The sequence below is a fragment of the Staurois parvus genome, unplaced genomic scaffold (genome assembly GCF_062004578.1).
Source record: "Staurois parvus isolate SC_StPar_1 unplaced genomic scaffold, SC_StPar_1.0 ptg000819l, whole genome shotgun sequence".
NCBI lineage: Eukaryota > Metazoa > Chordata > Amphibia > Anura > Ranidae > Staurois > Staurois parvus.
Window position 1 is genome coordinate 294,548 of NW_028318615.1, and position 144,179 is coordinate 438,726.

Here is a 144,179-nt window from a genome sequence, read left to right on the forward strand (position 1 = left end):
CACAGCGCCAATCAATTCACTGCTGTATATAACTTCAGTGGTGTGTGTCTCTTCCTCATATGCGGATGTGTTCTCCATGTTGTGTCATTTGCCTATTGATGGCCGTCGTTTACTTGACAAACAAACGTTAGCAAAATGGTTTGTTCTTCCACAAGACTTCCAAGACTTCCCATAAGCTGGACACGGCTCTTTAATTCTTTCATGCACAGTCCCACAGTATTTGCAAGCTGTAGGGTTGGCAGTATTTGTGCTCATCAGGCGGCGTTGCTGCAGTTTGTTCCTGTTGCCATGCTGCATTGCAATGTTTATGCTGTCGGTCTGTTGTCTGTCCTGTTCCATAACTTTCAGACGTCTGTCAGTGAGCTCTGCTGTACGGCACGTCTCAATGGCTGTGTGTAGAGTGAACTCATGTTCTCTTAGGAGGCGCCTGCGTGTGCTCTCTCGCTAGCTATACCAACAACAATTGTGTCCCTTATCAATTGGTCTCTGAGTGCCATATTCCCAAGTTGCTGCCTTTTCTCTCCAGTGTGTAACAAAGTGATCCAAAGATTCTCCCTCTTCTTGTTTGCAGCATCCAAACACATCCCTTTCATAAATGACATTTGTAGCAGGTATGAGATCATCTTCCAGTACATTTACAATGGCTGTAACATTGTGTTGCTGATCTGCTGTGAGGGTCACATTGTGTTTATACACATGCCTGCATTCACTGCCCATGACTCTTCTCAGAGTTGCTGCCGGCACTCCTGCACATTTCTCATTCCAGCCTGTAGCCAGACAATAATCTTCACATTCAGCTCTGAAAGATTCCCAATTGCTGCTCCAATCCCCACTCATTGTCATCCCCTCTGGGGGAGGTATGCCATTCATGGCAGCCATATTGTCAGGAAGCCTCTGAGCTATCAAATCTCAGACAATCCTCAGTCTCAGGCTGTAGTTCACAAACCCGTGTTTCCCAAAGCTGCTGCGCTCCAAACAAGAGGCTCAGTCCTGATTCCAGTCACTTCTGACACCATGTTTCATGTACAGGAATGAAGACAACACAAGCTGCTGGTGTGAGGAATCATGTTGTACAACAGAACTGCATCCAGGTCAGCATAGAACAGGAAGCAGGAAGTCTAAGGCCATGCAATATTCCCGGATACAAGTCGGGTCACAGGATTTGTACAATGATTCTATAACAACTACCTATCACAGTTCTGGAGGCCCTGGAATGCCAGGATAGCACCAAACCCCCCAAATGACCCCTTTTTGGAAAGTAGACACCCCAAGGAATTTGATAATAAGCATGGTGAGTATTTTGCAGATCTCGTTTGTTGCCACAAGTTTATGGAAAATGAATAAAAAAACATATTTTTTCTTTTCTTTTTTTTATATTTCAAAACCTTGTAGAAAAAAATTAGATCTGCAAAATACTCACCATACCTATTTTTAAATTCCTTGGCGTGTCTACTTTCCAGAAAGGGGTCATTTGGGGGGTGCTATCCTGACATTTCAGGGCCTTTGAAACGGATAGGTAGTGAGGAAGTGAAATGAGGAAGTTCCGCACCTTCGGGATTTCAAAGCAGTCATTGGATTTCAGGATCCTGTATGTGGCTAGGCTCCCAAAAAGTCTCACACATGTGGTATCCCCATACTCGGTAGAAGTAGCAGAATGTATTTTGGGGTGTAATTCCACATATACCCATGGCTTGTGTGACAAATATATAATTTAAGTTACAACTTTGTGTAAAAAAAAAAAAATGTTTTTTTAATTTTCCAAAAACTTGTGGAAAAAAAAAATCTTCCATGGACTCAATATGCCTCTCAGCAGATAGCTTAGGGTGTCTACTTTCCGAAAAGGGTCATTTGGGGGTGTTTGTACTCCTCTGGTATTTTAGCACCTCAAGAAATGTGATGGGCAGTCAGAAAGTAAAAGCTGTGTAAATTCCATTATCTATCCCATAGTTTGTAGACGCTATAACTATCACAAAGCAATCAATATACACTTATTGGGAATTTTTATAACAAAAACATGTAGCAGAATACATTTTGGCCTAAATTTATGATGAAATTTGAGTTTTTTGATATTTTTTATGACATAAATGAGAAAATATTGTTTTTATTAAAAAGTTTCAGTCTTTTTTTGTTTATAGCAAGAAAAATAAGAAGTGCACAGGTGATCAATGACCACTAAAGGAAAACTATTTGTGTGAAAAAAAGGATGCAAATTTAATTTACTTACACAATAATCAATAAACAGAATTCCGCACCCTATCACCTGCAAAAATATCTACTATACCCAAAAGAAAAGTAGACTTTCACCCTTGAAAGTATGTGTACATGTAACTAAACTCTTCTTTAAACATAGATGAATCTATCCCAATATACAATAAAATAATACATAAATACAATTTACAATAAAATAAATTGTAAAATAAAATAAAAATTCCAAAAAATTATATATCAACCTAAATGTCCCAAAAAATAAATGTCCAAAATGTCTCTGTAAAGATGTCTTTCCAAATTCCAAAGCAAACTCGTATCATCTTTAATCATCCAGTATGGAAATTCCAAAATTCTTTGTGAACCTCAAAAAAATAAACTTCTGATAGTGTATTACCTTTATACTGAACATACATGCAAAACAGTGAAAACTTTTATGTATTTGGTAGATTTTATATTAACTGTTAGTGTTTTTTAGGGGTTGATTTTATTTATGTTATATTTAATGTATTTTATTATATATCATATTTATCATACTTTTTATGAGATAGTTTGGGGGATATGGATCAGGTTTAGTTTGTGTGTGAGTAGATGTAGAATGTATTGATCTGGGAATGCATAGATTGACCAGTAGAGGGAGTCATTACCATAGGGGGTATAAGATTGTCATTGTATTGAATATCGGTCTGTTATATATTTATATATTATATAAGAAGGGTGTATATACATTGCTACTATTTAGTTGGATTCACAGTATATGTTGATCCTTTTTAGCATTTTAATTACATGGGGATTTAGATCAGGTATGGGGGCGTGTACCTGTTAGGAGGAGTGGGGGGGGGGGTCATTAAGATGGAGTTTATGTTACAGTATAGGTACACAGTTATATGGTTCTAGTATAGATGCTGTGTGATTGCAGTGTTTGTATAGGGATTGCAGTGTTCGTATAGGGATTGCAGTGTTCGTATAGGGATTGCAGTGTTCATACAGGGATTGCAGTGCTCGTATAGGGATTGCAGTGTTCATATAGGGATTGCAGTGTTCGTATAGGGATTGCAGTGTTCGTATAGGGATTGCAGTGTTTGTATAGGGATTGAAGTGCTTGTATAGGGATTGCAGTGTTCGTATAGGGATTGCAGTGCTTGTATAGGGATTGCAGTGCTTGTATAGGGATTGCAGTGTTCATACAGGGATTGCAGTGCTCGTATTGGGATTGCAGTGTTCGTATAGGGATTGCAGTGTTCGTATAAGGATTGCAGTGCTCGTATAGGGATTGCAGTGTTCGTATAGGGATTGCAGTGTTCATATAGGGAATGGGAATAAAGATATACATGCCGCTGTTTTTCCATATAGTTAGATGGCGGATTCGATTTCTTGCCCTTGATGTGGGACAGAATATAAGGAACCACCTCTCAGACATCTTGATCCCTTGTGAAAAAGTCCAGGAAATGACGAAATGCGCCGGGACACGTGACGTCTACCGCACTCACGCAAAACCGGAAGTGTGGTGGTGGCCATTTTGGAAGTGGGAACATGCGGTTCTCTATACATAGGACTACACCTGAGCTGTTCTGAATGCTGGAAGCTGATATTCTTCAGTTTTAATGTAAGATATTCAATAAATATTGACTTCTGTTACTATATAGCGCTGATTGTCTCCTATCTCACCTTATGAGGAATATGGAAGAGTGCCAACAGGAACATTAGGAAGCCTGGAGAGTGCGACTATCCCCTGAAAGCCTGGGATTTATTTCCAGAGGGGAATGATCCATTGTTGCACCAGTTGGAGGAGAGCACTTTATTGTTCACTATTATTGAGTTTGTAGAGCTCACTATTAGAGATTTGGGTTAGTCTCCATTCTCACTATTTGGAGGTGATCACGTTTCATCGTTTGGACTTGGAATGGTCACTCTTCTGATTCTTGTCACGAGTGTATTTACATATTCAGAGATTGATATATTGGTAGAGGAATTGTTTTTCACGTGTGAGCTCACGGTATGCAGTTGGCATGATACACGGTTCTTTCACTATTTTACATGTATGTTCAGTTTAAAGGTAATACACTATCTGAAGTTTATTTTTTGAGGTTCAAAAAGAATTTTAGAATTTCCATACTGGATGATTAAAGATGATATGAGTTTGATTTGGAACATTTAGTTTGATATATAATATTTTTGTTTTTTTATTTTATTTTACAATGTATTTTTTATTTTATTGTATATTGGGATAGATTCATCTATGTTTAAAGAAGAGTTTAGTTACATGTTCATTTATGTACCGTATTGCATGACCGCGCAATTGTCAGTAAAACTAGTGCAGTTCTGTATAGTAAAAAATGGTGTAAATTCCATTATCTCTCCCATAGTTGGTAGACGCTATAACTATCACACAAAGCAATCAATATACACTTATTGGGATTTTTTTTTACCAAAAACATGGAGCAGAATACATTTTGGCCTAAATTTATAACTAACTTTGAGTTTACTATATATTTTTTATAGCCAAAAGTAAAAAATATTGTTTTTTTTTTCAAAATTTTTGGTCTTTTTTTGTTTATAGCGCAAAAAATAAAAAGCGCACAGGTGATCAAATACCTCCGAAAGAAAGCTCTATTTGTGTGAAAAAAAGGACATAAATGTTGTTTGGGTGCAGCATTGCATGACCGCGCAATTATCAGTTGAACTAGTGCAGCGCCGAAAGCAAAAAGAGGCGTGGTCAGGAAGGGGGGTAAATCCTCATGAGGGGGAGGGGTTAAACTCTCCAGTATCTTCCCAACTATAGAAGTTACACTAACAGCTCTATAATTACTTGGGAAAGATTTTGTCCCCTTTATAAATATTGGCCCCACATTGGCCTTACACCAATCCAGTGGTACTATGCCAGTCATTAAAGAATCCCTAACAATGAGAAACAATGGCTGTGAGATGACAGAGCTGAATCCTTTAAGGCCCCGTGGGTGTCTGCCATCCGGTCCAGGGGCTTTATTCACCTTTATTCTGTACAAATATTTCTGCATCATATCAATTGTGAGCCAATGTGGATCATCTGGGGGGTGTCAGTACCACCCCCCATTATGGACAAGAGCCCCCCCATGCTCCTTTGTATACACAGAGCTGAAGAAGGGATTTCATACATTGTCCTTCTCTTTGTCCCCCCCCCCTCTAGATGGTTCTGTAAAGGGCCTACATGCTGGGACCGGACCTTTCTACTATTCATATATTGGAGGAATGTTTTGGGGTCGTCCTGATATCTTTCTGTCGCTTGTTTTCAGTTTTTGTGTCTTTATTTCCTTTTTGCATATTCTGTTTTATTCTTTGTAATGTGTAAACGATGATCGCGTTCCTTCATTGTTATATTTAATAAAAGCTCTTTTCTTATTATCTATAACTTTTGTAACTTTGGCCGTCAGCCACATAGGTTGGATTTGTAGCCTTTTATACTTGTTGCCCATGGGAATATATATTTGCAGTGTGGTCACATACAGTCTTTTTGAAGAACTCTCATTTCTGTGTTGTGTTCATTGTGATGCCAATATTCCCTCCCAGGGATATTAGCTCTCTTAAAGTTGAGCGTTTTTATTTTCCCGTATGTGCTCGCTGTTTACAGCTAACAATAAATGAAATCATGTTATGGTCACTGCTACCCAGATGTTCTTTTATATGGACATTCGTAATAAGCTCTTCATGGTTTGAGATGACTATGTCCAGCAGAGCATCATTCCTAGTTGGGGCCTCTATGAACTGGACCATAAAATTGTCCTATAGTAGGTTTATACATTTTTGCCCTTTAACTGTTCCTGCAGTACCATTACTCCAGTCACTTTCTGGGGCGTTACCATCCCCCATTATTATCACTGTTCCAGCCCTTGCAGCCCTTTCCATCTGTGTGAGGAGCTGAGTCTCCACCTCCTCATTAACACTGGGAGGCCTATAACAAACTCCAATGATGACCTTTGTAGTACGCCCTCCATGTGCAGTTCCACCCATAATCCTTCAGCCTCATCACACTCTCCATCAACTAGGTCCTCTTTCACACTCGCTCTGAGATCACTTCTCACATAGAGACAGACACCACCACCTTTCCTATTTCCCCCGTCTCTCCGAAAGAGAACCTAGCCAGGAATATGAATGGCCCAGTCATGTGAGGAATGAAGCCAAGATTCAGCAATACCAATTCAATCCTAGTTCTCTTCATGCACCAAACCTTCCAACTCACCTATTGTGCTGGGCACACTTCTGGTATTGGGGAACAAACACTTTCATTCACTGACACCTTGTCCATTCACCGACACCTTGTCCATTCACCGACACCTTGTCCATTCACTGACACCATGTTCACACGGATTTTGTGTATCTTTTATTTTCCTACAAATGCTACCAATTCCACTGGTTGTTTGTAACATGGGAACCTTCTTATCATCTGCCATAGCCCTCCCCCCATTCCATCCCCTAGGGGTACTGACCCCTGTCTGATCTGTCTACCTCTTTATAATCCCAGATGTACAGGAAGACAGGACTTCAGTGAGGAACATTTCCCTCACTCTGGACAGGAAAGTGGCTTCACCCCCATGTGAGTTCTCTGATGTCTGTAAAGATTGGACTTATCTGAAAAACATTTTCCACACTCAGGACAAGAATATGGCTTTTCCCCCGTGTGAGATCTTTGATGTGTGTAAAGATGGGACTTCACTGAAAAACATTTCCCGCATTCAGGACAGGAATACGGCTTCTCTCCCATGTGAGATCTCTGATGTCTGTAAAGGCTGGACTTCAATGAAAAGCAATTGCCACACTCAGGACAGGAATACGGCTTCTCACCTGTATGAAATTGCTGATGTCTATAAAGATTGGACTTCTGTGAAAAACTTTCCCCACACTCAGGACAGGAATAGGGCTTCTCTCCCATGTGAGATCTCTGATGTCTGTAAAGGCTGGACTTCAATGAAAAGCATTTGCCGCACTCAGGACAGGAATACGGCTTCTCACCTGTATGAAATTGCTGATGTCTATAAAAATTGGACTTCTGTGAAAAACATTCCCCACACTCAGGACAGGAATACGGCTTATCCCCCGTGTGAGATCTCTGATGTGAGTAAAGATTACACTTCACTGAAAAACATTTTCCGCACTGAGGACAGGAATACGGCTTCGCCCCTGTGTGAGATCTCTGATGTGTGTAAAGATTACACTTCACTGAAAAACATTTCCCACACTCAGGACAGGAATACGGCTTCTCCCCTGTGTGAGATCTCTGATGCTTGCAAAGGTAGGACATCAGTGAAAAACATTTCCCACAATCAGCACAGGAATATGGCTTCTCCCCCGTGTGAGACCTTTTATGCACATTAAGACGGCATTCATAAAGGAAACCCTTCCCACACTCAGTACAGGAGAAGCTCTTCCCTGTTGGAAGGCCGGCCCGGTCCCGCACAGTCTGAGGTTCCTCAGGATACGAGGAATCCGATGGTCCATCTACACTGGGTGGTGCCGGATGGACATTGGAGGGAGCCGGGTTTTCTCCTGGACTATACTGTGTGATGTCCTCATCTTCTACTTTCCAGTCTGGAGACAAAGTGAGACAATCCTCGGAGGTTTTCCTCATCTCCCGGCCATGGACTAAAATACAAAGACAAAGAGGATTACTAGACAGGAGCTGATTGGTTCCCCCAAACCAGGACTCCACCCACATCAGGCAGCTTGGTCTTTGAGGAGCTTACAATTCCACCCTCAAGGGAACTAGGAAATGGCTCCTTTGATCTCCTACCAGGTCATTTCTTTATTCATGGGCCTTAGTCAGAGAGTGAGGAAACAACCAGAACTGTCTTTTATAGGAGGGACAGTGATGAGGGGATTATAGGACGAGGGTCCCCACCCCCTCTATCACTCATCGCCATCTTCCCAACACAAGAAGTACTGCACTTCCTTATTTAGTCCATGAAAACCCACCTCTTCAGGGAAGCCTACCCCACCCTCACCTAACTGCTGCTCTCCTTCATTCCTCCTACCACTCCATCCCCCACAGCCACTTCCTCCTGTACCACTACCCCCTCCCTCCTAGATTGTAAGCTCGAAAGAGTAGGGCCCTCTTACCCCTCGTGTGCTGTTCGTAGTTGCTGTAATGTTTCATGTATTGTCCCCCCCTCTATTGTACAGCGCTGAGCAAACCCTTTGGCGCTATATAAACTCAATGTAATGTAATGTAATGATTTAGTCATGAAGAACAGCGGGGCTGAGCCCCACCAGAGGTCAGAGAGTGAGGATGGGGGGAGAACAACCAAGATGAAGACTGGACTGATCCTGAAGACCACCATCATTGGGGTATTGACTCCTCCCTCATTATCACTTTCTGTTTAAGGGTCCAAAGTTGGAGGATGTTATCACATTATTATCACCATGTAAAAGTCTGTGCTCCAATCACATCATCCAATATAAAATGTCCAGCTGGGAGGAAATGGGGGGAACAAAAGAGAATCCATATTATGTGTATATATAGCAGTGGGGGGAGGGGGGAGAGCAGAAGTCATGACTATGGAATGTACAACATAGAGTATATAGTGCAGGGGTCAGGAGGATGTAATGTACAACATAGAGTATATAGTGCAGGGGTCAGGAGTATGTAATGTACTACATAGAGTATATAGTGCAGGGGTCAGGAGTATGTAATGTACAACATAGAGTGTATAGTGCAGGGGTCAGTAGCATGTAATGTACAACAAAGTATATAGTGCAGGGGTTAGGAGGATGTAATGTACAACAGAGTATATAATGCAGGGGTCAGGAGTATGTAATGTACAACATAGAGTATATAGTGTAGGGGTCAGGAATGTAATGTACAGCATAGAGTATATAGTGCAGGGGTCAGGACTATGGAATGTACCACATAGAGTATATAGTGCAGGGGTCAGAAGTATGTAATGTACAACATAGAGTATATAGTGCAGGGGTCAGGAGTATGTAATGTACAACATAGAGTATATAGTGCAGGGGTCAGGAGTATGTAATGCACAACAGAGTATATAGTGCAGGGGTCAGGAGTATGTAATGTACAACAGAATATATAGTGCAGGTGTCAGGAAAATGTAATGTACAACATAAAATATATAGTGAAGGGGTCATGAGAATGTAATGTACTACATAGAATATACAGTGCAGGGGTCAGGAGTATGTAATGTACAACAGAGTATATAGTGCAGGGTCCAGGAGTATGTAATGTACAATATTATGAGGGGAGTGACTTTGGGTGGGGGGCACAGCCTCCTTTGGAGTGGTGGGAAGACCCCTGCTGCAGCTCCCCATATCCCTCTTATGTGTAAATCACCCTGTGCCTGTTAGGGGTACGGGGTGGAATGTCCTAGTATTGTGTAGACATGTATAGGTGGGGTGTGGGGGTTGTTCATTGTTTACTGCCATGTGGTTTCTCCATTGTTCTATTGTGTCTTCCTTGACAGCAAACTATTATGGGATGTATGTGTTCCTGTATTGTCTATTGCCACATGGTGTATCCCATTGTTCTATTGTGTGTGTATTGTCTACTGCCACTGGGAGTATCCCATTGTTCTATTGTGTGTGTATTGTCTACTGCCACTGGGAGTATCCCATTGTTCTATTGTGTGTGTATTGTCTACTGCCACTGGGAGTATCCCATTGTTCTATTGTGTGTGTGTATTGTCTACTGCCACTGGGAGTATCCCATTGTTCTATTGTGTGTGTGTATTGTCTACTGCCACTGGGAGTATCCCATTGTTCTATTGTGTGTGTATTGTCTACTGCCACTGGGAGTATCCCATTGTTCTATTGTGTGTGTATTGTCTACTGCCACATGGTGTATCCCATTGTTCTATTGTGTGTGTATTGTCTACTGCCACTGGGAGTATCCCATTGTTCTATTGTGTGTGTATTGTCTACTGCCACATGGTGTATCCCATTGTTCTATTGTGTGTGTATTGTCTACTGCCACATGGTGTATCCCATTGTTCTATTGTGTGTGTATTGTCTATTGCCACATGGTGTATCCCATTGTTCTATTGTGTGTGTATTGTCTACTGCCACTGGGAGTATCCCATTGTTCTATTGTGTGTGTATTGTCTACTGCCACTGGGAGTATCCCATTGTTCTATTGTGTGTGTATTGTCTACTGCCACTGGGAGTATCCCATTGTTCTATTGTGTGTGTGTATTGTCTACTGCCACTGGGAGTATCCCATTGTTCTATTGTGTGTGTATTGTCTACTGCCACATGGTGTATCCCATTGTTCTATTGTGTGTGTATTGTCTACTGCCACTGGGAGTATCCCATTGTTCTATTGTGTGTGTATTGTCTACTGCCACTGGGAGTATCCCATTGTTCTATTGTGTGTGTATTGTCTACTGCCACATGGTGTATCCCATTGTTCTATTGTGTGTGTATTGTCTACTGCCACATGGTGTATCCCATTGTTCTATTGTGTGTGTATTGTCTACTGCCACTGGGAGTATCCCATTGTTCTATTGTGTGTGTGTATTGTCTACTGCCACTGGGAGTATCCCATTGTTCTATTGTGTGTGTATTGTCTACTGTCACATGGTGTATCCCATTGTTCTATTGTGTGTGTATTGTCTACTGCCACTGGGAGTATCCCATTGTTCTATTGTGTGTGTATTGTCTACTGCCACTGGGAGTATCCAATTGTTCTATTTTGTGTGTATTGTCTACTGCCACTGGGAGTATCCCATTGTTCTATTGTGTGTGTATTGTCTACTGCCACTGGGAGTATCCCATTGTTCTATTGGGTGTGTATTGTCTACTGTCACTGGGAGTATCCCATTGTTCTATTGTGTCTGTATTGTCTACTGCCACATGGTGTATCTCATTGTTCTATGGTATGTCTTGGTTTGGTGGGGGGTGTTTCCAGCAGCCCTTCCCCCTGATGGGATGGCCTGCTGATGTGTTTCCTGTTACTGGTTGTATTTCCCCGCCCTGTGTATATCTTGTGTTTGTGTTAAAATAAAGCAGTCTCACTTCCTGTCTTAAGAAGAGTCTGGTGCTGTCTATTTCCTGTATGGTCAGCGGTGGTGTCCGTGGATAATGTTCGGACAGGGAAGCGAGAGTCTAACGGAAATATCTAGTGCATTCGGGGTCCGGTTCCGTTACAAATATAAATTATACAGTATATATAAAGCGTAAATGTGAGCGCAATATTAAAAGTGGAAAAAAAGCAGCCAGCATATAAAGGTAAAACCTCAACACCTTAAAATGATAAATAGAAATAAATATGCAGCGCTAAAAACATATATCTTATAAAGGTAAGGGGGGCGCATGCGCGACCAGGACAGGTGATGGCCATGTTCCCCTGAGGCTCCCTGCTTCCCTGGCCTTAGCGACTCACCCATGGCGCAGCATCGGCCTCCGAGCGTCCCTGGGTGAGTCACCTCAGCTCTGCACCCGGCCCCCACGATAAGGGAAGAGACAATGGGGAAGATCGGGCGCTGGAAGCCCTTCTCCCTGCCGAGTGATCCGCGGCCATCCCCGCGGCCATCCCTGCTGCAGTGGTTCCTCACCAGGCCGCAATCCCCGGCCTCTATTACAGCTGAGACCCGGAGAACGAGCTCCGGGCCCCCAGTGGTGGCCGGAGGTACTGCAGCCACCAGCTCTACAGTGCAGCCAGCATCCCCTGCATCCCCACGGTCTCCTAACCCCCAGATGAAGGATCCCGAGCCCCTGACACTGGTAGGGGGGGCAATAAAACACCATTCGTTGAGCCATCCTTCCACTGTTCCTTCCACTCCTCACTCCTCATCTTCTCTCACGGTGTCTGCGTTGGAGGAAAAACGTCAAGTTTTTTTACGCAACATTACCGCCTCTATATCCACCGAAGTGGGCAAATTGGCTTTGGATCTTCGAGGGGAAATAGCTCAGATCGGTGAGCGTGCGGATCAATTGGAGAACAAATTTGATGAATTGGTGCAATATGTCCATGTCTTAGAAGAAGATAACGTGTATCTGAAACACACCATGTCACAAATCCAGCTCCAACAAGAAGATTTGGAAAACCGGGAACGTCGGCAGAACATCCGTATTCGCGGTATATCTGAGTCTATTGCCGATTCCCAACTCCGCCGACATCTCTTATCCTTTTTCATCGCAACCGCCCCCATGGTCCCAGAAGCAGATTGGCGCATGGACAGGGCCCACCGATCACTAGGCTCTAGACCTGCTGATGGTACCAGACCTTGTGACGCCATCGTCCGTTTTCATTTTTTTGAAAGCAAAGAAGCCTTGCTAGCCTCCGTACGCAACAAGCCTTCCTTGGAATTTAAAGGGGACAAGCTCCAGCTCTTTTGTGATCTTTCTCCGATCACCCTGGCCAAACGGCGGGCACTGAAACCAATCACCACGCACCTTCAACACCACTGTGTCCCTTATCGCTGGGGATTTCCCTTCAAGCTGGTTGTCTCCAAAGACACTTCCCAAGTTATTCTATGTGATCTCCAAGAGGCGGACTCCTTTCTGAAGCAATTGGGAGTACCTCCTCTACCAGAAGACGCCTCCTCATCACCGCCTACTCCATCTCGCACTTCTGTTACTCCCAAAAAGATTTGGACACCAGTTTGTAGGGGTCGGAAGCATTTTTCACGTACTCCACAACGTCCTCGTCCTCATTCCAGAGATGAGCCTACCTGATGCTCTTCTAGAGTGTTCTCCTGCGGATACTTCGGGGTTGTCCTTTATTCCCTCCCTTCTTCCCTTCCCTACCCCCCCCTTTTTTTTTTCCCCTGGCTGAGCCCTTGCTGGGTGCTTTCATTTGCTCTGATTTTCTGGTTTGACGACTGTTATGTTCGGTTGTCGTGTTGCCCCCGATCCCGTCCAGCCACTGGCCTGGATGACTTGGGTATAGTTGTTTTTCCCAAGTGTATATCCTCATGGATATCTATGTCTTTTATTGTTATGTTTCTGGTTTATCTATTAATGTCATTTGTTTTTTGTTTAGCTTCATCGATGGTTTTCCATTTACCTTTCCTGCTGGTACACATGCTATATCTATTGTTATTTTGTGATGGCTTTGCGACTTATGTCATATAATGTCAAAGGCCTTAATTCCGTTCAGAAGCAGTGGATGGCTTTGAAGGAATTCCGATCTTCAGGAGCAGACATTATTTTTGTCCAGGAGACCCATTTTAAATTAATGGGCTCCTTTCGTTTTGCCTCACGGTTTTTTTCCCAATCCTACTCGGCCTTTGACCCATCTGGGAAGGCTGGAGTGGCAATTTTGATTCGGATACATTGCTCCCTTCGGGTCGTTTCCTCCAGGGTCGACCACCATGGTCGCTTCATTATTTTAGAATGTACACTCGGTGATCCTCCTCTTATCTTGATGAACTTATATGCCCCGAACTCAGGTCAGTTACAGTTTCTTACACAAACACTCGCCAAATTAGGTTCCTTCCTTACTCCACACATGATTATAGGGAGTGACTTTAACTTAATGCTCTCACCACATAAAGATAGGAAGGCTCTTTTTGAGTCTACTCCCTCGAAGCGGCAATGTTCCTCTTCAAAATCTTTTCGTAAGCTGATCAGGGAAAATCGTCTCTTTGATGCATGGCGGATCCGGCACCCCCTTCACAAACAATTCACCTTTTACTCCACTCCTCATCGTAGTTATTCACGCCTAGATCACTTTTTTATTTCAGCTCCTCTGCTCCCCCTTCTGGTTTCCTCTGATATCAACCCTATCACATGGTCTGATCATGCCTCCTTGACCTTAAATCTCCTTTTCCCTACTGTTAGGCCTAAGGTGGGTCATTGGCGCCTTAATGAAACCTTTTTAACCATGGAACATCTCCGTGCTGAGCTTTCACAGGGACTTGACATGTATTTCTGCCACAATGTAGGCTCTGTACCATCCAACTCAACCGTATGGGAAGCCCACAAGGCGGTATTTCGAGGTCTGTGTATCTCCATGGGCTCTCGCCTGAAGAAATCCTCAGAGTGCCAGGACTACCTTAGTCCGCCAGTTAACTTTGGCTGAACGTAGACTTCTCGCAAAACTGTCTATTTCTGGGCTGCGTAAAGTGACCTCTCTCCGTGACCGAATCAAGGCTCTTAATGCCTGTAAGTCCACTAAATCTCTTCTCTGGGTCAAGCAGAAGTTCTATGAATTTTCCAACAAACCTCACCGCATGCTCGTTATTAGACTCAAAGCCCAAACTCCCTCTACACTGCCGGACCATCTCATCCAACCGAATGGGGACCCTACTTATGACCCCCATGTAATGGTCTCCCTTTTTGGCTCCTATTACGAGTCCCTTTACAACTGTTTGACCCCAGATCTCCATCCTCCCCTCACAGAGACTTCTTTCGATAGGTTTTTTAATCCTCTACTATTGCCGAAGCTATCGCCCTCTGACATCTTGGCCCTTAATGCTGACATTTCCTCTGAGGAACTATTTGATACAATCAAACATCTCCCCTCACGCAAATCGCCGGGACCAGATGGACTTCCCTACTCTTACTACAAGACTTTCATTGGTATCCTGGCTCCACATCTTCTCTCTCTCTATAAGGATTTTTTCAAGGGTATTACTCCCCAGGTTGACTTTTCCCGTGCATACATTTCCGTAATTCCCAAACCGGACAAAGATCACTCTATTTTAGATAATTACCATCCTATTGCCCTACTTAATTCCGATTACAAGATTTTTTCTAAAATCCTAGCCAAGCTCATACACAGAGACCAAGTAGGCTTTGTTCCTGCCAGACATGCAGCGGACAATACTAGGAGATCCATCAACCTGGTTGACTTGGTTAATCGGTCTGCTACGCCCACCATTTTATTGAGCTTAGATGCCCAAAAAGCTTTCGACCGCCTCAGCTGGCCTTATATGTTTATGGTCTTGGAGAAGTTTGGCTTCCGTGGCCCCTTCGTGGCAGCTTTAGAAGCTCTTTATTCTTATCCTTCCTCGCAGGTCAGATTGGCCTCCTCTCTCTCCCCTCCTTTCCAGATGTCGAATGGTACGCGACAGGGATGCCCACTCTCCCCTCTATTGTTTATCCTCTGCTTGGAACCTTTGGCTATTGCAATTCGGTCTCACCCCAACATACAAGGGATATTATCCCATGGCCATGAATACAAACTCTCTCTATTTGTGGATGATATCCTCCTTACACTCTCGAATCCCCAAATCTCTCTTCCAGTACTGCAAAACATTTTATGTCAGTTTGGGACTCTCTCGGGTTACAAGGTTAATACTTCCAAAACTGAAGCACTTCCACTCCATATCCCACCAGCTGTTCTCACGTCTCTCCAGGAATCCTTCCCTTATCGATGGTGCACTCATTCTCTAAAATACTTGGGTACTAGTCTCCTCCTACGATTCTATATATGACGCCAATTTCCCCCCCTTATTTACAGCTATTTCTCGCTCCTTGAAATTTTGGGATACCCTTCCCATATCCTTCCTGGGACGCATCAATGTCATAAAAATGACTGTACTGCCCTAACTTCTGTACTTATTTGTGACCCTCCCCATTCCTGTTCCTATGTCCAGACTACACTCCCCCCAGAAATCCCTTCTACATTTCATCTGGCATAATAAGCGACATAGAATTGCACGTAGTGTACTACTCTCTCTGCGCTCTAGGGGAGGCCTAGGGGCACCGGATATCGTGACCTATTACTATGCTACTCATCTCCGCTTCCTCGCATCGTGGTCTTATAACCCTCCCAACCTGTGGACTGAGATCCTCTGGTCGACCTCGGCGGTGGTCTGTCATTTTTTCCTTGGCCCCATGCAATTCTCCATGAGTATCTGGCAGAAATGTAAGACTAGGTTTGCATTGACATCGGATTGCTCCGCACTGACTAATGTCCTCTTCAACCCCAGCCTTCCAGACAGTTTGGCCGTGTCCCGGGTGCTCCCTTGGGTCACAGCTAACCTCTTCCAACTACGTCATTTAGTACACCCCGTGACTCGGAGGCTGAAACCATTTGCTTACCTGCAGAAAAAGGATCTACCTTCCCAACACTTGTATATCTATCTCCAGATGCGCCACTTTTTCTCTACCATGTCCCCCACATTGACTCTTGGGAAACCCACTCCCTTTGAGCGTCTGTGCATACAGGGTCCACATCAAAGGGGCTCGATTTCTAATACATATAAACTTCTTATGGATGCCTCCCCCCTCTCTGACACTCACCACTACATGCGCAAGTGGTCCCAGTTTTTACAATGTGACATTGATCTGATGCAGTGGAGGAAAATTTGGGAAAACTCATGTAAATCTTCTGTCTGTGGTTTATAAGGAAAATACATACAAAATGATGATGCTGTGGTACAAAACTCCTGATGTAATCCATGCCTTTAATCCGAATGCTTCTTCCGCTTGCTGGCGTTGCGGGGAAAGACCTTGGCTCTCTCTTCCACATTTTTTGGATGTGTGGATCCATCGTTCCCTTTTGGGAAGAGGTTTTGTCCTTTTTACAATTGCTATTGCATACCTCCCTTCCCTTTGAACCTCTGTACTTTTTATTGAGTCTGCCATTCCCAGGTCTTCCCAAAATGGCCAGGAAACTCACCACACATATCCTGACAGCGTCTAGAAGAAGCATTCCTATGTGTTGGCTATCCTCTATTCCTCCTTCGATGCCAACTCTGTTTAAAATTATTGCTGATGTGAGACAGATGGAGTACCTGACAGCTCTACACGCCTGTTCGATTGCTGTGTTCGAGGCAGTGTGGCACCCATGGGATAATTTCACCTCCTCCCACCTTTCTCCAAATGTACGGTTTTGATGGCCTCCTCACTGTTGCTATGTGACACTATGTCTGCATGTATATATATACACAGTGGGGCAAAAAAGTATTTAGTCACCACCAATTGTGCAAGTTCTCCCACTTACAAAGATGAGAGAGGCCTGTAATTGGCATCATAGGGAGACCTCAACTATGAGAGACAAAATGAGAAAACAAATCCAGACAATCACATTGGCTGATATAGAAAGAATTTATTTGCAAATTATGGTGGAAAATAAGTATTTGGTGAATATGAAAAGTTCATGTCAATACTTTGTTATATATCCTTTGTTGGCAATGACAGAGGTCAGACGTTTCCTGTAAGTCTTCACAAGGTTGGCACACGCTGTTGCTGGTATGTTGGCCCATCCTCCATGCAGATCTCCTCTAGAGCAGTGATGTTTTGGGGCTGTCGCTGGGCAACACAGACTTTCAACTCCCTCCAAAGGTTTTCTATGGGGTTGAGATCTGGAGACTGGCTAGGCCACTCCAGGACCTTGAAATGCTTCTTACAAAGCCACTTCTTCGTATGTTTGGGATCATTGTCATGTTGGAAGACCCAGCCACGTTTCATATTCAATGCCCTTGCTGATGGAAGGAGGTTTGCACTCAAAATCTCACGATACATGGCCCCATTCATTCTGTCCTGTACATGGATTAGTTGTCCTGGTCCCTTTGCGGAGAAACAGCTCCAAAGCATGATGTTGCCACCCCCATGCTTCACAGTAGGTATGGTGTTCTTTGGATGCAACTCAGCATTCTCTCTCCTCCAAACATGACGAGTTGTGTTTCTACCAAACAGTTCTATTTTGGTTTCATCTGACCATATGACATTCTCCCAATCCTCTTCTGGATCATCCAAATGCTCTCTAGCAAACTTCAGACGGGTCCGGACATGTACTGGCTTAAGCAGGGGGACACGTCTGGCACTGCAGGAGTCCCTGGCGGCGCAGTGTGTTACTGATGGTAGCCTTTGTTACATTGGTCTCAGCTCTCTGCAGGTCATTCACTAGGTCCTCCCTTGTGGTCCTGGGATTTTTGCTCACCGTTCTTGTGATCATTTTGACCCCACGGGGTGAGATCTTGCGTGGAGCCCCAGATCGAGGGAGATTATCAGTGGTCTTGTATGTCTTCCATTTTCTAATTATTGCTCCCACAGTTGATTTCTTCACACCAAGCTGCTTGCCTATTGCAGATTCAGTCTTCTCAGCCTGGTGCAGGTCTACAATTTTGTTTCTGGTGTCCTTTGACAGCTCTTTGGTCTTCACCATAGTGGAGTTTGGAGTGTGACTGTTTGAGGTTGTGGACAGGTGTCTTTTATACTGATAACAAGTTCAAACAGGTGCCATTGATACAGGTAATGAGTGCAGGACAGAGGAGCCTCTTAAAGAAGAAGGTACAGGTCTGTGAGAGCCAGAAATCTTGCTTGTTTGTAGGTGACCAAATACTTATTTTCCACCATAATTTGCAAATAAATTCTTTCCAGATCAGCCAATGAGATTGTCTGGATTTGTTTTCTCATTTTGTCTCTCATAGTTGAGGTCTCCCTATGATGCCAATTACAGGCCTCTCTCATCTCTGTAAGTGGGAGAACTTGTACAATTGGTGGGGACTAAATACTTTTTTGCCCCACTGTATATATATATATGTGAAAACTAATAAAAATTGTTAATACAAAAATAAAAAATAAAGGTAAGTATAACCATATATTATAAGTGGGCGCTGATATGAGCGCAAAAGTAGTGCAGTGGAAATACGTCTATGAATGACGTAACAGTAATAACGTGACAGTCCTAGTGAGTCCAATCACAAAATAATGATGTCCATCATGCAAGGTGATCCGTGCTTCGTGACCATCAATACTGGTGCCAAGATCTGGTGAGGTGATGGACTTACCAGAAGTACATATAATATGCGCATTATATGTATATTCTTATGATGGGGTCATCGGATCTGGTCTGAGGCTGCGGGGTCATCAGGCTCAGCAGTGGACACTCAAGATGATAACTCACACTCGGGGGTCTCACTCCGCTCACAGACTCATCAGGCAGCTCTAAGCATTGACTCCACACTCCTAAATGGCTCCACCTTGTGAGGCTCGCAATAATCAAGCCAAGATGTAATTTGCACCATTTTGCGCTCATATCAGCGGCCACTTACAGCTGCAAGAAAAAGTATGTGAACCCCTTGGGATTACGTGGAGTTTTGCATGAATTGGGCATAAAATGTCTGAATGTCATCTAAGTCACAACAATAGAAGAACACAGTCTGCTGAACATAATACTACACAAACATTAGATGTTGCCATGGTTTAATTGCACATAACATGTAAACATTCACAGTGCAGGGAGGAAAAAGTATGTGAACCTTTGGACTTAATAACTGGTTGACCCTCCTTTGGCAGCAATAACCTCAACCAAACGTTTCCTGTAGTTGCAGATCAGACCTGCACAACGATCTGGAGTAATTTTGGACCACTCCTCTTCACAAAACTGTTTCAGTGTAGCAATATTCTTGGGATGTCTGGTGTAAATCGCTCTCTTAAGGTCATGCCACAGCATTTCAATCGGGTTGAGGTCAGGACTCTGACTGGGCCACTCCAGAAGGCGTATTCTGTGCTGTTGCAGCCATTGTTTTGTTGAATGACTTGTATGCTTTGGGTCATTTTCCTGTTGCATCACCCATCCTCTGCGGAGCTTCAGTTGGCGGACAGATGGTCGTACGTTTTCCTGCAAAATGTCTTGATAAACTCTGGAATTCATTTTCCCATCAATGACAACAATCCCTCCAGGCCCTGAGGCAGCCCCAAACCATGATGCTCCCTCCGCCATGTTTCACAGTGGGGATGAGGTTTTGATGTTGGTGTGCTGTGCCTTTTTTTCTCCACACATAGTGTTGTGTGTTCTTCCCAAACAACTCAATCTTGGTTTCATCTGTCCACAGTATATTCTGCCAGTAGTGCTGTGGAACATCCAGGTGCTCTTTTGCAAACTTCAAACACGCTGCAATCTTCTTTTTGGACAGCAATGGCTTCCTCCGTGGTGTCCTCCCATGTACTCCATTCTTGTTCAATGTTTTCCTTATTGTAGATGTGTCAACAAAAATGTTAGCATGTGCCAGAGATTTCTGTAGGTCTTTAGCTGACACTCTGGGATTCTTCTTTACCTCATGCAGCATTCTGCGCTGTGCTCTTGCAGTCATTTTTACAGGATGACCACGCCTAGGGAGAGTAGCAACAGTGCTAAACTTTCTCCATTTGTAGACAGTCTGTCTTACCGTGGACACATGAACATCAAGGCTTTTGGAGATACTTTTGTAACCCTTTCCAGCTTCATGCAGGTCAACAATTCTTGATGGTAGGTCTTCTGAGAGCTCTTTTCTGCGAGGCATGGTTCACATCAGACAGTGCTTCTTGAAACCAGTAAACCCAAAACAGGTGTGTGTGTTTTTTAAGGGCAGGACAGCTGTCAGCAACACATCCAATATCATCACACTGATTGGAGTCAAGGTTGGCTCACTCCTGGCTCCAATTAGCTCTGGGAGAAGTCATTAAGCTAGGGCCTCACATACTTTTTCCTCCCTGCACTGTGAATGTTTACATATTATTAGCAATTAAACCATGGCAACATCTAATGTTTGTGTAGTATTATGTTCAGCAGACTGTGTTCTTCTATTGTTGTGACTTAGATGATGTTCAGAGCACATTTTATGCCCAATTCATGCAAAACTCCACGTAATCCCAAGGGGTTCACATACTTTTTCTTGCAACTGTATGGTTATACTTACCTTTATAAGATATATGTTTTTTAGCGCTGCATATTTTTTTCTATAAATTATACAGTGTAAGGGTCAGGACTTATAATATTGGTATTCAGTAATCAGTGGAAGATTAAATGTTTACTGTAGACAAGTTGCAGAGATCCCACACCGCTGCCTCCCATCTCCTGAGACTGCACTCAGTGACTTGGGTCTGAGACACTACAGACATATCCCTCCACCCGGCACAGCCAGCAGATAACAGAGAAGGTCCCCTGGAGGAGTCAGGCACAAGGCAGGAGACCCCAGTCACATGTCCTGGGTGCCTACATTATGTAATGCTTATTGTAAAAATCAACATTTTGCTGCCAGCTGAACCCCAGAACCTCCATAAATCCAGTCTAGATACATAAATTGTGTCTGCAGCACAGAGAAGGAAGATCACACTGTTCAACAGGTAAAAAGTTTTGGGCATAAAATTAGCTAATCTTACATAATTTTGGGGTGCTGAAAACGAAAATGACCCTAAAAAATGTTGATTGGCTCTAGTTTCCATGATATATTCACCCATCTAATGACGTAAGCTATTCAAAATTATGATGCAACTTCAGCTGCATATTGCGCAATTGATACTGGTGACCAATAGAAAATGTCATGTATACTGAGATGATGCAATATTAGCCTTTAATTGCATCACTTCACTGCATAAAAGCTGCAGTATCTGTAGCTGATTGTAGTTCGACAGCGTCTTTACATTTGGTTTTCTGCTTATATAGGCTACTCAGTAATGCCTCGAACTTGTGTGAATAAAGCAGATAATTTCTGCTATATCTGCGGTGAAATAACTTTTATCTCACAAAAAAAGAGGATAACAGGAATGATTAAGAAAGCCTACAACTTGTATTTTGGCTGCAAGATAGGAGACCAGGACAAGAGCTGGGCACCACATATATGCTGCAATTCTTGTGGGACGGCACTGGAGCAATGGTTGAATGGAAAAAAGGCATCTATGCCTTTCGCTGTGCCAATGATTTGGAGAGAGCCAACAGATCATGTTAGTAATTGTTACTTTTGTATGGTGCCTCCAATTGTAAAAGGGCTAAATAAGAAGAAAAAGTTATCTGTGCACTATCCAAATATTCCATCGGCACTACGTCCAGTTCCTCATGGAGAGGGGCTACCAATTCCTAAAGCACCAGAATCCTTCGTGGTTGAGTCAAGTGAGGAAGAACCTGAAGCGTGTAGTCACGTGCAGTTGTAAGAGATAGCCCTTTCCTCGAATACAAGAGAAAAGCCAAGAGAAGCAAAACCGACACAAACTGAAGACAAAACTAGTGAGAATCCTAAGTATTAAAATGATTCAACTTAGCTTATGGCTATAATTTTTCTTGGTAATCCTATGCAATATATTATGCCATTTAGGCTTTGTTATGTAGTCAATATCACTTGCTTTATATTTGTGGAAAGACATTTATCTATATAATTATTGTGCATTATGTAGTCATTACGCCTATAGTAGAAAACTTTCCGTTTACAGAACAACTAGAGCCAATTGACAAATTTCATTGTTATATTTGAACTCGGAATGTGAAATTCATTAAGAAATGGATCCTTTTGTTTCCAAAACTGGCAAAAAATAAAAATTTGTTGAACAGTGTTATCCGAGAGAAATCCAGGAATACAGGACGGGGAACACAGCTCAGGAAAGTGACCAGGAGATTACAGGCTGATATCACCCAGTCCCCGCCCTACTCTGGACCAATCAGTGAGCAGTATGGGTGGAGGAATGGATTTAGTGTTCATGACCCACCTGTGCTGATCTCTGTAGGAGTGTCCTCCTCTATAAATGTCCCCGTTATTCCATCCTCCTCCATAGACTGCTGATCATCCCTCACATACGCCTCTTCTTCTTCTGCTTTCACCTCAAATTTTATATCTATCAGATCTTCACCCTAAATCAATGGAAGAAAAGAAAATAACATCTGTAAGACATAAGCGTTAATATTGTTACATCACATAAAAACTCCACACATTGTCTCTATGAATCCATGTTCTAGATGCTCCATCCCACCAACCTTGTAACAATGAGGGATGGTGTGATCTTCCTGTGTGGAATCCCGGGAATACAGAGGACAGGTACATCTCTCTGGTGGGTTCCTGGTATTAGGTGGCTCCATCATATCCTTGTGTCCTTCTGAAAACTCCTCCATCACTCCATACTCCTCATCATCCTCTTTATACTCTTCTTTAACATCAATATTCTCATCCCCGAGGATTCCACTCTGAAAGATATAATAAAACATTCATTGTAACAAACATGCTGTGTATAAATCACAACTACCAATAATTGTCATCATCTACCTGATGATGGTGAGGGATGGTGTGACCTTCCTGTGTGGAATCCCGGGAATCCAGAGGACGGGGACATCTCTCTGGTGGGTTCCTGGTATTAGGTGGCTCCATCATATCCTTGTGTCCTTCTGAAAACTCCTCCATCACTCCATACTCCTCATCCTCCTCTTTATACTCTTCTTTAACATCAATATTCTCATCCCCGAGGATTCCACTCTGAAAGATATAATAAAACATTCATTGTAACAAACATGCTGTGTATAAATCACAACTACCAATAATTGTCACTCATCTACCTGATGATGGTGAGGGATGGTGTGACCTTCCTGTTTGGAATCCCGGGAATACAGAGGACGGGGACATCTCTCTGGTGGGTTCCCATGACTGGATCCATCTGTAGGAAACACACACACTGACTGAATCCATTGTTTCTATGTGTTTATCAGATGATGGGGGATCTAGGTGGATCCTCCGTACTGCTCTCTCCTTTACAATAAAGTCTCCTCTTACCCGGTGATGTGAGGGGCGGCTGATTGTCCATCATGACGTCCTTGTAGAGATCCTTGTGTCCTTCTAAATACTCCCACTCCTCCATGGAGAAATAGACAGTGACACCCTGACACCTTATAGGAACCTGACACACACAATGATACAGTCACCATCCAGACACATCCCTTGTCTGTTACTGGAGAATGTCCCAGAATTCCCGGCACCGCTCACCTCTCCTGTCAGCAGCTCAGTGATCTCTCTGGTGACTTCTAGAATCTTCTTCTTCTTTCTCTCTTCTATCAGGGAGGGAGGTGGAGGCAATGTGATGTCATATGATCTCCAGACTTCACAGGAGGAAAACTCTACATCTGAACACAAAGAGTCACATCAAATGATATTCCCAGAATCCTCCTCACCTCTCCATTCAGGTCTCCATTTTATTAAAGCCCCACTTCAGGCTGAGGTATAATTCCCCCCACAGGACCCCCACACTACGCAGGGTATAGGCTTGTTGCAGCATTCTGATGTCATTACATACAACGCAGGACCAACAGTCCCACTTTACATGTGAGGATACCAAGGGACCCCACATCCTAAGAGCATCAGAAAAATGTCAGATGGAGGGACATTGGGAGGAGGAGCTGTGAGGTCAGTGTGATGTCATAGGATTCTCTGATTCTGAATGGAGGGACATTGGGAGGAGGAGCTGTGAGGTCAGTGTGATGTCATAGGATTTTCTGACTCTGGATGGAGGGACATTGGGAGGAGGAGCTGTGAGGTCAGTGTGATGTCATAGGATTCTCTGACTCTGGATAGAGGGACATTGGGAGGAGGAGCTGTGAGGTCAGTGTGATGTCATAGGATTCTCTGATTCTGGATGGAGGGACATTGGGAGGAGGAGCTGTGAGGTCAGTGTGATGTCATAGGAGATATAGACTCTGGATGGAGGGACATTTGGATGGGGAGATTTGAGGGGTCCTCTATATGAGGCTCCTCTACAAACCAAATCCTTGTTCCTGGGTGCGTCCTACCTCTCCTAAACTGAAGAGTGAACTTTGACCTTTACCATCGAGAAACTTGTCCGGAATCTGTGGAAGTAAGCTGTCATGTGATCAGGTGACGTGCGGAGGAAGGGAGTGTAAATAGCAGACAATAGTCTCCATCATGAAGGAGATGAGGGGGAGGGGAGGAAGTCACTGAAGGTGACCATAGATCCATGGAAATTCAGCGGGTTCAGCAGGGATCGCTCACATTTCCATCCATGTGTGGCCACTGCCGGATAAAAGCCACTCCCCCAGCGGCTGCAGCCAATAGCTTGAGTGCTGATCTGTGTATTCTGAGAGCGGAGGAGTCCCCCCATTGTCAGAATACAAGAGTGCAGCGGGGAGGATTCCCCCATCCACCTCCAATGTGTGGATGGGGGAATCACTTCAGGTTTTATGGTCATCCCGCTGGCTGAACGATAAAACTGAACCATGTAGGCCAGCTTTGGGAGCAAATATATTATCATCAACTCCTCCCCCTGAAGGGGTTCATCTACGTATTACCTCCTCTGCTGCCAGATCCAGGAATGTCTCCTCTCTACTTCCTTATTCATGGAACTTCCTGTCTGGGTAGAAGTCAGAGGACAGACATGACGGGGGTTACTGGGTGTAAATAGAAAATAACATCGTATTACCTCCTCTGCTGCTACTTCCACCAAGGTCTCCTCTATACGTCCTGCCTGTACCTAACATCACTTCCTGTCTGTACCTGACATCACTTCCTGTCTCTACCTGACATCACTTCCTGTCTGTCTTCCATAGAGACTTCCTGTCTGGGTAGAAGTGAGATCCCCACCTTGTGGAGCACAGAGGAACTGCAGCCCCGAGAAGCGTCTGGTAGTGTGACCCCGGCCTTGTGCTGGGTGTGTATGGACTGTAGATCCTTATAGAGGGGTCACCTCCACTCCCACCAAGGGGGACAGAAATATATGACTGCTCGGGGGACACATTTTGGCTCCATTGATTTTGCAGTAAATGTGATTGCATTAGTCCCGTTGATTTTCATATTTCCATGTAATAAAAGGTGTCACACGATGTCGGGTTCCCCTTTCTCTCCTCCCTGAGTGTGTATTTAGAGGCGGAGCTCCTGCTGGAATGGCGGTTGGAGGCGGAGTCTAGGAGGGAGACTGACAGAACCCGCAGCAGACTTGCAGGAGTGAGCGAGGAGGATCCGGTTCCTTTACCATCGGAGATGAGGAGAGTGTGAAGGATGTTTCTGACTCTGGGAGCTGAAAAGCTGGGAGTCCTATTGGTGTGATGAGGGGGAAGCACTACTAGGGGGCGCCCTCACCATCCCGTGTACAAGAGGTGGAAGAAGGCGTGGCTACACTACAGCCCACACAATTTGGAGGGCGGAGCACTTTCGCACCTTATCAACTTTTCACTGATTGGTGGATTTTTGGAGTAAAATAAGTGGATTGAAGTAGCTGCAAAGTGGAAGCGGTGGACTTGCAGAGAACACTATACTGAGCACACAATATTGTCTGTCTCCATGGATTTGCACAGGATTTGAGATGATTTCCTATAGCAGCAAATCTGATGAGATGAATGAATGTAGCGCCCCCTCCTGGTCAGGTCTAGGATGTGTAGTCAGGTAAAGCATAGCTGTGTTTCTCTGCTCACCAGAGAGGCTGTCAGGTAAATTCAGTCGGTATTCTGATTTACAGAGAGCTGTGATTGATTAGTCAGGGCTGCTCATGCTGCTCTGGTTCTGTTGGAGTTTGTCTGAGTTCTTCCTGCCTTCAGGAAGCTATGAGAGTCTTCCAGAACATGGGAATTGGCTAGACAAATGACCGGCATGAATATGGATACAGTCCTGACCAATTGCAGGGGAGGGTGGCCCCATTGCATGCTGGGAGTGGTATTTATACTCTGAGAGCACATGGGTTCAGTGTCTTTCCTGGGAGAGGATTGCACCAGCCAGGCTGGAGGCAGGCTGCCTCGCCTGGCACTTGCTGTTATGTGGCCTCGGGTGGGTGACCTGAGGGCCTGAAGTTAGAGAGAGTGACCCTGATTCTACAGTAAGCTGACTGAGGGGAGCTGTCTGCCAAAGCTCTGTCTGGTGTCACTGGAGAGAGTGGCTTGGAAGATTGGAAGGAGGCAACCATTCTGTCCTTGGACCTGTGAGTGCAAACTCTGAGAGATCTGGGGGGCTCTGTGTGCTTGTTACCCCTCTGGTGCTTGATAGTCAGCCTGGGTCTGAGAAAGGGAGCCCTGCCTAGTGTTCTGCAGAGCTTGTCCAAGTATTGCTACTGCTAATGGGACTTGGCTCTCCTACAACTACTTGCTGCTATTTGTTACTGAGAAGTCTGCTATCTACTGTCAGCCGAGACTTCACAAGTGTTCTACTAAGAGATCAGCTAGATGTCCTCAGTGTGAAGAGTTCTGATTCTGGAGGATCCGACTACATTCCCCATCCCTATCCCCAGTTCTACAATAAACTCCAAACACAAAACATCCCATAGACTGGTCATTGGAGACAACGAGCAGAAGTGTGTGTGTTTGCCTTGCTGTGGGGCAAAGCAAAGGGAAACCAGGGGCAACATTCAGCTCCTTCTGAGGTAGTGCTACATGAAGTCAGTGTAAAGTGGAAGCAGTAGATCTGCAGGGAACTGCATCTTGAGCACAAAACACTTTGTTGTATATGAATTTGCATATTGTTCAGTATTCTTAATTTACTGGCAAACAACACAAGATCAATTGAAGTAGGTGTAAAGTGGAAGCAGTAGATCCACAGAGAATAATATTTTGAGTTGGGATGGGCTGACGGTTCAAGTCAAACATAAGATCGACTCGAACATTAACTGTTTGAGTGTTCACCATTATGCAGGAAGTTTGCCCGCGTGCCCAAACAATGTAAAACATGCTTTGTGATTGGCCAAAACATTGCACCTGACCTGTGGTCAGGTGCAATGCTTTGGCCAATAACAGGTGAGTTCTCAGGGAGAGCCATGATTGGCCAAAGTGCTGGCCGTATTATTGAACCACAACATGCAGAAGAAGTGGTGGAGTGGATAAGTCAGTCATCCTCATCCTCTGTCATCCAGGCTCATACTATTTTGCCTTCCACCACAGCTGCCAAAGTGTCCTGTTCCTCCGGCTCCTTGTCCACCACAGCTGCTCCTTCCGTAGCCCCACCATCATGCATGGAGGAGTCACCAGAATGATTGGATCATAGTGTCAGTCCCATGCTGCTGGAGGATGTGCAGCGATCTGAATGCTGTGATGTTGGGTCCCAGGATGAGGAAAGGAGTGACGTGAGCCTAGAGAGAGGGGGCGCCAGTGAGGGAAAAGAAATTGTCAGTCCTGTTCCCCCAGCCGCAGCACACTGCCAAGTTGGCCCCATTGATGAGGAGGATGGGGATGATGAGGTCACTGACCATACTTGGGTGCCTGAGAGAACAGAGGAGGACAGTGAGGAGGAGGCAGAACTCCAACAAGGCAGGAGGTCCTCCAGGGACAGGCATAAGGGCAGCCAACCAATGGCATCACACAACAGAGCTCCACAGGTGGGGGGCGCTGCTGACTCCATGCAGACTTCCACAAGTTCTCTGGTGTGGGCTTTCTTCAACACATGTGCAGCATTGCTGTTTGCAGTCTTTGACTAAAGCAGACCAAGCGTGGCCAAAACACCAGCCACTTGGGCACCACATGATTGACAAGACGTATGATGAGCTGCCATGCAGCCCGCTGGTAACAGCACCTGAAAGACCCAGAAAAAGTGCAGACTTCTCCTTGCTCCTCATCTGGGATCTCTACTATAAAACGTCAGGTCTTCTCAACAGCCTCCACTGAGAGGAGTGATGGTACAGCAGTGGGTGGCCCATCTGACAGCAGGACACCACCTGTTCATTTCAGCAGGAACATTTCACTACCCCATTTGCTGAACCGTGAAAAATAGACTGTCCCAGCCATCCACATTCTATCCTGGCCAAATTGCTGCGTTACAACTGCTGCCTTTCCATCTGGTGGACTCTTCCCCCTTCCGGGAATTTGCAGAATGTTCTGTATCACAGTGACAGGTTCCGAAAAGACAATTCATTTCATACAAGGCCATTCCAGCTCTGTACCATCATGTGGAAGGTCATGTTTTGGCCTTGTTGGACAAGGAGGTCAGCAGCAAGGTCCACATTACTGACACGTGGTCCAGCAGGCACAGTCAGGGATGGTACATATCCGTCACGGCACACTGGGTGACTCTGCTAGCAGCTGGGAAGGATGCAGGACAGGGTTCAGTTCTGGAGCTTGTTCCACCACCATGCCTCCAAAAACCTGGTGGTGATTCTGCCACATCTGTCTGCTCCACCCCCTCCCCTTCCTCTTCCTCTATGGCCTCTTCTGCTGAATTGTCATCTCCACTGGCTTCCACTCACCCAATGAATCAAATTCAAAATACTAACAACTTACAAAACCATCCACAACTCTGCCCCCAGCTATGTCACCAACCTGGTCTTAAAATACCAACCAAACCGGTCTCTTCGGTCCTCTCAAGACCTCCTGCTCTCTGACTCCCATGCTCACCTCCAGGACTTCCCCTGAGCCTCTTCCATCCTATGGTACTCCCTACCCCAATCTGTCCAACTATCTCCTACTTTATCCACCTTTAGAGGATCCCTGAAATCCTTCTCTGTAAAGAAGCCTCTCCTGCTTCTAACAAATACACTGTGTTTTAGTTCCTCCATCGGCCCATTGCCCAGTTATGACCTTTGTATCACTTCACCCTCCCTCTTAGATTGTAAGCTCCCACGAGCCGGCCCCCTGATTCCTCCTGTACCAAATTGTATTGTAGCTGTACTGTCTCCCATCATGTTGTAAAGCGCTGCGCAGACTGTTGTCACTCTATATATCCTGTATAATAATCCGATGATAATGATTCTGTACTGAAGTGTACCCTGGATACAGCATTGTGCTAATATCAGGTCACAATGTCACCAAACATGGTATGAATGAATCTCATTCTGATACTAGTGAGCTGTGATTGGCCCACAGCTATCACATGGTACCTGGGCCAATCACAGCACCCTCTACTATGTGATGTAGTGGTAGCCAATCACAGATCACTAGTAATCACAGCTGTCATGAATGACACTCTGTATAAAGCATTGCTGACACGGTGATCATCATTGTAAAGAGAATCCCTGATCCCCCCTAGAGTAGTGCAGTGCTGCTATGGACACTACTCTGAGGGAAAAAAAGTTTAAAAAATTGAAAATGTTTTTATTGGGTTTTTTTTGGTTCTATTTTTTATCATACTGACACCAGTCAGGTCCCTGATCACCGCCACATCAGTCACGTGAGTTTGTAGAAAAAAAAGTGAAAAAATATTTAATTTCTTTATTTTCCCAAAAATTGTGACCAAAACTGCCAACTTCAAAAAAACTAGGATTTATTTTTACCAAAGACGTAGCAGAATACATTTTGGCTGAAATTTATAAGGAAACATTTTTTTTCCTTTTGGATGTTTTATAATAGAAAATATTGGGGGGGGTTTTCTTAAATGTTCATTTTTTTCATTTATATAATAAAAAATAAAAACCTCAGTGGGGATCAAATAACACCAAAACAAAGCTCCATTTATGTGAAACAAATTTTATATATATATATATTTCATTTGCACACATTGTTGCATGACCGAGCAATTACCAAGTAGCGTAGTGCCAAATAGCAAAAAATAACCCCTCCCTACTGGGCACTTATACCCCCTTCCTGCCCAGGCCAATTTTAAGCTTTCAGCGCTGTTGCACTTTGAATGACAATTGCGCTGTCATGCAACACTGTACCCATATGAAATTGTTAGCATTTTTTGAGACAGATAGAGATTTCTTTTGGTGGTATTTAATTGTTGCTGGGTGTTTTATATTTTGCGATATAAACAAAAAAAGAGCAAAACATTTGAAAAAAGTTTTCTTTGTTTCTATTATAAAATTTTATAAACAGGTAAGTTTTCTCCTCCACTGATGTGCGTTGATAAGGCTGCACTGATAGGCGGCACTGATGGGCGGCACTGATATGCAACAATGATGGGCACTGATAGGCGGCACTGACTGATGGGTACTGATGGGTGGTACTACTGGGCAGCACTGATGGGTGGCACTGCTGGGCACAGGTGGGCAACACTGATGGGCACAGGTGGATGGCACTACTAGGCACTGCTGGGCACAGCTGGTAGGCACTACTGATGATCGGTGCCGATCCATCCTCTGACAATTGCCAGTTATTGCCAGTACTTTCCTCATGCTGTGACAGTGTGAGGAAAGTGCAGCCAATAACCAGCAACTGCATTTCCCGGTGATCTGCTGTCATTGGACACAGCTGATCACGTGCTAAAAGGCCGCTGTGATTGGCTTTTTACCACATCACATGATCAGCAGTGTCCGTAGGACGCAGAGATCACCGGGTGCACGCCCCAAGGGTGCGTCTCTGTGAGGACATCATATGTTGCCCTCCCAGGACTGGACAACCATGCTGTAGCCGTCATTCAGTTATACGCAGTTGACAAGCGGTTAAAGTGGATCTGCACTTCATCTGAACACCACACACCAAAAATACTATTTAATTCATTGGTAATATTCAAAGCAAACTCCCCCATCCATCCATCCATCCATCCATCCCTCCGTGTCTTCAGGATTTATTTTGCTGAGAAATCATTTTGAAAAACATCACCCCAGCATTTCTGTCAGTAGCCATCTTGAGTAAGGGCAGATGATTCCTGTAGCATTTACTTCCTGGAATCCATCAGCCCTTAGCTTAGGCATTGGCTGAGCGGAGAACCCTCCCTCCCCTTCCGAAGACTGTTGGGGTGTATGACATCATTTTCCTAGGCAGGAAACCAGGAAGTGAGTAACAATATGTAAAAAAAAAACATTCAAAACAAGTAAATATGATCTACTTTCCTATCTATATACCGATGCTAGCAGTGTAAGGACTAGAAATAGTCAATGCTGATTGGGAGAGTGAAGTTCCACCTTAAGAGGTTAAAGTGATTTCCTATAATCATCAGCTCCATCTAGTGGCCATAATGCTGTATCTTCCCTGAAATACCTCCTGATGTAAAAATAGTGCAATACAATAATATGGCCACTAGATGGAGCCAATGATGATGTGAAATAAAATAGGGCCAAAACCCGTCCCAGCTGGGCGAACACGGCTCACATTCCTTCAGCTCATTGTTTTATGAACAGACCTCTAAGTGTGACATCTCCCACCACAAAATGTACTCCAACCCGGTCCCACACTTCATCCATGAGAAGGAAATAAACCACACTAGGACTCCGTGTATGGACTACGACTCTTCCTCTCCGGGGCAAACATGGAACACATGACCCTACACATACGTGATCCCACTGCCGCCATCTTGGATTCTGGAATGCGAGTTGTTTATATGATATGAAGAGCTTGATTGTCATCTTTTCATTGTAAGTCCATTTACCACATTAACCCCTCCCCCTCCAGAGCATTTACCCCACCTTCCTGACCAGGCCATTTACCACATTAACCCCTCCCCCTCCAGAGGATTTACCCCACCTTCCTGACCAGGCCATTTACCACATTAACCCCTCCAGAGGATTTACCCCCCCCCCCCCCCTTCCTGACCAGGTCATTTACCACATCAACTCCTCCCCTTCCAGAGGATTTACCCCCCCCTTCCTGACCAGGCCATTTACCACATTAACCCCTCACCCTCTGGAGGAATTACCCCCTCTTCCTGACCAGGCCATTTACCACATTAACCCCTCCCCCTCCAGAGGATTTACCCTCCTCTTCCTGACAAAGCCATTTACCACATTAACCCCTCCCCCTCCAGAGGATTTACCCTCCTCTTCCTGACCAAGCCATTTACCACATTAACCCCTCCCCCTCCAGAGGATTTACCCTCCTCTTCCTGACCAAGCCATTTACCCCATCAACCCCTCCACCTTCTGAGGATTTGCCCCCCTTCCTGGCCATGCCATTTACCACATTAACCCCTCCACCTTCTGAGGATTTACCCCCCATCACGGTATAGGGGCCCCGGCCAATTATTAATTCCTGAATAATGATCCTGAGTGTCACGAGTTCTCTGCCAGCCCAGTTATTAATTCCTTGTTCCTTTAATCCCTCCTGGCCATAGGAAGAGCATCCTCCAATTAGTATTCTACTCCTGTGTGCCAAAGGCCCCTAGCTGCAATTAATGTGTCCCCTCCACAAAAGGTCCCAAATTCAATTAGTGTATCCTCCCCATTGTTATCCCTTTTACAGCTACAAATCCAATTATTGTGTTTCCTTGTCCATCCTGTCCAGTCTTTTGCCTAAATATAATATCCTCCCCACTGTCCTCCTGTTTACAGCTACAAATTCAATTACTGTAGTTCTGTTCCTGTCCATTCTCTCCATTGTCATTCAAAATGTCCCTAAACTCAATTAAGGTAGTCCCTCCATTGTCATCCTGCTAATGACCCCCCTCCACCTCTCATCCTGCTCAGGGGGTTTAAGAGGTCAGTGTTGGTCTCTCCTGATGAGCCATTCTGCTGTGCAGCCACTGAGGGGTCCAACTGTAGCTGGACTCTAGTGGTCCAGGCTCTGCCTGAGCCCCATTGGAGGAAGGGGGACCCCAGAAGCCGCATCAGCTCTACATGAGCTTACCACACCAGCTCTGCCTGAGACACTGCCAGCTCTATCTGGGACACTGCCAGCTCTATCTGGGACTATCACACCAGCTCTGCCTGAGACGCTGCCAGCTCTATCTGGGACTATCACATCAGCTCTGCCTGAGACGCTGCCAGCTCCATCTGGGACTATCACATCAGCTCTGCCTGAGACGCTGCCAGCTCTATCTGGGACTATCACACCAGCTCTATCTGGGACTATCACACCAGCTCTGCCTGAGACGCTGCCAGCTCTATCTGGGACTATCACACCAGCTCTATCTGGGACTATCACACCAGCTCTGCCTGAGACACTGCCAGCTCTATCTGGGACTATCACACCAGCTCTATCTGGGACTATCACACCAGCTCTATCTGGGACTATCACATCAGCTCTTCCTGAGACGCTGCCAGCTCTATCTGGGACTATCACATCAGCTGTGCCTGAGTCACTGCCAGCTCTATCTGGGACACTGCCAGCTCTATCTGGGACTATCACACCAGCTCTGCCTGAGACGCTGAGAGCTCTATCTGGGACTATCACATCAGCTCTATCTGGGACTATCACACCAGCTCTGCCTGAGACGCTGCCAGCTCTATCTGGGACTATCACACCAGCTCTGTCTGAGATGCTGCCAGCTCTATCTGGGACTATCACCTCAGCTCTGCCTGAGCTTACCACACCAGCTCTATCTGGGACTATCACACCAGCTCTGCCTGAGACACTGCCAGCTCTATCTGGGACTATCACATCAGCTCTGCCCGAGACACTGCCAGCTCTATCTGGGACTATCACACCAGCTCTGCCCGAGACACTGCCAGCTCTGTCTGGGACTATCACCTCAGCTCTGCCTGAGCTTACCACACCAGCTCTATCTGGGACTATCACACCAGCTCTGTCTGAGATGCTGCCAGCTCTATCTGGGACTATCACACCAGCTCTATCTGGGACTATCACACCAGCTCTGTCTGAGATGCTGCCAGCTCTATCTGGGACTATCACCTCAGCTCTGCCTGAGCTTACCACACCAGCTCTATCTGGGACTATCACACCAGCTCTGTCTGAGATGCTGCCAGCTCTATCTGGGACTATCACCTCAGCTCTGCCTGAGCTTACCACACCAGCTCTATCTGGGACTATCACACCAGCTCTGTCTGAGATGCTGCAAGCTCTATCTGGGACTATCACCTCAGCTCTGCCTGAGCTTACCACACCAGCTCTATCTGGGACTATCACACCAGCTCTGTCTGAGATGCTGCCAGCTCTATCTGGGACTATCACCTCAGCTCTGCCTGAGCTTACCACACCAGCTCTATCTGGGACTATCACATCAGCTCTGCCCGAGACGCTGCCAGCTCTATCTGGGACTATCACACCAGCTCTATCTGGGACTATCACATCAGCTCTGCCTGAGACGCTGCCAGCTCTATCTGGGACTATCACCTCAGCTCTGCCTGAGCTTACCACACCAGCTCTATCTGGGACTATCACACCAGCTCTGACTGAGACGCTGCCAGCTCTATCTGGGACTATCACATCAGCTCTGCCTGAGACACTGCCAGCTCTATCTGGGACTATCACACCAGCTCTGCCTGAGACACTGCCAGCTCTATCTGGGACTATCACACCAGCTCTATCTGGGACTATCACACCAGCTCTATCTGGGACTATCACACCAGCTCTATCTGGGACTATCACACCAGCTGTGCCTGAGACGCTGCCAGCTCTATCTGGGACTATCACACCAGCTCTATCTGGGACTATCACACCAGCTCTATCTGGGACTATCACACCAGCTCTATCTGGGACTATCACACCAGCTCTGCCTGAGACGCTGCCAGCTCTATCTGGGACTATCACACCAGCTCTGCCCGAGACGCTGCCAGCTCTATCTGGGACTATCACACCAGCTCTGCATGCATGTATGCCTCTCCTGTGTTATCTGACCTGTTTATGAACTGCCTCTTACCTCCCTGTTGGACTACAAACTGCTGTAGAGACTTTAACTTTGCCCATCGGGGCTGAATTACAAAGTATTCTGGGCTCTCTCTCTCTCCACTACTCCCCATTGAGTGATTTTTGTCTCTTTTAATAAAGCTTTAAATGTTTGCCCTCTGCTTTGTGTGTTCTGTCCTGCCTACCCTCCCTCACACCCCCCCCCCTTACTGACAAGGCCATTTACCACATTAACCCCCCCTCCGGAGGATTTATACCCCTTCCTGACCAGGCCATTTACTACATTAACCCCTCCAGAGGATTTACCCCCCTCCCTGACAAGGCCATTTACCACATTATCCCCTCTGGAGGATTTACCACCCCCCCCCCCCCCTTCCTGACCAGGCCATTTTCTTGTGATACGGCACTGTGTTAACTTCACTGACAATTGCACGGTCATGCTACGCTGCACCCAAATGAAATTTACATCCTTTTTTGCCCACAATTGGATCTTTCTTTCGGTGGTATTTGATCACCTGTGCATGTTTTATTTTTTGTGCTCTAAAAAAAGACGACAATTTTGAGAAAAAAAAATATTTTGGACTTTTTGCTATTAAACAATAAAAAAACAAATTTCATCATAAATTTCAGCCAAAATGTATTAATTGGTGTTTGATGACACCATGGAGAGTGTCTTTTCTACTATATCACAGTCTATCTGCACAGCGATCTGATGGGACGCAGCACTGCCATCCTCTGAGATGGGGGTTGGAGGAAAGCTGGAGATCTTGGATTGATAGACAAGTGCTGGGTGATCCCTCTGAATTGGGGGTCATAGGATTCTGGGAAGCCCCCCCCCGGTGTTGTACCCTGAAGTGCTGTGTGCTTCATCATGGAGAAGTGTTGGTGGCATCCACATCTGTCATTTCCCTCATAATCGGAGAACCACACAATTCATTGTTTTTGGCTTCACACTTGCTTTATTTTTTCAATTTATGGTGAAACATAAGAGATTGATAGATTTCCATCGTACTATTGTATTGTGACCACTTCATCCATGTCTCTGGGGACCTCTGATCTCCTGGACTACTGCTTCTTCCACCACTTCATCCATGTCTTTGGGGACCTCTGATCTCCTGGTCTACTGCTTCTTCCAGCACTTCATCCATGTCTCTGGGGGCCTCTGATCTCCTGCTTCTTCCACCACTTCATCCATGTCTCTGGGCACCTCTGGTCTCCTGGTCTACTGCTTCTTCCAGCACTTCATCCATGTCTCTGGGGGCCTCTGATCTCCTGCTTCTTCCACCACTTCATCCATGTCTCTGGGCACCTCTGGTCTCCTGCTTCTTCCACCACTTCATCCATGTCTTTGGGGACCTCTGATCTCCTGGTCTACTGCTTCTTCCACCACTTCATCCATGTCTCTGGGGGCCTCTGATCTCCTGCTTCTTCCACCACTTCATCCATGTCTCTGGAGACCTCTGATCTCCTGCTTCTTCCACCACTTCATCCATGTCTCTGGGGGCCTCTGATCTCCTGCTTCTTCCACAACTTCATCCATGTCTCTGGAGACCTATGATTACTTGCTTCTTCCACCACTTCATCTTTGTCTCTGGGGACCTTTGATCTCCTGGTCTACTGCTTCTTCCACCACTTTATCCATGTCTCTGGGGGCCTCTGATCTTCTGGTCTACTGCTTCTTCCACCACTTCATCCATGTCTCTGGGGGCCTCTGATCTCCTGGTGTACTGCTTCTTCCACCACTTCATCCATGTCTCTGGGGGCCTCTGATCTCCTGGTCTACTGCTTCTTCCACCACTTCATCCATTTCTCTGGGGACCTCTGATCTCCTGCTTCTTCTACATCTCTAGGGGCCTCTGATCTCCTGGTCTAATGTACCTTCCATGATGAAGATCAGCCATGGAGTATATCTGAGGTGTATATCAGGGTGTGCTTCTTCCCCACATGAGAACTGGGATGTCCACCAACATTTCCCACACTCAAGGCACTAATACACGTCCAGGGTTGTGTGGGACCTCTGATGTACAGGAAGATAGGACTTCAGTGAGGTACATTTCCCTCACTCAGGACAGGAAAGTGGCTTCTCCCTGTGTAAAATCTCTGATGTCTGGAAAGATGGGACTTCTGCGAAAAACATTTCCCACATTCAGGGCAGGAATATGGCTTCTCCCCGTGTGAGACCTCTGATGTAAGTAAAGATTGGACTTATCTGAAAAACATTTACCGCACTCAGAACAGGAAAGTGGCTTCTCCCCTGTGTGAGATCTCTGATGTGTGTAAAGATGGGACTTAACTGAAAAACATTTCCCGCACTCAGGAGAGGAATATGGTTTCTCCCCTGTGTGAGATCTCTGATGTATGTAAAGATGTGACTTCTGTGTAAAACATTTCCCACACTCAGAACAGGAATACAACTTCTCCCCCGTGTGAGATCTCTGATGTATGTACAGTTCAGACTTCTGTGAAAAACATTTCCCGCACCCAGGACAGGGATATGGAATCTCCCCCGTGTGAGACCTCTGATGTCTGGAAAGATGATACTTATCTGAAAAACATTTCCCGCACTCAGGACAGGAATACGGCTTCTCCCCCGTGTGAGATCTCTGATGTTTGTAAAGATGGGATGTCTGGGAAAAACATTTCCCACACTCAAAACAGGAATACGGCTTGTCCCCTGTGTGAGATCTTTGATGTGTGAAAAGACTGGACTTCACTGAAAAACATTTCCCACACTTAGTACAGGAATACGGCTTGTCCCCCGTGTGAGATCTCTGATGTGTGAAAAGACTGGACTTCACTGAAAAACATTTCCCACACTCAGAACAGGAATATGGCTTTTCCCCCGTATGAGATCTCTGATGTTTGTAAAGATTGGACTTGTCTGAAAAACATTTCCCGCACTCAGGACAGGAATACGGCTTCTCCCCCGTGTGAGATCTTTCATGCACATTAAGACCAGATTTAGATTGCAATCTCTTCCCACACTCAATGCAGGAGAAGCTCTTCCCTGTTGGAAGGCCGGTCCGGTCTCGCACAGTCTGAGGTTCCTCAGGATACGAGGAATCCGATGGTCCATCTACACTGGGTGGTGCCGGATGGACATTGGAGGGAGCCGGGTTTTCTCCTGGACTATACTGTGTGATGTCCTCATCTTCTATTTTCCAGTCTGGAGACAAAGTAAGACAATCCTCGGAGGTTTTCCTCATCTCCCGGCCATGGACTAAAATACAAAGACAAAGAGGATTACTAGACAGGAGCTGATTGGTTCCCCCAAACCAGGACTCCGCCCACATCGGGCAGCTTGGTCTCTGAGGAGCTTACAATTCCACCCTCAAGGGAACTAGGAAATGGCTCCTCTGATCTCCTACCAGGTCATTTCTTTATTCATGGACCTTAGTCAGAGAGTGAGGAAACAACCAGAACTGTCTTTTATAGGAGGGACAGTGATGAGGGGATTATAGGACGAGGGTCCCCACCCCCTCTATCACTCATCGCCATCTTCCCAACACAAGAAGTACTGCACTTCCTTATTTACTCCATGATTTAGTCATGAAGAACAGCAGGGCTGAGCCCCACCAGAGGTCAGAGAGTGAGGATGGGGGGAGAACAACCAAGATGAAGACTGGACTGATCCTGAAGACCACCATCATTGGGGTATTGACTCCTCCCTCATCCTGAAGACCACCATCATTGGGGTATAGACTCCTCCCTCATTATCACTTTCTGTTTAAGGGTCCAAAGTTGGAGGATGTTATCACATTATTATCACCATGTAAAAGTCTGTGCTCCAATCACATCATCCGATATAAAATGTCCAGCTGGTAGGAAATGGGGGGAACAATGAGAATCCATATTATGTGTATATATAGCAGTGGGGGGAGGGGGGAGCAGAAAACAAAACTATGTAATGTACAACAGAGTATATAGTGCAGGGGCCAGGAGGATGTAATGTACAACATAGAGTATATAGTGCAGGGGTCAGGAGTATGTAATGTACAACATAGAGTATATAGTGCAGGGGTCAGGAGTATGTAATGTACAACATAGAGTATATAGTGCAGGGGTCAGGAGTATGTAATGTATAACAGAGTATATAGTGCAGGGGTCAGGAGTATGTAATGTACAACAGAGTATATAGTGCAGGGGTCAGGAGTATGTAATGTACAACATAGAGTATATAGTGCAGGGGTCAGGAGTATGTAATGTACAACATAGAGTATATAGTGCAGGGGTCAGGAGTATGTAATGTACAACATAGAGTATATAGTGCAGGGGTCAGGAGTATGTAATGTACAACATGGAGTATATAGTGCAGGGGTCAGGAGTATGTAATGTACAATATAGAATATATAGTGCAGGGGTCAGGAGTATGTAATGTACAACATGGAGTATATAGTGCAGGGGTCAGGAGTATGGAATGTACAAAATAAATTATACAGTGTAAGGGTCAGGACTCATAATATTGGTATTCAGCAATCAGTGGAAGCTTAAATGTTTACTGTAGACAAGTTGCAGAGATCCCACACCGGTGCCTCCCATCTCCTGAGACTACACTCAGTGACTTGGGTCTGAGACACTACAGACATATCCCTCCACCCGGCACAGCCAGCAGACCACAGAGCAAGGAACCCTGGGAGAAATGTTCTGTCAGAGATCTTGCTAGAACCAGATATGGGGCCGGAGACCCAAAGTACATGTCCCAGGTGCCTAGGTTAATGCTAATGGTGAAAACGTAACATTTTGCAGCCAGCTGAACCCCAGAATCTCCAAAAATCCAGTCTAGTTACATAAATTGTGTCTTACAGACTGATATTGCCAAGTGTTGACTCTACTCTGGACCAATCAGTGAGCAGTATGGGTGGAGGAATGGATTTAGTGTTCATGACCCACCTGTGCTGATCTCTGTAGGAGTGTCCTCCTCTATAAATGTCCCCGTTATTCCATCCTCCTCCATAGACTGCTGATCATCCCTCACATGCGCCTCTTCTTCTTCTGCTTTCACCTCAAATTCTATATCAATTGGATCTCCACTCTAAATCAAGGAAATGAGAGAAAATATCATCTGTAAAATTTAAGGTCACATAAAAATCCACACATTGTCTCCACAAGCTCATGTTCTAGATTCTCCATCCCACCAACCTTGTAACAGTGAGGGATGGTGTGACCTTCCTGTGTGGAATCCCGGGAATACAGAGGACGGGGACATCTCTCTGGTGGGTTCCTGTAGCTGGATGACTCCACCATGGTGTCCTGGTACAGATCTTTGTGTTCTTTTAGAAGCTCTGACTCCTCCATCCCCCCATCCTCATCCTCCTCCTCTTTTATCTCTTCTTTAACCTCAACTTTAGGATCTCTCAGGTTTCCACTCTGAATATATAATAAAAATGCCATCAATGGTAACAATGCAGATAATGTACAGATCCTAATGATACTATCAGTGATTGGATAATATCCCAGAATTCCCGGCACCGCTCACCTCTCCTGTCAGCAGCTCCATCATCTTCTTGGTGACTTCTAGAATCTTCTGCATGTTGTGTCTCTCAGGGTTTAGGGAGTCACATGTAGGCACTGTGATGGTCATATGATCACCTGACTTCAGAAGAGGAAATCTCTGTATTGAGGAACCAATAGGAATATCATGTTAGACTCCCAGAATCCTCCTCACCTCTCTGGTCAGGTCTGTGTTTTATTAATAGAGATCAGAGTGATGTCATGTGACCTCCCAGAATCCTCCTCACCTCTCCGGTCAGGTCTGTGTTTTATTAATAGAGATAAGAGTGATGTCATGTGACCTCCCAGAATCCTCCTCACCTCTCCGGTCAGGTCTGTGTTTTATTAATAGAGATGAGAGTGATGTCATGTGACCTCCCAGAATCCTCCTCACCTCTCCGGTCAGCAGGTAGATGATCTCCAGGGTGAGGTTTAGTATCTTCTCAGTCATGTGACTCCGGTCCTCCTCCATCCTCATTGGTGCCATCATGTGATCTATACAGGTCTCCTTGTAGACGGATAACTTTGGGAAATGAAAGTAAGAATGATTTGGATGGTATTGGTCACACAATAATAGGATGTGGATGTGAGGGGGGAATAGGAGGGTTGCTGGACATTGAAGTACTACTCCCCCCATGGGAAGACATTTAGTTTGGACTGTTTAGTGTTTACTACAATTTTGAGGTCCGGGGCCCCTTTTCTCTGTTGGGTTTGTTTGGTCTCTGAACTGGTTTTGATGAGTATTAGATCTGCAGACAAGGAATGATAAATCTGATCCTTCCTATGACTAGTTTGCTCTGAGGCAGTGCTGTGAGGTCAATGTCGGCTCATCATGCAGGGATGGTCACTTTACATCACCCGACGCCCGGGACATGTAGTTCTGGGGGCCGGGCAAGTATTGTGTTTATTCTTTATCCCTGCTGAGGGCAAGCCGCAGGGCTCTCCTTTCAGGTGCCAGCCTCTGCCACCCCGTCTGTGTGAACCTCTCCTGTACCTACTATGCTTCCCCGGCTCTGCTTGCCCATCTGTGGGCCCGGGTCAGCGGGTGTCGGAGGGTAGAGGGGATGGAGGAGAGCGGACACGTTCACTCCCTTCTTGTCCTGACCCAGAAGTGACATTATGACAGATTTCCAGACCATCGAGGCCGGCAAAGAATGTAATGCGATGCGATGTGCACTACATTACATCCAATGGAGTACAGGGGAGACATTGGGGGTCCTTTAGACCCTGGATGTCTCAATAAAGAGAACCTGTCATCAAAAGTCATCTCATAGAGGACTTTGTCCCCTTAAGTAACAATGTTTTTACTTAAAAATGTTTTAATTGTAAACAATTAAAGTTACAACCAAGTACATAACTCCTCCCTTTAAAAAATTTTAAGGCCTCCCCCACCCCCACATATATGCACACCCAAACATAAGAGCACACGCTGGAGCGCCTACACGTGATAACATTGATTGTGATACACGTTACATATCGCCGGTCACACCAGAATGAGAGGATAATTCTAGGAGCAGACCTCCTCCGTACTCTATACTGATGACCTAGAAGGGGCTATAAATGTGTCCCCTATAGATAATACCGGGGACTAAAGGTTGTCACCATTTCAGCACACACAACTTAAGGTTTGACATGTTGGATATCTATTTACTCGCTGCAACCTCGGCTTTTATATTTTTACACATAAATGGGTCATTTATTCCTTTTTTTGTACCCTGAACTTAACAAGTGTATATTTTACTGAAATTTGACATTTCCTAGACTTTGGATAATATTTTGTGACATAAAAAATTAGAACTGCCCCTATTTTCTTCTCTAAAGTCTCTACTTTCATAAAATCGATATTTTGGGGTTTTGTATCATGTTTAGGCCTAAAATTATTATTTTAAACATGCAAAAACAGTTCTGGCAGTGAAAGGGATAAAGGATAAGCTGGACACTCCCCTTTTCTGATGAGCAGCCAATCGGTGCTCATTACACTGCAAGGTCTCTCCTCTCCCTGCTAGTCCCCGGGTGCAGTGCTGGAGACAGGCGGGGAGGGGAGGAGGAGATAAACAGCACAATTTTATACATATTAAACTTTTTAGTCGCTATAAAGCCCCTTTCATTTTTGAAAGCCGAAAACATTCCTAAAAGAGCCTCAGATTTATATATATTTTTTGTTACAAAGGAATGTTTCCTTCCTCCTGAGCAGCAATGTAAGGGGCTCTATGCTCCATACTCCTGACCCCGGCACTCCATCATTGTGTTGGCTGCATAGTGTAATGATTGCCCATTGGCTGCCTGTGTAGTGTCATCATTGCCCTTTGTAGGCCATGTATGGTCAGGATGGTCCTTGTCTTGTCTATTTATTGTCAGTGCTGTTTGTTTAGAGGACCATATTACAAGAATTTATCTCCACAATGAGGAGAATGTTCCGGCCCCAGAAGTGGGGGAATGTTCTGCCCCTGAAGGGGTTCATCTGGGTTCCCACACTATATATGTGTGTATCATCATCTGCTGGAGATAAAAGACGTCACAGTGACTATGGAGGAAGAGGACGGACATGACTATGGAGGAAGAGGACGGACGTGACTATGGAGGAAGAGGACGGACGGACGTGACTATGGAGGAAGAGGACGGACACGACTATGGAGGAAGAGGACGGACGTGACTATTAGAGATGAGCGAAGTATTCAAAAATTCGATTCGGCTGATTCGCCGAATTCGCGGAATAAATTTGATTCGAGTCGAATAAATTCGCTGCGAATTTAACTTATAAAAAGGGTGTTTCTAGGCTTCAGAGAGCCTTTATATTAGTGCTGAACACTGTACCTTTAATTTAAATGCCCTTGGAGTCTGCTGGGGAAGAGAAATAATACTGTCAGTCAGTATGACATGCAGATGAGTGCCGTCGATCTTAGAATCACCGCACACTTCACTCATTTGGGCAGTCACGGGGCCAAAACCAGAGTGTGGAGCCACAGTGTGGCGGTGGAGGCAGCAGCAATGGGAGGCCATACAGCACCCTATGACAAAATGGAACCCACCAGAAGTGTGAGGAGACCTGAAAGTGGCACATGGCAGAGTGTGGCGATAGAGACAGCAGCAATGGGAGGCCGTACAGGGACCCATGACACACTCTGGACCTGGCAGCAGCATGAGGAGGCGGTACAGGGGCCCATGACAAATTACGGGCCTGGCAGCAGCATGAGGAGTCGGTACGGGGGCCCATGGCAGATTACGGGCCTGGCAGCAGCAATGGGAGGCCATACAGTACCCTATGACAAAATGGAACCCACCAGCAGTGTGAGGAGACCTGAAAGTGGCACATGGCAGAGTGTGGCGATGGAGACAGCAGCAATGGGAGGCCATACAGGGACCCATGACACACTCTGGACCTGGCAGCAGCATGAGGAGGCGGTAGAGGGGCCCATGACAGATTACGGGCCTGGCAGCAGCGTGAGGAGTCGGTACGGGGGCCCATGGCAGATTACGGGCCTGGCAGCAGCAATGGGAGGCCATACAGCACCCTATGACAAAATGGAACCCACCAGCAGTGTGAGGAGACATGAAAGTGGCACATGGCAGAGTGTGGCGATGGAGACAGCAGCAATGGGAGGCCGTACAGGGACCCATGAGACACTCTGGACCTGGCAGCAGCATGAGGAGGCGGTACAGGGGCCCATGACAGATTACGGGCCTGGCAGCAGCATGAGGAGTCGGTACGGGGGCCCATGGCAGATTACGGGCCTGGCAGCAGCAATGGGAGGCCATACAGCACCCTATGACAAAATGGAACCCACCAGCAGTGTGAGGAGACCTGAAAGTGGCACATGGCAGAGCGTGGCGATGGAGACAGCAGCAATGGGAGGCCGTAGAGGGACCCATGACACACTCTGGACCTGGCAGCAGCATGAGGAGGCGGTACAGGGGCCCATGACAGATTACGGGCCTGGCAGCAGCGTGAGGAGTCGGTACGGGGGCCCATGGCAGATTACGGGCCTGGCAGCAGCAATGGGAGGCCATACAGCACCCTATGACAAAATGGAACCCACCAGCAGTGTGAGGAGACCTGAAAGTGGCACATGGCAGAGTGTGGCGATGGAGACAGCAGCAATGGGAGGCCGTACAGGGACCCATGAGACACTCTGGACCTGGCAGCAGCATGAGGAGGCGGTACAGGGGCCCATGACAGATTACGGGCCTGGCAGCAGCATGAGGAGTCGGTACGGGGGCCCATGGCAGATTACGGGCCTGGCAGCAGCAATGGGAGGCCATACAGCACCCTATGACAAAATGGAACCCACCAGCAGTGTGAGGAGACATGAAAGTGGCACATGGCAGAGTGTGGCGATGGAGACAGCAGCAATGGGAGGCCGTACAGGGACCCATGACACACTCTGGACCTGGCAGCAGCAAGAGGAGGCGGTACAGGGGCCCATGGCAGAGTGGCGAAGCGTAAGCAGCTTAAATTGAAGGCCATACAGAGGCCTATGTTAAAAATAATAACATGTTTGGGGCATGGGACTTGGCACGGGGGTGGCGGCTGAGGACACGGCGGAAGAAGAGGTGGTAGAGGCGGACATCTTTGCTGGACCAAGGATGTGCAAACGTGGAGGCAAAAGCGGCGTGACCTGTCCAAGTTGCTGGTGCGGCTGTGCCGGCACCACGTTCACACAGTGGGCCGTAAATGACATGTACTGTCCCTGACCGTAGTTACAGCTCCACACGTCGGCGCTGCCGTGCACTTTGGCAGAGACCGACATGCTCAAAGACTGGCCCACCATCTCTTCTACATGTGAATGCAGGGCTGGCACTGCCTTTTTGGCGAAGAAATGCCGGCTTGGCACTCTCCACCGCGGTGCGGCACAAGCCATCATTTCTCGGAAAGGTGCTGAGTCCACCACTTGGAAAGGGAGGGACTGCAGCACCAGCAACTTGGACAGGAGGACGTTCAGCTTTTGCACCGTCGGGTGCGTGCTCGCAAACTGTTGTCTCTTGGAAACGGATTCCAATAAAGACTGCTGACGGAATCCGTGAAGAGGAGTAGCAGGAGAAGGAGCATCTGAACGAGCGGAAGATGCCAACGAGCGACAACTCGCCTCAGCAGAGGTGTTGGAGCCTTGACTGGCTGATAGAGGGCGATTCACGTCGGGTGACGGAGCAAGTAACGGAGCGGGTGATGGAGCGGGGGCTGGGGCAGGCAGAACCGCCGTATCTTTATCACGGTTTTACCAGGCCACCGAATGGCGACGCTGCATATGCTGACGCAACGCTGTAGTCCCAACATGGGCCCCCTGGCCACGCTTGACTTTCTGGCCACATAGTCGACATACGGCTACGTTTACTTCCACGAAAAATTGACACACCGCTGAGTAGGAAACTTTGCCCCCGCTACTCCTCATTGGCTGACTGCTACTTCCTCCGTGCACACCGGCACCACTACTGGCCGTGGTGGTAGGCTGCAGTGGAGCTGGTGCTCTACTCCGTGGCCGTTTGCCTCCACTGACACTGCTGCGACCCTGCTGCCTCCTGGGCAACCCACCGACTGTTTTGCTCGCTGGCAAGCTGGCACCCTCTTCTCCTGATGATGCGGAAGCAATAGCCTGATGACGACGAGGAGGCCAAGTGCGATCAGCCTCATCATCATCAATTAGGGTCTCCGCGTCACTACTAGCCCCCTCGGCTGCGTGTGGGTCAGGAGACAGACCTGTCTAGACCGGCTACCGAGCCACTCTCCTCGCCAGTACTTCTTCGCCTGGCTGCTGAAGAGGCGGATGTCTCCTCTCGTTCCTGACCGCCCTCTGTTAGCTCTTCCTCACTGTACAGTGGGGCTGAGCCCACAGCATGCGATACTTCGCTTGGTGAGGGAACACCAAAGGACAGGGGCAGGTAGAGGACACGTGATTTCAGTGGGCTTGCTCCCGGGCCATGCCAACTAACGGTTGTGTCTGACGTACCCACCGACCGTTGGCTGTAGGTGTCAGAGGTGACCTGGGAAGAGGAAGACGACCGAGCCAACCAATCGATGACGGCAGGGTTGTCGGTGGAGACACGACCGCTGGATGACACCGGGAGCACTGGCCTCTGGCTGCGACTAGTGCTGCCTCGACCCCTTCCTCTGCTGCCACGTCTGCTCGCTCCTGAAACATTGCCTCCTCTGCCACTCCTCTGCGTGTTGTCTGACATACTCTATAATTCAATAAGCACCCCAGTCCCTGAGTAACAATTGTAATCCCTGTGTCCCTGAGTAACAATTCTGTGTCCCTAAGTAACAATTCTGTGTCCCTGAGTAACGATTCTGTGTCCCTGAGTAACGATTCTGTGTCCCTGAGTAACGATTCTGTGTCCCTGAGTAACAATTCTGTGTCCCTGAGTAATGATTCTGTGTCCCTCAGTAACGATTCTGTGTCCCTGAGTAACAATTCTGTGTCCCTAAGTAACAATTCTGTGTCTGTCCTGAGTAACAATTCTGTGTCCCTGAGTAACAATTCTGTGTCCCTGAGTAACGATTCTGTGTCCCTGAGTAACGATTCTGTGTCCCTGAGTAACAATTCTGTGTCCCTGAGTAACAATTCTGTGTCTGTCCCTGAGTAACGATTCTGTGTCCCTGAGTAACAATTCTGTGTCCCTGAGTAACAATTCTGTGTCCCTGAGTAACAAATCTGTGTCCCTGAGTAACGATTCTGTGTCCCTCAGTAACGATTCTGTGTCCCTGAGTAACAATTCTGTGTCCCTGAGTAACAATTCTGCCACAGTAACGATTCTGTGTCCCTGAGTAACAATTCTGTGTCCCTGAGTAACAATTATGTGTCTGTCCCTGAGTAACGATTCTGTGTCCCTGAGTAACAATTCTGTGTCCCTGAGTAACGATTCTGTGTCCCTGAGTAACGATTCTGTGTCCCTGAGTAACAATTCTGTGTCCCTGAGTAACAGTTCTGTGTCCCTGAGTAACGATTCTGTGTCCCTGAGTAACGATTCTGTGTCCCTCAGTAACGATTCTGTGTCCCTGAGTAACGATTCTGTGTCCCTGAGTAACAATTCTGTGTCTGTCCCTGAGTAACAATTCTGTGTCCCTGAGTAACAATTCTGTGTCCCTGAGTAACGATTATGTGTCCCTGAGTTACGATTCTGTGTCCCTGAGTAACAATTCTGTGTCCCTGAGTAACAATTCTCTGTCTGTCCCTGAGTAACGATTCTGTGTCCCTGAGTAACAATTCTGTGTCCCTGAGTAACGATTCTGTGTCCCTGAGTAACAATTCTGTGTCCCTGAGTAACAATTCTGTGTCTGTCCCTGAGTAACGATTCTGTGTCCCTGAGTAACAATTCTGTGTCCCTGAGTAACAATTCTGTGTCTGTCCCTGAGTAACAATTCTGTGTCCCTGAGTAACAATTCTGTAACCCTGAGTAACGATTCTGTGTCCCTCAGTAACGATTCTGTGTCCCTGAGTAACAATTCTGTGTCCCTGAGTAACAATTCTGTGTCCCTCAGTAACGATTCTGTGTCCCTGAGTAACAATTCTGTGTCCCTGAGTAACAATTCTGTGTCTGTCCCTGAGTAACAATTCTGTGTCCCTGAGTAACAATTCTGTGTCCCTGAGTAACGATTCTGTGTCCCTGAGTAACGATTCTGTGTCCCTGAGTAACAATTCTGTGTCCCTGAGTAACAATTCTGTGTCTGTCCCTGAGTAACAATTCTGTGTCCCTGAGTAACAATTCTGTGTCCCTGAGTAACAAATCTGTGTCCCTGAGTAACGATTCTGTGTCCCTGAGTAACGATTCTGTGTCCCTCAGTAACAATTCTGTGTCCCTCAGTAACAATTCTGTGTCCCTGAGTAACAATTCTGTGTCCCTGAGTAACAATTCTGTGTCTGTCCCTGAGTAACGATTCTGTGTCCCTGAGTAACGATTCTGTGTCCCTGAGTAACGATTCTGTGTCCCTCAGTAACGATTCTGTGTCCCTGAGTAACAATTTTGTGTCCCTGAGTAACAATTCTGTGTCTGTCCCTGAGTAACGATTCTGTGTCCCTGAGTAACAATTCTGTGTCCCTGAGTAACAATTCTGTGTCCCTGAGTAACGATTCTGTGTCCCACAGTAACAATTCTGTGTCCCTGAGTAACAATTCTGTGTCCCTGAGTAACAATTCTGTGTCTGTCCCTGAGTAACAATTCTGTGTCTTTCCCTGAGTAACAATTCTGTGTCCCTGAGTAACAATTCTGTGTCCCTGAGTAACGATTCTGTGTCCCCGAGTAACAATTCTGTGTCCCCGAGTAACGATTCTGTGTCCCTGAGTAACAATTCTGTGTCTGTCCCTGAGTAACGATTCTGTGTCCCTGAGTAACAATTCTGTGTCCCTGAGTAACAATTCTGTGTCCCTGAGTAACGATTCTGTGTCCCTGAGTAACGATTCTGTGGCCCTAAAGTCTCTGTGGCCCTAACTCTGTCCCTCAATACAGACAGGTCTGTCTCTCTTGAATGACCGGAGGCTAATGGAGAATTCTAAGATGGCCGCGATTTATAGCTCTACCATTACACAGTGCTGGCTGGCTGGCTGCTGATTGGCTAATGCGATCACATGTCATGAATGAATGCATTATGGGTCAGCGCGCCTTGTCTGCGCGCCTTCCCAGAGATCCCCGCTCCGTCGCCACACATGTCGCCGCCATTTTTGGGAAAATTCGATTTGTGCATCCGAAGTTTGCAAATTTTTGGATTTGTCGCGAATCGAATATTTCCCAATCTTCAAAACGAATTCCACTTCGCCATGTTCGATTCGCTCATCTCTAGTGACTATGGAGGAAGAGGACGGACGTGACTATGGAGGAAGAGGACGGACGTGACTATGGAGGAAGAGAACGGACGTGACTATGGGGGAAGAGGACGGACGTGACTATGGAGGAAGAGGACGGACATGATGGGGGGTTACTGGGTGTAAATATTAAATAACATCTTATTACCTCCTCTGCTGCCACTTCCTCCAATGTCTCTCTCTGCTTCCTGTCTGTACCTGACATCACTTCCTGCCTGTACCTGACATCACTTCCTTTCTGTGATTGACATCAATTCCTGTCTGTCCCTGACATCACTTCCTGTCTGCATTCCATAGAGACTTCCTGTGTGAGTATAGGTGAGATCAGCACCTTGTGGACCCTTTACTCCCAGCTGGGGGGCTTTGTATCCATATACCAGATGTTCTACAGGACTAAATCTGCAATCAATGTTACTGAAAAATCAAAGGGGCCAAAACCCCTCCCCCAAGCAGTCATATATTTCTGTCCCCCTTGGTGGGAGTGGAGGTGACCCCTCTATAAGGATCTACAGTCCATACACACCCAGCACAAGGCCGGGGTCACACTACCAGACGCTTCTCGGGGCTGCAGTTCCTCTGAGCTCCACAAGGTGGGGATCTCACTTCTACCCAGACAGGAAGTCTCTATGGAAGACAGGAAGTGATGTCAGGTACAGGCAGGAAGTGATGTCAGGAACAGACAGGAAGTGATGTCAGGTACAGACAAGACTTTCAGTGTGGAAGCGAAGCTGAGAGGAGAAGTGGCAGCAGAGGAGGTAATAAGATGTTATGTTCTATTTACACCCAGTAACCCCCCATCATGTCCGTCCTCTTCCTCCATAGTCATGTCCGTCCTCTTCCTCCATAGTCACGTCTGTCCTCTTCCTCCATAGTCATTGTGACGTCTTTTATCTCCAGCAGATGATGATACACAGATATATAGTGTGGGAACCCAGATGAACCCCTTCAGGGGGAGGAGTTGATGATAATATATTTGCTCCCAAAGCTGGCCTACATGGTTCAGTTTTATCGTTCAGCCAGCGGGATGACCATAAAAACTGAAGCAATTCCCCCATCCACACATTGGAGGTGGATGGGGGAATCCTCCCCGCTGCACTCTTGTATTCTGACAATGGGGGGACTCCGCTGAGATCATCTCCCATTGGCTGAGCAATATTCTCACTTGTCTCTCAGCTCCTTCTTGCTATTCCTCGTCCTGCCTGTTGTTTCCTTGGATTGATTTTCTGTGTAGTGACCCCGGCTTGGTCTCTTGGATGCGCTCGTCTGTTGCTTGCCCTGACTCCTGATTCCTGGATCTCCTCCTCATCTGTCCTCCATATCCTCTTACACAGCTTTTCTCCACACCTGCAGTGACCCTGGGGGGAGGAAACTTGGCACCAGCACGCCGCCAAATCCATCCCCACCATTAGGGGCTCTGGAGACAATTGTCTGCTATTTACACTCCGTTCCTCCGCACGTCACCTGATCACATGACAGCTTACTTCCACAGATTCCGGACAGATTTCTGGATGGTAAAGGTCAAAGGTCACTCTTCACGAGAGGTAGGACACACCCAGGAACAAAGATTTGGTTTGCATGGGAGCCTCATATAGAGGACCCCTCAAATCTCCGCATCCAAATGTCCCTCCATCCAGAGTCTATATGTCCTATGACATCACACTGACCTCACAGCTCCTCCCCCCAATGTCCCTCCATCCAGAGTCAGAGAATCCTATGACATCACACTGACCTCACAGCTCCTCCCCCCAATGCCCCTCCATCTGTTTTTTTCTGATGTTCTTGGGATGTCAGCAGGTACTTGTTATTCTCACTAGCACAGTGGGACTGTTTGTCCTGTCATATGTAATGACATCAGAATTGCTTATGCCAAGCTTTACCCTGAGTTATGTGGGGGTCCTGTGTTGAATTTTGGATCCATTTTCAATTGAACTGAATGTATCTGATATTTATAGCAATTATTAGGGATTCTTTTTTGAGTGACCTCCATTGCTATTTTGTAAGAAATTTGGGCTTCAAAGACGTAAGTAATCTTCCGTGAAACATATTATGATATACTGCATTTCTGTGATCCCTTTATAATTCTGTCATTTCCGTGATCCCTTTATAATTCTGTCATTTCCGTGATCCCTTTATAATTCTGTCATTTCCACAAACCCTTTATAATTCTGTCATTTCCGTGATCCCTTTATAATGCTGTCATTTCCGCGATCCCTTTATAATTCTGTCATTTCCGCGATCCCTTTATAATTTTGTCATTTCCGCGATCCCTTTATAATTCTGTCTTTTGCGCGATCCCTTTATAATTCTGTCATTTCCGTCATACCTTTATAATTCTGTCATTTCCGTCATCCCTTTATAATTCTGTCATTTCCGTCATCCCTTTATAATTCTGTCATTTCTGTCATCCCTTTATAATTCTGTCATTTCCACAAACCCTTTATAATTCTGTCATTTCCGTGATCCCTTTATAATGCTGTCATTTCCGCGATCCCTTTATAATTCTGTCATTTCCGCGATCCCTTTATAATTCTGTCATTTCCGCAATCCCTTTATAATTTTGTCATTTCCGTGATCCCTTTATAATTCTGTCATTTCCGTGATCCCTTTATAATTCTGTCATTTCCGTGATCCCTTTATAATTCTGTCATTTCTGTGAACCCTTTATAATTCTGTCATTTCCGTGATCCCTTTATAATTCTGTCATTTCCGTGATCCCTTTATAATTCTGTCATTTCCGTCATCCCTTTATAATTCATTCATTTTCGTCATCCCTTTATAATTCTGTCATTTCCGTGATCCCTTTATAATTCTGTCATTTCCGTGATCCCTTTATAATTCTGTCATTTCCGTGATCCCTTTATAATTCTGTCATTTCCGTGATCCCTTTATAATTCTGTCATTTCCGTCATCCCTTTATAATTCATTCATTTCCGTCATCCCTTTATAATTCTGTCATTTCCGTGAACCCTTTATAATTCTGTCATTTCCGTGATCCCTTTATAATTCTGTCATTTCCGTGATCCCTTTATAATTCTGTCATTTCCGTGATCCCTTTATAATTCTGTCCTTTCCATCATCCCTTTATAATTCTGTCATTTCCGTCATCCCTTTATAATTCATTCATTTTCGTCATCCCTTTATAATTCTGTCATTTCCGTGATCCCTTTATAATTCTGTCATTTCCGTGATCCCTTTATAATTCTGTCATTTCCGTGATCCCTTTATAATTCTGTCATTTCCGTCATCCCTTTATAATTCATTCATTTCCGTCATCCCTTTATAATTCTGTCATTTCCGTGAACCCTTTATAATTCTGTCATTTCCGTGATCCCTTTATAATTCTGTCATTTCCGTGATCCCTTTATAATTCTGTCATTTCCGTGATCCCTTTATAATTCTGTCATTTCCCTGATCCCTTTATAATTCTGTCATTTCCGTGATCCCTTTATAATTCTGTCATTTCCGTGATCCCTTTATAATTCTGTCATTTCCGTGATCCCTTTATAATTCTGTCATTTCCACAAACCCTTTATAATTCTGTCATTTCCGTCATCCCTTTATAATTCTGTCATTTCCGTGATCCCTTTATAATGCTGTCATTTCCGCGATCCCTTTATAATTCTGTCATTTCCGCGATCCCTTTATAATTCTGTCATTTCCGTCATCCCTTTATAATTCTGTCATTTCCGTGATCCCTTTATAATTCTGTCATTTCCGCGATCCCTTTATAATTCTGTCATTTCCGTCATCCCTTTATAATTCTGTCATTTCCGTGATCCCTTTATAATTTTGTCATTTCCGCGATCCCTTTATAATTTTGTCATTTCCGTCATCCCTTTATAATTCTGTCATTTCCGTCATCCCTTTATAATTCTGTCATTTCCGTTTATAATTCTGTCATTTCCGTCATCCCTTTATAATTCTGTAATTTCCGTCATCCCTTTATAATTCTGTCATTTCCGTCATCCCTTTATAATTCTGTCATTTCCGTCATGCCTTTATAATTCTGTCATTTCCACGATCCCTTTATAATTCTGTCATTTCCACGATCCCTTTATAATTCTGTCATTTCCGTGATCCCTTTATAATTCTGTCATTTCCGCGATCCCTTTATAATTCTGTCATTTCCGCGATCCCTTTATAATTCTGTCATTTCCGCAATCCCTTTATAATTCTGTCATTTCCGTGATCCCTTTATAATTTTGTCATTTCCGCGATCCCTTTATAATTTTGTCATTTCCGTCATCCCTTTATAATTCTGTCATTTCCGTTTATAATTCTGTCATTTCCGTCATCCCTTTATAATTCTGTAATTTCCGTCATCCCTTTATAATTCTGTCATTTCCGTCATCCCTTTATAATTCTGTCATTTCCGTCATGCCTTTATAATTCTGTCATTTCCACGATCCCTTTATAATTCTGTCATTTCCACGATCCCTTTATAATTCTGTCATTTCCGTGATCCCTTTATAATTCTGTCATTTCCGCAATCCCTTTATAATTCTGTCATTTCCGTGATCCCTTTATAATTCTGTCATTTCCGTCATCCCTTTATAATTCTGTCATTTCCACGATCCCTTTATAATTCTGTCATTTCCACGAACCCTTTATAATTCTGTCATTTCCGTCATCCCTTTATAATTCTGTCATTTCCGTGATCCCTTTATAATTCTGTCATTTCCACGATCCCTTTATAATTCTGTCATTTCCACGAACCCTTTATAATTCTGTCATTTCCGTCATCCCTTTATAATTCTGTCATTTCCGTCATCCCTTTATAATTCTGTCATTTCCGTCATCCCTTTATAATTCTGTCATTTCCGTGAACCCTTTATAATTCTGTCATTTCCGTCATCCCTTTATAATTCTGTCATTTCCGTGATCCCTTTATAATTCTGTCATTTCCGTGATCCCTTTATAATTCTGTCATTTCCGTCATCCCTTTATAATTCTGTCATCTCCGTGATCCCTTTATAATTCTGTCATTTCCGTGATCCCTTTATAATTCTGTCATTTCCGTGATCCCTTTATAATTCTGTCCTTTCCATGAACTCTTTATATTTCTGTAAATTTCTTCAAGTTACTGTTTACATACAGTGCCTATATTGTGGGAATCATTGCAGCTGTGTGTGCTACTTCCCCTACCGATGTAGTTCCCAGCCTTGCTATAACGTATGTCCATTTTGTAACCTTTATTATGATATTTATTTTGTTTCTATCTCTGTATACTACGCTGTTGCAGCACATTGCTGTATGATTATCAATCTTTATATGTGTATGCATCCTGCTGCTGTTTCCCCTCCTGGCCTCTGGGGTCTGGACCTTCTAATGCTCCTTTGTTTTTTCACTGGGCTGATGGGCCGTTTGGTTGGGCCTGATGTGCGGCCGGGTGCCCGTGGTGTCCCTTGTGTATCCTTGCTAGGGTCCAATCTTCCGTGGCTTGGTAGGGACCTTCTGTCCCTCCCTGTGCAGGCCTGTGATGTAGCATGAATGGCCATAGCACGCCGGTGTCATCATTGATGGCCGGACGCAGTGACGTCACGCGTCACAACACAGACGTGCCTCGCCTGGACACTACATAGGCCTCGGTTCACAGCCGCCCAGTGCCATTCTTCCAGGGCTGTTAATCCGTACAGGTTATCAGATTTATGATCCTCGTTGCACAATCCTTATTCCGTGCCCTTTTGCGGTTGTGGTCGTCTCCTCGCCGGACAAGTGCGTTTGTTCCATCAATTAAGCACCAATATAAACATTTTTTGGTAAGATACCTTTTTGAAATTGTTGGGATGAATAAGATATTAGATTGTTTTATCTATATTTACACCCTTAGACCTGCCTTCCAATGACTGGCTGGGCCTACTTTTTTCATACCCCCAAAGTGTTTGATGGGCTGGCCCAGGTGTATTATCCTGTGGCTCTATGGTGACCGGGAGTCATCTCCTCATAGCTGGGATGTCATTGTAGTTGATGTTATGATACAAGTGACTACTCTATGGAGGTGTTGTGTTACTTTCCTCCCCTCCCTTTTCCTTTTCTGTTTTTGGATAGTTGTCATGAGTCAAAGATATACACAGTAATGTTGTAGGGGGCAAAAATTTGTAAAAAACGTTTTTCGCTGCTACTAGAAAAGATGGGACTATTGGGACGCAGCGCACACCCGGCTATACCACTAGTAACAGACAACAGACAGAACATTGATGCTGCGCTAATCACAATAATGCCGCAGATATTCCAATACAAATCATGAGATGAGAAGACAACAGAGAATACACCAGAACATCATCAGTAAATGGAAGGAATATGGGAGTGAAGGGAAAGGTGAAATCATAGAAGTCCAAAATGAGGACCACAGGGTGTAACAGACAATAAATTGTGACCGCGGGCAAAACGCACGGAAATGATCCGGGAGAAATAAAATCTGAACTCAATCCCAGTAATAGTGGGACATAGGAGTCCGTCACAACATACATGACATAACGTGAATACAACTGAGGAGAAAGTGGAGCAAAATGTGAAAAATACAAAATGAAGAGCTTAATATGAAAAGTGTACAAACCACTTATCACAGAAGAATGACAATAACAACGCACAGCGCGGCCAAACATTGTGACCGTGCGACTAAAGAGTCACCACAATGTGCATCCAAAGGCCATGTGACATAAACCGACTAATAAGTGACCATAGAAATACCATCAATAAATGTGGCAAACATATATAGAGTGCGGCTAGTATAAAAGAGGAAATGGTGATATAAACGCACAGCGACACCAAATGAATGTATTACTGAGCACTGCAAATACAATAACACAATGAAGAAAAAAATTTGTAAAAAAGACATAAAGTCCATGCAAAAATGTCCAACAAAAACACATAAAAAAACAAACCACAACGTGGATAGGTAAATGATTGTTGAATCCCACACCGGCTACATTGCCTCCTCATCTCTGTGCCCAGACCCCAAGGGGCCAAAAGGCTTTCAGGACACTCCCTGCAGGGGCCCTTTAAGTGGAATCCCAAATGGCGATGTAGGGATGATATCCCCTCACTGGTGTACCATACTGCTCAGCGGTGGTAATAGATCTTTCACCTTTGGACACGGAAATCCACCAGTGCACAGAACTCCTGCCAGGGGATTGTTGGACCAGAAAGAACAGCCAGCTCACAGCACTCCCAGGGAGACAAGAACAAGTCCTTCCATAGTGTGATATTATAAATTAATCATATTTATTGTAAAGACAAATGAGGACTTACATGGGAACAGATCAAACAACGCACCAATCACATGTGCTGATATGGGTGTACTGGGTGTACCAATATGGCTGTGGCCGTTCATGTCAGAAATGACGTCACCACATTCCGTTCTCCGACCTACGCGTTACGTCACTGTCATGTGACTTCATCAGGGACTTGCAATCAGCCACCCCTCACATCACCGGGTAAGAGGAGACTTTATTGTAAAGGAGAGAGCAGTACGGAGGATCCACCTAGATCCCCCATCATCTGATAAACACATAGAAACAATGGATTCAGTCAGTGTGTGTGTTTCCTACAGATGGATCCAGTCATGGGAACCCACCAGAGAGATGTCCCCGTCCTCTGTATTCCCGGGATTCCACACAGGAAGGTCACACCATCCCTCACCATCATCACGTTGACAATTATTGGTAGTTGTGATTTATACACAGCATGTTTGTTACAATGAATGTTTTATTATATCTTTCAGAGTGGAATCCTCGGGGATGATAATATTGATGTTAAAGAAGAGTATAAAGAGGAGGATGAGGAGTATGGAGTGATGGAGGAGTTTTCAGAAGGACACAAGGATATGATGGAGCCACCTAATACCAGGAACCCACCAGAGAGATGTCCCCGTCCTCTGTATTCCCGGGATTCCACACAGGAAGGTCACACCATCCCTCACCATCATCAGGTAGATGAGGAACAATCACTGATAGTATCATTAGGATCTGTACATTATCTGCATTGTTACCATTGATGTCATTTTTATTATATATTCAGAGTGGAAACCTGAGAGATCCTAAAGTTGAGGTTAACAAAGAGATAAAAGAGGAGGAGGATGAGGATGGGGGGATGGAGGAGTCAGAGCTTCTAAGATAACACAAAGATCTGTACCAGGACACCATGGTGGAGTCATCCAGCTACAGGAACCCACCAGAGAGATGTCCCCGTCCTCTGTATTCCCGGGATTCCACACAGGAAGGTCACACCATCCCTCACCATCATCAGGTAGATGATGACAATTATTGGTAGTTGTGATTTATACACAGCATGTTTGTTACAATGAATGTTTTATTATATCTTTCAGAGTGGAATCCTCGGGGATGATAATATTGATGTTAAAGAAGAGTATAAAGAGGAGGATGAGGAGTATGGAGTGATGGAGGAGTTTTCAGAAGGACACAAGGATATGATGGAGCCACCTAATACCAGGAACCCACCAGAGAGATGTCCCCGTCCTCTGTATTCCCGGGATTCCACACAGGAAGGTCACACCATCCCTCAGTATTGCAAGGTCGGTGGGATGGAGGATCTAGAACTCGGACTGATGAAGACAATTTGTGGATTTTTTAATGTGAGTTTATAAATTACAGATGATATTTTCTCTCATTTCCTTGATTTAGAGTGGAGATCCAATCGATATAGAATTTGAGGTGAAAGCAGAAGAAGAAGAGGCGCATGTGAGGGATGATCAGCAGTCTATGGAGGAGGATGGAATAACGGGGACATTTATAGAGGAGGACACTCCTACAGAGATCAGCACAGGTGGGTCATGAACACTAAATCCATTCCTCCACCCATACTGCTCACTGATTGGTCCAGAGTAGGGCGGGGACTGGGTGATATCAGCCTGTAATCCCCTGGTCACTTTCCTGAGCTGTGTTCCCCGTCCTGTATTCCTGGATTTCTCTCGGATAATCTTCGTTCTCTGTGCTGCAGACACAATTTATGTATCTAGACTGGATTTATGGAGGTTCTGGGGTTCAGCTGGCAGAAAAATGTTGATTTTCACCATAGACGTTGCTTGACTTGGCATTTGGGTCTTGGACCTTCTTTCCCATGCCCTGGTCTTGCAAAATCTCTGACAGAGCAATTCTTCCAGTCTTTTGACCCAGACAACTGACCCTTGCCCTTATGTCCCTTTTTCTGTTGCAGATTTCCACACTAACACACGGACATCCCACCACTTAGGACCCACTGCTGCTGCAAACAGCATCCAGCCAGACTCCCTGCCCACGTTTCCTCCCATGGCACCCCCAAGGGGGCAAAAAGGCCAGGCTTCCAGGGGGAGCCATGGTGCCAGGGGGGACACTGGGCCACACCTTGGCCATGATGCCAGGGGAGCTACTGGGGCCCAGGGGTCCATTAGGGCTAGGGTGGACCAGAGGTCTGACTGTGGTGTGAAGGGGTCACAAACTGGTGGCAGAAGGGGCCAGTCTTCCTTCAGAAAAAAGGCGGAAGCTAAGTTGAGGACCTCACCTGGGGCTGCTGTATCCCCTTTGAGCCCAGGAGAAGGGACATCAAGGGGAGGCAGAAGGTCCCAGGCCCAGGCCCAATCCCAGCCCAATTTTCCACCCTTCTCCCATGATGAGATCTGGGCCATGGTGGCTGCTTATGTAGAACGGGCTGAATGCATCTCGGGGCCCAGGTCCTACCGCAGCGGTAAGGCAGCAAAGGACCGTCTGTGGAAGGAAATCACGGTGGCCGTAAATGCAGTGGGCAGGATGGTACGCCGGTACCCCAAGAATGTGAAGAAGCGTATGCGTGATCTGAGGTGGAATTTAAAGGAGAAGCTGACTCTGTGGGCTCGGCAGGGGCATGTTACAAGGCATGGGGTGGACCCTGACCATCTGCAGGAACTGTCTCAGGCAGAACGGGCACTTCTGCCAATCATTGGTCTCAACACGATTTTTGGGGTGACGGCTCATGAAGATACTGATGACTGGCAGAGTGGTAAGTACACTACACATGTCCATATTGTGTCTTCAAAGTTGTGTTATCTTTTTAACATTTACCATTTGTTGTTCATTTTGTCTTGTGTTGTGTTGTAGCCAATCCCGAGGCAGGGGCAGCCCCAGCCAGCCCATCAGAGGACAAGCCAGATCACACATACGCTGATGAAGAGATGTTCCCTCCTGGTAAGCACTCATTGGGAATGCCCCCCCCCCCGTAATGTTGAACAGACTGCTAGAACATCAATCATCTCACATGTCAATGTCCTATTCACAGCACAACATCAGCAGGAGGAGGAGGAGGAGGAGCGGCTCCCCCCACTGCAGCCAGGAATGGAGGAAGATCTGGGTATGTATTAATGTGCTTGTCTACAACAATCATAATCACTCAGGATGAGCCAATGAGCATCCTCTTAGGAATGCAGAACAAACCAATGCTAAACTCTGTGTGAACACAAATATATCTCCACAACACGCTGGATTTCTTTGGGGTTCCTCACTGTATTGCGCTCAAACCCCTAGAGAAATCAGTGTGGAAAACTGTTACCACACAGAAATGTGTCTAATCCCTGCCAAATGTCCTGGGACCAGTTTCCCTGAACCATGAAAAGCAGGTAACCCCACCAAACCAAATGGGGGAACTAACTGATGAGAGCAATAAAGTTCCAAACATCACTAACTAGCTGACACCTCCTGAGCGTTCCAAATCAGACTCGCCCTCGCAACTTCACAACTTCTCCCAGACACAAAAACATTCCACGCATGTAAACACATACATGTAATCTGACCAACGTCAACATGCTCAACTCTGACAGTCCCAGAATATCCGATGTGTTTGGTGTTTAGTGACATCATATATCATGCCTGCTCAATATACAGGAAATGATCCACTACAGGGACCCATCACCTCCCAATCGTGCCGCTCACCTTCAGGTTTGAGCCACACAAAGGGAAGGTCAAACACACTTTGGTCACCACTATGGGTGGCAGAACTGGCAACATTCCTCCACTTCACTTGGAATCAGTAAGTCTCATTTTAAGGCCGCAGGTCTCCAGCCAAATCCTTGTTAAAATTAAAGCCCAGAAGAGCTCATACTTGTTTACATTTCCATTCAATGAGTTTATTGGCCCCTTAAGGATGCAGATTTCCAGAGAAGTGTTTAACCACTTGTCACCCGCACTGTAGCTGTCATTTGGCTACAGTCCAGGGAGGGCATCCTATGACGTACTCCCAGAACACGCCCTCCCACATGTCCCTGGGGGTGCACACCCAGCCATCTCAGGGGTCGCTGTGTTCTATGGACACAGCTGATCACATGATGTGGTAAAAGGCCAATCACAGCGGCCTTTTACCATGTGATCACGGCAGATCACCGGTAAATGCAGTTGCCGGTTATCGGCTGCACTTTCCTCATGCTGTCACAGTGTGAGGAAAGTACTGCAGATAACCGACAATTGGCAGAGGGTGGATCGGCACCGATCACCAGCTCACTGATGATCATTGACCTGATGATCAGAGCCCAGCAGTGCTGCCAGTCAGTGCTGCCTATCAGTGCCACCTCATCAGTGTCCATCAGTGCTGCCTATCTGTGCCACCCCATCAGTGCCCATCAGTGCTGTCTATCAGTGCAGCCTCATCAACACACATCAGTGAAGGAGAAAAATTACCTGTTTGAAAAAGAGAAACAAGGACAAAAATTTGATTTAAAATTTTTAGCTCTTTTTTTTGTTTATAGCACAAAAAACAAAACACCCGTCAGAGATTAAATACCACCAGAAGCAACCACTATTTGTGTGAAAAAAAGGATAAAAATGTCATATGGGTACAGTGTTGCATGACCACAATTGTCATTCAAAGTGTGACAGCGCTGAAAGGTGAAAATTGTCCGGGGCAGGAAGGGGGTCTAAGTGCCGGGTAGGCAAGTGGTTATAAAAGCCGTGCTGACCCTGCTGGCAGTGATGTCTAGTGGGCCCCTCTCCTGACTTGTTTCATCATGTGATCTGGGACTTCAGCATAGGAAAACTTGGTCAACATCAAGAAATGTAGCTGCTCACCCAGTCGTCAAGTTCCAAGTGATGGCGACCATTTTCCCATTGCTCCAAATGTAGAGGCCAAATCAAATACATACCAAGACTGAGTATTCTTGGGGCCATTTTCCCGGAGTCCAAAAACCCAACCAGATCCAAATAAAATTACACAAAATTTTCATTTTTCTAATTCTTGAAAAAGGAATCCCCAGGGGCAAATCATTTTAAAGTGCTCCCCCCCCCCCAAAAAAATAGAACCTAACTAATGCTTTGGGCCTCTTATGTAAACTTGGGGCCAATAATTAGATTGCTTTGTTTTGGCACATCACATGACTAGCAGGAAGATCTATTCCTTTGCCAGACTTATTCACCGAGAATCTCGGTGGAAAGCCCAAAAGGCATCATAAAGACTAATCTATAGTTCATTGACAAATACACTATATTGCCAACACTGCTGGGATGACTTCCTTTCCGCACACATGAACTTCAATGACATCCCAGTCTTAGTCCGTAGGGTTCAATATTGAGTAGTCCCGCCCTTTGTAGCTCAGCTTCCAATCATCTGGAAAGGCTGTTTAATGTTTTCAGATACAAGATCAAGTAACTCTGAGACTGCCACATGAGTTCATTATTTTCCTTTTCACATTGAGTTTGCAGGAGACCTGCGGTTTAAAAGTGATTAAAGGAGTTTTGGATGCATTGCTCTTGCTCTCTTCAGATCAACAGTTATATCAACAATTCTTTTGGGTGCATTTACATGCATTTGATTTTGGGGAACATTTAGATTTGATCTGACCCCTTTTTTTCCCTGGGTGACCCTTCTATAACCTATTGAATCCTTTTTGAAATGTTGCCTTAATGACAAATGTTATATCTTTTGCTTTAATGTTTGAAGCCCATGGTCAAAATGGCTGCAGTAGCTTATGGGCATAATGGAGCCATCCTAACATCTGCCTCCTTGTTTGGCAGGAAAGGTGGCCCCTCATTCTTGTGGCCCCTGCTCCTGAGCCTTACCATGCCTCTCTCTACTCCCTACCAGTCTCCTGGGCTGTGGCTGCCAGTGTCCTATTTGTCTGGATAAACTTGGGTGAAGAACATACCAATGAGCAATCCCTCAAACCTTGGTCACAAATGTCACATCATACATACAGCCCAACTAGTATCTGTTACTAATCATCATCTTGAACTCTATTTGCAGATCATCTTTTGCCCCTGGAGGCCCCAGCTGTTGGAGTGGGAGAGGAATCTGCATCTGATGTTGGGGTACGGGAACTGCTGTAATGGGGTGGGGGAGGTACAAATGCATGTTGCATGTGTATTTGGGAAATGTCATGCATTGTTTTTGTTTTGTGGTGCAGGGAAGTTCAGGCACTCCAAACTTGTGTGAAATGCCGTCACCTCCACCTGAGTTGCCTGAACCTCCGGTAAGAGATGCTAAAGATGTTCTCCCTAATGAGTCACCCATTTAGAGTATAACTCCGTTCCTGGCTGGGCAGGACTTGGCAACGTGATGTGTAACTTACTTTTTTTGGATCCTTGCTTAGTCAGGAGCTGGAGGGAGTGATGTGCATGTGACAAATCAGCAGGAAGGTATCAGTTTGGGTAAAGATGCCAAACCATTCATTTCAGTCAAATGCTGATCCAGTGTAATGTGTCAGGGAAAGGCATTCACCAATACCTGGTCCTAGGGGTGGGACAAGAACATGATCTAGTGTTTGGTGTCAGACGAGCCCCCTGTCCTACTGTACCCTTGTGCTGTGTGTTAAACACTCTTTCATTTTTTGTTTGTTTCTCTTTGCAGCCAACATTGGATGCAGCTGGATTGGCACCCCGTCCAACTGGACCCGTTCCCCTTCTCAAGCTTGGGGAAAGGCTGGTGTTCAACATGGAGAGATTATGGGAGCAAAGGAGGCTTTCTAATGCATCCAATAATATAGAAAGGTTACTGGTGCTCCAACATGAAGCCCTGCTTGGACTTGTCACCGCGGTCAGGGATCAGACTACAGCATTGCAGGACCTTAGTCATGATATCCGGGCCTTATGTCAAGCAGGGGCTGAACAAAATGCACCTTCGGCCAGAGGCTCCCAACCCATGTGCAGTAGTTGTTTGGGGCCAATGCCAAGGTTGCCACAGAGTTTCCCTGCTGAAAGTGCCGGGGAAGCAGCAGGCGAACAAGCCTTGGAGGTGCCGATTCTGGAACTACCCACTCTGGAGCAGCCCCCTCAAGAAATCCCACCCGAAGACCAGTATGCCTCCTTCCCCATGGATCCCTCTTCTGCACTTTCCTCACACTCCCCTTGACCACACCCCCACTTTCACACCCCCTCCCCTTGTTTCTACATGCCCCTCCTCTCAATCCCATTTCCACCCTCATCTTCCACATCCTGCCCATTCTCCTCAGCCCTCAAATGCCCCTCCCCACATTCTCCCTGTCTTCCATTCCCCCCATTCAACCTCTCCCCCAGCACTCCCTCCCCACCACTCTTTCCCAGCCCCCCCCACACACTGTACCCCCCCAACCGTCACACCCACCCCCTCTGCAGCAGCCGCCTCCTCCTCCCCATTAATTGTGTATGTTTTTTGTAATAAACATTATTTGGAAAGTAGCAGAACGTGTCTTTCAAATTGTCAGAAATGCATTTGGGGTAATAATGGTGGCTTGGTCATGTCGGGAATCCAACACAGGTGCTTTTCTGAGTATGGCTACCAATAATTCCAAATAGCAAACACTAAAAAAGCAGCACTTCAGAAAGAAAACTAAAAGGTGACCCTTCCAGAGGCATTGGTGGTTAGACTCTTTGGCCTTTCTGCTGCTTTCACCTGGTGGTCTGTCCTGCAAATAGTTTTAGCTGTTCCCCATCACACAAGTTCTCTGGCACATGTAGCGGTTGGCCATTATCTGCTAACCATTTGGCTGCCCCAAGGGAGCTTAGAATTCTCAGTGGACTCTGTGGGCAAGGCTAACGTTCCCCAATATGGGAACACACAATATTGCAGCTTGTTTTCTAAGTGTCGGCTAGCTTTTGTCTTTTTGGGGTGCTGATTTTGGCCAAGACTCCTGCATGGAACACTCACCTCCCCAGAGACTGACACTGCTGTCCAAATATGTTCCCTGTGCTACTTCATTGACACACACTATACAAGAAGTGTGTAATATCCAGGACACCAGGCGTGACACCAGGACACAACTTACACACAGTAAGCCTGCCAAGGAATGCTAGAGACACAGAAAAGTTGGGAGAATAAGAAGAAGGCCTTCTGTTGTTTGGACTATCATTATGCTGGACTAACTGGACCCAGACTAAGTTTGCTTTACACCCCGTGTAACATCTTGCCCCGAGATTGGTTGGGGAGCATAGGATCTTTAGCTGCCTGATTCTAGACGTGTGTGCCTATGGAATTTATGTGCCCAGTGGACACTTGTTCCTCACTTCATTCCCTCCCCACCTCTTGTTGCCAAAACACTGACGTGAATGAGCAACAAGTTGGATCCAAGTGGTATGTGTGGAGCAGATAGACAATTTGCCCATTAGGGCCCCTTCTTTTCTGGGGGACATTGCATGTAACTGGTCTCATCCATAACTGATAGTCCTTCCAAGAGCAGCTTTCAAGTCATGTGACTTCTGTGTAATGCCAATCCCAACTAGAGATGAGGTGATGGGAGACATCTTGACAGAGTTGGCCCACAGGGTCCCCCCACACATTGTCTACTTGGCTGCACCCCCCTTTTGGCAGTCTGCACAACTCCACTCCACCAAGCTATGTAGAAGTCCCTGGATGGAATGAAGAGCTACTCCAAACGTGAACAATGTAACGTGAATGGAGTGTTCTGTGTAAACTGTTGCAGCATTTCACAAGAGGAAGCAAACCAAGATTGGGAGTAGCTGCAGACAGCAAGCAGACAACTTCAATCTTTATGTATCCCAGCTTAGGATTGAAGGAGCTGGTTTACCTCTCGGAAACATGCAATCCTATCTGCTACAGTCCTAAAGCTGGACTTGCCAGAAAACACTTTGTTTGGACATTACCAGAAATTCCAGGTAAGCAAGATTGTCCAGTGCAGCTGGAGCTAGCAGAGTCCTGCAATGCTTTAGGGACATGCAGATCAGCTCCAACTGCAATGAAGAAGATTGCCGACCTGCAAAGGCTGAAGAAGGCCACAACACAGGGCACTGTCCAAGAGAAATAGAACATTTATTACCAACAATCAATAGAAAACTATAAAACATCATAAAAAATTGTAACTAAACTAAAATTGCTGCCTGAAATAGGCTCCAAGGCTGGGCTGGTCCTCGTCTGGTTCCACCTCCAGGGCTTGCTCCAGGGCCTGGATCCAGCGGCACATCCAGCCCAGGAGGCCACGAATGTCAGGATCGGGGAACAATGTAGAAAAAGCCAAACAAAATGTATTATCTGTAATAAAAAAGGAGACAGACTTGCTTCACACAACAACAGCATGCAATGCTTGTCTACCTTTGTCCATTATCCTGAAAGCACTCTATGCTGTTGTCACCTCATAATTGGAACACAGAACTTACATTTCTTGCCTGGATGATATCATGGCCCAAGGAGTGAGCTTGGAATCCTTAGTCCTAGATTACCCGCTTCCCACCCGCAATGTACTGTGGCCAGGCGGCAGCTACAGGCAAAGCAATGTACTTATACGTCACTCTGGCTGTACTAACACAGGAGGCACACCACACACCCGAGCCGGCACACAGTGCTCCCCTCCCCCGACTGCTGTGTCTGGTGGATACAGCGGAATGAAGATCCCAGTGATTGTGACCCGGTGATCATGTGATCTCTAGGTGATCCCAATGTAAGCAGTTATTATGAATCAATCTCATTCATAACAGCTGTGCTTCTCCTCCTAGTGAGCTGTGATTGGCCCACAGCTGTCACATGATACATATGGCCAATCACAGCACCCTGTACCATGTGACCAGCTCCAGCCAATCACAGATCACTATCTTGAGCTGTCAAAAATCTAACTCACTGATGACAGTTGATGAATGAGTTCAGTTCTGACAGCAAGCTTTGCATTGCAGGAGAAATCACCATTATTTCTCCTGCAAAGAAAAGTGTGGAAACAAAATCCCTGATCACCCCCCTCCCCCCACAGTAGTACAATGGTTACTATGGTAACATCCTACTATTCTGATACAAGTATTAAAAAAAAGTTAAATGCCATATTGAGAATTTTGTTTTAAAATGTTTTTAAGGTTTTTTTTTAACTATTTGCCAACCACTTACCCGCATTTTGTGGGCGAGCAGCAGCTCTTGGCAAAGTGACGTAATCTGCATTGCTTCCTGTTTTGGGGTGTCAATGCGCCTGCGCCCCCCCACTGCCCCCGGTCAGTCCAGGGAGAGAAGAGAGAACACGGCACCGAGTAAAAGCACCACTACATTGTACACACATGTTAGATTAGCACATTTAACCCTTTGATGGCCCCGTCACCCAGCCAGTGCCATTAGTACAGTGTCAGTATATAGAATGTTTCACTGATCTCTGTATTCCTGCCACTAGTGACATCACATAGTGTCAGGGTCAGTAAGCCCCTCCCAGCCAGGGTCAGCTGGCGTTAGATTGGCCGCACACTGTCGCACTCACGCTATAGGTCGCTGATCACCGCCATTACTAGTATAGTGTTTGTACGGATCAATATATTGATCATGAACAGAACTATACTAGTGCCGGCTTTGTATAGTGTCCCCAATACTCAGTGTTAGCCGGATCGGCCCGGTCACTGCCAGCACTAGTGTTCAGCCCCTCCACTGTTCTTCACAGAAGATTTGTACCAATTGTGGGCCAAGGCAATTTATACACCACAATACATGGCCGCCACCCAAATTCAGCTCTTGTCACACAATTCACATGGAACTCTATCACCGTTTATGAAATTAAAACATTTTTGGGCCGAACCCTCAACATGGACATTACAGAAAAGAATGAATTGCAGTCATATTGGCCTGCAGACCCGATTCATCGTATGTCCGTGTTCTCTGCTGGTACATATATGTCCAACATGGACCAGCAATGTACTGGAACGTCGCTGGACTTGGAGTGGTTATACCGGGAGGATGCTTGCAGCTACAGGCATCATTCTAGTGCTGGTTTATTAGCTGGTGGTCGGCTTTCATGTAAAAGTAATCCTAGTGGCCAATTAGCTGCAGAATTGTTTTTACGAGTAGTGAGATGGGACATCATTATAAATGATTTCCTATAGGAGCAAATCTGATGAGATGAATGAAGTGGGTGTAAAGTGGAAGCAGTGGATTTGCAGGGAGCAGCATCTTGAGCACAAAGCACTTTATGTTGTGGATGGATTTGCACACGGTTCAGTTTCCTTCATTTATTGATAAACCCCATAAGACCAATGAAGTGGGTGTAAAGTGGAAGCAGTGGATGTGCAGAGAATAGGATTTGGAGCCCCGAGCTCTTTATCTCTGAATGTCTCCACATATTTGTAGTGTATTTGTGATGATTTCTGTGCACACACAATAGGACAGCGCTGTGACACATAATGCTCTTCTAGATGACAGGGAATCCTTCCCTTTGTTACAGCAGCAGTCCGCTAGAAGGTTTTTGTAGGTTTGGAGTTGTTACACATAGCGCGGGTTTTATCCATTTATAGTGATGACATCATTGCCCAAATCTGGGGGTCACCAGCCATTTCCACCCTTTACTCCCAGCTGGGGGGCTTTGTATCCATATACCAGATGTTCTACAGGACTAAATCTGCAATCAATGTTACTGCAAAATCAAAGGGGCCAAAACCCCTCCCCCGAGAAGTCATATATTTCTGTCCCCCTTGGTGGGAGTGGAGGTGACCCCTCTATAAGGATCTACAGTCCATACACACCCAGCACAAGGCCGGGGTCACACTACCAGACGCTTCTCGGGGCTGCAGTTCCTCTGAGCTCCACAAGGTGGGGATCTCACTTCTACCCAGACAGGAGGTCTCTATGGAAGACAGGAAGTGATGTCAGGTACAGACAGGAAGTGATGTCAGGTACAGACAGGAAGTGATGTCAGATACACTCAGGACGTACTAGGGAGAGGTGAATCAGGAGGAAGCAGAGAGGAGACATTGTTGGATCTGGCAGCAGAGGAGGTAATACGTAGATGAACCCCTTCAGGGGGAGGAGTTGATGATAATATATTTGCTCCCAAAGCTGGCCTACATGGTTCAGTTTTATCGTTCAGCCAGCGGGGTGACAATAAAAACTGAAGCGATTCCCCCATCCACACATTGGAGGTGGATGGGGGAATCCTCCCCGCTGCACTCTTGTATTCTGACAATGGGGGGACTCCTCCGCTCTCAGAATACACGGATCAGCACTGAAGCTATTGGCTGCAGCCGCTGGGGGAGTGGCTTTTATCCTGCAGTGGCCACACATGGATGGAAATGTGAGCGATCCCTGCTGAACCAGCTGAATTTCCATGGATCTATGGTCACCTTCAGTGACTTCCTCCCCTCCCCCTCATCTTCTTTATGATGGAAGTCAGAGAATCCTATGACATCACACTGACCTCACAGCTCCTCCTCCCAAAGTCCCTCCATCCAGAGTCAGAGAATCCTATGACATCACACTGACCTCACAGCTCCTTCCCGTCAATGTCCCTCCATCTAGTCAGGGAATCCTATGACATCACACTGACCTCAGAGCTCCTCCTCCCAATGTCCCTCCATCTGACATTTCTCTGATGCTCTTAGGATGTGGGGCCCCTTGGTATCCTCACATGTAAAGAGGGACTGTTGGTCCTGCGTTGTATGTAATGACATCAGAATGCTGCAACAAGCCTATACCCTGCGTAGTGTGGGGGTCCTGTGGGGGGGAATTATACCTCAGCCTGAAGTGGGGCTTTAATAAAATGGAGACCTGAATGGAGAGGTGAGGAGGATTCTGGGAATATCATTTGATGTGACTATTTGTGTTCAGATGTAGAGTTTTCCTCCTGTGAAGTCTGGAGATCATATGACATCACATTGCCTCCACCTCCCTCCCTGATAGAAGAGAGAAAGAAGAAGAAGATTCTAGAAGTCACCAGAGAGATCACTGAGCTGCTGACAGGAGAGGTGAGCGGTGCCGGGAATTCTGGGACATTCTCCAGTAACAGACAAGGGATGTGTCTGGATGGTGACTGTATCATTGTGTGTGTCAGGTTCCTATAAGGTGTCAGGGTGTCACTGTCTATTTCTCCATGGAGGAGTGGGAGTATTTAGAAGGACACAAGGATCTCTACAAGGACGTCATGATGGACAATCAGCCGCCCCTCACATCACCGGGTAAGAGGAGACTTTATTGTAAAGGAGAGAGCAGTACGGAGGATCCACCTAGATCCCCCATCATCTGATAAACACATAGAAACAATGGATTCAGTCAGTGTGTGTGTTTCCTACAGATGGATCCAGTCATGGGAACCCACCAGAGAGATGTCCCCGTCCTCTGTATTCCCGGGATTCCACACAGGAAGGTCACACCATCCCTCACTATTACAAGGTTGGTGGGATGGAGCATCCAGACCATGGACTCATAGAGACAATGTGTGGATTGTGTGTGATGTCACAATCATAAATCTTACATTTTACAGATGATATTTTCTCTCATTTCCTTGATTTAGAGTGGAGATCCAATCGATATAGAATTTGAGGTGAAAGCAGAAGAAGAAGAGGCGTATGTGAGGGATGATCAGCAGTCTATGGAGGAGGATGGAATAACGGGGACATTTATAGAGGAGGACACTCCTACAGAGATCAGCACAGGTGGGTCATGAACACTAAATCCATTCCTCCACCCATACTGCTCACTGATTGGTCCAGAGTAGGGCGGGGACTGGGTGATATCAGCCTGTAATCCCCTGGTCACTTTCCTGAGCTGTGTTCCCCGTCCTGTATTCCTGGATTTCTCTCGGATAATCTTCCTTCTCTGTGCTGCAGACACAATTTATGTCTCTAGACTGGATTTATGGAGGTTCTGGGGTTCAGCTGGCAGCAAAATGTAGATTTTCAGCACAGGAGATACTCTAACTAGGCCCCTGGGGCATATGGTTTGAGTCTCCTTCCCCATGCCCGGGTCTAGTAAGATCTCTGACAGAACATTTCTCCCAGGGTTCCTTGCTCTGTGGTCTGCTGGCTGTGCCGGGTGGAGGGATATGTCTGTATAGTCTCAGCCCCAAGTCACTGAGTGCAGTCTCAGGAGATGGGAGGCAGCGGTGTGGGATCTCTGCAACTTGTCTACAGTAAACATTTAATCTTCCACTGATTACTGAATACAAATATTATAAATTATACAGTGCAGGGGTCAGTACTCATATTGCACATTACATACTCCTGACCCCTGCACTATATACTTTGTTGTACATTACATACTCCTGACCCCTGCAGTCCATTCTTCATTTTGGTTGTTCTCCCCCCATCCTCACTCTCTGACCTCTGGTGGGGCTCAGCCCCGCTGTTCTTCATGACTAAATCATGGACTAAATAAGGAAGTGCAGTACTTCTTGTGTTGGGAAGATGGCGATGAGTGATAGAGGGGGTGGGGACCCTCGTCCTATAATCCCCTCATCACTGTCCCTCCTATAAAAGACAGTTCTGGTTGTTTCCTCACTCTCTGACTAAGGTCCATGAATAAAGAAATGACCTGGTAGGAGATCAGAGGAGCCATTTCCTAGTTCCCTTGAGGGTGGAATTGTAAGCTCCTCAGAGACCAAGCTGCCTGATGTGGGCGGAGTCCTGGTTTGGGGGAACCAATCAGCTCCTGTCTAGTAATCTTTGTCTTTGTATTTTAGTCCATGGCCGGGAGATGAGGAAAACCTCCGAGGATTGTCTCACTTTGTCTCCAGACTGGAAAGTAGAAGATGAGGACATCACACAGTATAGTCCAGGAGAAAACCCGGCTCCCTCCAATGTCCATCCGGCACCACCCAGTGTAGATGGACCATCGGATTCCTCGTATCCTGAGGAACCTCAGACTCTGCGGGACTGCGCCGGCCGTCCAACAGGGAAGAGCATCTCCTGTACTGAGTGCGGGAAGAGGTTCTATTATAAATCCCATCTTAATGAGCATAACAGATCTCACACGGGTGAAAAACCATACGCCTGTCCTGAGTGCGGGAAATGTTTTTCACAAAAGTCTAATCTTAAAACACATCAAAGGCGTCACACAGCTGAGAAGCCATATTCCTGTCCTGAGTGCGGGAAGGGTTTCCATTATAAATCGAAACTAAATGAGCATAAAAGATCTCACACAGGTGAGAAGAAACATTCTTGCCCTGAAGATGAGAACATCATACAGTATAGTCCAAGAAAAAATCCGGTTCCCTCCAATGTCCATCCGACACCCCCCAGTGTAGATGGACCATCGGATTCCTCGTATCCTGAAGAACCTCAGACTGTGCGGGATCGGGCCAGCCTTCCAACAAGAAAGAGCTTCTCCTGTACTGAGTGCGGAAAATGTTTCAATTCTACATCCAATCTTAATGTGCATAAAAGATCTCACACGGGGGAGAAACCGTATTCCTGTCCTGAGTGCGGGAAATGTTTTTCACAGAAGTCCAATCTTTACAATCATCAGAGATCTCACACGGGTGAGAAGCCGTATTCCTGTCCTGAGTGCGGGAAATATTTTTCAGACAAGTCCAATCTTTACAAACATCAGAGATCTCACACTGGTGAGAAGCCGTATTCCTGTCCTGAGTGCGGGAAATGTTTTTCACGGAAGTCACATCTTTCCAAACATCAGAGATCTTACGCAGGGGAGAAGATGTATTCCTGTCTTGAGTGTGGGAAATGTTTTTTACGGAAGTTGCATCTTTCCAGACATCAGAGATTTCACACAGGGGAGAAGATGTATGCCTGTCCTGAGTGCGGGAAATGTTTTTCACGGAAGTCGCATCTTTCCACACATCAGAGATCTCACACAGGGAGAAAGCTATATTCCTGTCCTGAGTGTGGGAAATGCTTTTCACAGAAGTCAAGTCTTCACACACATCAGAGATCTCACATTGTGGAGAAGGTGTAATCCTGTCCTGAGTGCGGGAAATGTTTTTCACGGAAGTTGCATCTTTTCAAACATCAGAGATTTCACACAGGGGAGAAGGTAATGCCAGAAACATCATGGGATGCAGAGGGAATTCAGAGTTAGACAGCAAGGCCCATGAGAGAATGATATTCAGGGGTCATTCGGAAGAGGGTCCAGCAGGACCACGCGTGGGAAAATTTAGTTGGGTTGTCCTGAGATGAAACAATCAACTGTTCCATCTCAGCAATTCTACATAGACGTATGAGCCAATCTCGCACTGTGGGGGGGTGAACAGACCCCCAGAAGACCGGTAGGCAAAGTTTAGCCACGTTGAGCATATGCATAGCCAGAGATTTGAAATATAGACGTTTGGTAAACGTAGAGTGGTGGAGGAGGAGTTGGGCCGGAGAGAACTCAATATCAAGAGTAGATACCGAGGAAGTAATCCCATGTACCTCCTGCCAAAAGGGCTGAACCATAGGGCAGTCTCACCAAATATGAAGAAGAGATCCAACAGGAGCCCCACATCTCCAGCAAGTGCTAGGTTTAGATGGATTAAAATGATGGATTCTAGAAGGTGTATTGTACCAACGTGTCGCCAACTTGTATCTGTTTTCTTGAGTCGAAACATTCAAGGAGCACTTATGAGAAAAGGTAAAGATTTGATCCCATTCAGAGGAAGAAAAGTCAATGTTTAAGTCTCTTTTCCATGCTTGGCAGGCGGGAAGAGAGTCAGAGGTTCTATCACCAAGAAGGAGCAGATATGTACATGACACTAGATGCCTCCATGGCTCGGCCTTTGAACAGATGAACTCAAAAGAGGTGAGAGGGCGGACCCATTTATGGCGATATGCGGGAGAGAGAAGAAAGTGCCTAATTTGAAGATAAGCCCGGAAGGGGAAGGAGTGATCTCCCATAATACTTGTCAAGGAAGAACAAGACTTCAGCTGACCTTTGTGACAAAAATGGTTCGCCAATACTTGACTATGTGGCCAGTGTGCTGATGGAAAGGACTTGTGCATACCTGGAGGAAAGACCGGATTGAAGCGGAGAGAAGTGGGTTGGGGGCATCTGAAATGGAGGCCAATTTACAGGCTAAACGGAAGATTCTAAGGGAAAGTCCGATTATTGGATGTAGGAGGAGGTCTTGAGGAATGTGTTTGGGCAGGATCCACAGGATCAATGCTAAGTGGGAGGAGGAACAGGAGTGTTCTAGTTGGACCCACGCTTTTGTGGTAGAGTGAATATTCCAATTGATTATCCTAGTGAGATGGCAGGCCCAATGATAAAGTTGCAGGTCTGGTAGTCCAATCTCTCCTTTGTATTTGGGGAGCACAAGTTGAGAGAAAGCTATGCGTGGGTGCTTGTGATTCCAGAGAAAGAGAGAGCACAATCGTCTGCATGAGACAAAAAAGGCGGGTGGTAGATGGATAGGTAAGGTTTGAAATAGGTAGAGGAGGCGCGGGAGGATATTTATATTTAGTATTGCAGCCCTACCTAACCAGGAGAAGCATGGGTGATGCCACCTACTTAGGTCTGCTCGGATGACACCAAGGATTGGAAGGAAATTTTTGGCGTAGAGATCAGAGAGGTTACTCGTAAGCTGTATTCCCAGATAGGTAAGGGGGTCCCTTTCCCATCAAAACAGAAACTGTGACTGACAAAAGGAAACCAGGTCTGAGGGAAGAGTCATGTTTAAGGCATAGGATTTGGAATGATTAATTTTAAGATTCGAAATGTATTGAAAAAAGGACAAATCTTTAAGCAGGTTGGGCAAGGTAATCCGAGGCTCTGTCAGAAACAAACGAATGTCGTCTGTGTAAGCAGCAAGGTTGTATTCCTTATTCACCACGGAACTATCCCTGATATCCGGGTTCAAGCAAAGTTTAGGAAGCAATGGCTCTAATGAAATTACAAAAAGAAGCGGGTGAGAGAGGGCAACCTTGGCGCATTCCATTCCCAAGAGGGAAGAAGTGGGACAAATGCCCGTTCACATGGACCTGTGCCTTTGGACCAGAGTATAGTGCCATAATAAAATTGAGCATAATGTCCCCTAATCCAATCACCTGTAGGGATGCCCATAAGTAATCCCAGGACACCCTATCAAACATCTTGGCATCTAGGGAAAGAAAAAATCTGGGACTGTGAGAGTTATGAAATCGGTGGAGAAGGTTGAGGGCCTTGATGGTGTTGTCCCTCCCTTCCCTACCTGGGATGAAGTCCACTTGGTCAAGATCAATCAGAGAGGGTAGTAGGGGAAGGAGACGGCTAAAATCTTTGCATATATTTTAATGTCCACATTTAAAAGAGAAATGGGCCTATAATTGGTAACCAGCATCACATCTTTACCTTCTTTGGGAATAACAGTAATATGGGCCTCCAAAAGGCGATGATGTTGCGTGGGGGTTGAAGAGAAGGTGTTGAAGGCAGAGAGGAAGGGCCCACTCAGAATATCTAGAAACTCCTTGTAATATGCTACTGAAGAACCATCGGGGCCCGGGCTTTTACCAGGTTTCATATGCTTGACAGCTCGGGAGAGTTCCTCTACCGTGATGTGATGTTCTAAATCCTGAACTGTATCTTCAGGTAAAGCGGAAGGGCTATAGAGGTGAAGAAAGTCAGAGACCAAGGTGGCTTTAGGCTTCTTGGCCTTGGAAGGGCGACGTTCCGGAGGAAGATTGTATAATGTTTTGTAGTATTGCTCAAAGTGAGATGCTATATCCGCATTTGAAGTAGCCAGAGAGCCATCTGAGCCCCTAATCTTATGGACCGTTAAACTCAACTTTTTCGTCTGGAGGGATCTGGCCTAGAATCTCCCGCTTTTGTTTTCAAACTCAAAAAAGTTTTTGAGACAAAATGAATCTGCGTTTAACTCCCCCAACATATTATTGGTGTACTATGTGAGGGGCGGTGTCATACAAATACCGGAGATCACACCCCCCAACATATTATTAGTGTGCTATGTGAGGGGCGGTGTCATACAAATACCGGAGATCACCCCCCCAACATATTATTAGTGTGCTATGTGAGGGGCGGTGTCATACAAATACCGGAGATCACACCCCCAACATATTATTAGTGTACTATGTGAGGGGCGGTGTCATACAAATACCAGAGATCACACCCCCAACATATTATTAGTGTGCTATGTGAGGGGCGGTGTCATACAAATACCGGAGATCACCCCCCCAACATATTAGTGTGCTATGTGAGGGGCGGTGTCATACAAATACCGGAGATCACACCCCCCCAACATATTATTAGTGTGCTATGTGAGGGGCGGTGTCATACAAATACCGGAGATCACACCCCCCAACATATTATTAGTGTGCTATGTGAGGGGCGGTGTCATACAAATACCGGAGATCACACCCCCCAACATATTATTAGTGTGCTATGTGAGGGGCGGTGTCATACAAATACCGGAGATCACCCCCCCAACATATTAGTGTGCTATGTGAGGGGCGGTGTCATACAAATACCGGAGATCACACCCCCCCAACATATTATTAGTGTGCTATGTGAGGGGCGGTGTCATACAAATACCGGAGATCACACCCCCAACATATTATTAGTGTACTATGTGAGGGGGGGTGTCATACAAATACCGGAGATCACACCCCCCCAACATATTATTAGTGTGCTATGTGAGGGGCGGTGTCATACAAATACCGGAGATCACCCCCCCAACATATTATTAGTGTGCTATGTGAGGGGCGGTGTCATACAAATACCGGAGATCACCCCCCCAACATATTATTAGTGTGCTATGTGAGGGGCGGTGTCATACAAATACCGGAGATCACACCCCCAACATATTATTAGTGTACTATGTGAGGGGCGGTGTCATACAAATACCGGAGATCACACCCCCCCAACATATTATTAGTGTGCTATGTGAGGGGCGGTGTCATACAAATACCGGAGATCACACCCCCCCAACATATTATTAGTGTACTATGTGAGGGGCGGTGTCATACAAATACCGGAGATCACCCCCCCAACATATTATTAGTGTGCTATGTGAGGGGCGGTGTCATACAAATACCGGAGATCACACCCCCCAACATATTATTAGTGTACTATGTGAGGGGCGGTGTCATACAAATACCGGAGATCACACCCCCAACATATTATTAGTGTACTATGTGAGGGGCGGTGTCATACAAATACCGGAGATCACACCCCCCCAACATATTATTAGTGTGCTATGTGAGGGGCGGTGTCATACAAATACCGGAGATCACACCCCCCCAACATATTATTAGTGTACTATGTGAGGGGCGGTGTCATACAAATACCGGAGATCACACCCCCCAACATATTATTAGTGTACTATGTGAGGGGGGTGTCATACAAATACCGGAGATCACACCCCCAACATATTATTAGTGTACTATGTGAGGGGGGTGTCATACAAATACCGGAGATCACCCCCCCAACATATTATTAGTGTACTATGTGAGGGGCGGTGTCATACAAATACCGGAGATCACACCCCCAACATATTATTAGTGTACTATGTGAGGGGCGGTGTCATACAAATGCCGGAGATCACACCCCCCAACATATCATTAGTGTGCTATGTGAGGGGCGGTGTCATACAAATACCGGAGATCACACCCCCCAACATATTATTAGTGTGCTATGTGAGGGGCGGTGTCATACAAATACCAGAGATCACAGCCCCCAACATATTATTAGTGTCCTATGTGAGGGGGGTGTCATACAAATACCGGAGATCACAGCCCCCAACATATTATTAGTGTGCTATGTGAGGGGCGGTGTCATACAAATACCGGAGATCACACCCCCCAACATATTATTAGTGTGCTATGTGAGGGGCGGTGTCATACAAATGCCGGAGATCACACCCCCACCAACATATTATTAGTGTACTATGTGAGGGGCGGTGTCATACAAATACCGGAGATCACACCCCCAACATATTATTAGTGTGCTATGTGAGGGGTGGTGTCATACAAATACCGGAGATCACACCCCCCAACATATTATTAGTGTGCTATGTGAGGGGCGGTGTCATACAAATACCGGAGATCACACCCCCCAACATATTATTAGTGTGCTATGTGAGGTTTGGTGTCATACAAATACCGGAGATCACCCCCCCAACATATTATTATTGTACTACGTGAGGGAAGTGTCATACAAATACCGGAGATCACACCCCCCAACATATTATTAGTGTACTATGTGAGGGGCGGTGTCATACAAATACCGGAGATCACACCCCCCAACATATAATTAGTGTGCTATGTGAGGGGCGGTGTCATACAAATACCGGAGATCACACCCCCCAACATGTTATTAGTGTGCTATGTGAGGGGCGGTGTCATACAAATACCGGAGATCACACCCCCCAACATATTATTAGTGTGCTATGTGAGGTTTGGTGTCATACAAATACCGGAGATCACCCCCCCAACATATTATTATTGTACTACGTGAGGGAAGTGTCATACAAATACCGGAGATCACACCCCCCAACATATTATTAGTGTACTATGTGAGGGGCGGTGTCATACAAATACCGGAGATCACACCCCCCAACATATAATTAGTGTGCTATGTGAGGGGCGGTGTCATACAAATACCGGAGATCACACCCCCCAACATGTTATTAGTGTGCTATGTGAGGGGCGGTGTCATACAAATACCGGAGATCACACCCCCAACATATTATTAGTGTGCTATGTGAGGGGCGGTGTCATACAAATACCGGAGATCACACCCCCCAACATATTATTAGTGTGCTATGTGAGGGGCGGTGTCATACAAATACCGGAGATCACACCCCCCAACATATTATTAGTGTACTATGTGAGGGGCGGTGTCATACAAATACCGGAGATCACACCCCCAACATATTATTAGTGTACTATGTGAGGGGCGGTGTCATACAAATACCGGAGATCACACCCCCCAACATATTAGTGTGCTATGTGAGGGGCGGTGTCATACAAATACCGGAGATCACACCCCCCCAACATATTATTAGTGTGCTATGTGAGGGGCGGTGTCATACAAATACCGGAGATCACACCCCCCCAACATATTATTAGTGTACTATGTGAGGGGCGGTGTCATATAAATACCGGAGATCACCCCCCCAACATATTATTAGTGTGCTATGTGAGGGGCGGTGTCATACAAATACCGGAGATCACACCCCCCAACATGTTATTAGTGTGCTATGTGAGGGGCGGTGTCATACAAATACCGGAGATCACACCCCCAACATATTATTAGTGTGCTATGTGAGGGGCGGTGTCATACAAATACCAGAGATCACACCCCCCAACATATTATTAGTGTGCTATGTGAGGGGCGGTGTCATACAAATACCAGAGATCACACCCCCCCAACATATTATTAGTGTGCTATGTGAGGGGCGGTGTCATACAAATACCAGAGATCACACCCCCCAACATATTATTAGTGTGCTATGTGAGGGGCGGTGTCATACAAATACCAGAGATCACACCCCCCAACATATTATTAGTGTACTATGTGAGGGGCGGTGTCATACAAATACCGGAGATCACACCCCCCCAACATATTATTAGTGTGCTATGTGAGGGGCGGTGTCATACAAATACCGGAGATCACACCCCCAACATATTATTAGTGTGCTATGTGAGGGGCGGTGTCATACAAATACCGGAGATCACACCCCCCAACATATTATTAGTGTGCTATGTGAGGGGCGGTGTCATACAAATACCGGAGATCACACCCCCAACATATTATTAGTGTGCTATGTGAGGGGCGGTGTCATACAAATACCAGAGATCACACCCCCCAACATATTATTAGTGTGCTATGTGAGGGGCGGTGTCATACAAATACCAGAGATCACACCCCCCCAACATATTATTAGTGTGCTATGTGAGGGGCGGTGTCATACAAATACCGGAGATCACACCCCCCAACATATTATTAGTGTGCTATGTGAGGGGCGGTGTCATACAAATACCGGAGATCACACCCCCAACATATTATTAGTGTACTATGTGAGGGGCGGTGTCATACAAATACCGGAGATCACACCCCCAACATATTATTAGTGTACTATGTGAGGGGCGGTGTCATACAAATACCGGAGATCACCCCCCCAACATATTATTAGTGTACTATGTGAGGGGCGGTGTCATACAAATACCGGAGATCACACCCCCAACATATTATTAGTGTACTATGTGAGGGGCGGTGTCATACAAATACCAGAGATCACACCCCCCAACATATTATTAGTGTACTATGTGAGGGGCGGTGTCATACAAATACCGGAGATCACACCCCCAACATATTATTAGTGTGCTATGTGAGGGGCGGTGTCATACAAATACCGGAGATCACACCCTCCCAACATATTATTAGTGTACTATGTGAGGGGCGGTGTCATACAAATACCGGAGATCACACCCCCCAAACATATTATTAGTGTGCTATGTGAGGGGCGGTGTCATACAAATACCGGAGATCACACCCCCCAACATATTAGTGTGCTATGTGAGGGGCGGTGTCATACAAATACCGGAGATCACACCCCCCAACATATTATTAGTGTGCTATGTGAGGGGCGGTGTCATACAAATACCGGAGATCACCCCCCCAACATATTATTAGTGTACTATGAGAGGGGCGGTGTCATACAAATACCGGAGATCACACCCCAACATATTATTAGTGTACTATGTGAGGGGCGGTGTCATACAAATACCGGAGATCACCCCCCCAACATATTATTAGTGTGCTATGTGAGGGGGGGTGTCATACAAATACCGGAGATCACACTCATACATTTATGAGTTGAAGAACATAAATAAATAATACCATATCATTAATCCAATCATTGATTTAAAATCCAAAATTGCTTGTTTGGCCTTTAGATGGCGCTAAGTATCATAGTAATCAGCACCACCTAGTGTACAAGGGCAACGTTTCATTTGAAATCAATGGGAAATATTCATCCCGCTCAGCAAATAGACTCCTAACATTCACCATTCCCCATTCACACAGGATGAATGGACATGCACTTTCACCAGGTGAATGGTTCTACACATTCTATGAATAGACCCCCAAATGTCAGGAGACGTTTCTATAAAGACGGGAAGTATGGAGCAGAGAAATGAATAGACCTCCCAGCAATGTTATTACCAGGCTGCAGCTAGGGGGAGCTCTAATGTCACCCCGGCAGAGTGATCCCATCTAGCCCACATTAACCCTCTCACTGCCAGAGCTGTTTCTGCATGATTTTGCACACATGGGAAAATGCAGATTTTGGTCCTGAAGATGAGATAAACCCCCAAACATCTATTCTGTGACATCAGAGGCCCTGGAGAATAAAATGGTGGTGATTGTTAAGGTGTTCCCCGTACACAGATTCCCCTTCATATCCGCCTTTATTTCCTCCTTTTCCCCATTTTCTATGTTGGGATCTTTTCTACAATACTTTGTTATAATAATGGAACACGTTGTGTATTGTATTGTACACCAATAATAATGACTCCGCCCCCACATTCCAGACAAGGGATCTTCCTGACCAATCAGATTTCTGCCTTTACTATTTTCTGATTTTATGACTACAATCTTGTTAAAAGTAAAAATATAATAAAGAGTAAAAAAACAAAATTGTGTGTGTCGGTGTAACGATGAAACATTTCTCATAGGTGACTTCAAAAGCCTTTACAGGTCTGGGTAGAGGGGATCCACCGGAAAATATTTCTACTCTTTGATTTTGTGCAAATCGTTTCTGTTTTCACTTTGAAGGGTGATATTATGTGTGGTTTGTAAAAGGGATTGGCCCAATAGATACCGCCCCACTTAGAGAATAGATGGACTAATATGACCAGCATTCATTCAGCCATGTCACATGTTGATCTTCTCATACAAATACCGGAGATCACCCCCCCAACATATTATTAGTGTGCTATGTGAGGGGCGGTGTCATACAAATACCGGAGATCACACCCCCAACATATCATTAGTGTACTATGTGAGGGGCGGTGTCATACAAATACCGAAGATCACGCCCCCCAACATATTATTAGTGTACTATGTGAGGGGCGGTGTCATACAAATACCGGAGATCACACCCCCAACATATTATTAGTGTGCTATGTGAGGGGGGGGTCATACAAATACCGGAGATCACACCCCCCAACATATTATTAGTGTGCTATGTGAGGGGCGGTGTCATACAAATACCGGAGATCACACCCCCAACATATCATTAGTGTACTATGTGAGGGGCGGTGTCATACAAATACCGAAGATCACACCCCCCAACATATTATTAGTGTACTATGTGAGGGGCGGTGTCATACAAATACCGGAGATCACACCCCCAACATATTATTAGTGTACTATGTGAGGGGCGGTGTCATACAAATACCAGAGATCACCCCCCAACATATTATTAGTGTACTATGTGAGGGGCGGTGTCATACAAATACCGGAGATCACACCCCCCAACATATTATTAGTGTGCTATGTGAGGGGGGGTGTCATACAAATACCGGAGATCACACCCCCAACATATTATTAGTGTGCTATGTGAGGGGCGGTGTCATACAAATACCGGAGATCACACCCCCCAACATATTATTAGTGTGCTATGTGAGGGGCGGTGTCATACAAATACCGGAGATCACACCCCCAACATATCATTAGTGTACTATGTGAGGGGCGGTGTCATACAAATACCAGAGATCACACCCCCCAACATATTATTAGTATACTATGTGAGGGGCGGTGTCATACAAATACCGGAGATCACACCCCCCAACATATTATTAGTGTGCTATGTGAGGGGCGGTGTCATACAAATACCGGAGATCACCCCCCCAACATATTATTAGTGTGCTATGTGAGGGGGGTGTCATACAAATACCGGAGATCACCCCCCCCAACATATTATTAGTGTGCTATGTGAGGGGCGGTGTCATACAAATACCGGAGATCACACCCCCAACATATTATTACTGTACTATGTGAGGGGCGGTGTCATACAAATACCGGAGATCACACCCCCCAACATATTATTAGTGTGCTATGTGAGGGGCGGTGTCATACAAATACCGGAGATCACACCCCCCAACATATTATTAGTTTGCTATGTGAGGGGCGGTGTCATACAAATACCGGAGATCACACCCCCCAACATATTATTAGTGTACTATGTGAGGGGCGGTGTCATACAAATACCGGAGATCACACTCCCCAACATATTATTAGTGTACTATGTGAGGGGCGGTGTCATACAAATACCGGAGATCACACCCCCCAACATATTATTAGTGTACTATGTGAGGGGCGGTGTCATACAAATACCGGAGATCACACCCCCAACATATTATTAGTGTAATGTGAGGGGCGGTGTCATACAAATACCGGAGATCACACCCTCCCAACATATTATTAGTGTGCTATGTGAGGGGCGGTGTCATACAAATACCGGAGATCACACCCCCCAACATATTATTAGTGTGCTATGTGAGGGGCGGTGTCATACAAATACCGGAGATCACACCCTCCCAACATATTATTAGTGTACTATGTGAGGGGCGGTGTCATACAATTACCAGAGATCACACCCCCCAACATATTATTAGTGTGCTATGTGAGGGGCGGTGTCATACAAATACCGGAGATCACACCCCCCAACATATTATTAGTGTACTATGAGAGGGGCGGTGTCATACAAATACCGGAGATCACACCCCAACATATTATTAGTGTGCTATGTGAGGGGCGGTGTTATACAAATACCGGAGATCACCCCCCCAACATATTATTAGTGTGCTATGTGAGGGGGGGTGTCATACAAATACCGGAGATCACACCCCCCAACATATTATTAGTGTACTATGTGAGGGGCGGTGTCATACAAATACCGGAGATCACACCCCCAACATATTATTAGTGTGCTATGTGAGGGGGGGTGTCATACAAATACCGGAGATCACACTCATACATTTATGAGTTGAAGAACATAAATAAATAATACCATATCATTAATCCAATCATTGATTTAAAATCCAAAATTGCTTGTTTGGCCTTTAGATGGCGCTAAGTATCATAGTAATCAGCACCACCTAGTGTACAAGGGCAACGTTTCATTTGAAATCAATGGGAAATATTCATCCCGCTCAGCAAATAGACTCCTAACATTCACCATTCCCCATTCACACAGGATGAATGGACATGCACTTTCACCAGGTGAATGGTTCTACACATTCTATGAATAGACCCCCAAATGTCAGGAGACGTTTCTATAAAGACGGGAAGTATGGAGCAGAGAAATGAATAGACCTCCCAGCAATGTTATTACCAGGCTGCAGCTAGGGGGAGCTCTAATGTCACCCCAGCAGAGTGATCCCATCTAGCCCACATTAACCCTCTCACTGCCAGAGCTGTTTCTGCATGATTTTGCACACATGGGAAAATGCAGATTTTGGTCCTGAAGATGAGATAAACCCCCAAACATCTATTCTGTGACATCAGAGGCCCTGGAGAATAAAATGGTGGTGATTGTTAAGGTGTTCCCCGTACACAGATTCCCCTTCATATCCGCCTTTATTTCCTCCTTTTCCCCATTTTCTATGTTGGGATCTTTTCTACAATACTTTGTTATAATAATGGAACACGTTGTGTATTGTATTGTACACCTATAATAATGACTCCGCCCCCACATTCCAGACAAGGGATCTTCCTGACCAATCAGATTTCTGCCTTTACTATTTTCTGATTTTATGACTACAATCTTGTTAAAAGTAAAAATATAATAAAGAGTAGAAAAAAAAATTGTGTGTGTCGGTGTAACGATGAAACATTTCTCATAGGTGACTTCAAAAGCCTTTACAGGTCATCAGTTTACGGTTAATCATGAATAATGGCCCAGAGTGCAGAGGTCAGGAGACTATTATATACAGCCCTGCAAACTAAGTGTAGTGGTCAGGAGTATATGATTATTATTATTATTATACAGGATTTATATAACGCCAACAGTCTGCGCAGCGCTGTACAATATAAGGGGGGCGGTACAATTACAATACATTTCAGTACAGAAGGAATAGGAGGGTCCGGCTCAAGGAGCTTACAATCTGAAGGAAGGGGGAGGTGATACAGAAGGGATGATCTGGTGGAGGTGATTCAAGTACAGTTCTTAGGTGGGGGTGGGGTAGGCTTCCCTGAAGAAGTGAGTTTTCAAAGATCACCTAAAGGCAGACAGGGTGGGGACTGACCAGACATACTGTGGTAGGGAGTTCCATAGGATGGGAGAGGCTCTGGAGATGCCCTGGAGGAGAACATGGGAGGAGGTGATGAGGGAGCTAGAGAGGAGGATATCATGGGAGGAGCGGAGTGGGTGATTTGGGCGGTATCTGTGGCTGAGGTTGGTGATGTAGCTGGGGGCAGTGTTGTGGATGGCTTTGTAAGTTGTGGTTAGTATTTTGAATTTTATATGTTGGGTTAGTGGAAGCCAGTGAAGGGATTGGCAGAGAGGGGCAGCAGTCGCTGATCGGTTGGTGGGGCTAGCAGTAGTCGCTGATCAGTTGGTAAGGTGTATGAGTCTAGCAGCAGTCACTGATCAGTTGGTGAGGTGTATGAGTCTAACAGCAGTCAATGATTGGTTGGTGAGGTGTATGAATCTAGCAGTAGTCGCTGATTGGTTGGTAAGGTGTATGAGTCTAGCGGCAGTCTCTGATCGGTTGGTAAGGTGTATGAGTCTAGCAGCAGTCGCTGATTGGTTGGTAAGGTGTATGAGTCTAGCGGCAGTCACTGATCGGTTAGTAAGGTGTATGAGTCTAGCAGCAGTCCCTGATCGGTTGGTAAGGTGTATGAGTCTAGCAGCAGTCGCTGATCGGTTAGTAAGGTGTATGAGTCTAGCAGCAGTCGCTGATCGGTTAGTAAGGTGTATGAGTCTAGCAGCAGTCTCTGATCGGTTGGTAAGGTGTATCAGTCTAGCAGCAGTCGCTGATCGGTTAGTAAAGTGTATGAGTCTAGCGGCAGTTGCTGATCGGTCGGTAAGGTGTATGAGTCTAGTAGCAGTCACTGATCGGTTGGTAAGGTGTATGAGTCTAGCGGCAGTCCCTGATCGGTTGGTGAGGTGTATGAGTCTAGCAGCAGTTGTTGATCGGTTGGTAAGATGAATAAGGAAAACATTAAACAAGAATGGAGTACATGGGAGGACACCACGGAGGAAGCCATTGCTGTCCAAAAAGAAGATTGCAGCACGTTTGAAGTTTACAAAAGAGCACCTGGATGTTCCACAGCACTACTGGCAAAATATACTGTGGACAGATGAAACCAAGATTGAGTTGTTTGGGAAGAACACACAACACTATGTGTGGAGAAACAAAGGCCCAGCACACCAACATCAAAACCTCATCCCCACTGTGAAACATGGCGGAGGGAGCATCATGGTTTGGGGCTGCTTTGCTGCCTCAGGGCCTGGACGGATTGTTGTCATTGATGGGAAAATGAATTCCAGAGTTTATCAAGACATTTTGCAGGAAAACGTACGACCATCTGTCCGCCAACTGAAGCTCCGCAGAGGATGGGTGATGCAACAGGACAATGACCCAAAGCATACAAGTCATTCAACAAAACAATGGCTGCAACAGCACAGAATACGCCTTCTGGAGTGGCCCAGTCAGAGTCCTGACCTCAACCCAATGGAAATGCTGTGGCATGACCTTAAGAGAGCGATTCACACCAGACATCCCAAGAATATTGCTACACTGAAACAGTTTTGTGAAGAGGAGTGGTCCAAAATGACTCCAGATCGTTGTGCAGGTCTGATCTGCAACTACGGGAAACATTTGGTTGAGGTTATTGCTGCCAAAGGAGGGTCAACCAGTTATTAAGTCCAAAGGTTCACATACTTTTTCCTCCCTGCACTGTGAATGTTTACATGTTATGTGCAATTAAACCATGGCAACATCTAATGTTTGTGTAGTATTATGTTCAGCAGACTGTGTTCTTCTATTGTTGTGACTTAGATGACGTTCAGAGCACATTTTATGCCCAATTCATGCAAAACTCCACGTAATCCCAAGGGGTTCACATACTTTTTCTTGCAACTGTATATACATAGAAAGTAGCACAGCAAAGAGATAACAGGGAGAAGTTAAAAGGTTAAGTTACTTGCCATGTTCAGCCTTAAGGTAAGCAGATCTAAGTTGCAGAGCGAAGGGTCTTTGATCTCCTGCTGTTACGATGTTAAAATTAGGAGATCTCTTTAGCTTTTTTTTTTTAGGCCTGTTAGCCTGAGTTTTTAAAAGTCCCCCAGCAGGGGAAATGGCTCTGAGTAACTGACCAATACGCTGTTTAGGGAGGGGTCAGTCGAGCGAACTCTGAATTAGAACCAACATCTGTCATAATCCATGATATGAAACGGGAAAACCAGATCTGTTAAAAATGTTATCATGTTTGTGCTTCTGGGGAATGCCTTGAACTCTTGAGAAGGTTCTGCCATCCTTCCCCGAGGTGTGAAATCAAACAGGTTCCTTGGAAAGAGAGTCTGCTGTCTCTATGGAGGGGGGGGCTTTGTAGTGCTGGACCCCCTGCTGCTCCAGTCTGCCAGCAACTTTTAAGACTTACACATCTGTCCCTGTGCCTCTCAGGAAGGAAGGGGGTAAGGAATAAAGGATTGAGGAATACTTCTAATAAAACAGGGGAACTCCACGTCCATCTCTGATGAGCAAGTTTGCTACAATGCCATTTGGACTTTGCAACGTTTCAGCATTTTATCAATGATGTTTTTCGTGATCTGTTGGACCAATTTGTGATTGCCTATCTGGATGGTATCCTTATCTCTTACGATAGTTGGGAGGAGCACCGCACACATGTTTGCACAGTTTTTGAAAGATTAAGGAAAAATAGACTTTACATTAAATTGGAGAAATGTGAGTTTGAACAGACCCAGATCCAGTTCTTAGGCTATATCATTTCTTCAGAGGGCGTGAGCATGGATCCGAGAAAATCAAAGCAGTGGTAGATTGGTCAGCACCTGGAAATCTTAAGGAGATTCAACGTTTTGGCAGGTTTGCCAACTTTTACAGAAAATTTATAATAAACTTTTCTAGAGTGATAGCTCCAATCACACAGCTTACAAAGAAAGGGGTACCCTTCATGTGGACCTCTGAGGCACAAGCTGTGTTTGAAAAACTGAAAACTCTTTCACTTCTGCACCAATCTTGGTACATACCGATCCTGAACTACCCTTTATAGTGGAAGTGGATGCCTCCAATTCTGCCGTGGGAGCGATCCTGTCTCAGCGAAGTGGTGAAAAAATGCAGCTTCATCCTTGTGCCTTCTTTTCTTGTTTGATGTCCTCAGCTGAAAGTAATTACGACATTGGGAATAAAGAGTTACTGGCAATTAAGGAAGCCTTTTCTGAATGGAGGCATCTGCTAGAAGGGGCTAATCATCCTGTAACTTGTAAAAAAGTAGTGCAGCGCTCAAAACAACTACAACTCAATAGTAATACAAATGACAAAAATATCAACAGTGATATATATTAGTGCCAACCCTTAATAAAAATAAAAAATTTTGTGCCAAACCATGACCATAAACATATTGTGCATACATTCGATAAATAATGCTTCAAAAAAAATGTCCAATAAGAAAAAAACTTTAGCAGTGCTCACACAGTGCCACACAAATAAAACCACATATGTGTATAAAATGAGAACAATGTCCTTTCGGTGAAAAGAAAAATATATATATACATGCGGTGTGCAGCTGTGATAATGAATAAAACCGTGACTGTGCCAAACTCCTTCCGTATATGGCTAAATTGCCCCCTCACCTCCTCCTACTGACCCCGAAGGGCCAACAGGCTTGCAGGATCACCTGGATCCTTAGTATGTAAAGGCCAGCAGCTTCCTTCCTTCCCTGGATCTCCTCAGCAGGGTTCCAAAGAGCCCCTATTCAGTCAGGGCAGTCCTGAAGAGTGATAGCTCACCAATCCAGTGAGCCAAAGAAAAACTCTCTAAGTGTAGTATTAAATCCACTTGTTTTATTTCCAAAGAGTAAAAAAGGATAACACTCACATTGCAGACAATCTTCCCTCCTCACTGATGTGTGGGTGTACTGCATCCTGTAACTGTTCTCACTGACCATAAAAATCTGGAATTTTTCTACGATGCCTGACCTTTTAATACAGTTAAATGGAAGCCCTACCTATGACCCTCGGGATATGGCAACCCTTTTTGGCTCATTCTATGGGAAACTGTATAACTGTTTGACCCCAGATCTTCACCCGCCCCTCACACAGTCATCGTTTGATAATTTTTTTGACCCTTTGTCACTTCCGAGAATATCACCTTCAGACATTGCCACCCTTAATGCTGACATTACGCTAGAGGAATTACTGGACACAATTAAACATCTCCCTTCTCGTAAAGCCCCAGGACCGGATGGATTGCCCTACTCCTATTATAAATCTTTTATTGGTATTCTGGCACCTCATCTCCTCTCTTTTTATCGAGATCTTTTCAAGGGGGTCACACCCCAGACTGAATTCTCCCGTGCATATATCTCGGTTATCCCTAAACCCGATAAGGATCACTCTATTGTAGACAACTACCGCCCCATTGCCCTACTTAATTCCGATTATAAGATTTTCACTAAAATTTTGGCCAACCGACTGTCCGGAATTATTTCCATACTCATACATAGGGACCAAGTGGGCTTTGTACCTGCCAGACATGCTGCAGATAATACCAGGAGATCTATTGATCTGGTTGACTTGGTTAACCGATCCTCTACCCCTGCTGTGTTATTGAGCTTAGATGCTCAAAAAGCTTTCGACCGTTTAAGTTGGCCTTATATGTTCATGGTCTTGGAGAGATTTGGTTTTAGAGGCCCATTTGTAGCAGCCTTGAAGGCCCTTTATTCATCCCCCTTCTCGCAGGTCAGATTAGCTTCTTTTCTTTCACTTCCCTTTCAGATGTCAAACGGCACACGTCAGGGTTGCCCACTCTCTCCCTTGCTGTTCATTCTTTGTCTGGAACCATTAGCCATCGCCATCAGGATGAATCCGGATATTCGCGGGATACAATCCCATACCCATGAGTACAAATTATCGTTATTTGCAGATGACATCCTCCTCACACTTACGAGCCCCCACACCACCTTACCGATTTTGCCTAAGACTCTGAAACAATTTGGGGCTTTATCAGGCTACAAAGTCAACACGTCCAAAACTGAGGCACTCCCAATACATGTTCCACCTGCTGTTCTAACCTCGCTTCAGCAAGCCTTTCCCTACCGGTGGTGCACCCATTCTTTAAAATATTTAGGTACTAATCTTACTTCCTCTTACCAATCCATATACGAGGCCAATTTCCCCCCACTATTTATAGCAATTTCTCGCTCTCTGAAACATTGTGATGCCTTGCCCATCTCTTTCCTCGGACGCATCAACGTCTTAAAAATGACCGTGTTACTCAATCTTTTATACCTGTTTGCAACTCTCCCCGTACCCGTTCCTATGTCCAAACTTCACTCCCTTCAGAAATCTTTCCTACATTTTATTTGGCACAATAAGCGGCACAGGATTGCACGTTCTGTTCTGCTCTCCACGTGCTCTAGGGGGGGATTGGGGGCGCCAGATATAATAACATACTTCTATGCAACTCACCTTCGTTTTCTCATGTCATGGTCCACCCACTATCCTCCTAACACATGGACTGAGATTGAATCATTTCAACTGTCCCCAGCTCATCCATGTTCCCTCCTTTGGTCGACCTCAGCAGTGGATGTCTCTTCCTTCCGCCACCTATTCCTTGGTCCCATGCACTTTTCACTGTTTGAAAGAAATGTAAGGCTAAATTTACACTGGCCTCTGAATGCTCCCCACTGACAAATATCCTCTATAACCCTACTCTTCCAGACAATATGGCCATATCCCGGATGTCTCTCTGGGTGGTAGCTAACCTTTTTCAATTGCGTCACTTGGTACACCCAATGACTCGTAAGTTACACTCATTCCCGGATCTTCAGAAAAAAGCTTCTCTACCTTCTCATCACCTATATATATATTTTCAAATACGCCATTTTTTTCTACCCTATCACCCTCATTGATCCTGGGGAAGCCTACTCCTTTCGAACGTTTATGTATGCAGGGTCCCCATCAAAGGGGTATTATCTCTAATACTTATAAACTCCTTATGGATGCCCCCCCTTTATCCAATGACACTCACCTTTACATGCGTAGGTGGTCTCAATTTGTACAACGTGATATTGATATGTTAACGTGGAAGAAAATTTGGGAAAATGCATCTAGATCTTCTGTCTGTGTGGTTTTTAAGGAAAATATATACAAGATCATGATGTTATGATACAAAACTCCTGAAGTTCTTCATGCTTATAATCCGAATGCTTCTCCTGCCTGCTGGCGCTGTAGTAGAGATCCCGGTTCTCTCTATCATATCTTTTGGACATGCAGCTCCATTGTTCCTTTTTGGGAAGAGGTTCGCTCCTTGTTGCAATCGTTGTTGCATATCTCTCTCCAATTTGACCCACTGCATTTTTTGCTGGGCTTGCCATTCCCAGGTTTACCTAAACTGGCCAGAAAACTTGCTGTACATGTTCTGACCGCGGCCAGGAGAAGCATTCCTTTGTGTTGGTTGTCTTCTATTCCCCCTTCATTGCCGATTTTGTACAAACTTATTGCTGATGTAAGACAGATGGAGTATTTGACTGCATCACATAGTTGTTCGTTTGCTGTGTTTGAGATGATTTGGCTCCCGTGGGATACCTTCATTTCCTCTATGCCGGCCCAAAATGTAAGACCCTGATTACTTCCGCACTGTTATGTGATACCACTGGTCCTGACCATATGTAGTTTTGCCATCGATGTACCTTTCTGTTATGCTTATTTTCTTTCCTTATCTTCTTTAAATCATACTGTTTGTAATCGCATGAAAACCAATAAAAATTGTTAATACAAAAAAAAAAAAGGGCCGGGAGGCACCGGCATGAAGAGGTTAAACTGGTGTTTGTATGAGTTGAAATGCAGTATGGACCACTGTTTTCTGCACCATCTTGTTGGTACATGGGACATTAAGTGTATATTTGATCATCTTCTGCCAAGAGACGGCTGGTGCTTGCCGCTTGCATCGCTTGGGAACAATTTTTTGGACATATTGTTGCCCCTGGTATGGTGGTGATCAAGACCCACTGGTATGGTGGTGATCAGGGCCCACTGGTATGGTGGTGATCAGGACCCACTGGTATGACGGTGATCAGGACCAGTGGTATGGCAGTGATCAGGACCAGTGGTATGGTGGTGATCAGGACCAGTGCTATGGTGGTGATCAGGACCCACTGGTATGGCAGTGATCAGGACCAGTGCTATGGTGGTGATCTGGACCCACTGGTATGGTGGTAATCAGGACCAGTGGTATGATGGTGATCAGGACCCACCGATACGGCGGTGATCAGGACCAGTGGTATGGTGGTGATCAGGACCCACTGGTATGGCAGTGATCAGGATGATGGTGTGGTAGTAATCAGGACACTGGTGCTGGTGTACAGCAGTCTGACATCACTGCAGTGAGGGACTGATGGCTGGCTGTGGTTGGTTCACACTAGACACTGTTGGGCAAAGATCACAGATACTGTGAGCTGGCTGGCAATGTTTTGTGAATGTGTGTGAACTGTGTGCCAAGGCTGAAATCTACTCACAGCTGTAATGGCTCTCTCACCTCACAGATGATGGTGAGGATAAGGGCCCGCTGGTATGACAGTGATCAGGACCCACTTGTATGGCAGTGATCAAGACCCACTGCTATGGTGATCAGGACCCACTGGTATGGCAGTGATCAGGACCCACTGGTATGGTGATCATGACCCGCTGGTATGGCAGTGATCAGGACCTGCTGGTATGGTGATCAGGACCCGCTGGTATGGTAGTGATCAAGACCCGCTGGTATGGCAGTGATCAGGGCCCACTGGTATGGCAGTGATCAGAACCCGCTGGTATGGTGATCAGGACCCACTGGTATAGTGATCAGGACCCACTGGTATGACAGTGATCAGGCCCCGCTTGTATGGCAGTGATCAAGACCCGCTGGTATGGCAGTGATCAGGACCTGCTGGTATGGTGATCAGGATCCACTGGTATGGTGGTGATCAGGACCCACTGGTATGGCGGTGATCAGGACCCACTGGTATGGCAGCAATCGGGACCCACTGGAATGGCAGTGATCAGGACCCACTGGTATGACAGTGATCAGGCCCCACTGGTATGGCAGTGATCAGGACCCGCTGGTATGGTGATCAGGACCCACTGGTATGGCAGTGATCAGGACACGCTGGTATGGCAGTGATCAGGACACGCTGGTATGGCAGTGATCAGGACCCACTGGTATGGCAGTGATCAGGACACGCTGGTATGGCAGTGATCAGGACCTGCTTGTATGACAGTGATCAGGACACGCTGGTATGGCAGTGATCAGGACCCGCTGGTATGGTGATCAGGACCGGCTGGTATGGCAGTGATCAGGACACGCTGGTATGGCAGTGATCAGGACACGCTGGTATGGTGATCACAACACACTGGTGAAGCTGTAAAGTGGTGATCAGGACCAGCTGCTGAACTGTTTCTTCCATGGTGAAGATCATCCATGGAGTATATCTGAGGTGTATATCAGAGGGTCAGAAAAAAGCCCCTCTAAATGTAGCCCGACTAATATATTTCTTGGTATACAAGGCAGGCCCCTCCCATAAAGTCAGAATAAGCAGGCTCATCAGTAACAAATCACCGGGAAGATCTCAAAGCTCCTTGACAAAGGAGAACACGACTGTTAGACATTGCACATGCTAAGGAACATGGTGTTTTCGTCCCAGGTGACGTCATCACGCTAGCACTGCGGTCCACAGTGCGTTCCAGCCCTGATTTCCAGCTGTGGGATGTCCGCTGGCCACCGTCCTCCCCCATAGACAGCGGCACACACCGATCACTCTGGAGTTCTTCCCGGTGATGTGTTACTGATGAGCTTGCTTACTCTGGCTTTATGGGAGGGGCCTGCCTTGTATACCAATAAATGTATTGGGGGGCTACACTTAAAGGGGCTTTTTCCTGCCCCACTTGTCTTCTTTACACGGCAGACAGATTCTGCTCCAAGGACAAGCTTGTCCCCCCCGGATGGACTCTAGCAGACGGACATCGGTTTTATTCACTGAATTTTATTGGGACTTTTATGTGATATTAATCAGCATTCATCTTCATAGACTTGGGAACAACGTAGGAAGTGCCAATTGTTTGTGCCATTCCTTCCCAGGTGTGTGTACATCAGGGTGTGCTTCTTCCTCATATGAGGACTGGGATGTCCAGCAAAATTCATCTAGAAGACATTTCCCGCACTCAAGGCACTAATACACCTCCAGGGTTGTGTGGGACCCCTGATGTACAGGAAGACAGGACTTCAGTGAGGAACATTTCCCTCACTCAGGACAGGAACGTGGCTTCTCACCCGTGTGAGATCTCTGATGTCTGGAAATATTGCACTTCCATGAAAAACATTTCCCACACTCAGGACAGGAATATGGCTTCTCCCCTGTGTGAGATCTCTGATGTGTGTAAAGACTGGACTTCACTGAAAAACATTTCCCACACTCAGGACAGGAATATGGCTTCTCCCCTGTGTGAGATCTCTGATGTGTGTGAAGATGAGACTTCTGTGGAAAACATTTCCCGCACTCAGGACAAGAATACGGCTTCTCCCCTGTGTGAGATCTCTGATGTTTATGAAGATAGGACTTCTCTGAAAAGCATTTTCCACACTCAAAACAGGAATACGGCTTCTCCCCCATGTGAGATCTTTGATGTGTGTAAAGATTGGACTTCAATGAAAAACATTTTCCGCACTCAGGACAGGAATATGGCTTTTCCCCTGTATGAGATCTCTGATGTGTGTAAAGATTGGACTTCACTGAAAAACATTTTCCACACTCAGGACAGGAATACGGCTTGTCTCCCGTGTGAAATCTCTGATGGTGATGAAGACTGGACTTATGTGAAAAACATTTCCCGCACTCAGGACAGGAATACGGCTTCACCCCCGTGTGAGATCTCTGATGTTGATGAAGACTGGACTTATGTGAAAAACATTTCCCGCACTCAGAACAGGAATACGGCTTCTCCCCTGTGTGAGATCTCTGATGTTTGTAAAGAGTGGACATCTGTGAAAAACATTTCCCACACTCATGACAGGAATACGGCTTTTCCCCCGTGTGAGATCTCTGATGTGTGTAAAGAGCTGACGTCTGTGAAAAACATTTTCCGCACTCAGAACATGAATACGGCTTCTCTCCTGTGTGAGATCTCTGATGTGTGTACAGAGTGGACTTCTTCGAAAAACATTTCCTGCACTCAAGACAAAAATATGGCTTCCTCCCTGTGTGAGATCTCTGATGTGCGTAAAGAGTGGACGTCTGTGAAAAACATTTTCCGCACTCAGGACAGGAATATGGCTTCTCCCCCGTGTGAGATCTTTTATGCGCATTGAGTTTGGATTTATAACGGAATCCTTTCCCGCACACAGTACAGGAGAATCTCTTCCCTGTTGGAAGGCCGGCCTGGTCCCGCACAGTCTGAGGTTCCTCAGGATACGAGGAATCTGATGGTCCATCTACACTGGGTAGTGCCGGATGGACATTGGAGGGAGCCGGGTTTTCTCCTGGACTATACTGTGTGATGTCCTCATCTTCTACTTTCCAGTCTGGAGACAAAGTGAGACAATCCTCGGAGGTTTTCCTCATCTCCCGGCCATGGACTAAAATACAAAGACAAAGAGGATTACTAGACAGGAGCTGACTGGTTCCCCCAAACCAGGACTCCGCCCACATCAGGCAGCTTGGTCTCTGAGGAGCTTACAATTCCACCATCAAGGGAACTAGGAAATGGCTCCTCTGATCTCCTACCAGGTCATTTCTTTATTCATGGACCTTAGTCAGAGAGTGAGGAAACAACCATAATTGTCTTTTATAGGAGGGACAGTGATGAGGGGATTATAGGACGAGGGTCCCCACCCCCTCTATCACTCATCGCCATCTTCCCAACACAAGAAGTACTGCACTTCCTTATTTAGTCCATGATTTAGTCATGAAGAACAGCGGGGCTGAGCCCCACCAGAGGTCAGAGAGTGAGGATGGGGGGAGTACAACCAAGATGAAGACTGGACTGATCCTAAAGACCACCATCTTTGGGGTATTGACTCCTCCCTCATTATCACTTTCTGTTTAAGGGTCCAAAGTTGGAGGATGTTATCACATTATTATCACCATGTAAAAGTCTGTGCTCCAATCACATCATCCGATATAAAATGTCCAGCTGGGAGGAAATGGGGGGAACAAAAGAGAATCCATATTATGTATATATATAGCAGTGGGGGGAGGGGGAGAGCAGAAGTCAGGAGTATAGATTGTACAACATGGAGTATATAGTGCTGGGGTCAGGAGTATGTAATGTACAACATAGAGTATATAGTGCAGGGGTCAGGAGTATGTAATGTACAACATAGAGTATATAGTGCAGGGGTCAGGAGTATGTAATGTACAACATAGAGTATATAGTGCAGGGATCAGGAGTATGTAATGTACAACATAGAGTATATAGTGCAGGGGTCAGGAGTATGTAATGTACAACATAGAGTATATAGTGCAGGGGTCAGGAGTATGTAATGTACAACACAGAGTATATAGTGCAGGGGTCAGGAGGATGTAATGTACAACACAGAGTATATAGTGCAGGGGTCAGGAGTATGTAATGCACAACATAGAGTATATAGTGCAGGGGTCAGGAGTATGGAATGCGCAACATAGAGTATATAGTGCAGGGGTCAGGAGTATGGAATGTGCAACATATAGTATATAGTGCAGGGGTCAGGAGTATGTAATGTAAAAGAGTATATAGTGCAGGGGCCAGGATTATGTAATGTACAACAGACAGTATATAGTTCAAGGGTCAGGAGTATGTAATGTACAACATAGAGTATATAGTGCAGGGGTCAGGAGAATGTAATGTACAATATAAAATATATATATAGTGTGGGGATCAGGAGTATGTAACATACAACATAGAGTATATAGTGCAGGGGTCAGGAGTATGTAATGTACAATATAGAGTATATAGTGCAGGGGTCAGGAGTATGTAATGTACAACATAGAGTATATAGTGCAGAGGTCAGGAGTATGTAATGTACAACAGATTATATAGTGCAGGGGTCAGGAGTATGCAACGTACAACATAAAATATATAGTGCAGGGGTCAGGAGTATGCTACGTACAACAAAGAGTTCATAGTGCAGGGGTCAGGAGTATATAACGTACAACATAGAGTATATAGTGCAGGGGTCAGGAGTATGTAATGTACAACACAGAGTATATAGTGCAGGGGTCAGGAGGATGTAATGTACAACACAGAGTATATAGTGCAGGGGTCAGGAGTATGTAATGTACAACATAGAGTATATAGTGCAGGGGTCAGGAGTATGGAATGCGCAACATAGAGTATATAGTGCAGGGGTCAGGAGTATGGAATGTGCAACATATAGTATATAGTGCAGGGGTCAGGAGTATGTAATGTAAAAGAGTATATAGTGCAGGGGCCAGGATTATGTAATGTACAACAGACAGTATATAGTTCAAGGGTCAGGAATATGTAATGTACAACATAGAGTATATAGTGTAGAGGTCAGGAGTATGTAATGTACAACAGATTATATAGTGCAGGGGTCAGGAGTATGCAACGTACAACATAAAATATATAGTGCAGGGGTCAGGAGTATGCAACGTACAACAAAGAGTTCATAGTGCAGGGGTCAGGAGTATATAACGTACAACAAAGAGTATATAGTGCAGGGGTCAGGAGTATCGAATGTACAACAGAGTATATAGTGCAGGGGTCAGGAGTATGTAATGTACAACATGGAGTATATAGTGCAGGGGTCAGGAGGATGTAATATACAACAGAGTATCTAGTGCAGGGGTCAAGAGGATGTAATGTGCAACATAAAGTATAAAGTGCAGGGGTCAGGAGTATGTAATGTACAACAAAGTAAATAGTGCAGGGGTCAGAAGTATGTAATGTACAACAAAATATATAGTGCAGGGGTCAGGAGTATGTAATGCACAACAGAATATATAGTGCAGGGGTCAGGAGTATGTAATGTACAACATAGAGTATATAGTGCAGGGGTCAGGAGTATGTAATGTACAACATAGAGTATATAGTGCAGGGGTCAGGAGTATGTAATGTACAACATAGAGTATATAGTGCAGGGGTCAGGAGTATGGAATGTACAACAGAGTATATAGTGCAGAGGTCAGGAGGATCTAATGTACAACATAAAGTATATAGAGCGGGAGGCGTGGCTTGGCGCATGACAAGCTATGCAGCATTTCTGCGCAGCTCTTGGCCTGGACCTCCTTCACAGGCTCCTATCTCCCTCCAAGGCTCTCCGCATCCCTCCTCATGTGCAAGAAACAACACTGGATCCCCCAGGGAGCAACGGGGACCGGTCTGGCGGCCCAATAAGCTGGTTCCTGGCCCAATCCACGGCCGAGACCTCGGGTGCCCCAGCCTCAAAGATGGCGCTGATGGCTCTTCCCTCCTCATCCCTCTTATACACAGGGCTGCCGGAAGATGGGCAGGTAAGCCCATGGGGCTCTATCTCTCTCTCCCTGGGGATCCTGCAAAAGCACCTTCTCCTGTACTGATACCACAGGACTTGCAGGAGTCCTGCAGCCCCTCTCCTATGCAGAGATTACAAGACACACAGGGTTCCCACAGCCCCTCTTCTGCTGAGATTACAAGACACACAGGGTTCCCGCAGCCCCTCTTCTGCTGAGATTACAAGACACACAGGGGTCCCACAGCCCCTCTTCACCACTGAGACCACAGGACACACAGGGGTCCCACAGCCCCTCTTCTACACTAAGACCACAGGACACACAGGGTTCCCGCAGCCCCTCTTCTGCTGAGATTACAAGACACACAGGGGTCCCACAGCCCCTCTTCACCACTGAGACCACAGGACACACAGGGGTCCCACAGCCCCTCTTCTACACTAAGACCACAGGACACACAGGGGTCCCGCAGCCCCTCTTCTACACTAAGACCACAGGACACACAGGGGCCCCGCAGCCCCTCTTCTACACTAAGACCACAGGACACACAGGGGCCCCGCAGCCCCTCTTCTACACTAAGACCACAGGACACACAGGGGCCCCGCAGCCCCTCTTCTACACTAAGACCACAGGACACACAGGGGCCCCGCAGCCCCTCTTCTACACTAAGACCACAGGACACACAGGGGCCCCGCAGCCCCTCTTCTACACTAAGACCACAGGACACACAGGGGCCCCGCAGCCCCTCTTCTACACTAAGACCACAGGACACACAGGGGCCCCGCAGCCCCTCTTCTACACTAAGACCACAGGACACACAGGGGCCCCGCAGCCCCTCTTCTACACTAAGACCACAGGACACACAGGGGTCCCACAGCCCCTCTTCTACACTAAGACCACAGGACACACAGGGGTCCCACAGCCCCTCTTCTACACTAAGACCACAGGACACACAGGGGTCCCACAGCCTCTCTTCTTCACCATGGAGACCACAGGACACACAGGAGTCCCACAGCCCCTCTTCTACACTAAGACCACAGGACACACAGGAGTCCCACAGCCCCTATTCTACACTAAGACCACAGGACACACAGGGGTCCCGCAGCCCCTCTTCTACACTAAGACCACAGGACACACAGGGGTCCCACAGCCCCTCTTCTACACTAAGACCACAGGACACACAGGGGTCCCACAGCCCCTATTCTACACTAAAACCACAGGACACACAGGGGTCCCGCAGCCCCTCTTCTACACTAAGACCACAGAACACACAGGGGTCCCGCAGCCCCTCTTCTACACTAAGACCACAGGACACACAGGGGTCCTGCAGCCCTTCTCCGGCTTCTCTTTGTTCTGAGGATAGCTGGGATCTGCAGTCCCACATGCGATCCTTACACACTTACATCAAATCTCTCCCTATGAAGATGGATTTTGAGCAGTGTGTGAAACATATTGAGCGTACAAACGGGAAATTTCTGCTCTTAAACAAGACGTTTGTACGTGTCTGGAAAGGATTGAAAGTACCGCTGATGGCGTAACTAACGCCTTACAAACCCACAAAGAGACCCTTAACTCCCACACGGTCCCTATACAACATCTCATGTACCAACAAGATGACATTGAGAACAGAAACCGCCATAACAAGATGCAGATTAGGGGCATCCCAGAATCCATCGAATCTAAAGATTTAGCCGCGGTGGTTACAACTATCTTCGATCAACTCTTACAGCAACCTAAAGACACCTATATAGAGCCGGATCGAGTACATCGCACGCTGGGCACCAGGAATCCTGATCCATCTTTTGTTCATGACACCTTGTGCAAGGTTCACTACTTCAAGATCAAAGACGCCATCATGCGTGCAGCCAGCTTGCAGGATACCATTGTATTCAATGAAGTGCCGGTGATGCTATTTCCTGACTTCTCCCGCCAGACTCTGGCCATGCGCAGGGCTCTGCATCCTCTCACTCAGATGTTGCAGGAAAGGCATATCCGCTATCATTGGCGATTTCCGTTTCAACTTCAAGCTTCACAGCATGGTAAATCCGCTCAATTCTGCACTCTTGGAGACTGTCCCACATTCCTAGGTGTGCTCGAGCTACCTCAGGTGTCCCTCCCAGACTGGTCCTTTCAGCTCCCGACACCAGGTCTCCCATTTCCCTCTCCCTGGCAGTGGTCCGTCCAAAAGAAGCATTCCAGGTCCTCTTCCCAGAAAGATGATCTACTGTCCAAGTAATTTGAGACGTTTGCACCCTTTTTCCTATTTTTTATGGGTTGATTGCCTCTTTTGGTTGCTCCTGTTGGTTCAGTGACTTTTATATTTGTGCTTGTTGCCTTCCGGGCCCTGGGGCCATGGCTCAAGGATTGTTCTTGGGTGATACTGTCGCCGTTTGCTGTGGTGGACTGGGGTGCCTCCAGCCATGGTCTCAGGGGCCTTGGGCCCTCCCTCTATTCACCTCATCTGCACCTGGTTATGTGTATATGTTTATCTATTGAGGGAGGTGTCTATTTTTTCATGCCTGTTTGAGGGTTCATTGAATATGTTTTATAAGGGGGGTCATTCTTGTCTGAGGGGGACCCTCCCTGAAGTTACTAATTGCCTGTGGGAGGCCTGGGTCGGGATAAGATTCATGCGCCTTTGACGTTCCCCACCTAGGTCTTCAGTGTACTGTGTTGTACCACACTGTATGTGTTTTCAGACAGCTTGTCTGTCTGTTAGTTTTTTTCTTCTGCTTTTCATTCTTTTTCTGCTCCCCCCCCCTTTTTTTCTTGTTTTCCCTTCTCTTTTTATCCTTTCTCTTCTTCTTCTTCTTTCTTTTCCTCAGAGCTCGGGAAAGGTTTTGCGCAGCGTTGTTTGTGATGCGTCTTTTTCCTATTTGCTCCACTGCCAATGACTATGACTCCAAATTAAATGTTCCTCTATTAATTGTAGGGGCTTCAACACTCCGGAGATGCGGGGCCAGATGCTCTATCATTTTCACAAATATGGCTCGCAGATACTGCTCCTTCAGGAAACTCATTTCCGCTCCGATGGTATCTCAGTCCTCCACAATCATTATTATACTCAATGCTATCATAGTACTAACCCGCTGGCTAGATCTCTAGGGGTGTCGATTGCTTTTCATCATACCTTTGGCCCGGAGGTCTTGGACTCACTAATAGTCCCAGCGGGTCAATACCTCTTCCTCAAATTAAAGTTCCAAGATTTTGTTTTCACGGTGGCGAATGTATATGCTACCAACCAAGATCAAGCTCCATTTCTTGCAAAGGTCCTCTCTAAGCTGTCCGATTTTGGGGGTCCCTGTTACATTGTTGGAGGGGACTTTAACGTAGCTTTCTCCAGACCTGGACTCTTCCATGGGTAAATCTTCTCTCCCTTCATCGATCTTATCCCTTATTAAGTCGCGCCTGCATGACCTACACCTTGTGGATGTTTAGCGAATCCAACACCCTTCGGAGCATGAATATAGTTATTATTCTGTGGCTCACACGTCATACAGTTGTATTGACTATTTCTTTGTGATGCAGTCTCTCCTTGATTGTCCGACTTCTTCCTCCATTGGTCACTTCCTGTGGTCTGACCATGCCCCAATACATCTTACAATTCAGGACCGATCATCAACTTTGCACCACATTTCTTGGCGCTTGAATGATACTCTGCTCAAGGATTCTTTGTGTACCACAGAGGCTTTGCAGACTATACAACATTTTGTTCTTGATCACTCCTCAGACACAACCGTCCCTCTTAATCAATAGGAGACTGTTAAATGTGTTATTAGAGTTCTTACTAAGCATGGCTCGTTTAAAAAAGTCTTGAACGGCAGAAATGCCTCGCTTGTTCTTACTCATTGTGTGCCTGGAATCTTCTCATAAGAGCACGATAGACCCGAGGGTTGCGGTGGACATAACTAATGCTCACAGAGATTTACTCCAACTGTTAGATTCTTCTTTTCTTATTGCACGAGACAAAGCACACAACACTTACTACTTCCTAACAAATAAATGTGGTCAACACTTAGCATGAGTACTCCACCCCCGGCCATACCATCGTCCAATCCAGCACATCAAGGAGCCCGCCAATACTAAACTACCATAATCGAGGAATTTCATCCACGTTTGAGCGTTACTATTCTCAGCGTTATAACCTATCCGCAGTGCATCCTGATACTCTTCCTGCTTCTTCTCTTACGGCTATGTCTCAATACATTACGGAGACGGCACTGCCTGTGTTAGATACTCAGGATGCAGTGGCTCTGGAAGAGCCCTTCTCGACTGTGGAAGTCCTTGGGGCGATCAAGGCCCTGAAGGCAGGTAAGTGCCCGGACTTGGACAGGTTTACCCCTCGCTTTTACAAATTTTTTGCCGCCTCACTGGCCCCGATTTTAGCCCAAGCTTTTAATACCATCGACGATCTGAATGTGCCTTCTTCAGCCTTTTTGTTGGCCAACATTTTGGTTATCCCGAAGCCGGATAAAGACCCATCTCTCTGCGGTAGCTACCACCCAATCTCTCTACTTAACCTAGATGTTCAGCTTTTTGCGAAGCTTTTAGCGAACTGCCTCTCACCTTTTTTACCAACTTTGGTTCATTGTGATCAGGTTGGTTTTGTCCCAGGTCGTGAGGCTAGGGATAAGACCTCTAAAACTGTCCATCTCATCTCTTATATCAAGCGACATGGCTTAAAGGCTTGCCTCCTCTCACTTGATGCTGAGAAAGCGTTCAATCACATTGATTGGCGTGTCTTACTTTAGAACAGATAGGTTTGGGCTCGTGCCCCTCCACAAAGGTCCCAAAATAAATTAGTGTATCCTCCCCCATTGTTATCCTATTTACAGCTACAAATCTAATTGTGTTGTGCCCAGATGTCCTACATTGTGTCCATCCTGTCCAACCAGTCGTTTGCCTAATTATAATATCTTCCCCACTAATTAGTGCCTTACTTTTGTATTAATGTATTTTCCCCACTGTTACACTGTTTACAACTGCAAACTCAATTATTGTGTCCATCCTGACCAACCAGTCCTTTCTGTTTACAGCTGCAAACTCAATTATTGTGTCCATCCTGTCCAACCAGTCCTTTCTGTTTACAGCTGCAAATTCAATAATTGTGTTTCAGTGTCCATCCTGTCCAACCAGTCTTTTCTGTTTACAGCTACAAATTAAATTACTGTAGTTCCATTCCTGTCCATTCTCTCCAGTGTCATCCAAAATGTCCCTAAACTCAATTAAGCCAGTCCCTCCATTGCCATCCTGCTAATGACCCCCCTCCATCTCTCGTCCTGCTCAGGGAGTTTAAGAGGTCAGTGCTGGTCTCTCCTGTGTGCCATTTCTGCTGTGCAACTACTGAGGGGTCCAGCTGTGGCTGGACTATAGTGGCCCCCTGGCTCTGCCTGAGCCCCATTGAAGGAAGGGAGACCCCTGAAGCTACATCAGCCCTGTCAGGAATGGACTGGCCAGCTATGGTGGGACTCACCTGCCTTTTGATCTGCAGTACCAGGGCTGGCCAGCGGGTGTTCCCAGCAATCAGAGACTCAACTTTGCAGCCAGCTAACACCTGTAACTGATTATGCTGGGGTATTTAAGGGATGGCCAGACCCACAGACTCTGCCTTGGTGTGTGTTTGTCCTGGGCCCTGTATCCTGTTTCTGACCTGCATCCTGTTTTTGAACCGCTGCTGACTTCTCCTGCTCTGATCCCGGCTCGCTCCTGACCATCCCTCTGTCTGACCCTCTGTACCACGCTGCTTGCTACCTGTTCTGATCCCTGGCTTGTGACCCTGACCAATCTCCGCTTGCTCCCCCTGTACCTACCTGCCCTATTGATATTGACCCGGCCTGCCTGACGACGCTTGCTTGTATGTACTGTTATCTGTGGGTGGTTGGTTTGGTTTGTTTGCACTGTATTATGTTTTAGTATTGCACTGCGTTTATGTTTGTATTGTTAGTGTTAATAAATTATATTGTTTATAACATATCTGAGGTCTGCGTTTCCCTGCGTCAGTCACACATCTCTGGTCACACCTGGGAGCCCTGACATTACACCAAGGCCAATCCTGACCAGAAGTGGCTGCACAGGGAAGCCATCTTGGCTTGTTGATGGGAAGGATGGATCTTGATGAGGTTGTGTATTTATATCTGCTAGTGTTTGATGACAGGGAGTATGCTTATCAGACTCTGAAGGAGTATCCCCGGGATGAACTGCTAGAATGTATACGGCTCGCTCATGTTCTAGTAGATCAGGGCACAGAGTTCTCTGAGGTGCAGCCTTTGATTGAGGTTTGTGCAGAGTTGGTTTCATCTGGTTCCCCCGAATGCAGGGATGAATTTTTGCCACCATTTAGTGCAGACCAGGTAGAGTCCCTGGTGTGGTTATTAGAGGATGATGTGGGTTACTTTCTGGAGCGTTATTCCACATGTTCACCACAGACACTAAGAGATTGTATAAACGCAGTGCAGTCATTGACCAGACAGACTTTGTGTAAGCTCAGCTTTGTTCAACCCATACTGCAGACATGGACAGACTTGTTGCACCCAGCCTCAGTCAGCTTACAAAAACCCAGTCCTGCTTCTAACTCTACTCCTGTATTCCCACCAGCTCCTCCAGTTACAGCCCAGTATACTTGGCTATCTACCGCATGTCAGTACCCTGTTCCCACTCGCTGCACCTATCCTGCCTTTAACCCTGTAAAAAAGTCCTCTGTAGCAACTGCTCCCTCTCCTGTTCCATCCTCCAGTTTTTCTCTGTCTCCAGCTGCTCCATTCGTTTGCAGACCTGCGTTTACTTGCAGTGCTCCAGTAGTTAAAACCAGAAAAAAGCAAAAATTCTTTCCAACCAATACCATCCTGCCAGTATCCAAACCAGTGAACCTGCCTTCCGTGACTCAGCCTGAAGCCTCTACTCGGCCTGAAGCCTCTACTCGGCCTGAAGCCTCTACTCGGCCTGAAGCCTCTACTCGGCCTGATGCCTCTACTCGGCCTGATGCCTCTACTCGGCCTGATGCCTCTACTCGGCCTGATGCCTCTACTCGGCCTGATGCCTCTACTCGGCCTGATGCCTCTACTCGGCCTGATGCCTCTCCTCAGCCTGATGCCTCTCCTCAGCCTGATGCCTCTCCTCAGCCTGATGCCTCTCCTCAGCCTGAAGCCTCTCCTCAGCCTGAAGCCTCTACTCAGCCTGAAGCCTCTACTCAGCCTGATGCCTGCATTCAGCCTGATGCCGCTACTCTGCATGATGAACTGATCCAGCCCGACGATCCTATTAGGCCAGTTGACTCGATGCCCGCTGTTGATCCAGATGATCCGGTACCTGATCCAGTGCCCGCTGTCGTGCCAATTGACTCAGAGCCCACTGTCATACCTGGTGACCCGGTGCCCACTGCCTTGCCAGATGACGCGGTGCCCGCTGGCAAGCCAAATGACCTGATGCCTGGTGACCCAGTGCCCGCTGTCATACCTGGTGACCCGATGCCCGCTGTCGAGCCAGACAATCCGATACCTGATGACCCGGTGCCCACTGTCGTGCCTGTTGACTCGTTGCCCGCAGTCTTGCCAGACGACTCGTTGCCCGCAGTCTTGCCAGACGACTCGGTGCCCGCAGTCTTGCCAGACGACTCGGTGCCCGCAGTCTTGCCAGACGACTCGGTGCCCGCAGTCTTGCCAGACGACTCGGTGCCCGCTGTTCCGCCAGTTGACTCGATGCCCGCTGTTCCGCCAGTTGACTCGGTGCCCGCAGTCTTGCCAGACGACTCAGTGCCCGCAGTCTTACCAGACGACTCAGTGCCCGCAGTCTTGCCAGACGACTCGGTGCCCGCTGTTCCGCCAGTTGACTCGGTGCCCGCAGTCTTGCCAGACGACTCGAAGCCTGCTGTTCCGCCAGTTGGCTCGGTGCCCGCAGTCTTGCCAGATGACTCGGTGCCCGCAGTCTTGCCAGACGACTCGATGCCCGCTGTTCCGCCAGACGACTCGGTGCCCGCAGTCTTGCCAGACGACTCGGTGCCCGCAGTCTTGCCAGACGACTCGGTGCCCGCAGTCTTGCCAGACGACTCGGTGCCCGCAGTCTTGCCAGACGACTCGGTGCCCGCAGTCTTGCCAGACGACTCAGTGCCCGCTGTTCCGCCAGTTGACTCGGTGCCCGCAGTCTTGCCAGACGACTCGAAGCCTGCTGTTCCGCCAGTTGGCTCGGTGCCCGCAGTCTTGCCAGACGACTCGGTGCCCGCTGTTCCGCCAGTCGACTCGGTGCCTGTCGCCCCGCCCGGGGGCCCGGTGCCTGTCGCCCTGCCCAGGGGCCCGGTGCCTGCCGCTCCGCCTGGTGGCCCGCTGCCTGCTGCTTCGCCTGGTAGCCCGATGTGCCTCTGCCCGGGGTCCTGCCCGATGTGCCTCTGCCCGGAGTCCAGCCCGATGTGCCTCTGCCCGGAGTCCAGCCCGATGTGCCTCTGCCCGGAGTCCAGCCCGATGTGCCTCTGCCCGGAGTCCAGCCCGGTGTGCCTCTGCCCGGAGTCCAGCCCGGTGTGCCTCTGCCCGGAGTCCAGCCCGGTGTGCCTCTGCCCGGAGTCCAGCCCGGTGTGCCTCTGCCCGGAGTCCAGCCCGGTGTGCCTCTGCCCGGAGTCCAGCCCGGTGTGCCTCTGCCCGGAGTCCAGCCCGGTGTGCCTCTGCCCGGAGTCCAGCCCGGTGTGCCTCTGCCCGGAGTCCAGCCCGGTGTGCCTCTGCCCGGAGTCCAGCCCGGTGTGCCTCTGCCCGGAGTCCAGCCCGATGTGCCTCTGCCCGGAGTCCAGCCCGATGTTCCTCTGCCCGGTGTACCGCTGCCCGGAGTCCTGCCCGGTGTGCCAGTCTTTAATATCCCGCCAGTTACCAGACCCGGGCGGTGGAACATTTTTCCCAGCTAGGACTGTTTGGAGCGTCCTGAGGCCGCTCCTTGAGGGGGGGGTACTGTCAGGAATGGACTGGCCAGCTATGGTGGGACTCACCTGCCTTTTGATCTGCAGTACCAGGGCTGGCCAGCGGGTGTTCCCAGCAATCAGAGACTCAACTTTGCAGCCAGCTAACACCTGTAACTGATTATGCTGGGGTATTTAAGGGATGGCCAGACCCACAGACTCTGCCTTGGTGTGTGTTTGTCCTGGGCCCTGTATCCTGTTTCTGTCCTGCATCCTGTTTCTGACCTGCATCCTGTTTCTGAACCGCTGCTGACTTCTCCTGCTCTGATCCCGGCTCGCTCCTGACCATCCCTCTGTCTGACCCTCTGTACCACGCTGCTTGCTACCTGTTCTGATCCCTGGCTTGTGACCCTGACCAATCTCCGCTTGCTCCCCCTGTACCTACCTGCCCTATTGATATTGACCCGGCCTGCCTGACGACGCTTGCTTGTATGTACTGTTATCTGTGGGTGGTTTGGTTTGTTTGCACTGTATTATGTTTTAGTATTGCACTGCGTTTATGTTTGTATTGTTAGTGTTAATAAATTATATTGTTTATAACATATCTGAGGTCTGCGTTTCCCTGCGTCACACATCTCTGGTCACACCTGGGAGCCCTGACAAGCCCTGCCTGAAATGCTGTCAGCTTTTCCTGATACCACCACATCAGCTCTTCCTGAGACCACCGCATCAGCCCTGCGTGAGTGTATGCTTCCCTTGTGCTATCTGACTGCTTATGAACTGCCTCTTGGATTACAAATTGCTGTGGAGACTTTAACTTTTCCCACCGGGGCTGGATTACAAGTATTTTGGACTCTCTCTCCCTGCACTACTCCACATTGAGTGACTGTTGTCTGTTTTAATAAAGCTTTAAGTGTTTGCCATCTGCCTTGTGTGTTCTGTCCTCCTTATGCTTCCATCACACTTACCCTTGTTTTCTCATATCCAAAAGGATCTGGCATCCTGGGGTGCTTTGGCGTTGCCCTGGTTCGGCCGCATCAACACCCTCAAAATGGACACCTTACTGAAATTACTATACGTTTTCCAGACTGTACCAATTACTGTACCTAAGAGTTTCTTCCTCTCCCTACATTCCCTTTCAATTAGATTTGGCGCCAAGGTTTATCATGATTAAAGTATAGGGTGCTTCCATACCCGAAGTCCAGAGGCGGAGTAGGTTTACCGGACTTTGAACTATACTACAGAGCCATACTGCTGGCCTGGATCCTTGACTGGTTTCCCAGGCCCTTCCTTAAAGCCTCTTGTATGATTGAACAACATTTGTCTCCGGTCGATCTTCAGGCTTTGCCGTGGGGTTATAGTCGAGACCACCGGCGTTTTCTCGGCCTATCCCCATTGACTGTGGCTGTAATGTGATTGTGGTACCAACGGGACATTGTTGCTCTTTTATCGTCTGATCCCTCTCCTTTATCAACCCTGTTTGACAACCCTGCTCTCCCTCAGGGCTTGGGCTCTTCTGTCATTGGTCCCTTTACACGCACCTTATGGCCCGTAGCCCGAGACTTCATCTGCCCTCAATCAGGTCTTCCGCTCCTGCGGGGTGGATCTCGGGATTGGTTGACCACTTTACACTTATCCACATTTTTCAAACTCCTACACTCTTCTTCCGACATTCATCGTCCGCTTACTGAGTTTGAGCGGCTATGCTCCCTCTCTAATCTGCCTAGACATACCCTAACCTCCTTATATAAAGGTCTACACAATGCTCTTTACTCCGATCTCCCTCCCTACACCAAGGCGTGGGCGCGAGATCTCGATAAAGACATCTTGGCTGCTGACTGGTCCACGTCATTCTATTTCACCTCTATTTCTTGTTATTCACAAGAAAAGAACTTTAACCATTTGCCCCCCGCCCTATGGCCGAATGGCGGCCGGCAAATGTCATCAGCGTTCTGGGTGGACGCCATATGGCGTCATCCCGCACAGGCGCAGATTGCACTCCTGCAGAGCCACGCAGCGGCACAATCTGTCACCGGCCATGTACCTCAGACACAGCTGATGACAGATCTGAGTATCGGACCCCATTGCCGATACCATGTGACCTGCTGTGACCAATCACAGCAGGTCACATGACAGTTTTATACAATGGATGGCTTCATTCATGCCATCCATTGTATACTAGTGTCTAGCTGTGAATGGTCACAGCTAATCACATGCACATGTCATGTGATTAGCTGTGGCCAAATCACAGCTAAGCACAAAAAAAAAAACCTGACTGAAATCGATGTCATTCAGGTAAATGCTTGCTTATAGCAAAGTAATTCTTTGCTATAAGCAAATTGTGTAAAAAAAAAAAAAAAAAATACTGATCACTTCACATAGTGAAATATGAAAATTTAAAAAAAAAAAAATAAAAAAAATATATATTTTTTTTTTCATACTGTCACCAGTCAGTGTCCCTGATCACCGCCATGCCAGTTATATGATGAGGCTGTACTGCACTGGTGACAGTATGTAAAAAAAAATAGTGAAACTAATTTTTTTAATTTTCTGAAAAATGACAAAAAAAATACAACTTCAAAAAACTCGCCATGCCTCTTATGAAGTACGTCAGACTGTCTACTCTGCAAAAAGGGGTCATTTGGGGGATATCTGTACCGTCCTGACATTTGGGGGATATCTGTACCGTCCTGACATTTGGGGGATATCTGTACCGTTCTGACATTTGGGGGATATCTGTACCGTCCTGACATTTGGGGGATATCTGTCCTGTACTGACATTTGGGGGATATCTGTACTGTCCTGACATTTGGGGGATACCTGTACTGTCCTGACATTTGGGGGATATCTGTACCGTTCTGACATATGGGGGATACCTGTACCGTTCTGACATTTGGGGGATATCTGTACCGTCCTGACATTTGGGGGATATCTGTACCGTCCTGACATTTGGGGGATATCTGTACCGTCCTGACATTTGGGGGATATCTGTACCGTTCTGACATTTGGGGGATATCTGTACTGTCCTGACATTTGGGGGATATCTGTACCGTCCTGACATTTGGGGGATATCTGTACTGTCCTGACATTTGGGGGATATCTGTACCGTCCTGACATTTGGGGGATATCTGTACCGTCCTGACATTTGGGGGATATCTGTACTGTTCTGACATTCTCCCCAAACTTCGGCCCGCGGGCCGTATACGGCCCGGCGGACCTTTTAATCCGGTCTGAGGAGCGTGGCAAACACTGGCTGTCAGGATGTAGGCGGGGCAGCGTGACGAACTTCTCTCCTCTCACAGTCCGCCCTGAAGACCGGAAAGGCGCGGGAACACGGCGAGAGGAACGCGCGGAGCAAAGGTAAGTGAATTGACACAATATGGAGAATGAATTACTATATGGGGGATGAATTACTATATGGGGGATGAATTACTATGGGGGATGAATTACTATGGGGGATGAATTACTATATGGGGGATGAATTACTATATGGGGGATGAATTACTATGGGGGATGAATTACTATGGGGGATGATATAGTGCAGGGGTCAGGAGTATGTAATGTACAACAGAAAGTATATAGTGCAGGGGTCAGGAGTATGTAATGTACAACATAGAGTATATAGTGCAGGGGTCAGGAGTATGTAATGTACAACATAGAGTGTATAGTGCAGGGGTCAGGAGTATGTAATGTACAACATAGAGTATATAGTGCAGGGGTCAGGAGTATGTAATGTACAACATAGAGTATATAGTGCAGGGGTCAGGAGTATGTAATGTACAACATAGAGTATATAGTGCAGGGTCAGGAGAATGTAATGTACAACATAGAGTATATATTGCAGGGGTCAGGAGGATGTAATGTACAACATAGAGTATATATTGCAGGGGTCAGGAGGATGTAATGTACAACATAGAGTATATAGTGCAGGGGTCAGGAGGATGTAATGTACAACATAGAGTATATAGTGCAGGGGTCAGGAGTATGTAATGTACAAGGTATATAGTATAAGGGTCAGGACTCACAGTATTAGTATTCTGTAATCAGTGGAAGCTTAAATGTTTACTGTAGACAACATGTAGAGGTGAGCTGGGATTAAACCATCATGAAACAGGTTAGATTGGAGGTGAGCAAATCCTTGGACAGAATGGTGGCGGTGGACGTGGTATACTTGGACAGAGAGGTGGCTGTGGACGTGGTATACTTGGACAGAGGGGTGGCGGTGGACGTGGTATACTTGGACAGAGGGGTGATGGTGGACGTGGTATACTTGGACAGAGGGGTGGCGGTGGACGTGATATACTTGGACAGAGGGGTGATGGTGGACGTGGTATACTTGGACAGAGGGGTGGTGGTGGACGTGGCATACTCGGACAGAGGGGTGGAGGTGGACGTGATATACTTGGACAGAGGGGTGGTGGTGGATGTGGTATACTTGGACACAGTTCCCCACACACGGCTAATGTGTAAGGTAAAGTCTATGGGCTGGAAAAATCTGAATGTAAATGGATAGAAAACTGGCTAAAAGATGGTATTCAGAGAGTAGTGGTTAATGATTCATAATCTGAATGGTCTGGGGGTGCCAGTTGGGTACCGCAAAGTTCAGTGTTCTTAGTGGGAGTACCCCAAGGTTCAGTGTTAGTAGAGTACCCCAAGGTTCAGTGTCATCAGTGGTGTATCCCAAAGTTTATTGTTAGTGGGATACCCCAAGGTTCAGTGTAATTAGTGGGATACCCCATGGTCCAGTGTGATTAGTGGGGTACCCCAAGGTTCAGTGTTATTAGTGGGGTACCCCAAGGTCCAGTGTGATTAGTGGGGTATCCCAAGGTTCAGTGTGATTAGTGGTGTACCCCAAGGTCCAGTGTGATTAGTGGGGTATCCCAAGGTTCAGTGTAATTAGTGGGATACCCCAAGGTTCAGTGTCTTCAATGGAAGGGGTTAGTGGGGTACCCCAAGGTTCAGTATTGGGACCCCGACTTATTAATATATTTATAAACAATATCGGGTCTGATATTAAAAATCCCAAGGGGGATATGATCTCCATGTATAATACATAAGGGGGGATATGATCTCCATGTATAATACATAAGGGGGGGATATGATCTCCATGTATAATACATAAGGAGGGATATGATCTCCATGTATAATACATAAGGGGGGATATGATCTCCATGTATAATACATAAGGGGGGGGATATGATCTCCATGTATAATATATAAGGGGGATATGATCTCCATGTATAATACATAAGGGGGGATATGATCTCCATGTATAATACATAAGGGGGATATGATCTCCATGTATAATACATAAGGGGGGATATGATCTCCATGTATAATACATAAGGGGGGGATATGATCTCCATGTATAATACATAAGGGGGGATATGATCTCCATGTATAATACATAAGGGGGGATATGATCTCCATGTATAATACATAAGGGGGGATATGATCTCCATGTATAATACATAAGGGGGGGATATGACCTCCATGTATAATACATAAGGGGGGGATATGATCTCCATGTATAATACATAAGGGGGATATGATCTCCATGTATAATACATAAGGGGGATATGATCTCCATGTATAATACATAAGGGGGGGATATGATCTCCATGTATAATACATAAGGGGGGGATATGATCTCCATGTATAATACATAAGGGGGGATATGATCTCCATGTATAATACATAAGGGGGGGATATGATCTCCATGTATAATACATAAGGGGGGATATGATCTCCATGTATAATACATAAGGGGGGATATGATCTCCATGTATAATACATAAGGGGGGATATGATCTCCATGTATAATACATAAGGGGGGATATGATCTCCATGTATAATATACAAGGGGGGATATGATCTCCATGTATAATACATAAGGGGGGGATATGATCTCCATGTATAATACATAAGGGGGGATATGATCTCCATGTATAATACATAAGGGGGATATGATCACCATGTATAATTCATAAGGGGGGATATGATCACCATGTATAATACATAAGGGGGGATATGATCTCCATGTATAATACATAAGGGGGGATATGATCTCCATGTATAATACATAAGGGGGGATATGATCACCATGTATAATACATAAGGGGGGATATGATCACCATGTATAATACATAAGGGGGGATATGATCTCCATGTATAATACATAAGGGGGGATATGATCTCCATGTATAATACATGATGGGGGGGATATGATCTCCATGTATAATACATAAGGGGGGATATGATCTCCATGTATAATACATAAGGGGGGATATGATCTCCATGTATAATACATAAGGGGGGATATGATCTCCATGTATAATACATAAGGGGGATATGATCTCCATGTATAATACATAAGGGGGGATATGATCTCCATGTATAATACATAAGGGGGGATATGATCACCATGTATAATACATGATGGGGGGGATAAGGGGGGATTGCTGTAGGAAAGTCCTGGATTCTTTTGTCTGCAGCACAGAGAAGGAAGATTATCCGAGAGAAATCCAGGAATACAGGATGGGGAACACAGCTCAGGAAAGTGACCAGGGGATTACAGGCTGATATCACCCAGTCCCCGCCCTACTCTGGACCAATCAGTGAGCAGTATGGGTGGAGGAATGGATTTAGTGTTCATGACCCACCTGTGCTGATCTCTGTAGGAGTGTCCTCCTCTATAAATGTCCCCGTTATTCCATCCTCCTCCATAGACTGCTGATCATCCCTCACATACGCCTCTTCTTCTTCTGCTTTCACCTCAAATTCTATATCGATTGGATCTCCACTCTAAATCAAGGAAATGAGAGAAAATATCATCTGTAAAATATAAGGTCACATACGCTTCCACATATCATCTCCACAAGTCCATGTTCTAGATGCTCCATCCCACCAACCTTGCAACAATGAGGGATGGTGTGACCTTCCTGTGTGGAATCCCGGGAATACAGAGGACGGGGACATCTCTCTGGTGGGTTCCCATGACTGGATCCATCTGTAGGAAACACACACACTGACTGAATCCATTGTTTCTATGTGTTTATCAGATGATGGGGGATCTAGGTGGATCCTCCGTACTGCTCTCTCCTTTACAATAAAGTCTCCTCTTACCCGGTGATGTGAGGGGCGGCTGATTGTCCATCATGACGTCCTTGTAGAGATCCTTGTGTCCTTCTAAATACTCCCACTCCTCCATGGAGAAATAGACAGTGACACCCTGACACCTTATAGGAACCTGACACACACAATGATACAGTCACCATCCAGACACATCCCTTGTCTGTTACTGGAGAATGTCCCAGAATTCCCGGCACTGCTCACCTCTCCTGTCAGCAGCTCCATCATCTTCTTGGTGACTTCTAGAATCTTCTGTGTCTTCTGTCTTGTAGGGATCAGGGATGGAGGTGGGGGGATGGTGATGGGATTCTGGATTCTCGAGGATCTTGTGGTCATACGATGAGATCTCCTTCTGGTGTCATTGTCGGTAGATTTCTTCATGACTCCTGTACAGTTCTGTGTGATACAAAGATAAATCTCACTCTCCCATAATCCCTCACTTCTATGGTCAGCTCTAGATTTATTCTCCAGGGATTGGCCACAATGTGCCGACTCAGCAAAGGACAGACATCTCCATCCAATGATATGATGACAATGGGGTCAGATTTATAGCTCCTTCTAGAAGTCATATAATAGAGTCACTAATGGTTTACTAGTAAGGCTCACTGACCCACCAGGAAATGTCACCCATGGATTTAGTGGTCAGTGGGCGTGGCATGCTGGTAATCATGGGTCTCCCTGATTGGACTAAAGCTGAGATTGTTCTCTTCTATAACCAATGCCGCCATCTTGTGCTATAACCAAATCTCATAGAGTCCGGACACTTTATGTATTCATAGTACTTGTGTGGATGTCGTTATTGATTACAGAACATCAGAAGACTTCAAGTGACTCTGAATCCCTCCCAGTGTACAGCCCAGTCAGATTTAACCCCTTCATTACACTCACCTCTCCAGTCAGCAGGCTGAGGATCTCCAGGGTGAGCTTCAATATCGTCTCATTCCGGGGAAATTCCTTCCTTACAATCTTCACAAAACCCAAAGTCTGCTGATTGTCCATCATGACGTCCTTGTAGAGATCCTTGTGTCCTTCTAAATACTCCCACTCCTCCATGGAGAAATAGACAGTGACACCCTGACACCTTATAGGAACCTGACACACACAATGATACAGTCACCATCCAGACACATCCCTTGTCTGTTACTGGAGAATGTCCCAGAATTCCCGGCACCGCTCACCTCTCCTGTCAGCTGATGGACCATCATGGTGGTCAGTTCCAGAATCTTCTGCTCTTTCTCCCTCTCAGCTATCAGAGAATGAGATGGAGGCACCATGGTGAGGCTCTGGGTTCTGCTCCATCCTCCTGAGATTGGCTCCCCACTAGACTTCTTCTTTACAACATAATCCTACAGATCAGGAGAAAAATAAAACAATATCAACCACCTGACATCATCTAAATGTGTGCAAAAATAAAATGGTCTATTGACCAGAATAGACAAGAGTGATGTCATGTGACCTCCCAGAATCCTCCTCACCTCTCCGGTCAGGTCTGTGTTTTATTAATAGAGATCAGAGTGATGTCATGTGACCTCCCAGAATCCTCATCACCTCTCCGGTCAGGTCTGTGTTTTATTAATAGAGATGAGAGTGATGTCATGTGACCTCCCAGAATCCACCTCACCTCTCCGGTCAGGTCTGTGTTTTATTAATAGAGATGAGAGTGATGTCATGTGACCTCCCAGAATCCTCCTCACCTCTCCGGTCAGGTCTGTTTTTTATTAATAGAGATAAGTGATGTCATGTGACCTCCCAGAATCCTCCTCACCTCTCTGGTCAGGTCTGTGATTTATTAATAGAGATGAGAGTGATATCATGTGACCTCCCAGAATCCTCCTCACCTCTCCGGTCAGGTCTGTGTTTTATTAATAGAGATGAGAGTGATGTCATGTGACCTCCCAGAATCCACCTCACCTCTCCGGTCAGGTCTGTGTTTTATTAATAGAGATGAGAGTGATGTCATGTGACCTCCCAGAATCCTCCTCACCTCTCCGGTCAGGTCTGTTTTTTATTAATAGAGATAAGTGATGTCATGTGACCTCCCAGAATCCTCCTCACCTCTCTGGTCAGGTCTGTGATTTATTAATAGAGATGAGAGTGATATCATGTGACCTCCCAGAATCCTCCTCACCTCTCCGGTCAGGTCTGTGTGTTATTAATAGAGATACGAGTGATGTCATGTGACCTCCCAGAATCCTCCTCACCTCTCCGGTCAGGTCTGTGTTTTATTAATAGAGATAAGAGTGATGTCATGTGACCTCCCAGAATCCTCCCCACCTCTCCGGTCAGGTCTGTGTTTTATTAATAGAGATAAGAGTGATGTCATGTGACCTCCCAGAATCCTCCTCACCTCTCCGGTCAGGTCTGTGTTTTATTAATAGAGATAAGAGTGATGTCATGTGACCTCCCAGAATCCTCCTCACCTCTCCGGTCAGCAGGTAGGTAATCTCCAGGGTGAGGTTTAGTATCTTCTCAGTCATGTGACTCCGGTCCTCCTCCATCCTCATTGGTGCCATCATGTGATCTATACAGGTCTCCTTGTAGACGGATAACTTTGGGAAATGAAAGTAAGAATGATTTGGATGGTATTGGTCACACAATAATAGGATGTGGATGTGAGGGGGGAATAGGAGGGTTGCTGGACATTGAAGAACTACTCCCCCCATGGGAAGACATTTTGTTTGGACTGTTTAGTGTTTACTACAATTTTGAGGTCCGGGGCCCCTTTTCTCTGTTGGGTTTGTTTGGTCTCTGAACTGGTTTGATGAGTATTAGATCTGCAGACAAGGAATGATAAATCTGATCCTTCCTATGACTAGTTTGCTCTGAGGCAGTGCTGTGAGGTCAATGTCGGCTCATCATGCAGGGATGGTCACTTTACATCACCCGACGCCCGGGACATGTAGTTCTGGGTGCCGGGCAAGTATTGTTTTTAATCTTTATCCCTGCTGAGGGCAAGCCGCAGGGCTCTCCTTTCAGGTGCCAGCCTCTGCCACCCCGTGTGTGTGAACCTCTCCTGTACCTGCTATGCTTCCCCGGCTCTGCTTGCCCATCTGTGGGCCCGGGTCAGCAGGTGTCGGAGGGTAGAGGGGACGGAGGAGAGCGGACATGTTCACTCCCTTCTTGTCCTGACCCAGAAGTAATATTATGACAGATTTCCTGACCATCGAGGACGGCAAAGAATGTAATCCGATGCGATGTGCACTACATTACATCCAATGGAGTACAGGGGAGACATTGGGGGTCTTTTAGACCCTGGATGTCTCAATAAAGAGAACCTGTCATCAAACGTCATCTCATAGAGGACTTTGTCCCCTTAAGTAAAAATGTTTTTTTTAAATGCAAAGAATTAAAGTTATAACCAAGTACATAACTCCTTCCTTTAAAAAATTTTAAGGCCCCCCCCCTCCCCCACATATATGCACACCCAAACGTAAGAGCACACGCTGGAGCGCCTACACGTGATAACATTGATTGTGATACACGTTACATATCGCCGGTCACACCAGAATGAGAGCGATAATTCTAGGAGCAGACCTCCTCCGTACTCTATACTGATGACCTAGAAGGGGCTATAAATGTGTCCCCTATAGATAATACCGGGGACTAAAGGTTGTCACCATTTCAGCACACACAACTTAAGGTTTGACATGTTGGATATCTATTTACTCGCTGCAACCTCGGCTTTTATATTATTACAAATAAATGAGTCATTTATTGCTTTTTTGTGCCCTGAAATTAACTTAAGTGTATTTTTTACTGAAATTTGGCATTTCCTAGACTTTGTGATAACATTTTGTGACATAAAAAATTGGAACTGCCGCTATTTTATTCTCTAAAGTCTCTACTTTCAGAAAATCGATATTTTGGGGGTTTTGTGTCAACTTCAGGATAAAATGATTTTTTAAACGTGCAAAAATGCAAAAATGGCTCTGGGAGTGAAAGGGAGAAAAGATAAGCCGGACACTCCCCTTTCCTGAGGAGCAGCCAATCGGTTCTCATTACACTGCAAGGAATCTCCCCTCCCTGCTAGTCCTTGGGTGCGGTGCTGGAGACAGGCGGGGGAGGGGAGGAGGAGATAAACAGCGAATGTTACACATATTAAATGTTTTAGTCTCTATAAAGCCCCATTTATTTTTTAAACCCCAGATATTCCTAAAAGCGTCTCAGATTTATATACATTTTCTGTTAAAAAGGAATGTTTTCCTCCTCCTGAGCAGCAATGTAAGGGGCTCTATGCTCCATACTCCTGACCCCGGCACTCCATCATTGTGTTGGCTGCATAGTGTAATGATTGCCCATTGGCTGCCTGTGTAGTGTCATCATTGCCCTTTGTAGGCCATGTATGGTCAGGATGGTCCTTGTCTTGTCTATTTATTGTCAGTGCTGTTTGTTTAGAGGACCATATTACTAGAATTTATCTCCACAATGAGGAGAATGTTCCGGCCCCGGAAGTGGGGGAATGTTCTGCCCCTGAAAGGGTTAATCTGGGTTCCCACACTATATATGTGTGTATCATCATCTGCTGGAGATAAAAGACATCACAGTGAATGTCAGGAATGGACTTGCCAGTAATGGTCGGACTCACCTGCCTTGTGGGCTGCAGTACCAGGGCTGGCCAGTGGGTGCTCCCGGCAATCAGAGACTCAACCTTGCATCCAGCCAAACACCTGAAGCTGATTATGGAGGTGTATTTAAGGGATGGCCAGACCTGCAGTCTCTGCCTTGGTGTGTGTTTTTCCTGGGCCCTGTATCTTGTTACCTGCATCCCTGTTCCTGTCTGATTCGTTGCTGACCCTGCCTGATTCCGGACCTCTGCTGACTTCTCCTGTTTCATCCCTGGCTTGTGACCCCGACCATTCTCCGCTTGCTCCTCCTGTTCCTACCTGCCCGATTGTTATTGACCCGGCCTGCCTGATGACGCTTGCATTGTATATACTGTTATCTGTGGGTGGTTTGGTTCGTTTGCACTGTGTTATGTTTTAGTATTGCACTGCGTTTATGTTTGTATTGTTAGTCTTTAATAAATTATATTGTTTATAACTTATCTGAAGCCTGCGTTTCCCTGCGTCAGTCACATACCTCTGGTCATACCCCGGAGCCCTGACAGTGACTATGGAGGAAGAGGACGGACGTGACTATGGAGGAAGAGGACGGACGTGACTATGGAAGAAGAGGACGGACGTGACTATGGAGGAAGAGGACGGACGTGACTATGGAGGAAGAGGACGGACGTGACTATGGAGGAAGAGGACGGACACGACTATGGAGGAAGAGGACGGACAGGACTATGGAGGAAGAGGACGGACAGGACTATGGAGGAAGAGGAGGGACACGACTATGGAGGAAGAGGACGGACACGACTATGGAGGAAGAGGATGGACATGACGGTGAGGTTACTGGGTGTAAATAGGAAATAACATCTTATTACCTCCTCTGCTGCCACGTCCACCAATGTCTCTGATCTGCTTCCTCCCAACTCACCTCTCTGTCTACCTGACATCACTTCCTGTCTGTACCTGACATCACTTCCTATCTGTATCCCATAGAGAAGTCCTGTCTGGGGAGAAATGAGATCACCATCTTGTGGAGTTCAGAGGAACTGCAGCCCCAAGAAACATCCCCTAATAACCATTCCTGCATTGTATCTACCTTACAGAGATACCAGGAAAGATCAAAAAGAACTAAAAAAAGTAAGAAACAATAAACCTAACTCTTATGCAACCGACTGTTTAAATAATATATTTTACTACAGATAGAAAAGACTTAAAGACACAGAACACAAGGTAAAAACAAAATACATAATAAAACAGAGACCTCCAAAACAGATCTTTTTGGGTAAAAAAAATGCAAAAATACATCCTAAAGTATAAGAATATCTATCAATCCACTCATAATGAAGATGTTAGACATAAATGACAAGGATGTAATGGTCACAGAGGAATGGTGGTGGAGATCTCTCAAAGTAAGAACACTTCCTTGAATGGTTCTATAAATAAAGAATGAATCCTGGAGGGAATAAAGCTGTAAAGCAATAAATAATATATAAACTGGGCCATCCACTTCATCCATAAAGACATTGTGATTGAAGATCTTCTAGATCACATAGAAGGAGGACTCATCCATGATTTCATACATTTGTTTGGAAGGATAGAACAATCCTCAGAAGGGAACATGTAGGATGACAGGAAAGGCTCCTGACTGGTGAGATCCTCCAAACATAATGATGACATCCATGAACTGGAGTGAGCTCTTTGGGGTGATAAAGTCAATCTGGAAACACTGTGTAGACGTTCTCCAAGAAATCAGCACACTCCAGGTGTGGAGAAAGTCTCCAGGTGGGTTTAGCCTGTCATTTATCATAGGTAGAAATGTCCACACATGGACTTCCACAGGGACCCCCAGACTACATGTAGAACCTGTACAGTGTCCCCTGTAATGAATTGCTTCCCACCAGGCCTATAGCAGAATGACAGCTGAGCGGGATCTCTCCCATCCTGGGAGGACATCATATGAAGTCCTCCAAGTCTAGTGGCTCTGCTATATCTTGATATGTCACCTGCTGTGTCCACCAAATGACAGATCATTTTATCTGGCCAGCCCAGTACCATGTGATTGCTATGACCAATCACAGTGATCATATGACAGTTGTACACAATGAATGGCTTTCATTCATAACCATTCATTGTGTACTATTGTGATGGTCTCTGTGATTTGTCACTGGCTCACTACCTCTACTGGAAATTTATTCCAAGCATCAACTACTCTTTCAGTAAAATAATACTTTCTGAGATTAGTTGTGAACTTTCCTCCAGTTAGTTGGAGGTCATGTCCCGTGTTCTTCATTTTGGTTTTATATTGAAAATCCTGCCCTCCTGAACCTTATTCACTCCCTTGTTGTATGTAAAGGTTTCAGTCATGTCTCCCCTTTCCCTTCTCTCCTCCAGACTGGACATGTTACGTTCCTGAAGTCTCTCCTGATATCACTATTTGTATTCCCTGTCTCTGGACTCGTTCTATCTTATCACCTTTATGTAAGTGAGGTCTCCAGAACTGGACACAGTATTCTACATGAGGTTGCTGGTGACCCCTCTAGTGATAGAAAGATCTATATAGAGGAATCAGGACCTCCTTCCTCCTGCCGGTGACCCCTCTAGTGATATAAAGATCTATATATAGAATCAGGACCTCCTTCCTCCTGCCGGTGATCCCTCTAGTGATATAAAGATCTATATAGAGGAATCGGGACCTCCTTCCTCCTGCCGGTGACCCCTCTAGTGATAGAAAGATCTATATAGAGGAATCGGGACCGCCTTCCTCCTGCCGGTGACCCCTCTAGTGATATAAAGATCTATATAGAGGAATCGGGACCTCCTTCCTCTCGCCGGTGACCCCTCTAGTGATATAAAGATCTATATAGAGGAATCAGGACCTCCTTCCTCCTGCCGGTGACCCCTCTAGTGATATAAAGATCTATATAGAGGAATCAGGACCTCCTTCCTCTCGCCGGTGCCCCCTCTGTAAGGGAATTCCCGTGAGACGGCTGGTGATTAGACGTGCGCATGTGCACAGAAATGCACGATCATGCACGGTGAAGATTGGCTCCAGGTGGACTATTTAAAAGGTGCCTTTGCCTGTGCTGACTGGTCTTCAGCTGTTCCCTGTTTCCTGCTCGTTCCTGTGTGTGATTTCCTTGTTGCTGACTCGGCTTGTTCCTGACCTGACTCTGATTACTACCCTGCTTGATACTGGTTCCTGACTTCGGCTCTGCTCCTGACTTTGGCTTGCTTATGATTTGGTACCTCGCTGTCCGCCCATTGATGACCCCGGCTATTCCTATGACACTGCTCCTGTCTCCCATGCCTGCTTCCTGCCTTGCTCTGGTGCACACCTGGTGATCTACCATACCAGCTCTGCATATCACTACTGTGCCTCAATCGGAGGTTCATCAGTCTTCCAAAGTCTCCAACTGCAAGAGCTGCAAACAACACCTGCTGGCGCTCTTGTCCCCCTGGTCCCTAGACACCCTCTGTTCCTCTTCCAGTGGGGTCAGGGCTAGTGACACAAGTAAGGCCGACCTCGTCATTTCAGTTCCCCATCAGGTACATGACAGTACCAGTCAGCCAATGATGGAGTCTGAAAGGGAGGCCTCTGCAATAGGGGACATCTGTCAATCAATCTCTGCCTTGTCTTACATGGTGCAGAGGTTGCAAAAGAATCCTTGAGCACATGGAAAACCAATTACCAACCAAGTCAGATGTCTCAACAGCCATGGGTCCTTCTGCAGTCTCAGACATAACTACCCAGAGAGGGCTCAGCATGATTCATGACCCCTCTAGTGATATAAAGATCTATATAGAGGAATCAGGACCTCCTTCCTCCTGCCGGTGACCCCTCAAGTGATATAAAGATCTATATAGAGTAATCGGGACCTCCTTCCTCCTGCCGGTGACCCCTCAAGTGATATAAAGATCTATATAGAGGAATCGGGACCTCCTTCCTCCTGCCGGTGACCCCTCAAGTGATATAAAGATCTATATAGAGGAATCGGGACCTCCTTCCTCCTGCCGGTGACCCCTCTAGTGATATAAAGATCTATCTAGAGGAATCATGATCTCCTTCCGCCTGCCGGTGACCCCTCTAGTGATATTAAGATCTATATAGAGGAATCAGGACCTCCTTCCTCCTGCCGGTGACCCCTCTAGTGATATAAAGATCTATATAGAATGAGGACCTCCTTCTTCCTGCCAGTGACCCCTTTAGTGATATAAAGATCTATATAGAGGAATCGGGACTTTCTTCCTCCTGCCGGTGACCCCTCTAGTGATATAAAGATCTATATAGAGGAATCGGGACCTTCTTCCTCCTGCCGGTGACCCCTCTAGCAATATAAAGATCTATATAGAGGAATCAGGACCTCCTTCTGTGATGATTGTGTGCAATTGAGGCATAGACGTTGTACATGATAGCCATCTTGTTAGGTTTCAGCCATGTTCCCTTCTGTCCTCCCTCATCCCTTTGTCCATGGAATGCATAGCTACAAGTTGACGGAGGTCAACAGGATCTCTTATCCTAAATAAAACACAGATAGATCATCTCCAGGGCTGTAAACCACTAATTAGTCTGGTTCCAGGGGGTTTGCTGGAAAACCACTTCCCTCTGCCTGGTTGTAAAACAATAACTCAGTCAGTCATGACCTGTTAGGCTATTAGGGCAGAGCGTGCCATAAAACATACATTCCACAAGAGTCATTTTTCATACAATTTATAAACTTCAGCAGGAACTGGGCACATTAATATGAAGTATATATACAGATGGATCATTTTAATATGAGTCACACAAGACCTTACATTACTATGTTAGTGCCTACAAGAGAGAAGAAGCAGTCTCTTTCCTCCTGGGTGACAAGGGTGCGCTATGTTTGGTATCTTTGTGTTCCGAACAGGGGCGGACTGACAACTCATGGGGCCCCCGGGCAATAGGGGATCATGGGGCCCCTGTGTCCTTGCCCAAACTCAAAAAAGCCTATGAAAAAGGTACCAGGGGCATCTCATGGGGCCCCCTACTCACCCCGAGCCCTCGGGCAGTGCCCGAGTTTCCAAATGGTCAGTCCACCCCTGGTTCGGAATATATTTCTAAATATTAATCTGTCAGTTGCAAGGATGCTACCTGTACCTATTGAAGGTTATTGACCTTAGTATAAAATTGTAAGGGATTTGGTCATAACCTTGGTTACCGCCTAACACCCATCCCCAAACTGGATGATTGGTCATTTGTTCTCAGGAGACACCCCTTTAATATGGTAGAAAAAGACTGACAGCCTGGAGAAGACAGCTCTCATTTAACATCAATCAGAAAACATCTAACAGACTTGAGAGCCAAGGCAATCTTTTTGTTCGGACAATTGGACTCTGCTCAAACCAAGGATATTGCAAGTATTCTGTCTTCTGAACTCCTTTCTTTTATTTCTCTGTTGTTTTATTGCTCTCTTTATATCTTTGTTACAACTTTGTTTGTAAATATTTTTATTGCACCATTTTGACCTTTTTAGTAATAAATCCTATTTTCTGAAAAGTGTTGAACTGTCTCTTAAGCTTTTAATGCAAACTAAAGAATCTCTGACCCTGGAAGAGTGCTCCTGTATGTGATAATCCTCTGAATATCCCTGTCCCTGGAAGAGTGTTCCTGTATATAATAATCCTCTGAATATCCCTGTCCCTGGAAGAGTGTTCCTGTATGTAATAATCCTCTGAATATCGCTGTCTGAGGTGACAGTGTGTATTACAGACACTTATACTAATATCATAGTGTTACTGCTAAGATTTGTGAGTTTCCTCCTTCTCTGTAAAAAGGTGGTGGTGGCAGTGTGAAAGGTTAATTGCGTAATTAACCAGTAACAATCGCTCTCAGGCTGCTGGCACATAGATTGTAGTCCCACAAGCTGGAAAATCTTTGTTCAGGGCGCAACTGAGAGTGGCATTGTTACACAAGTGGCAGATCGGCTGGTCCTTCGGTCACGAGTTGGTGAGAAGGGCTGAGGTCGGATGCCGCATTCTGTCATACCTTCCTCCCGCTGGTGACCCCTCTAGTGATGCATCCTAGAATTCTATTCGCTTTCCCCACTGCCTGGTCATGCTGTTTGTTCATTTTGCAATCATCTGAAATAAGTACCCAAAATCCTTTTCTTCTGAAGTGCTGGCCAACACTGTACCTCCAATGTTGTACTTTCTCAAGGGATTCTTTTTCCCTGGGTGCATTATTTTAGATTTGAAATATTGAACTGCAATTTCCACTTTTTTACCAATCTTCCTGCAATGCTAAATCCTGTTCCATGTTACAGACACCTCCAGGGATATCCTCCCTATTACACACCTTTGTGTCATCAGCAAAGAGACATCCCCTTACCCAACAACCCTTTAGTTCTATCCCTTACATATAGATTACATAGAACAGGACCCAGTACAGAGCCTTGGGGTACACCACTAGTGACTGCTCTCTGTTCCGAGTGAACCCCATTTACAACCACACTCTGGTATCTCTCCTTTAGCCAACTGCACATCCACTGAACCCCCCAAGCGCTAAGTCCTAGCTTGTCCAACTTCTGTATTAGATCGTTATGTGGAACTGTATCACATGCCGTGCTGAAATCAAGATATTCTATGTCCACAGCACCACCCTGGTCCAAAACATTAGTAATATAGTCAAAAAGTCCAATCAGATGTGTCTGCCATGGTCTGCCCTCAGCAAAGCCATGCTGCTTTGGATCCAGCAAGTTGTGTGTTTTTAGGTGATCAATGATCCTTCCTTTCAGGAGTGATTCCATTAACTTGACTACCACCGATGTTAGACTCACTGGCCTGTAATTGCCGGCTTCTACCTTGCTGCCCTTCTTGGATGGAACACACTGTGCACTCCATTACATGAACAATATTGGGAGTTCTGTAATCATCTGATCAGGATACAAAGGGGTATGAGCCAATCGTAGATCAGCAGGTGCCTACAGGTTACCACCCCACAGGGTTATAAGCCAATAGTAGATCAGCAGGTGCCTACAGGTTATCACCCCACAGGGTTATAAGCCAATTGTAGATCAACAGGTGCCTACAGGTTATCACCCCACAGGGATATGAGCCGACTGTAGATCAGCAGGTGCCTACAGGATACCATCCCACAGGGGTAAAAGCCAATTGTAGATCAGCAGGTGCCTACAGGTTACCAGTCCAAAGGGTTATGAGCCAATCGTAGATCAGCAGGTGCCTACAGGTTACCAGTCCAAAGGGTTATGAGCCAATCGTAGATCAGCAGGTGCCTACAGGTTACCACCCCACAGGGTTATGAGCCAATCGTAGATTACCAGGTTGGCAGAACTGTTCTGGGCTCACAGAATGAAACAGGAAGGCTGAACTTATCATCTCTACATGGACATGCTGGAAGCCATTTTGTTCTGTATATTCTATTTCATGGTTTCTGAACACAGATTCTAAGAGCATTCCAAGGTGGTTACAGCTTATGTTGCCAGGTTATAAATCTGGGGGGAGGTATGGTGGGATCAGACGGCTACAAGATGAAGACTAGACATGACACCAAGTGGTAAGATAAATGGATGAGTCCATGTCTAGATGGAACAAAGGACACAAGAACTGGTCACAATGATTATTTCCCATGATCCTCTGGAAAGAGTGCATATTATACCTTACATTGTATATGGTGTTATTATTATGTGACAGGAATATCTGATCCAAAAATGTCAATTATATTATTATTAGTATTACATGAAGTGAATGCTTGCTTACTTATGTCATCCAGGTTTATATTACTATATTCCATTTCCACATACATATATTTATATGAAATGGTTTAACAATGAATACATATTGATATTTTGGGGATATTCTGTTTGTAACATTATAAAGTATTAGTTTGAGTTCATTGTATGACAACGTTGTTATGTTACAGAAGACGTGAGATAAGAAGTCTCAGTATAATGACCTCATCTTTTTGTAGGATATAAAGGTAGATTTGTTTTTTCCAGAATCACTTAAAGTGGTTGTAAAACCCAAATATTTAAAAAAAATGTACTTTTTTCCATAAATTAATACATTTTAATGTAAACATCCATACAGCTGTGAGTGTACCTCAGAAAAATGCTCCTTTAGCTTGTATCAGCCCTCCAAAACCTGATGGTCTGTGGGCGTGGCTTAGGACCAGAGAATAGTAGGCGGAGATATGATGTCACACAATCCCCCAGTTATACCCCCTCCAGCCTCGGCTCAAGAACAATCACTGGTGCTGATGAGTTGTGGATCTTGTGAAGGCAGAGACCAGCATGGAGAGGACACCCCCTCCCCCACCCTTTGCAGTGTATTACATGGAGGCTCATACTGGTCTCATCCTCAGCACAGCCTGTCACTCACAGGAGAAGGGGAGTGGTGACACCATATTTCTGCTGGTGTCAGATTTATTCTGCTCAGAAGATCAGGTGGGATGTCTGGAGAAAGGGATTGCTTCAAGATACCAGACTAAGCTGAATGGCTCAGTAAAGGTAAAATCTACCCAACTGCAGGATTAGACTGATTTGTGTTTTTTAGGTTTACAACCACTTTCAGTAATACATTATTAGCAGTGACATGGGTACCAGTCTGTGTGACACCAAACCTGGCAGAAAAGCAGTTCTCTGTAAATGTAGTCATGTCCTTACCAGCTGAGGTTAAAGGTCAACCCTTGTCATGTTCCAGAAGACATGTCAGAGAATTCCTCATCCTATACTGCCCCCTTCAGGTCACTGAAATCAATTAGTAGAGAAAATAGCACCTAGTCTGACGTCATTGTGAGGAGAGATGAGCTTTGCCCGCCTAGGTTTTATTTGGAAGGATAACAGTAAGAGACGGATAGAGAAGAGGACACACATCACAAAACAAGACCTCACAAGACAGGAGACAAGGGGCAACAGACGGACACAGACACCCCCTGAAGTGAGCGCACTGAAAGCTGACATCACTGACACCATACAGTCCATATTGGGAACTAGAACTTTCATTTTCCTCAGATAACTTGTACTCCCCTTATATCTCCAGATACATTGTTTAGTCCGATAACGGTTCTGGTGAGCACAGGAGGGGATGTGACGTCATGTTACCTGCAGTATAAATTATTATCATTTCACTCCTCTGGGGAAGATTTATTTTACATATCCCTGAAGCTGATTCTGGCTTCTAGTCAATGGTTTATCCGGATGTATACAGTATATATATGACAAGGCAGACTACTTCATGTAACATTACATCTTCATCTCAGATTGTAAGCGGATTGGATTGGCCTGTGTATGGGATTCCACATCAAGTCATGACAAGGTACACGTTGAGCGTTGAATATCTGGCTGTAGAGAGATCACGGGGGGGATTTGTATATCTGTTGTCACATGTTGCTGAGTTACTGATTTCTTACACGACATTTCCAGACAGTTGGATGTAATTCATTAATATTTGGCAGTAATTGCTGGCTTGTATTTCTCCCCATTATTGTGGATTAGATCATTGTACTGTTATCTTGTATTGTTTATTATTTATCATCACCTATTAGATTTCATCCCCATTTTGTACTGATTTATATTATTAATAAATATATATTTTTGCACATTATTGTGTTTTATTTTGTCTTCCAATTATCACAAATACAGAACTGGGATGTCGGTTACTTTGTGAGAATTAGTAGGGAATCTCCTTCATTCCAGATCCCGCCTGTTTCCATGAATTGTATACGGATTATTTCCTCACAGATAAAGTTCTGACAATTTGTACCGTTCTGGTGTTTTTGGTCCTCAGAAATGAGATCTGCCGTCATCAGACATGATGGATTTTCAGACATCTCTCCCATAGTTTGTAGACTCTATAACTCTCCTACACACTGAATCATAGACACTGATTGGGGTTATTGTACCCAAGAAATGGCGCAGAATACACCTTTGTCTACATTTATGAGGAAAGACGATTTATTTGTAAAAACAAGAAACAAGCAAAAATGGTAAAAAGTGGTGTTTAATACCACCAAAATAAATATCTATTTGTGTGAAAAAATTACAAAAATATAATTTGGGTGCAATGTTGCATGACTGTGTAATTGTCCTTCAAAGTGTGAGAGCGCTGATAGTTACCAGTCGGCCTGGGCAGGAAGGGGGGGAAGTGTCCGGTATACAGGAGGTAGAAATATTTATTTTTAAACAGACCTCTAAGTGTTTGTGAAATCTCCCACCACAAAATATACTCAGCCAATCACAGGGCAGGACTCCATTTTTATTCTTCTGCTATCAATGGTCAACCCGGTCCCACACTTCATCCATATCTTTGGGGGCCTCTGATCTCCTTTTGAACTGTTTCTTCCAAGATGAAGATCAGCCATGGAGTATATCTGAGGTGTATATCAGGGTGTGCTTCTTCCCCACATGAGAGCTGGGATGTCCAGCAACATTCATCTAGAAGACATTTCCCGCACTCAAGGCACTAATACACCTCCAGGGTTGTGTGGGACCCCTGACGTACAGGAAGACAGGACTTCAGTGAGGAACATTTCCCTCACTTAGGACAGGAAAGTGGATCTTCTCTGTGTGAGATCTCTGATGTCTGTAAAGATCCGACTTCCGTGAAAAACATTTCCCACACTTAGGACAGGAATATGGCTTCTCCCCCGTGTGAGATCTCTGATGTGTGTAAAGACTGGACTTATCTGAAAAACATTTCCCGCACTCAGAACAGGAATACGGCTTCTCCCCCGTGTGACATCTCTGATGTGTGTAAAGATTGGACTTCCGTGAAAAACATTTCCCACACTCAGGACACAAATACGGCTTCTCCCCCGTGTGACATCTCTGATGTGTGTAAAGATTTGACTTCTGTGAAAAACATTTCCCGCACTCAGGACAGGAATACGGCCTCTCCCCCATGTGATATCTCTGATGTCTGTAAATATTGGACTTATCTGAAAAACATTTCCCACATTTAGGACAGGAATGTGGCTTCTCCCCCGTGTGAGATCTTTTATGCACATTAAGATGAGATTTATAGCAGAAACCCTTCCCACACTCAGTACAGGAGAGCCTCTTCCCTGTTGGAAGGCCGGCCCGGTCCCGTACAGTCTGAGGTTCCTCAGGATACGAGGAATCCGATGGTCCATCTACACTGGGTGGTGCTGGATGGACATTGGAGGGAGCTGGGTTTTCTCCTGGACTATACTGTGTGATGTCCTCATCTTCTACTTTCCAGTCTGGAGACAAAGTGAGACAATCCTCGGAGGTTTTCCTCATCTCCCGGCCATGGACTAAAATACAAAGACAAAGAGGATTACTAGACAGGAGCTGATTGGTTCCCCCAAACCAGGACTCCGCCCACATCAGGCAGCTTGGTCTCTGAGGAGCTTACAATTCCACCCTCAAGGGAACTAGGAAATGGCTCCTCTGATCTCCTACCAGGTCATTTCTTTATTCATGGACCTTAGTCAGAGAGTGAGGAAACAACCAGAACTGTCTTTTATAGGAGGGACAGTGATGAGGGGATTACAGGAGGGTTTACAACCACTTTCAATGTCTACACGAGACAAGTTGCAGAGGTCCCACACCGCTGCCTCCCATCTCCTGAGACTGCACTCAGTGACTTGGGCCTGAGACTATACAGACATATCCCTCCACCCGGCACAGCCAGCAGACCACAGAGCAAGGAACCCTGGGAGAATTGTTCTGTCAGAGATCTTATTAGACTTGGACTTGTGCAAAAGATCAAAAGCACATGCCCTAGGGCAGGGGTAGGCAACCTATGGCTCTCTGGCTGTTGTGGAACTACATTTCCCATGAGGCACTGCAAAGATTACAAAATTGACAGTTACTGCTATGACTTGCAGAGGCATAATGGAACTTGTAGTCCTGCGGCTCTCAGGTTGCCTACCCTTGCCCTAGGGGCCTAGGTCTAGGATTGTGTAGGGTGAAAATGAACATTTTGCTGCCAGCTGAACCCCAGAACCTCCATAAATCCAGTCTAGATACATAAATTGTGTCTGCAGCACAGAGAAGGAAGATTATCCGAGAGAAATCCAGGAATACAGGACGGGGAACACAGCTCAGGAAAGTGACCAGGGGATTACAGGCTGATATCACCCAGTCCCCGCCCTACTCTGGACCAATCAGTGAGCAGTATGGGTGGAGGAATGGATTTAGTGTTCATGACCCACCTGTGCTGATCTCTGTAGGAGTGTCCTCCTCTATAAATGTCCCCGTTATTCCATCCTCCTCCATAGACTGCTGATCATCCCTCACATACGCCTCTTCTTCTGCTTTCACCTCAAATTCTATATCGATTGGATCTCCACTCTAAATCAAGAAAAAAAATCATCTGTTAAATATAAATTCACATGAAAAATGCACAAATTGTTTCCACGAGACCAAGCTCTAGATGCTCCATTCAACAAACCTTGTAATGGTGACCTTCCTGTATGGAATCCCGGGAATACAGAGGACGGGGACATCTCTCTGGTGGGTTCCTGGTATTAGGTGGCTCCATCATATCCTTGAGTCCTTCTGAAAACTCCTCCATCACTCCATACTCCTCATCCTCCTCTTTATACTCTTCTTTAACATCAATATTATCATCCCCGAGGATTCCACTCTGAAAGATATAATAAAACATTCATTGTAACAAACATGCTGTGTATAAATCACAACTACCAATAATTGTCATCATCTACCTGATGATGGTGAGGGATGGTGTGACCTTCCTGTGTGGAATCCCGGGAATACAGAGGACGGGGACATCTCTCTGGTGGGTTCCCATGACTGGATCCATCTGTAGGAAACACACACACTGACTGAATCCATTGTTTCTATGTGTTTATCAGATGATGGGGGATCTAGGTGGATCCTCCGTACTGCTCTCTCCTTTACAATAAAGTCTCCTCTTACCCGGTGATGTGAGGGGCGGCTGATTGTCCATCATGACGTCCTTGTAGAGATCCTTGTGTCCTTCTAAATACTCCCACTCCTCCATGGAGAAATAGACAGTGACACCCTGACACCTTATAGGAACCTGACACACACAATGATACAGTCACCATCCAGACACATCCCTTGTCTGTTACTGGAGAATGTCCCAGAATTCCCGGCACCGCTCACCTCTCCTGTCAGCAGCTCCATCATCTTCTTGGTGACTTCTAGAATCTTCTGCATGTTGTGTCTCTCAGGGTTAAGGGAGTCACATGGAGGCACTGTGATGGTCATATGATCACCTGACTTCAGAAAAGGAAATCTCTGTATTGAGAAACCAATAAGAATATCATGTTAGACTCCCAGAATCCTCCTCACCTCTCCGGTCAGGTCTGTGTGTTATTAATAGAGATAGGAGTGATGTCATGTGACTTCCCAGAATCCTCCTCACCTCTCCGGTCAGGTCTGTGTTTTATTAATAGAGATAAGAGTGATGTCATGTGACCTCCCAGAATCCTCCTCACCTCTCCGGTCAGGTCTGTGTTTATTAATAGAGATAGGAGTGATGTCATGTGACCTCCCAGAATCCTCCTCACCTCTCCGGTCAGCAGGTAGATGATCTCCAGGGTGAGGTTTAGTATCTTCTCAGTCATGTGACTCCGGTCCTCCTCCATCCTCATTGGTGCCATCATGTGATCTATACAGGTCTCCTTGTAGACGGATAACTTTGGGAAATGAAAGTAAGAATGATTTGGATGGTATTGGTCACACAATAATAGGATGTGGATGTGAGGGGGGAATAGGAGGGTTGCTGGACATTGAAGAACTACTCCCCCCATGGGAAGACATTTTGTTTGGACTGTTTAGTGTTTACTACAATTTTGAGGTCCGGGGCCCCTTTTCTCTGTTGGGTTTGTTTGGTCTCTGAACTGGTTTTGATGAGTTTTAGATCTGCAGACAAGGAATGATAAATCTGATCCTTCCTATGACTAGTTTGCTCTGAGGCAGTGCTGTGAGGTCAATGTCGGCTCATCATGCAGGGATGTTCACTTTACATCGCCCGACGCCCGGGACATGTAGTTCAGGCAAGTATTGCCTTCTTTTTAACCCTGCTGAGGGCAAGCCACAGGGCTCTCCATTCAGGTTCCAGCCTCTGCCACCCCGTGTGTGTGAACCTCCCCTGTACCTACTATGCTTCCCCGGCTCTGCTTGCCCATCTGTGGGCCCGGGTCAGCGGGTGTCGGAGGGTAGAGGGGACACGTTCACTCCCTTCTTGTCCTGACCCAGAAGTGATGTTCTGACAGATTTCCCGACCATTGTGTCAGGAATGGACTTGCCAATAATGTTGGGACTCACCTGCCTTGTGGGCTGCCGGACCAGGGCTTGCCAGCGGGTGCTCTCAGCAATCAGAGACTCACCCCTGCAATCAGCCAAACACCTGAAGCTGATTGCAGGGGTTGTATTTAAGGAATGGCCAGACTCACAGTCAAGGCCGTGGTGTGTGTTTTCTATGGGCCCCTGTATCTTATATCCTGTATTCCTGTTCCTGTCTGACTTGTTGCCGACCCTGCCTGATCCTGACCTCTGCGGACTTCTGCTTGATCCCTGGCTTGTGACCCTGACCATTCTCTGCCTGACCCTCTGTACTGCGCTGCCCGTGAGTTACTGAACCCAGCTTGTGACCCCGACCACTCTCCCGCCTGTTCCTGGTACTCCGTTTGCCCGTTTGCTACTGACCCGGCCTGCCTTACGACTCTTGCATTGTATGTATTGTTATCTGTGGGTGGTTTGGTTTGGTTTGTTTGCACTGTGTTTATGTTTAGTTTTGCACTGCGTTTTGTATTGTTAGTCTTAATAAATTATATTGTTTATACCATATCTGAAGCCTGCGTTTCCCTGCGTCAGTCCACACACCTCTGGTCATACCCTGATTCCTGACATTACACCAAGGCCAATCCTGTCCAGAAGTGGCTGCACAGGGAGGCCATCTTGGCTTATTGTTGCTGGGAAGGATGGATCTTGATGAGGTTGTGTATTTATATCTGCTAGTGTTTGATGACAGAGAATATGCTTATCAGACTCTGAAGGAGTATACCCGGGATCAACTGCTAGAGTGTATAAGGATCGCTCATGTACTAGTAGATCAGGGCACAGAGTTTTCTGAGGTGCAGCCATTGATCCAGGTTTGTGCTGAGTTGGCTTGGTCCTGTACCCCTGAAAGCAGGGATGACCTTTTCCCCCATTTAGTGTGGATCAAGTGGAATCACTGGTATGGTTGTTGGAGGATGATCCAGATTGCTTCCATGAGCACTATGCAGCTTGTCCATCACATGTGCTTATGGATTGCATAAACGCAGTGCAGTCTTTGATCAGACAGGCTATGTGTAAGCTGAGTTTTGTTCAACCAGTACTGCAGACATGGACAGATTTGTTGCACCCAGCCTCAGTCAGCTTGCAACATCATTCCTCTGCTCAAGGCACTCTTCCTGCATCCCCGACAGCACCCCCAGTGACGGCCCAGTATACTCTGCTAACTACCACATACCAGTCCCCTGCTCCCACTCGCTGCACCTATCCTTTCTTTAACCCTGTAAAGAAGTCCTCTGTAGCAACTGCTCCCTCCTCTGTTCCATCCTCCAGCTCTTCTCTGTCTTCAGCTGCTCCATTCATTTACAGACCTGCGTTTACTTACAGTGCTCCAGTAACTAAAACGAGAAAAAAGCGAAAATTCTTTCCAACCAGTACCATCCTGCCAGTTGACTCAGAGCCTACTGTCGTGCCTGGTGACCCGATGCCCGCTGTCATGCCAGTTGACTCAGAGCCCACTGTCGTGCCTGGTGACTCGGTGCCCACTGCCTTGCCAGATGACGCGGTGCCCGCTGTCAAGCCAGATGACCTGATGCCTGGTGACCCAATGCCCGCTGTCGAGCCAGACGATCCAATGCCTGATGACCCAGTGCCCGCTGTCATGCCTGGTGACCCGATGCCCGCTGTCGTGCCTGATGACCCGATGCCCGCTGTCGAGCCAGACGATTCAATGCCTGATGACCCAGTACTCGCTGTGGAGCCAGATGACCTGATGCCAGATGACCCGGTGCCCACTGTTGAGCCAGATGACCCATGCCTGATGACCCAGTGCCCGCTGTCATGCCTGGTGACCCGATGCCCGCTGTTGAGCAAGACGATCCAATGTCTGATGAGCCGGTGCCCGTTGTCGTACCTGGTGACCCGATGCCCGCTGTCGAGCCAGATGACCCGGTGCCCGCTGTCGAGCCAGACGATCCGGTACCTGATGACCCGGTGCCCGCTGTCGTGCCAGTTGACTCAGAGCTCGCTGTCGTGCCTGGTGACTCGGGGCCCACTGTCTTGCCAGATGACTCGGAGCCCGCTGTCTTGCCAGATGACTCGGAGTCCGCTGTCTTGCCAGATGACTCGGGGCCCGCTGTCTTGCCAGATGACTCGGGGCCCGCTGTCTTGCCAGATGACTCGGGGCCCGCTGTCTTGCCAGATGACTCGGGGCCCGCGGTCTTGCCAGATGACTCGGGGCCCGCGGTCTTGCCAGATGACTCGGTGCCCGCTGTCTTGCCAGATGACTCGGTGCCTGCCGCTCCGTCTGGGGGCCTGGTGCCTGCCGCTTCGCCTGGGGGCCCGGTGCCCGCTGCTCTGCCTGGGGGCCCGGTGCCTGCCGCTCCGCCTGGGGGCCAGGTGCCTGTCGCACTGCCTGGTGGCCCGGTGCCTGCTGCTCCACCTGGTGGCCCGGTCCCTGCTGCTCCGCCTGGTGGCCCGGTGTCTGCTGCTCCGCCTGGTGGCCCGGTGCCTGCTGCCCTGCCTGGTGGCCCGGTGCCTGCTGCTCCGCCTGGTGATTCAGTGTCCAGCCTGATGTGCCTCTGTCCGGTGTCCAGCCTGATGTGCCTCTGTCCGTTGCCAAGCCCGATGTGCCTCTGTCCGTTGCCCAGCCTGATGTGCCTCTGTCCGTTGCCCAGCCCGATGTGCCTCTGTCCGGTGCCCAGCCCGATGTGCCTCTGTCCGGTGCCCAGCCCGATGTGCCTCTGTCCGGTACCCAGCCCGATGTGCCAGTCTTTGATATCCCGCCAGTTACCGGACCCAGGCGGTGGAACATTTTACCCAGCTAGGACTGTTTGGAGCGTCCTGAGGCTGCTCCTTGGGGGGGGGGGTACTGTCAGGAATGGACTTGCCAATAATGGTGGGACTCACCTGCCTTGTGGGCTGCAGTACCAGGGCTGGCCAGCGGGTGCTGAGCAATCAGAGACTCACCCCTGCAGTCAGCCAAATACCTGAAGCTGATTGCATGGGTTGTATTTAAGGAATGGCCAGACTCACAGTCAAGGCCTTGGTGTGTTTTCCATGGGCCCCTGTATCTTATATCCTGTATTCCTGTTCCTGTCTGACTTGTTGCTGACCCTGCCTGATCCTGACCTCTGCGGACTTCTCCTGCTTGATCCCTGGCTTGTGACCCTGACCATTCTCTGCCTGACTGTCACGGTGTAAGGTCAGGTTCAGAGACCAGTTGCTATAGCAGTAAAAGGCTTACCTGGAGCCAGCAGGATAGGTACACCAGCGGGTCCCCCTGGGAATGACGCAGGCCCACCTGAGGTGCGGGGTCTAAGTATTAACCGGTATTCCCCAGAGCTCCTAATGGTGGAGATGGATTGGGCTGCATGTTAATACCAGGTCGCAGATCTCAGGTTCACCCCACCAGGGAATGAGCAGACTGGGAACCAATAGCGGATCAACAGGTTAGGGATCAGATGAAAGCAGAGTCAGTCACAAGCCAAGGGTCGGTCACAAATGGTAGCAGATCAATCGTAGTACGTTAGGATGAGACAAAATCGTGGTCAGGAACAAGCCAAAGGTCAGTAGCGGAGGTGTAGACAGTAGCAGGAACAGTAGCGGGATATTGGCTGGAAAGGCACAATAATCTGGCAAGGAGGAAGTGCATGGACATGGCTTATATAGGAAGTTCATGGGAGGAGCAAGGAGTTCAAGGTTCAAGAGCAAACAAGGCAGGATTATCCAGTAGAAGAGGCAGAGTGTTGTCCAGCATCCTAGGTAGCTCAGTGAGAAGAGTTACTGCCTGACACAGTAGAAGTCCCAGGTTCAAGTCCAGGCCCTGACACTGACCCTCTGTACCGCACTGCCCGTGAGTTACTGAACCCAGCTTGTGACCCCGACCACTCTCCCTCCTGTTCCTGGCACTCCGTTTGCCCGTTTGCTACTGACCCGGCCTGCCTGACGACTATTGTATGTATTGTTATCTGTGGTTGGTTTGTTTGCACTGTGTTTTGTATTGTTAGTCTTAATAAATTATATTGTTTATACCATATCTGAAGCCTGCATTTCCCTGTGTCAGTCCACACACCTCTGGTCATACCCTGATTCCTGACACATTGAGGCCGGCAAAGAATGTAATGCGGTGCGATGTGCACTACATTACATCCAATGGAGTACAGGGGAGACATTGGGGGTCTTTTAGACCCTGGATGTCTAAATAAAGAGAACCTAATTGTAAAGAATTAAAGTTACACCCAAGTACATAACTCCTCCCTTTAAAAATTTTTAAGGCTCCCCCACCCCCACATATATGCACGCCCAAATGTAAAAGCACACGCTGGAGGGCCTACACGTGATAACATTGATTGTGATACACGTTACATATCGCCGGTCACACCAGAATGAGAGGATAATTCTAGGAGCAGACCTCCTCCGTACTCTATACTGATGACCTAGAAGGGGCTATAAATGTGTCCCCTATAGATAATACCGGGGACTAAAGGTTGTCACCATTTCAGCACACACAACTTAAGGTTTGACATGTTGGATATCTATTTACTCGCTGCAACCTCGGCTTTTATGGTGTAATTTATTGCTTTTTTGTGCCCTGAAACTAACTTAAGTGTATATTTTACTGAAATTTTGCATTTCCTAGACTTTGTGATAATATTTTGCAACATAAAAAATTAGAACTGCCGCTATTTTATTCTCTAAAGTCTCTACTTTCAGAAAATGTATATATTGGGGGTTTTGTGTCATCTTTAGGGCTAAAATTATTTTTTTAAACGTGTGAAAAAAATGCAAAAATGGCTCTGAGAGTGAAAGGGAGAAAGGATAAGCTGGACACTCCCCTTTCCTGAGGAGCAGCCAATCAGTTCTCATTACACTGCAAGGTCTCTCCCCTCCCTGCTAGTCCCCGGTGTGGTGCTGGAGACAGGCGGGGGAGGGGAGGAGGAGATAAACAGAACAATGTTACACATATGAAATGTTTTAGTCGCTATAAAGCCCCTTTCATTTTTAACCCACAGATATTCCTAAAAGCGCCTCAGATTTATATACATTTTCTGTTACAAAGGAATGTTTCCTTCCTCCTGAGCAGCAATGTAAGGGGCTCTATGCTCCATACTCCTGACCCCGGCACTCCATCATTGTGTTGGCTGCATAGTGTAATGATTGCCCATTGGCTGCCTGTGTAGTGTCATCATTGCCCTTTGTAGGCCATGTATGGTCAGGATGGTCCTTGTCTTGTCTATTTATTGTCAGTGCTGTTTGTTTAGAGGACCATATTACTAGAATTTATCTCCACAATGAGGAGAATGTTCCGGCCCCGGAAGTGGGGGAATGTTCTGCCCCTGAAGGGGTTCATCTGGGTTCCCACACTATATATGTGTGTATCATCATCTGCTGGAGATAAAAGACGTCACAGTGACTATGGAGGAAGAGGACGGACATGACTATGGAGGAAGAGGACAGACGTGACTATGGAGGAAGAGGACGGACGTGACTGCGGAGGAAGAGGACGGACGTGACTATGGAGGAAGAGGACGGACGTGACTATGGAGGAAGAGGACGGACGTGACTATGGAGGAAGAGGACGGACGTGACTGTGGAGGAAGAGGACGGACGTGACTGCGGAGGAAGAGGACGGACGTGACTGCGGAGGAACAGGACGGGCGTGACTGCGGAGGAAGAGGACGGGCGTGACTGTGGAGGAAGAGGACGGAAGTGACTGTGGAGGAAGAGGACGGACGTGACTGTGGAGGAAGAGGACGGACGTGACTGTGGAGGGAGAGGACGGACGTGACTGTGGAGGGAGAGGACGGACGTGACTGTGGAGGGAGAGGAAGGACGTGACTGTGGAGGGAGAGGACGGATGTGACTGTGGAGGAAGAGGACGGACATGATGGGGTTACTGGATGTAAATAGGAAATAACATCTTATTACCTCCTCTGCTGCCACTTCTGGTAACGTCTCTTTTCTACTTCAAAACCACCTGGAACTTCCTGCCTGACATCACTTCCTGTCTTCCATAGAGACTTCCTGTCTTGGCAGAAGTGATATCACCACCTTGTGGAGCTCAGAGGAACTGCAGCCCTGAGAAACATCTGTAAGGCTCCAGTCACATCTTTGCAGTTTGCTTTTTGCTTGTTTTGCAGTACTTTTCGCAGTTCATTTTGAGTTTTTGATATGTTTGTAAGGGAGAATGTCACCAGCACACCGAGGATCACCAATATGGGGCCAAATGTTTTAATGAACGATCACATAGTTACAGCAAGGCAACATTTCAGAGACTCGCAGGACCCTTTGTCACATGCCTGATGAAGGCTTCCTGCGAGACTCTGAAACGTTGCCTTGCTGTAACTATGTGATCGTTCATTAAAACATTTGGCCCCATATTGGTGATCCTCGGTGTGCTGGTGACATTCTCCCTCGCTGATTCTGTTCAGTTCCAGCCGACGGTCGCTGCAGCACCCACTTATACAGACCGCCATTTTTAACACAGGAACATGAGTGTTTGGATTGTACACTTGCATGTTGATACGTTTGTGATGCGTTTTCACCGTGTTTTGTGTTTTGTCCAGCTCTTTTTTTTCAAAGTGAAATATTTTTTTGTTGGGCAGAATAAAAATGCAAAAACACACTGCCATGCATTTCAGCAGATACTCCATTGAACTCTATTGTAACAAAAATGCTGGTTTTTGCTTTCAAAAAGAAGTCCCTGACCCTTTCCAAAAACAAGCAAAAAGCATTAAAAAACGCATTGGTGTGAATGAAGCCTGAATAATCATTCCTGTGAAATATCTACCTTACACGGCTACCAGGGAAATTCATATATAACACAAGATAAGGAAGAACAAATCATTCTAGCTCTTATGGAACCAACACTTTAACAAAGATATTTTATTACATATAGAAAATAAATTAAAACAGATTCCTTTTGAAATCAAATCTTTTTGGTAAAGAAAATTGTGGCGGAAACGTTCCGCATGGGCTTCCTCGTGCGGAGCGATGCGTCTCAGCCAATGGTCCCCTTTTCTGGCACGTCTTCCAGTGCTCTGCCAAGGCAGGTATTAGAGCTCAAAACCAATCCTTTCCCTGATATCCCAAACCACGAGTCGGAACTTCACGTAGGGTGAAATGAATCAATCTTTATTAAGCACAGCTCAGTATATACAGCTTCACCCCCACCAGACATCCTGGCACTGGGTTTTCCCCACCCACAACAAAACCCTACAACACAAAAATACAGTATGAACTCTATAGAAGTGAAAGACTACAAGGTCACATTTCCCTAAACAGTGTAGAATGTTTGTCTCCATAACAGCCGCTAACATATACAGCTTTACAAAGGGGAGAAAGCTGAAACAGAAAAAGCAAAATGTTATCAGAAAGGGACGGTTCTTCACAAAAATGTAAAATATTCTTTAAAGTATAAAAATATAAATCAAACCTCTCATAATGAAGATGTTAGACATAAATGACAAGGATGTGATGGTCACAGAGGAATGGTGGTGGAGATCTCTCACAGTAAGAACACTTCCTTGAATGGTTCTATAAATAAAGAATGAATCCTGGAGGGAATAAAGCTGTAAAGCAATAAATAATATATAAACTGGGCCATCCACTTCATCCATAAAGACATTGTGATTGAAGATCTTCTAGATCACATAGAAGGAGGACTCATCCATGATTTCATACATTTGTTTGGAAGGATAGAACAATCCTCAGAAGGGAACATGTAGGATGACAGGAAAGGCTCCTGACTGGTGAGATCCTCCAAACATAATGATGACATCCATGAACTGGAGCGAGCTCGTTGGGGTGATAAAGCCAATCTGGAAACACTGTGTAGACGTTCTCCAAGAACTCAGCACACTCCAGGTGTGGAGAAAGTCTCCAGGTGGGTTTAGCCTGTCATTTATCATAGATACAAACACACTGTAACCGGGATGGATCACTCTGCCATTTGCTCTCTTTTTTAGTCTGCTGGCATAGCTGTGTCCAAATTCAATAGATCTGTACCTATGATCCGCTGTGCTTTATTTCTCCTCCCGAGACCGACACTTCCTATCCTCCATCCTACAGCCATCATACTACACTACAGTGTGGATGGGAAGAATACTCTCCATGGTGCAATGATAGAAACTGACCAGAATTCCTGGACACCATAACACCAATCATATGAATGTGGAACTCTTTGGTGTAATCCTCTTTGGTGCAATGCCTTTTTTTTTTACACAAGTTTTCTTTTTTACACAAAATTGACACTTAAATGATATATTTCTCACACAAGCCATGGGTATATGTGGAATTACACCCCAAAATTCATTCCGCTACTTCTACCGAGTATGGAGATATCACATGTGTGAGACTTTTTGGGAGCCTAGCCACATACAGGAGCCTGAAATCCAATGACCACTTTGAAAGCCTGAAGGTGTGTAGCTTCCTCATTTCACTTCCTCACTACCCATCACAGTTTTGGAGGCCCTGACGCCAGGATAGAACCAACCCCTCCAAATCACAGGTCTGATATACAGGTCTGACCCCATATCTGGCCAGCTGCTGGTGAGAAATTGTTTGAATGCAAGGTGGCCAGAAAAATTAATGAAGGACTCATCAATGCAGATGTTTTGGTGGGGTGTATAGACATCTGCAGATTTTTGGTTAAGGTGATTTACAAGGGGATGAATTTTGTGGAGCCAATCAAATTCAGGGTCACCCCGAGGACAACAGAGTGTGTTGTCATTGAAATGCATAAATCACATTATATACTAATATCTATGCCTGGCCATGGCAGCAGAGAACACGGCATATGATGAATTGGATCTGTGGACCAATACAACTGCAAATCGTTTTTTTTAGTAATGCCCATGTTGAGGGTTAGGCGCAAAAAAACCTTAAATTCAGAAGCTGTAATGGGTTTTCATGTAACTGGTCTGGAAAGGTTTGAATTTGGGTTGGTGGCGATAAATTGTTGTGCATGTAAATTGCTTTGATACAGATCCTCCGTGAAAAACAGCTCCAAAAAATCAAGGGGAGGAGTTAAATTAGCTGTTTCCACCTGAATTTCGGGTTGGGAAGTGAATGGGGGAAGTACGGGTCCTGCAGAATTTGTGGGCTGCCAATCGGGATTTGCAAGCACATCTGGAAGGATACTAGGGGCTCTACAGTCCTGGCTGTGAATTCTTGGTGGCTGCGGGACAATACTTGTACTCACCACCTCACCAGCTTGTACTGCACTTATGGGACTCACCATGTCACCAAGTGATACTGCAGTGCTGGTATGTGAAAGACCAGGATGTACTAGGCCACTGGTGATCTCCAGTTCACCAAGAGGTAGCATGGTACTAGTACTGGCACTCTGCTGCATATGAGAGTCATCATGCAATTGTAACACCTCAGCACCCTGGGAATGGGGTCGGGTACACCTGACCTTAGCAGGGACGTCTTCTCCATCGTCTGAGCGATCTGTTAGGGTGCCACAGCTGTCTACAGGTTCGTATTCTGATTGTGTCAGTGAGTCTTCCCCTTCACTCTCACCTGACATGCTCAGAATCCTGTAGGCCTCGTCACTAGAGTACCTTCCGTTGGACATTTTGGCCACTATATTTTTAGGTAGCTAGCGCGACTCAAAAAGAGAGCACCTGGCTGTCAGGGACTGCTTGAACTGCTACAAAAAAACTGGCTTCCAAGTACTAACAGAGATCAGGCCTGATTCTGCCAACACTGCGGTTTTGTGTGCAATGTATCCTGTGACAGTGACCTACTGACACTGCACTTGCTGGGGGAGAAGGGGGGGGTAATCGTAGGGGCTAAACGCAGGTGCTGGCAGGTGCCGGGGCTGATCCCACTAATGCTGCTTTTTTGGGGACTCTATACTATTGAGAATGTTGGTATAGTGCTGATCTGATCAAAGATATTGATCCGCTCAGACATTATACTAGCAATGGAGGTTTATTGTGTTTGAGCGTCTTCCTGGCAATCAAGGGGTTAAATGTGATGACTGAAATAAAAAACATATGGTGCCTTATCCCAGAGATAATAACAGCTTTAATGTGCTTCCATAATGCACTCACATGTATTATATAACATTGCGCTTTAGATGTGTCAATATCCGCAATTTGCAGTAAAGGACAAAGCAGAGGGTGTGTGTCCACACACCTTCAGTACTCGCCGTATGGTAGATGAGATGCGTGGTGACGTCACTGCCCCTCCCCAACGTGTTGCGCTACACAACATCCCCCGGACGAAGCTACAAAATCCCTGTAGCACAACGCGTTGGGGAGGGGCAGTGACGTCACCGCGCATCTCATCTACCATACGGCGAGCACTGAAGGTGTGTGGACACAAATGTCTGCTTTGTCCTTTACTGCAAATTGCGGATATTGACACATCTAAAGCGCAATGTTATATAATACATGTGAGTGCATTATGGAAGCACATTAAAGCTGTTTTTATCTCTGGGATAAGGCACCATATGTTGTTTTTTCCTCTTTTACACGAGACATACGAGGAACACAAAGGCAGTGGATTAAGAAACGGATCAAAGGAGGGAGTATCCCTCACAGCCCTGCAGCTACACAGGCTCACAGCATTACTGCAAAGAACCAATCCGTATATTGAAGGAGAGTATATCTGCTTTTGCTGGAATATCATTTGCACAGTGTCACTTGGGACAGTATTGTTGATGATTTCACATTATATAGTATTTAGTTTTTATATTTATTCCACCATGAATCTTTCTGTGGTTTATTTATGGAACATTTGCACATCTATATGAATATTGCACATTCAGTGATTTGGTATTATGATATCACCATTTTAATTTATTTTATTGAATTTTATTATTTAATCACATAAGTCACCATATATTGTATCTTTATTCTTTTATAAACACTTTTATTGGTATTAGAGCGCGGTAATTACATAAATATTTAATTGATATTAAATGCACATCTTCTGAGAGTGGGCAAACTAACCAGCGACCTAATACACATATTTGTCAGTATACCTCAGTGGCTCACAAGTTCATTTGTATTTTTAAATGTGATGACTGATGTAGTGACGGACAATCTGACACCATCTGGGAGGGACACTAACTGACGCTAATGCTATCTGAAGTCGCTGGTGACACTAACACAGTGATCAGCAAACAATCTGTACACTGTACTAATGACACTGGTGACAGGGCAGCGAAGGGGTTAACTGGGGGGTGATCAGGGGGTTAAATGAGTCCTAAATGTGATTTTACTG

At 46.2% G+C, this 144,179-nt stretch overlaps 3 protein-coding genes and 1 long non-coding RNA gene across 4 annotated transcripts; all 4 read right to left on the reverse strand.

Annotated features, from left to right (window-relative positions):
• Positions 1-6,549: 6,549 nt before the first annotated feature.
• Positions 6,550-95,314, reverse strand: LOC149443970 (uncharacterized). Its single transcript, XM_089655111.1, has 4 exons — positions 94,017-95,314; positions 63,323-63,330; positions 37,379-38,115; positions 6,550-7,454 (listed from the first exon to the last, which is right to left on the reverse strand). The coding sequence occupies exons 1-4, from the start codon at positions 95,302-95,304 to the stop codon at positions 6,743-6,745; spliced, it is 2,745 nt and encodes a 914-aa protein (XP_089511237.1). The 5' UTR covers positions 95,305-95,314; the 3' UTR covers positions 6,550-6,742.
• LOC149443971 (uncharacterized) lies at positions 22,404-23,679 on the reverse strand. Its single transcript, XM_089655087.1, has 5 exons — positions 23,595-23,679; positions 23,381-23,478; positions 23,094-23,300; positions 22,808-23,014; positions 22,404-22,684 (listed from the first exon to the last, which is right to left on the reverse strand). The coding sequence occupies exons 1-5, from the start codon at positions 23,677-23,679 to the stop codon at positions 22,532-22,534; spliced, it is 750 nt and encodes a 249-aa protein (XP_089511213.1). The 3' UTR covers positions 22,404-22,531.
• An 18,967-nt stretch (positions 95,315-114,281) lies between the features above and the next one.
• On the reverse strand, positions 114,282-115,517 carry LOC149443972 (uncharacterized). Its single transcript, XM_089655109.1, has 3 exons — positions 115,354-115,517; positions 115,064-115,267; positions 114,282-114,571 (listed from the first exon to the last, which is right to left on the reverse strand). Exons 1-3 carry the CDS (start codon positions 115,447-115,449, stop codon positions 114,284-114,286), a joined length of 588 nt encoding a protein of 195 aa, XP_089511235.1. The 5' UTR covers positions 115,450-115,517; the 3' UTR covers positions 114,282-114,283.
• A 15,186-nt stretch (positions 115,518-130,703) lies between these two features.
• On the reverse strand, positions 130,704-131,254 carry LOC149443973 (uncharacterized). The gene is made up of 2 exons (XR_016306583.1): positions 131,125-131,254; positions 130,704-131,024 (listed from the first exon to the last, which is right to left on the reverse strand). It is a non-coding gene; the product is annotated as an uncharacterized LOC149443973 (long non-coding RNA).
• Positions 131,255-144,179: the final 12,925 nt, after the last annotated feature.

Coding starts and splice junctions, on each gene's coding strand:
- LOC149443971 (XM_089655087.1), bottom strand. CDS start 23,679: ATGGAGGAGTGGGAGTATTTAGAAGGACACAAGGATCTCTACAAGGAC. Junction 23,301..23,380: donor CCATCCCTCACCATCATCAG/GTAGATGAGTGA, acceptor TATATCTTTCAG/AGTGGAATCCTCGGGGATGA. Junction 23,015..23,093: donor CCATCCCTCACCATCATCAG/GTAGATGATGAC, acceptor TATATCTTTCAG/AGTGGAATCCTCGGGGATGA.
- LOC149443970 (XM_089655111.1), bottom strand. CDS start 95,304: ATGAGGAAAACCTCCGAGGATTGTCTCACTTTGTCTCCAGACTGGAAA. Junction 7,455..37,378: donor AATCTTTACTTACATCAGAG/GTCTCACACGGG, acceptor CAAGCATCAGAG/ATCTCACACAGGGGAGAAGC.
- LOC149443972 (XM_089655109.1), bottom strand. CDS start 115,449: ATGGTGCCTCCATCTCATTCTCTGATAGCTGAGAGGGAGAAAGAGCAG. Junction 115,268..115,353: donor TCCATCAGCTGACAGGAGAG/GTGAGCGGTGCC, acceptor TGTGTGTGTCAG/GTTCCTATAAGGTGTCAGGG. Junction 114,572..115,063: donor TCAGCCTGCTGACTGGAGAG/GTGAGTGTAATG, acceptor TGTATCACACAG/AACTGTACAGGAGTCATGAA.